The sequence below is a fragment of the Notolabrus celidotus genome, chromosome 7 (assembly GCF_009762535.1).
Source record: "Notolabrus celidotus isolate fNotCel1 chromosome 7, fNotCel1.pri, whole genome shotgun sequence".
Classification (NCBI taxonomy): Eukaryota; Metazoa; Chordata; class Actinopteri; order Labriformes; family Labridae; genus Notolabrus; species Notolabrus celidotus.
The window spans coordinates 6,327,474-6,468,557 of NC_048278.1; the positions used below are offsets into that span (position 1 = coordinate 6,327,474).

The 141,084-nt window shown below is 40.8% G+C and overlaps 12 protein-coding genes across 17 annotated transcripts in view; 7 read left to right on the forward strand and 5 right to left on the reverse strand.

The window, feature by feature from the left end:
* Positions 1-4,551: 4,551 nt before the first annotated feature.
* On the reverse strand, positions 4,552-25,920 carry aspscr1 (ASPSCR1 tether for SLC2A4, UBX domain containing). Its single transcript, XM_034688614.1, has 17 exons — positions 25,787-25,920; positions 25,491-25,546; positions 24,840-24,954; positions 22,527-22,627; positions 21,321-21,378; positions 21,046-21,119; positions 20,390-20,957; positions 19,962-20,021; positions 18,291-18,430; positions 17,441-17,522; positions 17,274-17,340; positions 16,883-16,945; positions 14,587-14,639; positions 10,279-10,330; positions 10,084-10,153; positions 9,383-9,570; positions 4,552-4,905 (listed from the first exon to the last, which is right to left on the reverse strand). The coding sequence occupies exons 1-17, from the start codon at positions 25,874-25,876 to the stop codon at positions 4,895-4,897; spliced, it is 1,848 nt and encodes a 615-aa protein (XP_034544505.1). The 5' UTR covers positions 25,877-25,920; the 3' UTR covers positions 4,552-4,894.
* Positions 25,921-29,408: 3,488 nt separating this feature from the next.
* On the forward strand, positions 29,409-37,072 carry notum1b (notum, palmitoleoyl-protein carboxylesterase b). Its single transcript, XM_034689034.1, has 11 exons — positions 29,409-30,249; positions 31,829-31,881; positions 32,015-32,110; positions 32,692-32,752; positions 33,181-33,239; positions 34,348-34,450; positions 34,532-34,723; positions 34,802-34,900; positions 35,005-35,151; positions 35,258-35,305; positions 36,274-37,072. Exons 1-11 carry the CDS (start codon positions 29,882-29,884, stop codon positions 36,611-36,613), a joined length of 1,566 nt encoding a protein of 521 aa, XP_034544925.1. The 5' UTR covers positions 29,409-29,881; the 3' UTR covers positions 36,614-37,072.
* A 610-nt stretch (positions 37,073-37,682) lies between these two features.
* Positions 37,683-59,341, reverse strand: tmc6b (transmembrane channel-like 6b). The gene is given in 32 exon segments (XM_034688857.1): positions 37,683-38,241; positions 38,344-38,430; positions 38,559-38,637; positions 38,744-38,860; positions 38,862-38,918; positions 39,759-39,777; positions 39,780-39,891; positions 39,996-40,071; positions 40,155-40,250; positions 40,402-40,499; positions 43,503-43,593; positions 43,682-43,860; positions 45,684-45,838; positions 46,020-46,143; positions 46,145-46,163; positions 46,275-46,325; positions 46,327-46,346; positions 46,348-46,416; positions 46,418-46,476; positions 46,856-47,017; positions 47,020-47,052; positions 47,055-47,101; positions 47,860-47,867; positions 49,931-50,021; positions 50,095-50,203; positions 50,291-50,455; position 51,517; positions 51,942-52,108; positions 52,256-52,383; positions 54,180-54,213; positions 54,216-54,353; positions 59,249-59,341. Coding segments are annotated over 31 exon segments (2,487 nt in total). The 5' UTR covers positions 54,235-54,353; positions 59,249-59,341; the 3' UTR covers positions 37,683-38,226.
* A 2,737-nt stretch (positions 59,342-62,078) lies between these two features.
* tmc8 (transmembrane channel-like 8) lies at positions 62,079-69,685 on the forward strand. The gene is given in 21 exon segments (XM_034687271.1): positions 62,079-62,184; positions 62,187-62,313; positions 62,752-62,789; positions 62,792-62,899; positions 63,025-63,162; positions 63,256-63,297; positions 63,300-63,307; positions 63,384-63,512; positions 63,586-63,625; positions 63,628-63,722; positions 63,725-63,757; positions 65,896-66,019; positions 66,022-66,059; positions 66,144-66,295; positions 66,376-66,448; positions 66,613-66,722; positions 66,900-67,086; positions 67,231-67,388; positions 67,516-67,659; positions 68,889-68,967; positions 69,161-69,685. Coding segments are annotated over 21 exon segments (2,052 nt in total). The 3' UTR covers positions 69,284-69,685.
* Positions 69,686-69,835: 150 nt separating this feature from the next.
* Positions 69,836-83,311, forward strand: LOC117815513. The gene is made up of 19 exons (XM_034687272.1): positions 69,836-69,917; positions 70,009-70,035; positions 73,363-73,644; positions 73,755-74,051; positions 75,057-75,329; positions 75,420-75,755; positions 76,526-76,769; positions 76,838-76,866; positions 77,511-77,537; positions 77,657-77,783; positions 78,421-78,596; positions 79,159-79,345; positions 80,587-80,693; positions 80,776-81,045; positions 81,132-81,539; positions 81,612-81,639; positions 82,603-82,651; positions 82,790-82,855; positions 83,170-83,311. The coding sequence occupies exons 1-19, from the start codon at positions 69,866-69,868 to the stop codon at positions 83,251-83,253; spliced, it is 3,069 nt and encodes a 1,022-aa protein (XP_034543163.1). The 5' UTR covers positions 69,836-69,865; the 3' UTR covers positions 83,254-83,311.
* Positions 83,312-83,417: 106 nt separating this feature from the next.
* On the forward strand, positions 83,418-93,509 carry syngr2b (synaptogyrin 2b). Its single transcript, XM_034687016.1, has 4 exons — positions 83,418-83,744; positions 87,035-87,272; positions 88,271-88,407; positions 91,218-93,509. Exons 1-4 carry the CDS (start codon positions 83,634-83,636, stop codon positions 91,491-91,493), a joined length of 762 nt encoding a protein of 253 aa, XP_034542907.1. The 5' UTR covers positions 83,418-83,633; the 3' UTR covers positions 91,494-93,509.
* Positions 93,510-93,544: 35 nt separating this feature from the next.
* tk1 (thymidine kinase 1, soluble) lies at positions 93,545-96,676 on the reverse strand. Its single transcript, XM_034687017.1, has 7 exons — positions 96,434-96,676; positions 96,254-96,285; positions 95,729-95,842; positions 95,132-95,225; positions 94,906-94,995; positions 94,485-94,604; positions 93,545-94,254 (listed from the first exon to the last, which is right to left on the reverse strand). Exons 1-7 carry the CDS (start codon positions 96,497-96,499, stop codon positions 94,075-94,077), a joined length of 696 nt encoding a protein of 231 aa, XP_034542908.1. The 5' UTR covers positions 96,500-96,676; the 3' UTR covers positions 93,545-94,074.
* A 3,988-nt stretch (positions 96,677-100,664) lies between these two features.
* Positions 100,665-106,526, forward strand: afmid (arylformamidase). Its single transcript, XM_034687015.1, has 10 exons — positions 100,665-100,852; positions 102,272-102,376; positions 102,467-102,515; positions 102,615-102,700; positions 102,795-102,867; positions 102,973-103,070; positions 103,212-103,290; positions 104,338-104,473; positions 105,242-105,346; positions 105,593-106,526. The coding sequence occupies exons 1-10, from the start codon at positions 100,804-100,806 to the stop codon at positions 105,620-105,622; spliced, it is 810 nt and encodes a 269-aa protein (XP_034542906.1). The 5' UTR covers positions 100,665-100,803; the 3' UTR covers positions 105,623-106,526.
* Positions 106,527-107,492: 966 nt separating this feature from the next.
* Positions 107,493-117,332, forward strand: cant1b (calcium activated nucleotidase 1b). 2 transcript variants are annotated; one of them, XM_034688822.1, is made up of 6 exons: positions 107,795-107,810; positions 108,105-108,206; positions 112,103-112,699; positions 112,795-112,935; positions 113,269-113,472; positions 115,776-117,332. In XM_034688822.1, the coding sequence occupies exons 3-6, from the start codon at positions 112,162-112,164 to the stop codon at positions 116,144-116,146; spliced, it is 1,254 nt and encodes a 417-aa protein (XP_034544713.1). In that variant the 5' UTR covers positions 107,795-107,810; positions 108,105-108,206; positions 112,103-112,161; the 3' UTR covers positions 116,147-117,332. The 2 variants fall into 2 exon arrangements, with proteins under 2 accessions (XP_034544712.1, XP_034544713.1); XM_034688821.1 differs by lacking the exon at positions 108,105-108,206 and having other exon boundaries at positions 107,493-107,810; positions 115,776-117,282.
* A 1,506-nt stretch (positions 117,333-118,838) lies between these two features.
* Positions 118,839-126,394, reverse strand: ogal (O-GlcNAcase like). The gene is made up of 17 exons (XM_034688948.1): positions 126,017-126,394; positions 125,703-125,754; positions 125,460-125,557; positions 124,826-124,956; positions 124,364-124,535; positions 124,165-124,263; positions 123,923-124,062; positions 123,687-123,831; positions 122,241-122,339; positions 121,889-122,148; positions 121,627-121,801; positions 120,334-120,419; positions 120,076-120,168; positions 119,933-120,003; positions 119,732-119,852; positions 119,513-119,642; positions 118,839-119,253 (listed from the first exon to the last, which is right to left on the reverse strand). The coding sequence occupies exons 1-17, from the start codon at positions 126,075-126,077 to the stop codon at positions 119,117-119,119; spliced, it is 2,070 nt and encodes a 689-aa protein (XP_034544839.1). The 5' UTR covers positions 126,078-126,394; the 3' UTR covers positions 118,839-119,116.
* A 957-nt stretch (positions 126,395-127,351) lies between these two features.
* Positions 127,352-137,353, reverse strand: si:dkey-93h22.8 (uncharacterized protein LOC449943 homolog). 2 transcript variants are annotated; one of them, XM_034688013.1, is made up of 11 exons: positions 137,176-137,353; positions 134,667-134,771; positions 134,390-134,545; positions 132,371-133,919; positions 131,386-131,439; positions 130,498-131,296; positions 130,063-130,251; positions 129,911-129,971; positions 129,695-129,816; positions 129,459-129,610; positions 127,352-127,759 (listed from the first exon to the last, which is right to left on the reverse strand). In XM_034688013.1, the coding sequence occupies exons 1-11, from the start codon at positions 137,269-137,271 to the stop codon at positions 127,659-127,661; spliced, it is 3,384 nt and encodes a 1,127-aa protein (XP_034543904.1). In that variant the 5' UTR covers positions 137,272-137,353; the 3' UTR covers positions 127,352-127,658. The 2 variants fall into 2 exon arrangements, with proteins under 2 accessions (XP_034543904.1, XP_034543903.1); XM_034688012.1 differs by having other exon boundaries at positions 129,911-129,974; positions 137,176-137,352.
* The window catches only part of ldb1b (LIM-domain binding 1b), a 45,714-nt gene continuing 41,243 nt past the window's right edge, over positions 136,614-141,084 (forward strand). For 2 of the 4 annotated variants that reach the window (XM_034688015.1, XM_034688020.1), the window contains exon 1: positions 136,744-137,401. The gene's annotated coding sequence lies outside the window, so the exon portion shown is untranslated. Of the gene's footprint in view, positions 137,402-141,084 lie in introns of all 4 variants that reach the window. The other 2 variants (XM_034688018.1, XM_034688014.1) reach the window with 2 other exon arrangements.

A 141,084-nucleotide genomic window follows, 5' to 3' on the forward strand; every position in this document is an offset into this window, starting at 1 on the left:
CTAAACAAAAAAATGTGCACCTTATGTGTACCTGCTACACCTGTTATCACTAGCATGGCTTACATATACAACCTTTGTCATAATTCATTCAGTTCACCTGTGTATAGTGTTACACATAATTCTCCAGCAATTCCCCCCACATTGGTCACCAGCAGCCTCAGTCGGTCCTCTACGTACACTCTGGTTTTCCTCAGTCAGTCCTCTGGTCCTCAGGTCTCTGTCTCCACCTGCAGGAGTGCAGGTGTTTCTCTCTCCAACTCTTTACATCAATTCATGTTCAGAAGCATGTTCCAGCTGCAGATCAATCATGCTCAGAAGTTAAATACAGTCAGCTGACATGGTCCAAGGTCTGCACGGCATGAATGGATCAATAACCTCATAGTGAGATTATCATAGAGATGTGTTTATTCATTCCACAGCTCAAGTTTGGGCCTTAATAGCTTTATGACTGCAAGATCAATTTAATATATGAGATGTAAATACCTAAGCTTAGTCATCCCCTTTGATTCTGGATGCTTTAATTATCTATGGGAATGCTGACATTAACAATTCAAATATAATACATTTCTGTGATGCTTGCTGGAGTTCTATAAGTGCCAAAAATCACACGCTATACTTGATACCAGAGAACTTTATTATTTATCAGCTGTGAGGTATTTTCTGCACACAGTTTTTTGTTTTTTTGAAGCATCTTCAGAAACTTGATGCACTTCCCATCTGAAGCCATCAGTCTGCACCTCTATCAGCCGTCACCAGGTAACACACTGAGGCTCTGAATGCACCTCAAACTGATCAGCAGAGCACCGGTCACTGAGCCCGATCAGCTGTCAATCATTTTGTTTACACAGCACAAACACACATCATCAGTGCGAGCTGTCTTTGAGAAGAGGGCTGTTACCAGGTCAAACTGTACTGATGGTCAGCTGATATTCAAACCCTCTGACCTGATGACATGTCTGCGTGGTGAAACTACAGGCTACCCAAGGGTCACACAGCAAAACAAAGCAAACAACCTACTCTGTGTATTCAGGGTCCACTTATCCCTAAGTTCTTATGGTCAATAATCTGAATTCACAAAACTGACATTCAAGTTAATTTCTTTGACGAGGCCACGACTAAAAACTGGTCACATTCAGAGCTCACACAATGCTTAATGACCTGCATATAACAATACACACTACTGTAGATCTGTGAGCACACCATGACTGAAGACAAAATAAAAAAATAACTTTGCTGCTCGATCCAATAGCTGAAAAATTTCCACCTCACAGTTCAAGATGGATCTCAAACTGAGAGTGCACTTTAAGTCACAATCCAATCATGGACCAATCTTTTTAACTTTCTCTGGTAAAGAACTAAATCAGACAAATATGCCTCATTTTTAATATGCCAGACTAATGTGAGTTGACTTTAACAGTTGTAATCAAGAAGTATAAAATAACAAACACTTCAAGAGACCAATACAAAGGTCAATTAGTTGTCTTTCTTAGTTTGGATATGTGCTCGTAAGTGATAAGTACCTGTATGATACTTTTTTCTGCATGTATTAAGTAACTTTTATTTCAATTCCAGCTTCTTTTCAGCAGCACAAACAGATACACATTAAACAAATGATCTCTAATGGCTCTGTGGATTTCTGTGGAAACACTTGTCATCACTTCAGCTGCCACAGAGAGGCGCTGATGGGACGAAGCAGCATGTGCCTCAGCTATGAAGACATGAAGACCCCTCTGCAAACACTATAGCTTTTTATTGAAGCTACTGCATGTCCAGCTTGGACTTCAAGTGAGAAGTCATGGAATGATTGGAAATGCTTTATATTTTGAAATAACTCAGATTTCTCTATTAATTTACAAACTCAAATCCCCAAAAGTTTGGACGCTGTGTGGAATGTTGATAAAAACAATTATTTAATGGATTTCAAATCATTTAAACTCCATATTTTATTGTGAATAGTGCAAGAATAAGAACTACATCATGCAGGATAGGAAAAACTTAACTTTCAAAACTGCAAAAATGTAACTGTTGTTAATAGAAGAGCTAATGCAACACAGTGGTTAACAGGCCCCTGTCCAAACAGTTTTGAAACGTATTGCTGTGAAATGTGAATTTAGATAGTTTTCCTAAAACAACATTTTTTAGTTTTCAACATTTCATATGTTGAAATAGGGTTTAAATGATTTGCAAACCATCAAATTCTGTTTTTATTAACATTTTACACAGGGGTTTAAAGCCACTGTAAGTAATTTTAGCTGGGCATGAAACCCATAAATCAACAGTGATTCCTTTTCATGACATCCACATGACTATCAGCATCAAGCTAGCCCAGAAGGGGGTAGGTGTCGGACAGGTTGATTGACTGCATGCTGATGAAACAGCTTTTTAAAAACGTATTCACTGGAAGTATCAACAGTGAGTGAAACATTTGACTTCTAAAAGAAAGCACGATGAGATTATCCGTCAGGACAAAACATGTAACTGTGAGTTTAACTTCCCTTGCTGAAACACAACCAGCACAAACTTCATTAAGCATCCCTCTGCTGCAAGCGCCCATCTCTGTATTTGGCATCAAAGGTAAAGTATGTTGTGGTTGGAAGTAATTAATTTGCAAGTGGGAAAGAGAGAGAGAAAGAGAGAGAGAATGTGTGTGTGTAACAAGTGGAAGGAATGCACTCCCCCCTCATACTCACACACACACACACACACACACACACACACACACACACACACACACACACACACAAACACTGAATCCTGCTCTCCTCTGTTTGGTGTGTTGCAGACAAACAAGTGAGTGAAAGGACAGAGGAAAATCTGACCACTTAATGCTAGTTTTCTCTTACCTCTGGACGCAAGTGAAGCCGGGTCATGTGGGAAACTGAAGCTGTCTGGATTGGTGCTGTCATGAGCTCTCCTCTGTCAGATCAAAGCTGTGGTCTCCACGGTTCAGGATACACACCTGTAAAGTGTTGAGCTGCTCTTTAACACCCAATCAATAACCAACAAACTGACACACTGCAGACACACACCAACGTGTCTCCAGGACTATCTCAAAGACATGAAACTATATTCTTACAGTTTAGTGCGATTTATTTTCCTGCACGACTGACCGACCACAACAGCAGGGCAGTAACTGCACAATTTGAAGTTTTTAAACTAACAAGCACGCTGAAAAACATCTTTCTAATCTACATTTAAAAGAGCATTAGGCTGGTTAATATAGGGCCCAATGAGTAACCTTGTAACTTATATAACAGGTGCAACTGAAATAATAGTGATACACTTTAGATAACCTAACCTGGTTAATAAGAGTTTAAAAATAAATCTTATTTTCTTATAATAATAACAAAAATCCCATTTTTTATTATATCTGTCAATCTGCCAATTCAAATAAAATATAAAATGACAAAGTAAAAAAAAAAATACTTGTTTTGATCAGCAGAGAGTCAGAATTAATGATCAGTACTAGTCAGGTTTCTTCTGCGCATACATTGGCTGCACCAGAGCAATATGTCAGCACCTATCAAGGTGTTTTTTAGGCTCCAAAGCTCAAAATAACAGCAAGTTGTCCATTATATATACAGTCAAGTCTCCCCACTGGATTGAAGTTAGCTACTAATCTTTCTTTCACTCCTTTGGTGACTGAGCTGACTCACAAAGATGTTCTTCTGTTCATTTGAATATCAAAGATATTTTAAGATACTGGAAAAAGTTACAACATACAGTATAATAGAACGAGTCATGAAGCAGGTTTAGTTTTTAGGTTTCTTATTTTTACCATTTATTTTTATTATTATTTTATTTTATTTATATCCAAATGTTTTTTTTTGTTTTTTTTTTCCTATTTTTATTCATTTTTGTATTTTTTAAATATTTTTTCATTATATAGATTGTAAGTAATGTAGAAACTGTGTGTCAATATGTGAAAAATCTAAATTAACAGTTAAAAAAAGAAAGAAAGCAGGTTTAGTTTTAGCTCCTAATACTAGCTGTGACATTCTCACTGGTTAACTCGATGTAGTGCTCAAGTTAACTACTGTACTCATCTGTCTAGTTACAATACAAAGTTACCACAGTCACCTTAGCTGTGGATTGTAGCTCTTCTTTGTAAACTTGCAAGACAGTTATTAATGGTTAAATAGACATTTCTATCAAATGGATTTCTATATTTTAATCAGAGATAAAAAGGGAAACACCATCGCTCAAGCATATGTCTGCTCTAGATGCAGATGGGACAAAAGGTAGTGGGCGGAAGTCTGACTCAGATCAAAATACCAAATACAAACTCAGATCTTCAGATAGAGATGCAAACTCAAAGAAGAAAAGGTCTTAGCATGAAATGGAACTTATGTTCAGCAGTAAAAAAGGTTAAATGTGTGTAAATGAAACATCAAAGCAGGAATGTAAAAGAGAAGAGAAAAGAAAGCATTAAACACATGCTGGATCGGTTATTGTGCTTCAAATATACTGGACATAAAAAGCATTTGAACTTTAACAAACGTAAAGACAGCTGAAGTTACTCCACGTGCATCAACAGAGGAAAGGATGAAGCATTTTTTGTACAATGTTCTTTATTCAATTCTCACTACAGTTAAAGCTGCTCAATGAGCTTTACAAGCCTTTTCAGCACTCTCTCCTCCTACCGGAATGAAACACAACAATCTTCTTGGCAATGAAGAATTCACTACTCACTCGTTTATCTCATTACTGTGACCGTCTTAAGAACTATTGAAGTGCAGGCTGCTCCACAGACAGATCGGGTCTGCTGCAGTTACAAATCTGAGCCTTTATCAAAGCGCAGCAAAGGTTTAAGTGCTTCACTCAGTCTGAGAGCAGCTTGTTAGACGTCTGTCGTGTCAAGTCCTTCCATCAACACTCCGCAGCAGCAGCAGCTTTATTTTTTACCTGTGCAGGAAAACAAAGATGATCAATAACAGGATCATTTTCTATGTTTGTATTAGTGTTCATTTCCAAACAATCAAAAAAACATTCTGTCTGTCTGTCTGAGTGAGACATGAGGTGGCGTAGTGTAAAACACAAACGATGTGCTGAGGACTGGATTTGAATCAGTCCCGATCATATGGTCGCGAATCAGCAGCGCTCCTGCATGTGAGCGGGGGCGCCATTTTGGAGGAGATCCAGAGCTAATTTTCTGTAGACCACTTTAAAGAAGAATGAAGAAACATTTAATTCCTTCGAGGGACAGTGGGGGTCGGGAGTCTTTGGCATCTTTATTTTGGGGGTCATGGGCTGAAAAGTTTGGGAACCCCTGATCTAAAGTATAAATCAGGGCGATACACCGTTAACATGGCATCAAAACAAAGCTGCTTTCATGATGAGGTATCATAATGCTTGTATTGAACGACACAGATCTCTCTTGACTTTGAGAACATTGAAAGATGATGTGTATGAACAGTGACTCCTCCAGGATGCACCTAAACACTGGTGTGTTGTTTCTAAAAACATGTTGAACTATGTCTGCAGAGATTCTAAGTGTCCTCTGTGCTGTAGGGCTGCACACATGTGATCTATAACTCCTCATTCAGCCCCCCCTCTCCTCCCCTCACTCTTTTTCTTTCAACTTTCCTCATGAAAGAGAAAGCAGCCACAAGTTCCTTAAAGAGACACACGGACACACACAGAGATCAGCCAGAAATCAAACGCACACAAAACACGGAGGGAGCAATATCCTAAATAAAAACATCCATACAGCGGGCATCAGAAACACCACAATAGAACAACACGCCTGCAGAGACCAGAGGGGCTCCTCTGTGTGATGTGGCCCAGCAGCAGGCTCTCTCCCTGGGCTTTGAGTGTCTGAAGTGGTCTTCTCTGCTGGAGGGGTCGACCCTCCACAACTAATTGGTTAATCCCAACATGCATCCTTATCTTCTGAGTCATGAGAACTTCTCCTTTTAAAAACAATGTCCTGTTGGCCCTGGTGCAGGAGTTTGAGAGCGTGTGCGTGTTTGTGTTAAGTGTAACAGGAACTGTGTGGCTCAGAGCCCTCTGATCTTTCACTAACAGGAAAGAGGAAGTGATCTTTGAGGATGATGACTGGAGTGCTCAAACACTTGTTTCTGTATGTGGTGTGTAAAGACACTTTTACGTCTCCTCTGTTTGCTGTGGTTCAAACTGTGGGGTGTGTTTTCCTGTTTGGGTCAGCTGGTTTGGGCTGGTATCAAAGAAGTCAATAAAGTTACACTGTGGACCAAAAACAACAAGACAAGTCCACTTTAAGAGGCAGCTGGACTCTGGTGTGGGCTGCGTTTGGTGTGATAGAATACAAGGAGCGCTCAGTGACAAATGTGTGCTTTGATTAAGGGACTGTAAACAAAACGATATCAATCCAACCTCTGTATGTGGACGAATATAACTAGTTAGTCCACTGGAGCCTGTGGTTGAAACCCCATCCATGGTATGACGTACTTGTCTAAAGAAAGTGTACGACCCGTAGAGGATGCTGAACGGCTCGGCCACTTCCTTGAGAGACTGAGTGGAGAGCCAGCACAGGAGCTCGTCTATCAATCACTGCAGTCAGGGCCGACTTTACCACACTATTGTGATGTAACTTACCATGTTAGTAAGAAGTTTTTCTGCGCCTTACTTTGGTGTCAAAAAGCACTACTTTAGGACGAAACACATACGAGTTCCTCCGTCTGTTACAAACTGATAAGTTTGGCAAATAAACACCTACAGCCGTGATAGCTCACCACTGTCATTCTACAACACCACGCTAAGGTGGAGATGAAAACAAACTTTCTCGGCCTTAGATCCTCCGGTGGGGCATATTTGGTCGTTCCAAAGTCGAGGCTCAAATGCAAAGGGGATCAAACTTTCTCCGTCAGAGCCCCTCGACTTTGGAACGACCTCCCTGAGGAGATAAGGCTCGCAGAGTCAGTGACATCTTTTAAATCTCTCCTTAAACCCATTTTTACAGACTTGCTGAAATGTGACTCCATCCTTCTATCTGCTTTTACTTCTATGTCATTAGTTTTTGTTTATATCCAACTAATTAGTTGTTTCAAATTGTATTTAATTATTTATTGTTTTAACTTTTTAATTGATTATTTTAATGTTCCTAATTCATCCTTTTCACTTTTTCTAATTTTCTCGATGTGATGTCGTCCTTTTACTCTAAAAACCTCTTTATTGTTCTTTTAATGCTTTCATTCACTTATCCACTTTTATTTATTTGTTTATTTATTTATTTCTTAATTTTTGAAAAACCTCTTAAAGGGGACATATCACGCTTTTTTCTTCCATATATATTGGTCTAAGAGGTCCCCAAAACATGTCTTTAAAGTTTATGCTCAAAAAAACACTTTGAAATCAGATTTTGGTCTGCCTGAAAAGTCCTCTTCTTCATTCCTCATCAGAACAGTCTGTTTTCTCTCTGACCACGCCCCCTCAGGAAGTGGATGTGCCTCGGCTCTCCAGCACGTTGATCTAATGTTTACATGTTGGCTGAATATACACGGCTGCTCAGAGATCGCGTTACTTCAACCCTCTGAATCTGATCCTGACGAAGAGGCGCCTGTAGCAGGACCTTTCTGAACCATTGGTCATAGATTTAGTGTTTCTTGTTGTTTTATTTATCAGTATGTAGACGTGTGTCTTGGTACACAGCTACGAACATGTAGCTATGTGGCTATGCTAACTAGCGCTAGCACTTATCCATGATAAATAAAAATCATCCACTAGATCTTCAAATCTGCAGACGTGGGGAGTAAAACCAACCTCTGCCAGAAAGGCAGCAGGACCTTTTCTGAAGGATTGGTCACAGATTTAGTGTTTCTTGTTGTTTTATTTGTCAGTGTGTCGACGTGTGTCTTGGTACACAGCTACAGCTACAGCTACAGCTATGAACATGTAGCTATGTGGCTATGCCAATTAGCGCTAGCACTTATCCATGATAAATAAAAATCATCCACTAGATCTTCAAATCTGCAGACGTGGGGAGTAAAAGCGACCTCTACCAGAAAGGCAGCAGGACCTTTTCTGAAGGATTGGTCACAGATTTAGTGTTTCTTGTTGTTTTATTTGTCAGTATGTCGACGTGTGTCTTGGTACACAGCTACAGCTACGATATGTAGCTATGTGTTTGTGTTTATTAAGACAGCCTACAACTAGCATGCCTCCCTCCTAAGCTCCTTGTTAGCACACATTTGTGCAGGTAATGAAAAACAGGGAAGGGATTCAGCTCCGAGCTCTGACTCCGTGACAGACCGGATATTGTTGTTACGTAAAAAAAACACGGAAGTCTGAAACGGCTCGTTTCACACACATTTACAGAAAGGTGTAGAAATCAAAACAGGGGCAGAATGGATTTTTTTCATTCTCGGGGGGTTTGTAGACATGCCAGGGAAACATATTTCAGGTAGAGAACCATTAAAAAGTCAATTTTGCATATGTCACCTTTTAAATTAATTATTGGTCTATTGTCACACCACTTCATTCTGTTTAAGTAACGTGTATTCTTTTTAACCTCTTGAGTTGTATTCTGTTTTGCATTGTGAAAATTCCTCCTCCCTGTCTGTCAAAAGGTTTCTTTGTTATTCCAACCATGCTCTGTTTGTTACGGAGCCCCTGAAGTGACATGGGCAGTAATTAGATATGTCTTCGTGCGCACCAGAAACTATCCCTTGCTCACGAGAAAATTTCTTGAGATCACGAAATATTATTGCGTGCTCATGAGAAAGTTTCTCATTCGGACAAGAAACTTTCTCGTGAGCACGTAATAATTTCCCGTGAGCATGAAAAGGTATTACGTGCGCACAGGAAATAAAGTGCATATCCCATTGGGCAAAACACACTTCAGCGAGGCAGAATGTACGTTTTTGGTGCCGTTCTGAGACAATAAAGCGCTGACGATGTGCAACCAAAGCCATAATATCCTTATATTGAAGCCCAATGTTGAAATAAAGCTAAATAACTGCCGTACTGTCATTTTTAGATCGAAACTGGAAGACAGAGATGCACTGGTTGATCTCCAGTGCGCACTTGGTACCTTGTGCACATGGGAAACTTTATCGTGAGCACCGGAAAACATCTGGTGGGCATGGAAAACTTTCACATGAGCACGCAATAATATCTTGTGATCTCAAGAAATTTTCCGCGTGAGCACGGGTTATTTTCTGGTGCGCACGGACGGGAACATATTTTATGCCCATGTCACTTTAGGGGCTCCATAGTTTGTCAAAGCACTTTGTAAACATTTGTTTTTAAAGGTGATGTATACATAAATCATCATTATTATTCTGACGATTGATTAAATTCTTGGCCATAAATTCCAGGATTCCAGAACCATCAAGACTCTGACTATTATAAACAGTTTTTCATAGTCCAAGCTAACACTCTCATGCTCAGGTCCTGCTCTCACCTGGAAGCTTGAGCCACTTTGGCACCTTGCCCGGGTCGGACCTTGCTGGTTTAGCAGCCGGGGTTTGTGCAGACGGGTCCGGCTCGTTCTGTGTGGACCCGCAGGTGTCGGGTCTCGGCTCTGAGGGATGCGGCGGATCTTCTCGGCCTGCAGAGCTGGTGACGGGTGAAGGGGACCGGAGCATGCAGCTGGTGTTGGAGAAAGGATGTGAAGAAAAGGACCGAATGTTAAAACATGTGTCGGCAGGAGAAGGTGCTTTGAATTGTTTTTAGATGTTGTCTTGTTTTTGTATAAAGCAGCAGAGAGGAATTTAAACAAGAGAGCGAGATGTTTAACAGAGGAGGAGGGCTGACCCCGTTAAAGAGGCAGGAGGGCAACAGGTGGAGGTCACATTTAGGAAACAAGCTCTTATCTGTAGAGGGACTGGAAAGTGTGTGTGTGTGTGTGTGTGTGTGTGTGTGTGTGTGTGTGTGTGTGTGTGTGTGTGTGTGTGTGTGTGTGTGCGTGTGTGTGTGTGTTTGGAGGAAATGAGGGTGAACGGCGGCACCTGCTGTTTAGGCACAACCTCAAAGGGATTCCAATGATGATGGCTTTGTGACAGGAAAATAGGCTGGTTGCCGCAGGATACATGTGCATATACACACACCCAAACATTTACACGACCAGGCGCACTTTGAAAACACACACACGTGTTCGCATACCTCGCAATGGACTGGTTAGCTTGTACGGTTGAGACTGAGGACTGCAGCAGCTCCCTCTTTATGTAGAAGTCTGTGGGGACACACACAAAGTCACACAATGTCAAGTATTGTTTTGTATCATTACATTCCTCAGTAATACACCGGTGTTTTATTCAGAATCAGCATATCAAAGAAAGGAACAGAAGAGACAAAAACCTGTCCTGACGTCTGAGCCGAAGTACACCAGAGCTCCAGGAAACAAGTCGGCCTGCGTCAGAGAGAGGGAGAGAGACAAGGAGAGAGAAGTCAGAAGCCATTAGAAAAGTTGGCACACAATTTAATTTTGTACAAAATGGAAAAATCTAAACAAAACTGCCTCCTGTTACACGCAAACCAAGCGCTGCCACCACATCAAACTAGAGTGAAGTTGATTTTTGAGGATGATTCATAGCTCGGGGATCCGAGCCAGTAACCCTGGTTCTTTGAAGCAAACCACAAAATGAGCTCCAATCAAATGGTTAGTGAAAACACTTTCACCCCCGAAGCACAACACTCCTCCACAATGAACTGCTTAATGGTTATAATGGACCAGTGGCAGGCAGATATTACCAACCGTACAATTATAAGGTACAGACGCAGACAGACAGACAAGCAGGGGAGCAGGGAAAATGTCTGTGACTGTATTAGAAAGTCAACAAACAGAGAGGGTTTAATGGGAAACTTCATCTCCTGCCTGTGAGAGCCGTGTGAAGTGGTTTAAAGACTCTCAGCGAGTGGTCGTCATGTCCCAAACCTCCAACACAAACAAACCTCAACGTTAGAAAAACTAACCCCTCTCTTAGTTTACATTTACTCTAACATACGACAAGCTTAGCTCTTATGATAGCGGTTATTAACTACTGTTTAAAATAAATGTTTTATTTATTTGATATATGTAAACAAAAGAGCATCGAAGTCAAACATGTCCATGTTAGTCTAAAGAGGATTTATTTTAACACAGGAATAACTTCCTGCAATTTTTTGTGCATCCTCACTCAAAATTGTTGCAATGGGGGACGCTGGTGGCGTAGCCGTCTGAGTGCCCCACGTATAGTGGCTATAGTTCTCGTCGCGGAGGTCGCCAGATCGGCTCCCGGCCGGTCAACCGTCTACTGCATGTCTTCCCCCACTCTCTACTCCCACATTTCCTGTCTCTCTTCAGCTGTCCTGTCAATAAAGGCAAAAATGCCCCAAAATATACCTTTAGAAAAAAAAAAAAAAAAAATTGTTGCAAATGAAAGTATGGGACGTTTTTAGCACTTTCGTAGAAGTAGTAATGGTTGAATGTAGTAGAATTGATCAATCACATTTAAGCAGGCTTTGGTGTATAAAGCAAAAACAATCTGTGGAGAGCAACGCAAACCGCTGTGAATACATCCCGTCTCCCATCGGTGGTAATGTGGCGGTGATTTTTTTATCCCCAGTAATAAAATATCAGCATAGGGCTGGGCCATATAAAAAAAAAGATGTTATCACAATATTTTTTTTCAGATCAGTTGATATCAATAACTATCACGATAAATATGAAATCATTAATTAATTTAAATTTAAAGGCAGACTCCTGAGTGAAAGTTGACAGCTTGTTAGTCTGTATCTGGATTTAGTTTTCTGATAAGCTTCTCAAATCGCTTATTTTTGACGGTGCTAACAGGGATGGGTACCTTTCACATTTGAACCGATACGGTACTGATACCCGGTACCTGGGAATTCCACTCCCTCAAAGTCACAGGGATGCGTTCAACATGGTACCGTTTGATTTTACGTGAGTCGGTACTCGGTAGTACCGACAGAATTCGGTCGGTACCTATAAAAGTACCGAATTCGGTACCCATCCCTAGTTGACACAGTGTCAGACTAACGTCTCTGCTTTGAGCTGCTAGGATTTGAGTTTTCTTCTGTTTCGCTGTCGTTTATCTAAGCTGTGTTTACGTTCCGCTGCAAACGTCTTTAAGCCCTGCCTACCTCTAATCCTGTGACATGATTGGCTGTTCAATGCTGTCTTCTTCTTCTTCTGTCTAATGTTGGGTGGCAACCAGCGTTAAGACACATTAGCGCCCCCTTCCTTTCCAGTGGTTGGGGGTGTAATTACAGGTTAAAATAGATCACATTTTTATCGAACATTTGTTATATCACGATAATTATCGTTATCGTATCATCGCCCAGCCCTATATCAGCATGCAAGTGCAGCTAATAAACTGTTCTTGATTCACCTTGAGATGCACATCTGATGGACTCTGTTACAAAAGCCAATCAGTGGTTAGATTTCCTGACTACCCAGAATGCATCACAAATCTGATCCCCGTTCAACAAGCAACCATTTTAAAAGTTGTTTCTTGTCCTCTTAAAGACACACCTGACAAAGTTTGCATTTTTTGATGATGTTGTTATCTTGGCAAACTTGTAAGGGAATCATAAGAAAATAGGTCTCTTTTTGGAGCGCATACCACTGAAGTAAGCCAGAGTGATGCGTCTCTGTGTCTACTGTTGAACTGAAACATTGCAACTTTTATGTAAAGTGCAAAACGAAAGAGCAAGGATAAGGAAGATAGGCTTGACTTATAAAGCATGAAGAATAAGAGATGACTTCAGTGAATTAAGCCTTACACACTGTCCCCTCACACAGCCCCTCCTTCCCCGTGATGTTCCCTGAATTGGGACACCCTGCCTAATTGCTATTATCTCAGCCCTGTGAGCAGGAAACATTGTGTTACAGTGAAACAACAGCATTCCTGCTATCCCACTCCCTCTGGCACCAGAATGTCCACTCGGGATGAGACAGCACGACGGGACGGGACAGGACCTGTGTGTGTGTGTGTGTGTGTGTGTGTGTGTGTGTGTGTGTGTGTGTGTGTGTGTGTGTGTGTGTGTGTGTGTGTTTGTAAGGGACAGGAATGGACTGAGAGAGAGAGAGAGAGAGAGGGAGCGAGAGGGAGGGAGAGAGAGGCAGAACAGATCCTGATTGAAGACAGAGGGAGAGACGGGTGAGGGAGGGAACGCCTGGTATCAAAGGGCTTCTGGGTTGGGAAACATTCCTTTCCTGACATGACACAAAGTGATTAAACTGTGCATCTGTGTGTGTGTATGTGTGTGTGCGTGTGTGTGTGTGTGCATCTGAGAGTATGTGTGCAAAAGAGAGAGAACATATGATTGTGCCCTCATGCTATGTAACGTGACAAATATAGATTAAGGATTCCTTATATGTGTGTGTGCGCGCGTCAGAGATTGATGTATGCATCAGGTAACAAAGCCAGCCAGCGTGCGTGTGCGTGTGTGTGTGTGTGTGTGTGTGCTAATGTGTGTTTGCGTGTGAGTGACATGTTTCCAAGAGGACTCGAGATCTTTTTTTTCTGCAATTCTGGGCTTTAAGTCCCTGATGGATAGAGACGTGGGCGTTAGAGGATGGTGGAGTTGAGGGCAGGAAAGCAGGGGGGAAAGGGGGGCACAAGTGAAGGCTCAGGGAGAGAAAGGAGGATGAAGTGATGTGCTAGAAAAAAAGACAGGTAGAGAGAATAAAAATGTGGAGTTGGGGTGCAGGAGATGTGAACTGATGAGCAGGTAGGAAGAGTTCAGCAGGGGACAAAAAGATAAAAAAAAAAACAAAACACTGAATCCTGTTCATCATCACAACAGGTTCAAACAAGTCCGACCTCGCTTCACTTCTTGGGTCAAAGAGTCAAAAAAGAAACAATAAAGTCATTTCTATTCTGAAATTATGTTTCTACAAGAAAAGAACACAGAGTTCGCGTCTGGTAACAGGCTGATCTACTCTGTATCAGAAGAGAACTTTCCCTTTGTATTCATCCACTCTTAAAGGTTTAGTGTAAGAATAGCCTTGAACTCTGGAGGCATCAAGGCTGCCCGATGCTGTGTGTGCCTGCATATGTGTGTGTGTGTGTGTGTGTGTGTGTGTGTGTGTGTGTGTGTGTTTGGAGATCAAAGCAAGGCCTGTATTAACCCCATGTGCCAGTCTGGGAAAAATCAAGCCCAGCTGGGGTCAAGGACAGTGGAGAGGGGGAACAAGCGTGAGAGTGTGGAGGCGTGAGCAAGCAGAGAGGGGGAGAACGGGAATGTAGAGGGGCTTTGAAGAGAAGAGGGACCAGCCCTACATTTAACACTGAATGTGTGTAAGCGTGTGTGTGTGTGTGTGTGTGTGTGTGCGTGCGTGCGTGCGTGCGTGCGTGCGTGCGTGCGTGCGTGCGTGCGTGCGTGCGTGTGTGTGTGTGTGTGTTTGTGTCTGTGTGTGTGTGTTAAATGGATTGTATTTATGAAGCACTTTCTCTCATCTTCTGACCACTGAAAGAGCTTTTACATGACATATCACATTCACCCATTCACACCACATTCATTCACGGATTGCAGAGGCTGCTACAGAAAGCGAACATCAGTATTAACTAACTCCACTCACACACTGATGGCCCAGCCTGTGTGAAAAATGTCACTGTGATGTGTTTTTGTGTAACGTTGATGGCAGTGTGAGTCTCTTACCTGAAACAGTGTAGCCGAGGAGTCGTTCAGGATGGTTTTTGGTGGCGTGATGACTGAAAAAGTATTTAAAAAAAGGACGAAATTTCAAAGCAGGCACATCATCTTCACTTCAATTTATTGAAGGCTGGAATGACTTTTTATCTGAATTAATGTTGAATAAACAGCTTTTTTTTAAATTGACTGGGCTTTTGTGATTAAAATCTTGAACCTGCAAGATACTGGCTGTTAAATAAACTTAAGATTTGACAGAAAATACAACAAATGCTGCACCTGCAACAATAAAGGGATAGTTTTTTAAATGCAGTTGTATGATGTGTTATGCTTGTTCTTGCCAACAATAAGTGTATTACCAGCAGGAGATCGCAGGCAGCTCAGCTCCTTTGAGGAGAAACCAGCCAGAGAGAGAAATAGAAGCTAAGCTATCACACTCTGCAGACAGGGTCAGCTCTACCTCATCATTTAGCTCATTTAAAGACACTCCAACCCAAACACTGAGTCGGTTTGAGTGTAAACTCTATTTAGACATTTTCAGCATCTTACTTTTTGCATTATTCCTGGACGAATTCGGGCTTCAAAAGAACAAAAACAAAAATTCAACCCAACTAAATAACGAGTGATTCTGACAGCAACAATGACGTGCTGTTTACTGCAGACATTAGAGGACACCTTTATGAACAGGAGCACAGAGAGAAAGAGATGTCCGAGGTACGTTTTAGGCTCTCATTGTTATTTATTGCATGATGACACGACACACGGTCCTCCTGATATGTTTACCTTCTCAAAATACTATGTGTTAGTTGCTGAAGGGGAAGACTGAGCTGAAATAAAAACTTCTACAGACATGATGAATGTGTCTGCAGATAATGTTCAGCATTTGTTGCTTAAAATGATCTCAAATTGAGATTCAAAAATATGAAAATTCAGAACATATCACTGAGCGAAAGTTACGTTGAATCATAGAATTGATTGGCTGATCAGTGAGCAGCAGGAAGAAGGACATGTAGGCGTTGCATACTGGAATAATGCAAAAACGAATCTGCAGTGATCGATAGCTTAGCCTCCATTTCAGTTCTCTGGATGTTTTCTCAACTAAGGGTCCGAGCTGATCGCCATCCCCTGTCGGTCAAAAACTCTTGACAATTACCTCATTACACCCCACCTAAAAAACAGCCCTTTAATTATATCAAAAACTCCTGTTTAACAAAACTTTTTAATTTTGGCCATCATCATCTCTCTGTTATTATAACTTCATATCACTTTGTCAAATACCAAGATCTGGGAATGCATTTTTCAAGTACAAAAGTCAAGCATTCAAATCATCTGTCCAAACCATTAATAGGAAAGAGTTAGTTGAAGTAGGGAGATACGTTTTTAACTTGTATAGTTATCTAGCCGTACCCTGTACCCTTACATCCGCAGTAGACCCCTCAGATCATCAGATCAGGGTCTGCTTGCTGTGCCTCGTGTGAGGCTAAAAACTAAAGGTGACTGGGCCTTTGAGCTTGTGGCTCTGACTCTGTGGAACATTCTTTCGCCCCAAGTGCTGATTCCACCGAGACTTTTAAAAAGCACACTTGTTTTTTGGGGTTTTGAAAAATCTTTTATTACTTTTATATTTGTATATATTAGTTACCCATATTTATTTATTTATTTATTTATTATATTGCTTAATCTGTCATAGCCAAACCATAATCACAATTTAAACTTATGTCTGGGTTGCTGCAACGAGCGAGTGTCTTGTTGATATTGATTCTCTGTGAAGCACTTTGGGACTATGCTCTGTGAAAGGTGCTGCTATACTAAATATAGTTTACTTTACTTACTACCCAAAGTTCCTGAATTTCAGCAGTTAACTCAGAAAAGGCAGGAGCGATGCTGTTTGTCTACAAAACACTGACACTTTATCTTTCACCTGTTGAGTGTCAGTGCATATTTTACTCTTTCTTTTTAAAGTTATATTTTGGAGCTTTTACACCTTTATTTATAGAGGGGAGGACAGTGGGAGAGAGTGGGGGAATGACATGCAAGAATATATGGGTGAGCAACTTAACTGTCAGGCCAAATCTGCGCACTTACTCATGATTATTACAAAATACAAATCATGAAACAAATCATCCTCCACAGCTTTCTTGGTTACGTTAACATCTCAGGAACTTTTTGTGGGGAAAGAAGATATGGCCAAAACTACAAAAGTGACACAACTTTATGAACTGTTGAGATCTTTCACAAAGGAGTCCAGTGGGGATTTACCTGCTTGATGTTATTATAAACTATTGGGAAATGAAATGACACTTACACAGGTAGAAACTGAGCTGAGGATCCTCCAGGTGAGTCCTCACAAACTGCCTCACAGCACCAACTGCACGAAACAAACACAGCATGAACAGACTGATCAATCTGCTCCTCCACTCTTCACCGTGTGGAGAACAACTCATTCTTTAGACGGAAAGTCCCTCACATTTGTTGTTGTGCTGGCTGTTGTGTTGCTGTTGGGTCTGAGGTGGATTAAATCTCTGAGATTACAGACCTGTCTCATTCTTTCTGTCTCTCTGTCACTCTGCTGCGGCTGCTCTCATAAATGTGGTGAGGGAGCCGCAAGTAGCTTTTACATTTCAGCCATACCTGTGGCTAGCCAGCTGAAATGAACACTCTGAACACACACACACTGCACAAGCACACGCACACACCTGTCTCCAGGGGCCTGAAGAAGCCTTGTAGAACATGTCTGTCTGGAAACTGGACCCTCAGGACCACCTGGAGACACAGGGTTGGAGCGGTTTAATCAATGTCTGAGATTTCAAAGAGACACACAAACCTAAATATGGGACTGAGATAACTCATCATTTGGGCTCACTTTGGGATATCTCTCCATCTTCTCCTTCATCTGCGTCTCTCTCAGAGATTTAGTCATCAGTGGAGCCTCCTCCAGCGTCTTCCTGGAGGAACAAACAAAAAGAGAGACGATAGAAAAATGAGGAAAATGAGCAGAAAACGCTCCATCCTTCACAGCCACTCGCGTGTGGTCGTTTATGTTTGCGTGCGTGTCAGAGGCATGAGATGAATTGCTGTGGTCGTCTTAATTCCACCCTCGGTAATTGCAGTCATTGACAGGGCAGTAGCGTAGCCACGAGGCAGCCAGCTAAGTCGACGAGGATCAAAGGATGTACGCGATGAGGTCTGAATCTGACAGCGTTAGGTCGACGGCTGGAAGATAAATGTCTACACACACGACTTACTAATTGCTCCCTGTGAGCTGTATTTAGAAGCTTTCATAGTCTGTAGGTGTCTTATAAATGAGAACATGTTTACAAACACACACAGCGTCTCAGCAGCTGTGGTCTGCTGCGGCCACATCCAGAGAGCACGGAGTAAACTCATCCACATCTGTTTCGAAGAAGTGCTCATAAATAAACAAAAACTTCAAACTCATGATAAATAAAAAATAAAAGACTTCAAAACGCTGCAGTGATGCCCGACGCTCTCCCTGCCTGTGGCATCTCATCACCGCTCTGGTATTCAACAATTAAAGGTTATACATGGACAGAACACCGCAGGACCAAAAGCTTAACGGACTAATTATCTGTTCAAAACAGGAACACAGGATCCAGACGTGTTTCTGCAGCAACGAGGTGTTTGGACTAAATATCGCACACAGCGTCCTGACCCAAAGTCCCCCGAATGTTTCCACTCACTTCCTGTCTTACCTCTCACTCTTCAGCTGGGCGAAGCGCTTGCGTATGTCATCCACCGTCACCTCGAAGAACTCGTCCGGCAGATCCTGGTTGTCCTCAGAGCGGCAGGACATGGAGTCCGGGTGGTAGATGAGAGGCTCCCGCTCCACCGGCTGCAGGGAGACAGAAAATGCCATAATGTATATATATTTTTTGTGGGGGGGGGGGGGGGGGGGGGGGGGGGGTTGCCTTTTATAAACAGAACAGCTGAAGAGAGACAGGAAACATTGGGAGCAGAGAGTTGGGGAAGACATGCAATAAATGGTCGCGGCCGGGAATCGAGCCGGCGACCTCTGCAACGAGGGCTATAGCCCCTGTATGTGGGGCCCTTAGATCACTAGGCCACCAGCGCCTCAAATGCCAAAATATATAACTTAAAAATAAATAAATAAGTATTAAAATTTAATATGAGATTCATTACAATTTACTCTTTCACATCAACATACAACATCGTCTCTGATGTCCATCTTAAATCAGTTAAGGAATCATAGAAACACTTTTTGTGATCTTACATGGAGGATCATTAAGTTTGTGTACAATAAAATCAACTGTTTTCCTGTAAATCATCGGCTTAGAACAAACTGGAACATCTGATTTTGCACAGTTTAATGGTGCCACATCTTTAAAAAATAGGTTAAACTAAAACCAATTCCAAAAGATTCGAGCCAAAAAACTGATCTTTCTGCAACCCTAAAACCCATGGGAACTGTGGTCCAAACAAAGAGCAGGGAAGGTGTTTGTCTTCATCAGTTTAATGGAGAGGGTCTGATGTGAAAATGCTTTTCAACTCTGAAACATTATAGAAGATTTTACTTCGGGAGAGTCTCCTGAGAGGAAATCAAGCTCTCAACTGATTGGTTAGAGGTTGGTAATGTGTCCAAGGGTGATTCAAAGAGTGAACTACAACAACTTGTAAAGTAGAACAACGCTGGGTAACAAAAAAGTGGCAACCTCCGTCTAAAAATATGAGTACAATGAGGAAGTGCTACAAACTGCAGTTCAGAGGATCCGCTTGAGGCTGGCTGCGGAATTACCAGAGACCACATACACACCTATCCAAAAAAGCCGATCTTTACAGCAGAAATAAACATGTTTACAGTCTGGTACAAAAGACCAGTGTAGTCTGGAAAGCTCATTTCCTGATCGGCACACACTGTACGGGGGTGAAATTTTCATAACCCGGCAATTTCAAAGATATTGAGATTACGCGTCTTCCAATGAGAGGAACAGCTGACTTGATTGACAGGCGGGAACACTGTAGCTTTTGTAGGCTCAAAGCCCGCCTCTTTACGTCACAATCGCTCGACAGCAGCAATATGGCTGCCGCCGACTGGCCTCAAAACAGTGCTTCAGAAACAGATGGGTGACGTCACGGATACTACGTCCATTATTTATACAGTCTATGGTATGGTAACAAGTAACCTGAGAGGTCTCACAGAGATCCAAAAAGAGTCCTCCTTGTTTAGTCAGAGCAACCGTTAACTTGCATCTTCACAGAACATCCGAGCAAACCTCTCCTGAGTCGTGGCGGCCACTTGGGTTTTTCCCCAAGAGGACTTATAAGGCAAAAGAAAGCGACCACACAGACATTAATTAGGCCATAAAGAGACCAGAAATGTCTCGATGAAAAACAAGCATGGTTACCTCTAAGAACTGCTCCCCCTGATCCATGTCCTCATCTGGATGGCTTAAGTTGCTCGAACTCTGAGAAAGAACAGAAAGTTCTACCAGTTAATCCAATTTTAGAGTTAAAATATGTTTTTTTCGAGGTAATGGCTAAAATGCACACAAAGGGAAAACAACATAATAACTAAAAGATTAACTGAGGGTTCGGTGATGATGGAGTCAGTCTCATCTGAACACTAAGACACTCAGTTTCTCTCCAAATTCCAAAACATGTTTATTAGTGTGACATAAATGCACCAATCACTTATTTAAACTCAAATTTGTACTTTGATGAATGATGACCAAAACCTCAACATATGTTCATTTATATCATGGTTGGAAGGTGTTAATGATCTTAAATGTGATATATTAGGACTGTCTGCTCTTCTTGTAACAACATGGCTCACCTTGGCACCTGAGCCTTGGCTGGGTTTGGCTTTCTTTGCTTTGGGTGACTCTACAGCAGCAGCCAGAGATGAAAATGATGATGATGAAGATAAAGAGCGCCCCCCTGCCCCTCCTCCTGGACCCCCGAGGCGCTGACCGCCACCAGAGAAGGGAATGAAAGGATCCGAGGGAGCGATAAAGGCGGAGGAAGAAGAAGAAGAAGCGGAAGCAGACGGGTGAGAGTCCAGTCCTGATGGCCCTGCTTTCTCGCCGTCCTCCTGTGACACTTCTCTGTCAGCAGCAGGAACCTTTGGCCGCACTGCATTCTGGGAGTTTTTAACAACTTCCTGTTGAACAGGGAGTGTGCTTGTTGCAGCGGCAGGAGTTGGCACAGGTTGAGTTTCCATTGGTCTGTCTGGGATTGAAGCCTTCGTTGGCACCTTAGCTGTTGATGTCTCTGGATGTGTCGGAGCAGCATCAGGGCTTGGTGTGGTTTTCTTTGCAGCGGGTTTGATTGGCATTGCAGTTGCTTTAGTGGCATCCATGCCATCTTCATCTCCTTCCAGTTTGTTCTTTTTGAATAAAAACCTGGAACAGAAGTGAAAACAACAAAGCATGATGTTTACACCTTTTAGTCAACAGACAATACGACACTTTTATTAAAGAAGCAGTCTACCTGATGATGGCGTTTCCTCCTGTGAGACCCAGAGACTTCAGAGAGGCCTTCTTCAATGCTTCTTCCCCACTCACCTACAGCAACACACACACACACACACACACACACACACACACACACACACACACACACACACACACACACACACACACACACACACACACACACACACACACACACACACACACACACACACACACACACACACACAGCTTTGTCACCATTAAACTCACTTTCATCTCTTTAAAGTGAAGAGTTAAATTAGCTGTGCATACCTCATCTCTCATGTAAACACACGTGGGGGTGGATCCTGACTCCGAAAGCTCGGACACTCTGGAATCAGGCGGTGACAAGAAGAAAAACAGAGATCCAAATTACAGGGGAATTATTTTTATTGGCTTTAACAGTGACAAAACACAACCCAGAAGTGACTTTCCCTTGTTCAGCTGTGATTTTACAAGGAAACCTCATCCGATGCCATGTCATGCTGCCTGCATGTGTAAACCATGTGTGCACAATCCCATGTAGATACTAATTGAACCATAAATGTTTTACTATTGTTCTCCTCGGCCTGAAATCAAAGCTTTCCCTGTGGTAGAAGAGCTAATATTCACTCAGTGGAAGCGTAACTGCTCTGGAAAAGAATCAGGATAAAGAGAGTGATGTCATCTAATAGAGATGAGATGAACACACAAGCACCTGGGACCTCACAGCTGGAACTACTGAGTCTGTGTGTGTGTGTGTGTGTGTGTGTGTGTGTGTGTGTGTGCGTGCGTGCGTGCGTGCGTGCGTGCGTGCGTGCGTGCGTGCGTGCGTGCGTGCGTGCGTGCGTGCGTGCGTGCGTGCGTGCGTGCATCTGGAGAAGGGGTGAGAGTGAGCAGAATAAAACCTCAGAAGAAGGCATGTCATCTAAGCCAAAGTTTCCCTGCGTACACGATAATTACTTTGTGGTCTTGTGGAAACTCAAAGAAAACATAAAAACAACAATAAACATTTGTTGTCTATACTCTTGAGTACCAACTCTACATCCTTACTGGGGCTGTGATATTAACTTAAAGGGGAAAGACACCAGAAAAGTAGACTTTCCTGACCTTGGTTAATTTCAACTTTGTTGCCAAAAACCTTAATTCCCAAAGAGTAAGGACGCAGCGTTAAATGTTAATTAAAACAGAATTTGTAAATCATTTAAACCCTATGTTTAATTGAAAATAGTCCAAAGACAATATATGAAATGCTGAAACTTAAAAGTGATACTTTGTAGAAGTGGTGGGGTTGATTTTTCCAGTCAGAGTAAGTCAGGACTTTTATTACCAGTCAGCATGAACTCCCCCATTTCCTCAAATATTGCAGACTCTTCTATTAATCAGCCATCAGATCTAGCCTGAGGAATGTGTTTCACTTTCCAAACATCTCATTAAATTGCTTATAAATTTAGTCTTTGTGTGGACAGGTTCACAGATATACTAGTAACTAATAAATACCTGATTTGGGGAAAATGGGAGAGTAGGTCCCACAGAGTCTGTCCACACGAGAAGGAGTCCTGGAGCCGGGAGCCGTCCTCCATCTGAAGAGCAATCCGCACCTGAGAGACATGAAAACCAAGGTCATTTAAAAACCAACAACACACCTCAAACATTAAGCATCATGTCATAAATGGAATAGAAAAAACAACAGGCTGTTCGCACTTCAAACTTTCATCATTTCGTTTGGTTTTCCTGCAAATTTAGAGGCTTGTTTGGCGTCTCATGCTGCAGCTTTTGCATGTGTTAAGACTACAGCTTGTGACAAATAGGTGACAGGTGTGACCAAGGATCTTAAGTGAACCTGATCAACAATATTGCGGTATAATCTCTCTTGGAGTCCGTTTGAACGTTCTTGGCTCCCGAGTTGTCCCGAGTCTTTGCAAGAAGAAAATTCTTTGATAATCAGGCTTGATTAAACGGCACATGTGGGCCTACCTCAAAGTGGAAATGAGTAACATCAGGCATCAGTGTGAGTTTGTGTTGTTCTTTCTATCTGACTCATTCTACCAGTTGTTTATGTTTACTCTGCAAACATGTTGTCCAGCACAGAAAGCACGCTGCCTGCCTGCACGCCGGGAGAGATGAAAGGAGCTGTTGGCTGTCATCGAACAAACACTCACTCACTCACACACAGACACAGACACACACACACACACACACACACACACACACACACACACACACACACACACACACACACACACACACACACACACAGGCTGAGGGGGAGCCTGAGTGTGTCAGTGCCTGCGTGTGGCAAAAGAATAAGTGTGTGTGTGTTTGGGTGCGTTAAATCTACGAGGTATCAACAGGCAACCATCCATCAAATGAAGAAGAAGAACAGATGAAACACAGACGTGACTTTACGGCTCAGATTATGATGCCATGATGTCATCGGAAACTACAGCTCAGATACAACAAAGAGTCTTTTTTGGAAACGATTCAGATCAGAGCTAACGCAGGAACACAGACGGAGAATTTATTCATTTCCAGGTCCTGACAATAAAAGCCACATACACTCATAACGCAGAGTAGTGTTATTAATCGATAGTCTGGGAATTTTATCTCTCTTCATGGAATATAATACTGATAGTCTGGCACACGTAGCACCATACTGTCTGCTGAGTTACCAAAGCAGAGGCATTTCCTTTCTTTCTTGCAGATATTTCCTTTTGCCTTTTGCAGTTCGAGGGTTGTCTGACGCTGCAAACCTGGCACGTTTGTCCATGTCGCTCAAAAGCTCTGCGTTTTGTTGGACAGGGTTACACTGCACCTGTCCATACTCAACCATCTAAGACTATTTCAAGTCTAAGGTTTTAGGGAGTCAACTGTATAGCAACACCAACTCCTAATAGCCCAGTATGATGTTTTTAAAGGTGACTATTTCATTGAAAACCTGCAGAAATCAGTGTAGAAGTGAATAGCAGAGAAGCAGAGAACAAGGGGTCGCAGACGGGTCTCTACCGTTCACCTTTGGGAGATTTTATCTTACCTATGTTTTTACCATTATAAGATAGGATAGCTGAAGAGAGACAGGGCACGTGGGGGGTAGAGAGTGGGGGAAGATATGAAGCAAATGGTTGTAGCTGGGAGTCAAACCAGTGACCACTTCAATAAGGACCACAGCCTTAAACTGCCGGGTCAATGGCGCCCCTTTAGCTGACAGTTTAAACAGCACTTTCCATCAAAATACTAAATGAGTGATGATCCTTTTCAATAGATTTACATTCCTCTCGTACCCTTCAGAACGTTGAAGAATCAATAACAGGGAGCACTAAAGCTTTACAGCTGCCTATTGATGGAACACCTTACACTGACATCTGACACTTTCTTAACTCCCTGGTTTACAATCCAGGACACATCACAGTTCTCTAATACGATCTTTTGACTCGATTTTGATCTGATGATCTGATTGGATGGTTAACCTGTCAACTCTCCTGCTTCTCTACCGGAGTATAGTCTGCCTGTACCTCACTGAGAACGAGCAGGGTTGCTGTGAAAGCATTATTGATACATTTTGTATTCATTATGCTCACTGTAGGAGATCAACTTCAGTGTTTTTAACGTGTTACAAATTTCAGTTTGGTATAAAAACATCTGAAAAAAACTGAACTTATTTGATGACCTCACATATCTCTGTTTTACCAAGTCAGACCTCAGTTTAAATATAAATCTACTACACCAGTGCAGCGATACCAACACACAAGAGCAGCACACAGGTAGTATATCCTTGGGTATTGGCTGACATATTTCCTTTCCTGGATCTCTTACCTGGCTCTCAGCCGCGGCCTGTTTCCTCGTGCTCGTCACTATTTCTAGTTTAGCGTTGTTTGGCAGGTTAGCGAACCTCCATGGCAGCGAGAGGTCAACAGTAGTTCTCTGAAACCTGTGAAGAGTGATGACAAGAAGAGGAGAGGAAACATAAGCATGATGGGAGAGTTACATCTGTTACCTGTACTAAAAACAAAGCCTTATCCTGTGTTAATATATGAGATAAAAGGGGAATAATATGACCCTGATATGATGCTATAAGCAATGTATAGATTTGGATTTTGATTCATTCAAGGGAAACTTTGTGAATGAAGTCCTGGGTCTTTGTCTTTCCTGTGCACAATAAAAGTATCTGAATTGTTGCTTTCTGTCATTGTTAGTTACATATCATGTTGCAAATATTTATTAAAGCTTTCATCATGACTCATATTGACTTTATTCACTTCCCACTAGCCACTACAGATTGTAATCACTGTTTAGCTTAAGTAGATAATGTCAGTAGCCCTGCTATTGAATTGAATCAGTGCTTTTAACATCAACTTCAAACACTACAAAGAAACTGATTAATTAAATAAGTGGATATTTAAGTTTAAGTGAGTTCTGCTGATACATAACCATCACCGAGCACCACAGCAGCCAGCTGATACTCACTTTAAACCGTGATCGTCCGGGTTAAATCCATGTTTCTTGCAGACATCTTCCAGCACCTGAAAATGAGAATCAAACGATGTGTTTAACAGATGAAGTGTTCTCACCTGTTTGATAAAAACATTGAGTTTCACCGGCTCGGAGGCTCGGACTCAGAAACTGATCTGTCACTGGCTAGCTACTGTTAGCCAACAAGCTAACCCAGAGGAAGCTAGTTTTCTCCCGTTTGGATTCAAAATAACACAAAATACCAAACCTTTCAAGTGAGAGACACGACATGAAGTTAAAATGATTATTACCTGTAATAAAGGTGTGTTAGCTGACACTTTAACTGTCTGTCTTCTCCCATTTGGAGTGAGAACCGTTACAGCTGTGCCAGTGGCTGCCATTGTTTATCGTGACGTCACGGTGTTTGTTTGAATAAACTTTATTAACTCGTCAGAAATCAAACAAGATTTAAAGGGACAACTCACCCAAAATAAAACAAGAAGAAACTCCTAACGGAGGACAGTCTCACTCTGCATCTTTTGGTTCGTAACATTTTATTTTTCAAATAGTCAATAAAACTGAAAAAACAAACTACGATGCAGAAATGTAATTTCGTGCTCACTGTGTGAATTTACAGAATGAATTGATATTTATTCACTTATTTTCTTCACTGCACATTAGATTATAATGTCTGCTGTAAAAAAAAAACACATCCATGCTTCTATGCTTCTATCAAAAGGGCATCATATCATACTGAGTCTCATAAGAATAGAAGTGATGTGATACCAAGCGGCAACTTCCGGTCTACAAATATAAGTCCAATTCGTAAGTGCTACAAACTGCAGTTCATCGAGTGTCTACTTGAGGCTGGCTCCAGAAGTACCGGAAACCACATACACACCAATTTAAAAAAAGCCGATCTTTACAGCAGAAATAAACATGTTTACAGCCTGGTACAAAAGACGAGTGTAGTCTGGATAGCTCATTTCTCGATCGGCACACACTGTAGGGGTGGTGATTATTTTTTCTGACGCGGCAATTTCGAAGATTTTAAGATTACGGGTCTTCCAATGAGAGGCACAGCTGACTTGATTGACAGGCGGGAACACTGTAGCTGTTGGCTAGGAGGCTCAAAGCCCGCCTCTTTACGTCACAATCGCTCGACAGCAGCAATATGGCTGCTGCCGACGATTGGCCTCAAAACAGCGCTTCAGAAACAGATGGGTGACATCACGGATACTACGTCCATATTTTATACAGTCTATGTGTGATACATATGCTTTGGCTCTCTGACTTGCCTGATGTCATCTGTTAAAACTGTTAAACCATCAGAAAATCAAACAAGGGGACCATTTTCTTCTGGTTCTCCTGGCACACTTTGTTACAGTTTAAATGTTTATGTTCAGTTTGATAGGGGAAAAAAGACATTCAGTCACCTATTCATATTTTTTCTCATTCATCTATTTCTGTGTAATCCTTGACTTATAAATCTACAATGTCTACATTTAATTTAAAATTTAAATGAACTACAGGATGTTGAAACTGCTCTCTTTGGGCTTTCACACTTTTTAAGTTAAAAAAACACACTGTGGGGCTTATAGTACAAACACCAAACAAAAGTACAACACAAAAACCATCAAGTGACAACAGGAATACCTAGAATATGACCAGGTTTCCTGTCTAGACTACATTGCCTACCATGTGGCTAAACAAGCCTTCCCACATTAACAGCAGGAACCCTCACAAGGGAAAAAGATCGATCCTGTCTGTAAACTGCAACAACACATCCAATCTGTGCCCCATATGTATGAGGTCCTAAATGTATACACCATATGGAGTTGGACAGACAACCCACTCAGACACAAAGAGACTTTCTTTTTCAGAAAAAAAGGAATCAAATTGGATCAAAGCAAGAATCAGACTGAACAGACCACACGGCATGAGCTGCCAACAGATGGAGAGGTGTCAGGCCTGAGCTTCACGGGACAAACGAGTGACTGACCAGCCCTGCCAAGCTTAGAGTCAGAGTCCACCTGAAAACAAGAAAGAGAGAGAGGTGAATGCAGTTCTCAGTTCAGGGGGAAATTGCCACCGTCTGAATAAACAAACAAACAATCAGTTTCCTTCCTCACTCAGCAGGCCAGAAACTTCAAAACCGCCCGGCTGGAGAGCCAGCACACATAACCATCTGTACTGAAAATCTGTTGGATTTAACACAACAGGTTTTACAAAAACAAAAACAAAAAAGCTTCTCATTCACTGATTAATTAATGGTAAACATGTACACATTTTAGAACAGGGTGTCTTCGTGTTTAACTCCAAATTTCCGGGTATTTTTGGTTTGTACTTTAAACAGACATATGATGGCCATATGTTGCTGAGGGTAAAACTCAAAGACCAAAAGATCTGGTTTTAAACACTGATTAGAAAAATGTCTCTGAAGTATAAGAGTATGGCTTTTATGACTTCCACAAAGAATGTTCTATAAGCACAACACAAAATACAAAACGGATCATTCAAAAAGATGTTTGTTAAAAGAGTGTCAACATTGTGTGTTTGTGTGTGTGCACAAAGTGAATTGAGACATACATCAACATGCTGCATATCTTAATGTCTTCAAATGTCATGGTCATGATTTAATGCTTTCAGGGTCGGCCTGTGGCATAGGCAGTATGGGCAAATTCTAGGGGCGCCAGTCATCCATAGGGGGCACCACTAAATGAGTGAGGAAGACAATTTGAAGATAATAGCAAAAACAATATTGTTTTATCTAATTGAATTTTTGGATTAAAATGTGGAATGTTGCCAGTAAACATTTAAAAGCTTGTGATTCACTTTTGTTTTTTAAAAATAATGGTATGCAAATCAGTTTTTGCAGTCTATAAGTGTTCATGATTAACTTGATTTTGTTGTTTTTGTTGTTTTTCCTTACGCTTTGGAAAGTGTTAGCTTAATTAGAGAGAAAATGTAGGCAAGGCTTAAATAAGCATTTTGCTTCTGCCTTTTCAGTCATCACATAAAACCAAAGACTGTATAAAATATGGACATAGTATCCGTGACGTCACCCATCTGTTTCTTGGAAGACTCGTAATCTCAATATCTTCGAAATTGCGGCGTCAGAAAAAAATTCACCCCCGTACAGTGTGTGCCGATCAAGAAATGAGCTATCCAGACTCTTTTGTACCAGGCTGTAAACATGTTTATTTCTGCTGTAAAGATCGACTTTTTTGAATTGGTGTGTATGTGGTTTCCGGTACTTCCGGAGCCAGCCTCAAGCGGATCCTCAATGAACTGCAGTTTTTAACACTCCCGCATTGGAGCAGTGGTTGCCGCTTGCTTAATACATTACTTTTGCTTTGTTTCACTGCACTGTGAAAATTATTGTGTTATATAATGACTGAATAAATTCCCTGCTACTACATTATGAAATTATATTTTTTTTATCCCCTGCTAAATATCAGTGTCATTACCAGTTTATTAATGTTCTTTTAGAGGTCATTTTTATTTTAAAACAAAGAAACGTGTTAAACATCAAGCTGGATGCCAGCTTTCTTTCAGTGTATATGTGATGTGATTGTTGGAGTTGGTTACAATACAAGGGGTACCAGTTAAAATCTTGCCTAGGGCACCAAGTCGGTTAGGGCCGGCTCTGAATCCTATCCTTTCCACAAACCAGATAAGCTAACTCATCCCTTGCAGATTTTAACAAACAAATACACACGTGAGTTTCCATAAAGAGTATTTTCTGTGTATCATCGGAAACTTGTTCGTGTTGGACCCTATAGTTGGACCCCGGCGGCATGCTGAGACCCTCTGCAGCCTCACACACCACATTCAATCACAGACACTTCAAAGGCAGAGCCGCTATACGATGACACAACATCAAAGGGGGAAACCGACCGAGGGGGCGTGCCAGGCATGCGCGCGCTCTTGGTGTGAGACCGACGCCCCGCGAGGAGCATCAGCCAACTATAATAACCATTGGCCCGCGGGACTGAGAAGCACGCGGGACGTGGGGCGGGGAGGGGGGACTTCAAATAAAATTCCAGTTTGACCGCAGCTCATGAAGAGCTGAACCGAGAGCCAACAGGTTGTCAGGAAACCTCAGCTGAGTCTTTGGATGCAGGGACTTCATGCGTAATGACGCTTCCACTGGATGATCCTGACTTCAGGACCGACATGAGCTTGGACCTTACACGCGCATTTCTGCTGACTTTTAAACTTGTATCTCTCAGGCCACCATGGAGAACCCTAACCTGCGATTATTCTGCACATCTTTGACGAGCTTCCCAGAAGTCCTCGCGCGTTTTCAAAGAACCTTTAACTTCTCCAACTACTCTTAGGATATGCTGAGCTTGATTCGCTTCCCACCCATACTCCAAAAAGTTGATCAGTAACTTTTAGACATGCAGAGCCTCAGTGTGGTGAGGGGCTCGGCCGGTCCGTCCGCGGTGCGCTCCTGCCTGCTGCTGCTCTTCATCCACATGAGCGCACCGGGGGAGGCGAAGAGAGCGCACGGAGGTCGGGCGCAGACTCGGAGGGTGCAGCAGCAGCAGCAGCAGCAGACTCCGGCTTACAGGGAGCGGGTGGAAGGAGCAGAGAGCTTCCCTTTAGACTTCACAGCAGTGGAGGGTAACATGGACAACTTCATGGTGCAGATTAAGAACCTGGCGCAGTCTCTGTATCCGTGCTCTGCGCAGAAGCTGGATCAAGAGATGAAGTTGCACTTTTTACAGAATACTTCTGTGACCTGCAATGACGGGTCACCAGCAGGGTGAGTGAGCTATCTCAACGGCTTCCTAACTTTTTCAATAACTGAACATGTTGTTTAAATAATAAAGGGAGAGAGAGAGAGAGAGAGAGAGAGAGAGGAGAGAGAGAGAGAGAGACTTATATTAAATCCACAAGACTCGCCTGCACAGTTTAGTCTCAGTTTAATCTCATTGTAGACCCTCAAGATGTCATGCAGCTTTGATTGATAAAGTCCTAAATGTTCATATCTACTTCAGGGAGAGTGGTTAACACAGTTGGGCCTCCTGTGAGATCCAAGTTTGAATAGAAATTGAAAAAAAGGAGGGTGGGGATGAGACATAATCTTCCTCATATGGTATGCTTGTCAACCCTCTTATAGGAAGTCAATGGAGCTGCAGCACATTTCAATACTAAGAAGTTGATTTAAGGGGGGGGGTCACAGATACCAGCATGGCAGCCAATATTGTGATTTTTGATCTAGAATAAAGAAGAACTTCTCTAAGTGGATCTTGTCCTGATGTGGTAGTTAAAAGGTACTCTACTATATGCTGCAGACAGAACTTTGAGTGATATAAACTGCAGAGCTGGAGCACTTTGCTGGACAAACTACATGATAACTGCATTTTTAATCTGCTGAAGCAGGGGTTCCCAAAGTGTGGGTCGGGACCCCATGGGGGTCTAAAAATAGTAGATTTTACCCTTTATAGTAAAAAACATCCTCAAGAATAGTAGCTAAATTTTAAATAAAACCTTGAAAATAAAAAATGTAATGAGTTTTCTGCCTTTCTTTGTTGTCAGATGACTCCTAAGTTAATGGTTAGTGAACAGTAAATTATCAAAAAGCATCAGTAGCAGTAGGTTCATTCATAAAGGCACAGGAAACACAAACACATGCTCATATAGTTAGGGTCATTTTCTGCAGACCAGCTAAATGAAGACACATTACATCACTTTGAGGGACAGTGGGGGTCGCAAGTCTTTGGCAACTACATTTTGGGGGTAGCGGGCTGAGAAGTTTGGGAACCACTGTGCTAAGGATTATTTTGTTGTGTTCAGTGTTTATAGGAAAACAGAAACACTGCAATTGTGCTGGGCCCACATAGGCTTAATAATGGCACACAGTTTGGGTCTTATGGTCTCAGTATACTGATGGCACAGACAGCAAGAACTAAACATTAAGCAGCTCATCATTTCTGTGTCATCATGAATACGTCATTATCACTTCTAGTGTTAAGAGAGATATTTACAGACAGCATTGCATGAAAAAAGCAATCCACTCGTTTTAAGGCATTAAGCTTCTTTGAATAATACTGCTGGTCTGCTTTAATTGAATTCCTAGTTCTGTTACAATCACTGATGAAGATTAGCACAAACACTACATCATCAGCAAGTTCAAATATGAGCTAGCAGCATGACAAATTTCCTCTCCGATTAAAAAGATAAAGAAAACACACAAGCGAAATAAAGCCTCTGTCATCAGAGCCGAATCTTTCATGTCTGTATCAAAGGTAGCATCCCTGCTGCAAAACAACAGTGACAGTGCGTGCTTCTGTGTGTGTGCAGGCACTTCACACTCAGATGTGTTTTGTTGTACTTCACAGGTATTACATTAAGGAGTCAAAAGGCAGCAAGAGGTGGCTGCTGTTCTTGGAAGGTGAGGATGAATTTAACCTAACACCCAACAACACACAGACTCTACATCTCTATGTTACCTGTTAACAAGTGTGTATGTATATGTGTATGTGTGTGTGTGTGTGTGTGTGTGTGTGTGTGTGTGTGTTCTGCAGGTGGATGGTACTGTTTCAACAGACAGACCTGTGACAGCAGGTACGAGACCATGAGGAGACTGATGAGCTCCACCAAGTGGCCGCAAACCAGAACAGGTAACAGCACCGCACATGTTGCACATCTTACACACTGTGCACTAAAACACACACACACACTCACGCAGGATAGTGTGTGTTCTGCGTCTGCAAAACCTCCACGTCCCCCGACACAGCTTCTTCTCTTCTCGGTCGGGAAAACAAACTTCCCCTGAATGACGGAGATTCAGAGATTCCTGTTTGTGTTTCCTCTTTAGCTGAGTTTGCAGTAATCTTTAAAAGTCAAACTCTGCAGCCGTCAGGGAACCCCTTGTTTGTTTACGATCCCTCTCTCCCCCTCTCTCTCCCCCTCGCTCTGTGTAAACGTTACTCTGGTGGCCAGTTCAGCAGCCACAGAGCTCTTCAATGGTTGTGTGTATTGCTGACCGATGCAGGAAGGTTAATGACTTGGTGGCCGCAGGGAAAACACACAAACACAGACAGTAAACTCACACACCTAAACATCGTGAAGCACGAGGCGATACATCAAGGTCTGACAAGTTTAAGAGCGAGCATGAACTACTTGAACTGAAGCTGTTTGAGTCAGACGGGATGTTTATGAGAAATTGCAGTTAATGTTACATTTTCCTACTTTTCCACAGGAACAGGGATTCTGTCTCCTCAGCCTGAGGAAAACCCTCACTGGTGGAACGCCAACATGGTGTAAGAGCTCCTGTTACTTCCTCTCTTTACACAGTGAACACTCTGATGTGTGTGTTGATACGTCTCCTTTTCCTGCTCTCTCATCTTCAACTCTCTCTGCTTACTTAATGACTGATGCATGTGTGGTTGTGCACAAACATGAGTGTGTTAGTACTTGTCCTGTTGTTGTTGTTTTTGCCTTTAAACATACTTTCATATGTCAAAGATATCCAGTTTAATAGGATTCTCACTCAGCAGTTTATTGTCATTGTTCGATCAGACACACTCAATCTGATGATTTTCACCTTTGTGTTTGTCTTTCTTTCATCACACTGTTATAACTATCCGATCTGTCAGTCATCAGTAACAGGCTCAAATTAAAGACGCCCTGTAATAAATGTGATGCCTTATTCTTAGTGTGGCTCTCACTTGCTTCATCTCTCCTGCAGGTTCATCCCATACTGCTCTAGTGACGTGTGGAGTGGAGCCACACCGAAGACAGATCAAAGTAAGGACGATACGTAATATTGTGACTGTGTAGAGCTACCAAAGGAAGTACTAAGTAAACCTGTAATGATGTTAAAATGATTTAAAGTTTGAGGAAGTGATCGAGTAGCTGTACAGATTATAGAGGTTAAGAAACAGGGATCTTAAGATCAGCTTTAAAAGGTACATCATCTTCACAACTGAGCGAATCTGATTTTTTAAAATCTGCTCTGTTATGAGATTTTTGGAGACACTTTGCAGCTTGAAGTAGACATACACACAATCTGTGCATGCAGGGGCATGACCAAACTTTTATAACTGGGGTGGCCTAAACAGGGGGGCATGAATTGTCGCCAATAAATGCATTTTTGACAGTAACACATTCTGCAGGAGTTTGATTCCATTTTTTGATGGACTGACCCCTCTCTGACAAGGTAAACAGCCAATCATAGCTTAGGTTTCTGGGGGGTCAACTTGGGTGGTCAATCAGATTTCAAGGTTGGCCACCCTCTGGACCACGACCCAGTGTGCTGGCTGTTTTCGAAACAGCCTGCTACATACTGCGTTTGAATTTAGTATGTAGTATGACTGTTCTGTTGGATCTGATCTGCAGTATGCTGGGCCAGACGTCACTGAATTTTGGTTTTGGAAAGCGGAAGTAAACAACGGCCAGGCTGATAGAGAAACTGCTTCCTTTGCATCACTTGTGATTTAAAAAGTTAAGGAGTGGTTTATATGGAATTTAATAATTTTCACAGCACATAAAACCCCGTCAAAAAAAAAGGGGAAAGAAAAAGTGGAACGAGAGCTGTGCATTATGGGAAACAGTACGTGAGGGAGACTGGTCCGATGCATACTGTGAAATATTCACGAATCAGTACAACATCCGGGTATTTTTGACATACTACAGATTTGACTACATACTGAATTTTGGCCAAATCAGCACATACTGCTAGTAGTAGGGCGGTTTCAAAAACAGCCCATGTGTTCTAGTCCCAGAGTTATAACACCACCGACTCAATAAACACCTAGAAACATATTTTAGTCAGCTTTTTAAACTCCTGTCTTAAAATGTGTCCAGTTAATTCATTTGTCTGTATTTTGATGAATGAATATGTTTTCCCTCTCAGGTGATTACGCCTTCATGGGCTCTCTGATTATTAAGGAGGTAGTGAACGAACTGCTGACCAAAGGTCTGAACAACGCCAAGATTTTGCTTCTGGCAGGAAGCAGGTCAGTTCAGTGTGTGTGTTTTTTAATACATGTGTGTTCCTCAAAGTGTCCACCCTCTGATCCATCTGTCCTCGTCATCAGTGCTGGCGGTACAGGCGTCCTGCTGAATGTGGACCATGTTGCAGAGCAGCTGAAGTCACAGGGACACAGAGGGGTGCAGGTCCGGGGTCTTGCAGACTCTGGATGGTTCCTGGACAACAAACAGTACAAGTTCACAGACTGTCTGGACACCATCAGCTGTGCACCCACTGAGGCCATAAAGAGAGGCATCAGGTAGGACAGGAGGACAGCTGGCAGCACGGACAGGACACTAAAGCAGACAGATTCTGTAATGTGTTTTCCGTCTCACAGGTACTGGGGCGGTCTAGTGGCCGGAGAGCTGCAGACAGGCTCACGTGGGAGAGGAGTGGAACTGTTTCTTTGGATACAAAGTCTTCCCCACATTAAAAAGTGAGTCACTAAGACCCTCTCTCCTTGAGGTGGTTTGGAAGATAAAGACAGAGACTAATACTCCTTAAAAAGTCTAACCTGTGGTCACCCTCTCTCTCCTTCAGGCCCGGTGTTGTGGTGCAGTGGCTGTTTGACGAGGCTCAGCTCACCGTCGACAACATCCACCTGACCGGGCAGCCAGTGCACGAGGGGCAGTGGAGGTACATCCAGAACCTGGGACAGGAGCTGAGGAGCACGCTGCAGGATGTACCGTAAGGACTGACACACAGTCACACACCCATAATACACACTTGTAAAAGACACCGCTCAGCAAAAAGACAGTTTTGTTGACTGTGTGATTCTCTGGTTGAATTGCAGGGCGATGTTTGCTCCGGCCTGTCTCTCACATGAACTCATCACTAGAACGTGAGTAAACTTTTATTACAAGCACATCTGATCTTTAGAGTAATCCCAAATAACACCTCACTCACACACTGTGCTGCTGAGTCTGCTTTAACAAGACTGTCTGAACAAGTCACATATGAACTTTCTCTCCTCCTTAAAGTTAAATTTCCAATGTTTTGTAGTCTGCCAGAAGTTACATACAGCATGTTATAAAAGCTGCAATTTATTTTTCTAATCAAGCAGGTAATATAATTTTCCTTACAGTATACAGCACACAGATTATAGTAATGTTTCATCAAATAAATTCTAGACATTTTTGAGACATTGAACTGCTGGTGGCATCCAGCTATACCTCAGAAGATTATTTATACAAGCTGTCTACAATAAAAAAAATACTATCTACAGAAATGTATAATGACAAGAAGATAAGGTATAAATAAGGTATAAATGAAGAATTGAATGACAAACCAGCACACTGCAGAAAAATGCTACAAATTCAACATTTTCATAAAACAGTAATGCCTATTAATTTGCGTATTGCCCTTTATTATTTTAAACATGACTGTTTTATGTTAAGCTTATTACAGAAATATATGTGTTTACAGTATGTAGGCTGAAAAATTTGTAAAAATTGGCAAAATCATTACATTGGTAATTATTTTACCAAACACAGCTGTTACACAGTTTGTCCACCAGAGGGCGCCGATGAGTGGATTTTTCACCTGCAAAAAGTTTTCCTTCTTTCTTCTGAGACTTTTGTAACTTCAGCATTGACATTAGCCTCAAAATATTGTCCTTTAGATTGAAAAATGACAAATGAAAGGGACTTAGTCTGGTATTTATGTCTCTTTTTTTCTCACCTGCACCTAGTATTAGATTTTCAGCAATGAAATTGTACTGTTGTGTAAAACAGAACATAAAAGTTATGATCAGCAGTTCCTTATCTTCTCATCCTGTCTCCTTTCATACTTGTCTTTCTCTCTCTGCAGTCACTGGAATGACATTCAGGTGAAAGGCACCTCTCTTCCCAGAGCCCTCCACTGCTGGGACCGCAGCCTCCAAGTTAACAAGCACGCCAACGGCAGCCACAGCAACAACCACCACAGGTCCAGGACCCCACCTTTGAGGGGTTGCCCTCATCATTTGATTGACAGCTGCCCGTGGCCTCACTGTAACCCCACCTGCCCGACGATCCGCGATCAGCTGACGGGACAGGAGATGAGCGTGATCCAGTTCCTAAAGCACTTGGGTTTCGACGTGCAGAAGATGGCTCAGGAGCAGGGGATGGACCCCAGGACGCTACTGGGCATGCTCAATAATGGGAACTGAGTTACTTCTTTCAAGGTGCTGAATATAAATGGAAGACAAGGAGACTTGACAACAAAACTCTGAAGAGAAATCTGTCAATTATTCAGACTTTGTCATCCATGAACACCAAACAAGACTGAACCTGCGTGATGAGTCTGTGGACGAACAGAATCAAACCAGAGCATGTCAGCTGTTTCAACACAACAGAATCAGATGCTCCTTGTTTTAACGTACTGTATAGTGGGATGTATTCTGTCAATACACTATAACACATTGAAAGATGTATATAAACAGAAATATGTATGTGCAACATGAAAACGGTTTTGATGCACAGGTTTGTATTGTGCTCTCTTGTAAACCCATCGACAGTGCTGCTGTGTCAAACCTCTGCCAAATATGCTGCTTTTCTCATTTTGAAAATATTAATTTAATGCGTTATAATTACTAATAAAAGATGCAAAGATTATTTCTCAATCTTCAGATGACTTAAAAAGTGCTTGAGTATTTTTGTTTTTATTACTTACATGTATTATTGTCAGATACTGTCAGCCACAGTAACAAACATAATGTCAAATCGCATATTTGTGAATTTAATTATGATAAAAGTATTATTTTCAGGCCATTTCGATTATTTTGGTAGTAGCGCTCACACCTTCTAAGGCAGGGGTTGTGAGATGTCTTCCAGAATGTTTTTTTTTTTTTAAGTTATCTAAAAATAGAAATTTTACACATTACAGTAAACAATATCAACAAAAATAGTAGCTAAATTTGAAATAAAACCTTGAAAATAGAAAATGTAATGAGTATTCTGCCTTTCTTTTTGCCAAATGACTCCTAAGTTTAGGGTAAGTGAACAGTTAATGATCTAAAGCATCAGTAGCAGCAGGTTAATTCATAACAGCAAAAGAAACACAGACACATGCTCATATAGGTAGGGTCATTTTCTGCAGACCAGCTAAATGAAGCCACATTTAATCACTTTGAGGGACAGTGAGGTTCGTGAGTCTTTGGCACCTATATTTTGGGGGTCTCGGGCCAAAAAGTGTGGGAACCCCTGTTCTAAGGCATGAATGAAACAAATACATGCAGGTACGATGATACATAATTTAATAATAAAAGCATGACATCATAGCGATCATGATCACCCTTAAAACACTGAGAAAGATGTAAAAACACAACACAGTATCGTTCTCACACCAACAACATCCACCTACAACAAACATACGGATAAAGTTATCTTTTAAAAAACTGAAAAATTATAAAACTTGTACACTACTTACATTTTTTACACATAAAAATCACTTAAAAAATGTTGTTCACAGTAGGTATGAAAAGTGCATCTATGACTGACCAGATCTTAAAGCTGAACACACCAGCTCTAAGTCTCCTCAGGTTTTACTGTAAAGATCATTCTGACGTCCTAACGTTTGAGAAAATGTCTCTCTCCTGTTAACGTGATGTATAAAGCAGACAGCTTTGTTCCTCCTTCTGTTCCACGTTGTTTGTGCCTCTTCTACACAAACACTAATTTTAAAATCTAATCTTAAAACATCCAGTCAAGCTGTCCTTCCAGTTATATCCCAGATCTCTGGATTAAGATTTCTCAAGTCCTCAGCGTTCAGAGGAGTCGGATCTCAATAGTTGGAGTCCTGCGGGGGAAATGAAACAAACACTTGGGGTTAGAGGAGGCCAGACTTTCAGTGTCAGATTGAAGTGGCTGTTTTAAAAACTCCAGAGAAGCAAAGACAGACCTGACTCGTGAGTCTCCGAGCAGGCGTTCGTTTTCGCTCATGGACAGACTGTAGGCGAGTTATGAGAAACTTCTTATCCTCTCCCTCCTGAGCAGAGAGATGGAAAGAAAAGAGGAAGGTGAGGCAGATATGACAGATTTGTCATGCGATTATATAAATGTCTTTATAATTAATAGATTCAGAACCAGAGTTGTACATATGAAGGCATGATTTACATTTTCTATCTGCTCCTGCAGTAGGTTGATGATCTTCCTCTGACCATCCACAACCTGAGTGTGGAAGTAAATGACAATCCTGAAAGAAAGAGAACAGAGCGCATCAGCTCAATGCAACCAGCTGATGGCACCATGACAGCCACAGCACATACTGCGTCGCTGATCTGCCTTGTGTGTGTACTCACAGGAAGATAGCTGCGCCCCACAAACAGGAAGAAGGGTGTTCCAACAGGTAGGAGTAAATATTGGCAAGCAGGGAGAGGTTTGGATTATCTTTTTCCATTTCTTCCACCCAGACCTTTCAGCTTTAAACATGGCTTTGAGCCTCGGAAGGGTCCGCACGAGGAGGAGGGTGTGATGCTTAGGAAGGAAGACACACCTCGGGCTGTTATGTTAGACTGCTCGTAGCACAAAGTCACAAAAGGGAGGACAGCTGTGCTCGTGCCCTGACCTTAAAGGGTAAAGCTGCAGTGGGATACACAGTAATGTCTGGGTTCTTCTTATTGAACAGGTACATTAGATCAGGGGTTTTTCAAAGTGTGGAATGGTCCTAAGATGTCTTCCAGAATGTTTTCTAGTACATTTTACCCATTATAGTAAAAAATATCAACAAAAATAGTAGCTAAACTTGAAATAAAACCTTGTAAATAGAAATGTAATGAGTTTTCTGCCTTTCTTTTTGTCAGAGGTCTCCTAAGTTTAGGGTTAGTGAACAGTGAATTATCAAAAGCATCAGTAGCAGTAGGTTAATTCATAACGGCACAGGAAACACAGACACATGCTCATACAGGAAGGCTGATTTCCTGCAGACCAGCTAAATGAAGCCACATTAAATCACTTTGAGGGACAGGGGGGGTCTCAAGTCTTTGGCACCTATTTTGGGGGTCGTGGGCTGACAAGTTTGGGATTGCAGGTATCCTGAGCAAGGTTACGTGTTTGTGTTAATGGCTGCACTTCAAGAGTCCTGATACACTCAACAACAGACTTCATTCAGCCTCTTTCTTTATTTTTCAAAAGGTTGTCCTTCTTGTGAATCGTTCTTTATGTGGAGCCAAAAGAGTGAAGACTACTGACACAAGTTGAAAGTGATGTGTGAGGTAACTTGTTTCTGATCTACTAAACGAACAAAATAAGAAAGGATCATTTGTGTGTGTGTGTGTGTGTGTGTGTGTGTGTGTGTGTTTGAGAGTGTGTGTATACCTCCACATTGAGTATGTGCACACACAGAGGCTCCGAGGAAGGAAGGGAAGCAAAGCAGAGAGATGAACATTGTGTGCATTTGGCTGACTCTGTACGGCCTCCTCGGTGCCTGACAGTTCCTCATCACACTGCTCTGAAGGAGGAAACACACAGGAGCAAAAAGGGTTAACAAGAGACTTTGACCTTAAGTTATCATTAAGCTGTGAGTATTTCATTCCAGTGTTTCCATTTTAATACCTTCTTAACGTAAAACAGCAGCAGCAGTTTGAGAACCTGTACCGTAGGCAGGAGAGGAGTGAAGAGGACACCCACCCTGGAAGAAACAGAACTTATTGTCACGACCCAGAAACAATCTTTGACCTCATGTAATATAACTTTATAAAGTAGGATTTGTACCAGGCTAGTGTCTGTCCATAGATGAGATCAAGGACATTCCTGGCGATATCAAACACAGGTTTCCTCTTCCGCTTCAGCACTTTCTCAGAAAACAACCTGAAGACGACAAGAAAGGAAGCTACATTCAACAAACAAGACCCAGAAAATTAACAGCAGTCTTTGTTCTTTATAGGCTCACAATATAACAAATAACCAACATTTGTTTGCTTTAAAACAAAAGATAGAGAACATTTTATGAATTACCTACCTCCAAAGGAACTCTCCAAACAAGGTGTCCAGCAGAGTGAAAATGAAGTCCATGAGAAGGAAACGATAAAGCTCCTGGCCAACGAAACTCTCCCAGCACTGAGGACCACAGAGTTCAGAGACAGCCACACTGAGCAACTCAACAATCTTCAAGACTATTTACATTCAATATGTGAGAACATCAGTGCAGTTATACACTGTAATACAATAGCATATAACACTTTAATGATAGTTGTTAAAGTAGAGAGTGAAGACAGGGAGGGTAATGCTAATAATCTGTCATATTTGTGCTACTCCATTCAAAATCTTGACACACCCCTGCATGGCACAGAGATAACAGTAGAACCTGAATGTTGTCAGTCTGTCAAGTTAGCTCAACAAAAGCAGCAGGTAAACACGTCTCAGTTATCTTTAAGAAAGAGAGGAAACATAGCAGAACTTCAACCCAACTTAACTCACTCAACCCTTATTTACAGAGCAACGTTTAAAACAACCAGAGTTGACCAAAGTGCTGTAGGGGAGAATGGGGTTGGTTTGCACACTTGTTATATCTCGCCACCAGAGGGCACTGTCTCTCAAATTGGGGTATGGACATTTCCAGAATTGGGATCAGAGCTTACCTACATAGTCTTCTCTAGAGTAAGACAGCTGAACTTGAGGTGAGAGGACTTTTTGTGTTTTCGGTATTTTTCTTCTAGGCTTTTAAACGATGGGTTTATAACAAAACAAGTGTTACCCTTACAAAGTGTGAGGGGAAAGCTATAGTTTAGATTTTTATTAGCTAGCTAAGTAGTTAGATGGTTGTTAGCCTTGATGCTAGCAAAAAATTCTAGTTGGGGTTGGTTGTCACATTCTCTTTCGGGTTGGTTGTCACATGTAACAACCAACCACTATGTTGGAAAAATCATGCATGGTGAAATGAGTTGGAGTGTGCAGACCCTACATTTACCATCACTGTAACTCAGACAGTGACTGCATGTAGCCTAGTTGAGTCGGCCATTATTGTTAGACCTATTTGTTTTGTTCTTTATGTTGTTATATAGGCTGACCTAAAGATGTGTTTCCTGTTCATGTTCCTTGCTCATTTTATGTTAAAATGCATTAAGTTATGTAGGCCTATCACTTGTCAGGACAATTAAACTTTCAAATTTAGTTCTGCCTTCTTGCCTTTTTTTTAAAGATTTTTCCCATTGAAATACCATTGTGACAACCATCCCCATAGTGTGTGACAACCCCCATAGTGTGACAACCCCATAGTGTGTGACAACCAACCCCATAGTGTGTGACAACCAACCTCATAGTGTGTGACAACCAACCTCATAGTGTGTGACAACCAACCTCATAGTGTTTGACAACCAACCTCATAGTGTGTGACAACCATCCCATACAGTGTGACAACCAACCCCATAGTGTGTGACAACCATCCCATAATGTGTGACAATCATCCCCATAGTGTGTGACAACCAACCTCATAGTGTGTGACAACCAACCTCATAGTGTGTGACAACCAACCTCATAGTGTGTGACAACCAACCCCATAGTGTGTGACAACCAACCTCATAGTGTGTGACAACCATCCCATAGTGTGTGACAACCAACCTCATAGTGTGTGACAACCAACCTCATACTGTGTGACAACCAACCTCATACTGTGTGACAACCAACCCCATAGTGTGTGACAACCAACCTCATAGTGTGTGACAACCATCCCATAGTGTGTGACAACCAACCTCATAGTGTGTGACAACCAACCCCATAGTGTATGACAATCATCCCCGTGATGGGGTTGGTTGTCACAATGTGTCAGAGTGTCTTTGACAGTTAATTGCCTCTTTGTTACAATGAGTTGGAAAATGAGAGGGATACACATTTCAAGCCAACACCTTCAATTTAATGTAGGAATGACTATTGAAAGATGTTTTGATGATGAGCAATCATCAAAACAGTAAAAGGTGTGACAACCAACCCTGTTCTCCCCTACAGATCAAAAGCAGCACACATGACAATAATAACTCAAACAATGCCAAAGATACAATACTAAGATACATAAACACAGGGCAAATATATAATAAAATAAGATAGAATAAAATAAATTGAAATTTAATTAAGATTTTGCCAGATGTCCACTCAACCTCGATTAAAAGCCAGGGAGAAGAGGTGTGTCTTTAGAGATGATTTAAAAACCTCAATTGATCCCGCAGAGCGGATCTGCCAGGGCAGGTTGTTCCAGAGCCGATGGGCAGCTGCCACAAAGGCTTGGTCCCCTTTGGTTTTAAGCCTCGTTTTGGGGGTGATCAATAACAACTGACTAGACGATCTCAGTGTTCTGGCAGGGACATGGTAATGGAGAAGCTCGGTCAGGTACTGAGGGCTAGGCCATTAAGAGCTTTAAAAACAAACAATACAATTTTAAAATCTATTCTAAAAGCAACCGGGAGCCAGTGCAGCAAAGCTAGGACAGGGGATATTTGGTCACGCTTGCGTTTGCCAGTGAGGAGACGGGCAGCTGCGTTTTGTACCAGCTGCAGGCGGTGCAAGAGTGAGTGGTTCAGGCCAAAATACAGTGAGTTGTAGTAATCCAGTCGCGTGTTAATAAAAGCATGAATTACAGTCTCAAGATCTCTATATGGCAGGTACACAACTAAAACATCTGTCCCAGAAAGACGGTAAAAAAGTGACTCCTGTACTGGCAGGAGGATTAACGGTAAGGCGGGGTTCGTGGTATACACAACACTTATCAGCATTGCAGTCTCCTATAATTGATCAGGATCAATTCCAAAGAAACTTTCAGCACACTGACTAACACGAAGGAGGACTCTGTTGCCTGTGCTGGCTTTATAATGGAAATGATTAATAATCGAGTTACTTGTTCAGGGAATGGTTTCAGCTCTATCATGCACAGCCGAGAGGTGTGTCACTTTACATAATGTTGACGCAAAGTCTTGTGGGTCATTTTTTCTCCTCTCCTTTAGTAAAGGATGGTCCAGAGTATCCTTCGCTAAAGGGGATAATAAAGGAAGCAAAGAAGCTCCTTTCTGTATCATTTAGAGAATTCTGACAGCTCTTATTATGACTGACTGTGTGTCTCATCCCTTCAGTTACCTTCAGTCCTATACTTTCAGGTTCACCAGCCACTCGACCCAGCCAATGGTAGCAGAGCACTCCGAGCACGCTCACTTTCAACATCAAGTTTCTAGAAAGGCAGACAGCAAACACAATTTTAGCAGAAGTTCCCGTTACTATTGCACGTTCTTAGATTTCTGACATGTATAAACTCATACCTGCCAATGGCAACATATGTGCGCACAGATGGAGATTCATACTCCTCCATCCAGGCTGCGAGGTTAAACAGACCAGGCAGCAGCTGGTTGATAAGGGACACTACCACAGGGAGAGCCAGCAGGCTGGCCTCATCCAACAAGGGGTTCTGCTTGGTGAAACGTGATGTTTGTCTGAGGTTCTGGAAGAGAGACAGAGAGAAGAGACAGATCAGTATAAGAAATGTCAGCACACAACTCAATGACATGTTTTCCTTTTCGTGTTCTTCCATCTTCTTCAAGCTGACAGAGTTTATTTTGAAGAGATATCTGTTATTCTGCTCATTTAAACTACTGACTGCTTTGAAGAAAAAAAGACTCTCTTTTGATACCTTTTGTCCAAAAAAGCGACTCACAAGTTGTCAATTTGGCATCCTACAGTTATTGTAAAGGCTTTAAAATCACAACAGCAGAATCAGCAAGAGGTGTTCAAAGGTTCTGTTGTATATAAGACAAACCAAGCAGCTGATGAATCTAGTGTCATATACAAATTATTACTTAAAAAGAGTGAGGTCGTGGCGCTGGTGGCCTAGCGGTCTAAGCGTCACATGTATAGAGGCTATAGTCCCAATCTCAATGTCCTCCCTCAAGCACTCACTGACTAGTCTGTGAGGGCTTAGGGCTGTCCCACTCTCAAATCATCAGGTGTGTGAGGGATCTCTCACTGACCTTTTGAGCCCTTTATGCACCCTTTCAGTAAGTGGGCATTTTTGCAGACTTAGCGTAAGGGAATTACCCAGAGTTCATAGCATTGTGACGTGAAACACAGGATTCCCAGGGGAAGGCCGCGAGCATGGAAGAGTAAACAAAAACCGTAACATGGAAATTAAAAAGTGCAACAGTAAAAAAGACGCATGAAAGTTGCAATGAAATTTACAGGTAAAAATGTTTTCCTGTAAGTATAACTATAGAAAACAGCCTTAATCTATTCACCTTCACACATATGTAGTATAATTTATATATTTATAGTTATATAGCCTATTTATATATTTTAAATGTTGTGGTTAAGCAGTCTGTACGGTAAGAGTCTGGATGATATGACAATCAGGCCGTCAGTCCCTTAAGCGCCTTGAATTTGAGGAAAGTAAAAATTGTGCAATAAATATTCTTAATATCATTAAGGTGAGCTGGTGACGTCATGCAGGTCACATGAGAAGTCTCAAAGTGCTGTCCCATTCCAGTTCTACAGTTTAAGCCCTTACAGCCTCCTGCCCTCCATCACTTTACAGCTGACGTCAATTAAGTCGAGAAGATCCCCATGTTAATCCCCATGGGGAAAATTCAATTTTTACACTCGTGTAAATTTTTGGTCATGCTACACACAGTTTTTTGGTATACATACAATGTTATTCACAAACATGCAGTGGACATTCACATAGGGAGAGATGTCAGAGTGAGGATGCTGCCAACAACAAGCACAACCTGAGCAGTTGGGGGTTCAGTGCCTTGCTCAACTACACCTCGACAGTGCCCAGGCAAGTGAACCAGCACCTCTCCAGCCACCAGTCCACTTGACAAACTTCGTACATACTGGGACTCGAACCACTGACCCTCCGGTTCCAAAGCCAAGTCCCTATGGACTGAGCTACTGCCGCCCCAAGAGGTCACCGGCTTGACTCCCGGCCAGTCGACCATTTGCTGTATGTCTCCCCCACTCTCTACTCCCCACATTTTCTGTCTCTCTTCGGCTGTCCTATCAAATAAAGGCAAAAAAAGCCCCAAAAAATACCTTAAAAAAAAAGAAAAGAAAAAAAGGGAGGCCAACAAAAAAATCTTGAGAACCCCAAAAACAGTTCAGATCCTGATTTAAAGCTTATCTTCTTTCTCTCTCTTTTAGCCTCTCCTCCTGTATTTGAAAATTTGCTTTTTGATGCTACATACATTTCAAATGTACACACAAATGAATACACTCATGTATTATTATTTTAATGCTTAGTGTGGACCATAACCCCTCCACACACTTTACCTGGTGCATGTAACCAGAGAAGAAGTAGATTCCAAGCACAAAGGCTATGGTGCTCGCTATGCAGATAGCCCACGCCAGGCCATGAACCGTCATTCTACACAGCTTCTGACGTGCAGTGTTTTTCACTTGCTTATGATTCACCTCTGCTAGCACTCCTGGAAGAGAGGGAGAAGACGAGGAGACGATTGAGAGTTGACAGAAGTTAGGGATTAAGGAATATTGTGAAGAAACAGAGGGAGCACAAGGTGTTCATATTCTGCCTGTCAAATATGTGACAGAGGGGGAGCTAAAAGGAGGATGTTTCTTTAATCAATTTAAATGAGTGTGTGTGTTTACGCTTGAGCTGGGTGCAGATATTCTCAGACATGACTTCACGAGTTTTTCTTAATGACCTTAAGTCCCAGGAGCAGAGGACCTTCATGGCTAAGATGCTGTGAGAGTTGTCGATCCTGTAGCTCTGAGCCAAAAAGCTTTGACATGCTGTTGGGACATTACACATCACGCTTTATAAGTATACAGTTTAACTCCATTTGTTGGTACAGTTTGTGTGTAGACATTGGCTTCGTTTTCTTTTGTAGAGGCAGTTTGTACCTGTACACAAGAATGATGCACGTGATGAAGAAAGAGACTCCGATGGTGAGAGTACGCAAGCGGCATGTTGTAAAGAATGTTGCTGGGACATACAGTACAGTCTGGTTTCATTGGAAACAGATGAATCCTCCATGCAAGCTCTTACGCAGTGTGTAGTTACAGTAGTAGCCATAGTACATCACCGAGTCTGAGAATAGCCCTGAGACAAGGGGGACAAGAGTATTATTTTATCCATATTAATAATACGTTCATATTCATTATAAATTAAGACAAATAAGACTTTGAAGATCACTTAGAGTCATGTTTAAGACAAGAAGATACTGGGATTAGATCTTCTTTGCTCTTAAAAGTTTGTTACAAAAAAATTGCAAAAATACAATCTGTTAAATATAAATACTTAAGCTTTCATATAATGAAAAAAGACATGTCCTACTTCACTAATAAGTTTCTGTGTGACTGCAAACTCTAAGATGGAAACTCATCATGCAGTGGCTAAAGCTGCCAGGATGTGGTGACACTTTTCTTCAAACTGGGGGCGGAGGCGTTGCAAACCATGCCTACATGGTGCACTTTGCTTACCCCTCCAGTAAAAAGCGCCAACCCAGAGAAGGAGCGTCCCCCTGCAGGCAGCGCTGGTGGGTGCACCGCCTGAGGCAGCACCAAGAATGCCCCCGTCACCAGGAACAAGAAGATGTTGAAAAATAGTAAAGTCTTGAGGAAAAGGAAGTATGAGAGGACTCCAAACCAAACCGTCCGCTCACCTCTCTCAGTGCGACCGCCACAGCTGGAGTGAGTGCAGGAAGGACAGCCAGCTGTACCAGCTCTGCCTCACGCCTGGGAGGAGAGAGGAAGGGAGAAGATGGATTAATGTTAACTGATCAAATGGTTACATGGGAAAAAGCAACCCACAATACAACAGTACAACGACAGGCAGCGTGTGCATATGTCTGTGTTTAGCTTTTGAGAAGCTGCCATCTATGAGTCACACTCCCAGGGCAGTGAATGCTTGAGCAACAAAGTGATTACATGCTAACAACACCTACAGGAAATACCCACTGACACCCAGTGACAGCTGCTCAGAAGTATGTGTTGTGCTGTTTTTGTGTCTGCCCTCATTATCATTTGAGAAAACTGATATCAGCTTACACGTCTTTAAAAAATGATGTCATAAATCAGAACAATCATACGTGTACTCCTACTACATGACTACATGTGAGACTGTCAGTGGTGTGATTGTGTAAAAAGGGCTTTGCCAGCTACTGAAACTCCACTTACTAACTTATTTGCACCTTACTCAGATCTGATAAGCTATACAAGCCAAACACAAACAACCACACGGTCTAATCCCTCCCCTTTGCTCTAACAGAGTGAGTCATTTCCTTCTGTCACCTCAGCTACAATAAAGAAAACTGAGGTTAACCCTCCTGTTATGTTGCGGGTCAAATTGACACTTTTTAAAGTTCAAAAGTCTAAAAAAAATGTTTTTTAAGTATTTTTTCGGTATGAAACGTCTTCTGCTTGGCTTAATAGGTCAAATCAACATATAAAATTAAAATGGTTCATTTCACATTTAAGGCAATATAACCTAAAAATCTGGGCAGCATGTGACAGAACAGGTGTCTTAATTTATCAACATCACTTCATAAAAAAAAATAATAAATCAAAATAAAATAAACAAAAATGTATGTCATGTAAAACTGCTTTATTTATATTTAAGTCTTTCCAGTGTACAAAAAAGTTGCAACGTGAATTTTAATGAAAAAACGAGTGAGTTATCCTCATTAAACCATGATCTGTGAGAATTAAAGAACACCATTGCACTTAATATTGATTTAAATGGTTAGTAATGGAGTTAACAATGAGATTCAAAAATGTTTATTGGAATTTTTTGGGGTTCTGACGCTTTTGTATAATTAAATATGCCCCGGGTCAAATTGACCCAGGAACATTATTGCTTTGCCTGAGAAACGAACATAACAGGAGGGTTAAGTCACTGTTGTTGAATTGTACTTATGATATCTCAAAGGGAAGGCAAGTGAGAAGAAGTCTGTTGTGTATTTTAAACACAAACTTTAAAGGGAACTTTTAAACCAACATGGACAAAAGTCTTCACTGTGTTAAAAATGTTTTTAATAACATCTTCAATTTGAGGACAACCTGACAAACTCAGTGTCCCAATGAAGCTCATTTGTCACCACTAAAAAAGCTCCTGAATGGACATTTTGAAGAGACTGTGTAAATATGGCTGTCAACATCAATGCATGTGATTAATCTTGAGACCTTTTTAAACATATGTTTAACCTAAGACATTCCCACTTATCATGCAAATTCCTATAAAGCCTGAAATACTTAAATTAGCCCTTAAAATCATGGACTGTTAATGAAAACGATGATGCAGACTCAGAGCAGAGAGAGACCAGAGCTTGTTATGACAAGTGGCAGGGAGTGAGCGAGTGAGCAGGTCATTATGGTCGCTGTGATGATGTGATATAAAACTTTGTTAGCTCATGAAGCTTGATGTTTCTACACAGCAGTGTTCATTTCGTTAACGAAAATTATGATGATAAATGTTCGTCAACGACTCATTTTTTCATGACAAAAACGAGACTATGACGAGACGAAAACTTTAGTGACCGACTGTCGGACATTCAGAATTCATATTTTCCCCCCGATGGAAATATTGACTATTTGAACACTTGGTAGCCCTGTTACCGATACCTGATTGACTACATTAATAATTTTAAAGAGAGAAAATGTTTTGCCAAAAATTAAAGACTAAAAAGTGACTAAAACTAACTAAGACTAAGACTAAATCTAAAATAGCTGCCAAAATTAACACTGCTACAAAGCTCTGTGGATTATCAGTGAAATGTAAGAGCTAAAGCTGCAGTGGAACAAATTATCCTTGTTATTGACTCACAGATTCCTATTGTGAAACATCTGTCTCTTCACCACACTGAGATGCAGTCCATGCATTAAAATGAGCAATCTGACTTCAGATCTGTCACTTGAGCCGACAGTAAGATAGTAAACATTTTACCAGGCACCTTGTGCTGCACCAGGTACGCCTTTCATTGTTTTTAACTCACTGTTAGTGATCGTAGACTAAACATGCGTTTATGCTCAAGCTGTGGGTGTGTGGCAACATCTGGCTAGAATTGTGCAAAGTGCAGACATAGTTGTCTGAGGGGCCCTGTGTTTGGGACACAATGTTGTGCAATAGGCACCTCCATATGCTTCGTTGTGAGCATGATGAGCTAGGCACAGATCATTTTGCCAGGGCTGCAGGGGGATCGGGGGGGGGGGGCAGGGGGGTCTGGGCCACACTTGAAATTGAGTTTCCACACTGAAATCCTAAATAACTTATCTGGGCTGTGTTGCAAAAGGCTGCTCATAGCTTTCTATGCATTTGTGGCGTGAGGATTGTTTTAAACATTTTAAGAAAAATACAAGATATCCAAAAACTGTGATTAATTGTGATTAACCACGATCAAATTTTAATCAGATGACAGCACCGGTGTATATTTATATCTGCGGCTGTCTGATCAACACAAATAAAAACTTGTGCTGTATCTATAGACCCTGTCAGAGTTAAAGGACTCAATATCGGCTTATGGGAAAAGGGAAGAAATGTAGAATTGCTGTACGTGACTCACTATGATGATGTAATATTTAAGTTGACTGCAGCAGGGGATCTTCTTGCCAGAATTTGTGCGAATGTTTTTCTCCTTTTGTAATGCCTGCCTCCTGGTGACAGAGGGACAAAGATATTGAGACAGATACAAACACATGATTGATCCAAAACAGTGAGATCACCCACCTGAGTTCTTGCTTCTCGGCCACACTGAGCGGCATCGCTCTGAGCATCCTCACTCTGTCGCCCACCGACAGGTTCTGCAGGTTGTTCACCAAACGCTCTTTCTTAATCGCTGGAACACACACAGGCAGCAACTCTTACAGAAACTTTGTCAACACAACATTTTCATTCTCATGTCTGTATCAGGAATCACCCTCACCTTCTGCATTATTAGCGTCTGTGCTGTCTGGGTCAATGCCATAGCCTAGTATGCTCGGTCTAGCAGAGCGAGAGAAGTCTTTGATGGCAGGTCTGCTCTGCCTGCGTCTGCGAAGCTGCATGGTTCTGTTGTAGTACTGAGAGATGATGGCTCCCCTGCTGCGTCCTGACAAAAGGAAGAGGCCTGTTTAGAGCTGGATCAGTTTTTAAAGCCTCAAAGGGGCTCTGCCAACGCCGAAATCTCCAACTTCTCTTAAAGACTTGATTTATTATCTTCATAAGGTCAGAACAAGGGAGCGAGACAGATACTTCAAAGGTACCAGCCACGACTCAACCCAGAGATTTTCAATCTATTCTGGTACAATGCTTTCAGTACAATTCATATGTGTTCATTAATGTTTGTTACACTGACTAAAAACAGGACATTTGCTGCAACATTAAAAAGTAAACATGCAAAAAACAAACAAGCTTAAAGTTTGACGAGCTAAACTAGTTCCTCAAAGCAGCAGAGCATGTAGATGTAAATTATATCATGTGTCTGTTTACAGAGGAAGTACTTAAAGATAAACAGTCATGTCTCACTAGTGATTTCTTACCCAGCAAATAAACTATCATGTGGAACAGCTTAAGGAATCAGACAACAGCTATCTGCATCGACAACAAGCTCAAGCACCTGACCTGCCACAGACGCTGACAGGAAGATGACAATCAAACTGCTTCCCCATGAAACTCTACTCAGCTGAAACACTCTGCTATTTATGTTCTCTCTGAATCAGGTCATGCTAAGACAGTAGCTGACTTCGTAGGGAAACTGTTGCACTATTGAATCTGTTAACAAGAGCAACTAAACAAGGCACACGTTTAGTGTTTCATATGTTGTAAAAAATTCAAATGTACAGTTGTGCTCATAAGTTTACATACCCTGGGATAATTTATGGTTTCTTGGGTAGTTTCTGTTGTCATTATGATATAAATAGAGTAAACACAGTTGTTTGATAAAAAATGTTGCTTCACCCAACCACTAACCATGAGTGAAAAAAATGTTTTTCTCTTATCATTCATATTCTCTGAAAAATGGCCAAAAAAATCACAAATTCCGTCAGTGCATGTAAACTTGAGCACAACTGTATATCTTTTCTGGTAGAACTAGTACGATAAGAATGATTCATGCTTTTTATTTTGTAAACTAGGTGAAAAAAGGGTGAAAGCGTGAAAACTTTTCTCAACCCTCAGTTGAGTTTGAGATTTTGTTAAAATGTACGATGCAACTGCTCAGCCTCATAGCTCACCTGTGCTGCAGCCTGTAAAGTTAGTCTGTATCACTGCTGCTGTTAGTTTAGCTAAAAGATATCACCCACACTTAGTGACAAATCAGTGAAAACACAGACTGATTTTTATTATTATGATTCCCTTAAAACATAATCGTCTCTACTGCTTCCCTCTCTTCTAGAACAAATGAAAATCTGTTAAAATATGCCATAAAATCATTCGGATGTTACATTATAATATGTTCAGTATGTCTTCTGCTGTCTGTCTGACTCCAATGAAGTGTCCACAACCAGATACTATTTATCTTAACTCATTCCATCCTCTAAGATTATCACTATGTATGTTTTGAATCTGCATTATCACTGCCCTTCTGCGGGACTCACCATGGTGCGGCTGGGCATGGAGGACAGGATCTTCATGGTGGCCGAGGACCATCGTTCACCTATGAAAGGGTCTTCCTCTCTTTCATCACCGTCCCAATCCATGTCCCTCCGCTCTTTAATCCTTCCCCTAAAGTCCTGTCCAGGGCTGGACAGGTAAGGGACATCATCTGTGACATTAAAAACAAACACGAAAACATTATTGCAGGGGAACACATATATGATGAACAAGATATGTTCCTTAATGAAGCATGTTTTTATTTTATTAGGATGTCACATAACCAGCTTTCACATGCTGACATCCATCTATGAAGTACCTCGGCCCTCTTCGTCCAGGTCTCTCTGCATCTGCTGCAGCTCGTACGCGTCCATTTCTCCATTCTGACTCTGCTCTGCTATCAGCTGGCTGAAGGAGTCGTGAACACCGTCCTCGTCTATTGGGCTCCTAAAAGACGGACACATGGACACACTTAAAATGGCACAAAAGACAGTAAGAAACTGGCTTAGAAACACAGGTTGGTAGAGTTCGTCGATCACCAATACCAATATCGAAAAGCATAGATAATGCAATGTTGTGTATCTATAAGAAACAGGCCAATAACCCAATCTAATACTGTCCAGTATTTCATGTTGTGTCCTGACTTGGATTGTAGCTGCTGTGACACTGCAGTTTTCCCACAATGGATTAATAAAGTATCTATCATTTTTAGCCCCCTGAAATAATGACTGGCTTCTTTTAATCCTAACTAACAGAAGCCATTCCCTCTTACAGCTCATGTCATGATAGTAGACCGCTACCTCTTTTTAAGAGCGGCATAAAATAAGGGATTTCAGGTGCATTTTGTTTGATCACAGCTGGAAACCTGATCTGCCTTCCTGTTGTCCCAACATACACTACCAGTCCAAAGTTTGGACACACCTTCTCATTCAATGTTTTTTATTTATTTAATTATTTTCAACATTGTAGATTAATACTGAAGACATCAAACTATGAAATAATCTGGTTTTGCCATAATCGGGATTAGAACAGTAGTCAAATAGGGCTATTCATTGTGTGCTAACCCTACCTCTGAACAACTCAACTGATGGTCTCAAACACATTAAGAAGGCAAGTCATTCTACAAAATGAACTCTTGACAAGGCTCATGTTAATTAGAAAACCATTCCAGGAGACCACTTCATGAAGCAGACTGAGAGAATACCAAGAGTGTGCAAAGCTGTCATGAAGGAAAAAGGGGGCTACTTTACAGAATCTAAAATATAAAACATATTCTGCTTTGTTTAACACTTTGTTGTTCATTAAATAATTCCAAATATGTTTTTTCATAGTTTTGATGTCCTCAGTATTAATCTACAGTGTTTTACAATAATCAAAATAAATACAAACTCTTGAATGAGAAGGTGTTCCACACTTTTGACTGGTAGTGTATATTATTAGGTTTAAATTCCAATCAAAGATAATTAGTCTGAATAAAACACACAATAAAGCAGGGTGAAATCTCAAGGATGTCAGGACAGTTTGAGTATTAAACAGTTAAAAAAAGATATTCACTTATTTGTATTGCACTGGTTTCTGGAGGGTACTCAGTATTGTTCAGTGCTTAGTCTAAGTATTAGAATGTAGAGGACAACAGCATGGAAACATTCTTTATATGTTTGTTTAAGACTTCATCACCAGATCCAGAGTGCTCAGTTGCTCACTGACAACATCATAGATAAAACACTGACTCTCTGACTCAGCCAGTTGTCTCATGGGGGAACTGAAATCAGACTTAAGTCTGTGCAGTATTTTCATTCATTGGTTTGCACAACAGCCCAGTTCGCCCACAGTCAGACCCTCTTCTGTTCTGTCTAGATGGATTTTACGTCACAGCTAAATGAACTCACTGATTTTTAAACTAAGAGCAAAAGAAAAACAACAACAGCAAGTCCAGTTATATTGACTTTGACACTGATAGAAGAAGAGGAGGGCCTAGAGAAGCAGTTAATGTCATGAAAACATTGACACTCATTCACAGGCTGTACACACACGCACAGTAAAACAGTAAAAACACTGCATGATCAAAGAGGTCATTTAATCCTGTCATCTCAGTTCCTTATTCCCCCTCCCAACCGCTCGGCCTTCATGTTGAGAACAGCGGCTGAGTGTGAGCTAAAGTTCAAAGCAGAAATCTGATACAAACTCGGAGAAGAAAATAAGAGAATTATAAAAAAGCCTCAAACGACGACTGAAACACTCACTCCAGTCCAGCTTCCATGAGAGGGGAGCTCAGGTAGAATTAACATTCCTCGCCATTCTTCCTGTCCTTCCCCGAACGTCTTGCAGTCCAGACGTCCTCTCTCGGTTGTGGAGGGATCACACCCTCACCAGCTCAGACCTGCACTCCCCTCCCACCATGCTGTTTATGCCTCTACCTGAGAAGAGAGGAGGAGTTAAAGAGGGTGAGGCGGAGCAGTGGGAGTTAAAAAGCAGCAGACTCTGTTGGAATTTGAACGCTCCTGTCGTGTTACTGCTTGTCTTCTGCACATCTGAAAAACACAATGAGGAAACAAACTGAGGACTGTACACATTTTGTGTTTTGACATTTTGTGCATCCATCACTCGAGAGAATTTGGTATTACGTCAAAAAGTCCTGACTCAATGAGAGCTCCTTTGTCACCCTGTGACCTTGTGACCAGGACGGTGGTCAGAGTCAGATGTCACACAGTCACCAGTCAAATGAATATTCATGCCCGTAGGCAGAATGATGCATTGTCAGCGTTCACAGTCATTGTGTCATACGGGAGGTTTGGAGGAAGCATGCTGGTTTCTGTTGTTGTGTTTGTTTCTCTTTTAAAGACCATCACTTCAGTCAACAACCCATGAACCCTCATCAATGAGAGCGTACATCCTGTTGTTTCAGATACAACCACAGAAGTTATAAAACATGAATGGAGTTTTAGGATTAGAGGAATTGAATCCAGATTCTTATTATTAGTGATTATATAATCCCTTTACAGAGATATCCAAGTGTGTTTGATGAAGAAAGCTGTGGATGAATAAAACAAGCTTTACAACTACAAACACAGTTAATGACTGCTCTTTGGACGCCTCAGACAGCCATAAAAAACGATCTTAAAGTTGAACTATATGCGTCATAGGGGACAGAACACAACATTAAACAGATGGATTGGGAAGTGTAGCTTCTTGCCTTCGTGTTTGTGTTCCCAAACTTTTCAGCCCGTGACCCCCCGCTGTCCCTCAGGGTGATTTAATGTGGCTTCATTTAGCTGGTCTGCAGAAAATTTGCCTACCTATATGAGCATGTGTCTGTGATTCCTGTGCTGTTATCAATGAACCTACTGCTACTGATGCTTTTGATAATTACCTGTTCACTAACCCTAAACTTAGGAGTCATCTGGCTCATTACATTTTCTATTTTCAAGGCTTTATTTCAAGTTTAGCAACTATTTCATAGGGATGGGCAATGATTTTCAAATATTCGAATATTCATTTACTTTGTAAAAATCGAAGAGTCACTTTGAATTTTTTCTCATTTTAAAAGTAGAATATTTTTCATTGTTTTCACTGGGGCCTGGTTGTAGTATGATATTCCCGCCAGACAGTGTCTACAGAGCGTCTTAAAGCTGTTTGCTAACCGAAGAAGATGAATGCTAACTGCATTAAATAGCAGCAGAAGAAGAAAACATGAGCGACAGTCGCAGCAATTTTCTCCATTTCTGAATCTAACACCACTACACATGTATTTCCAGAGACTGAGCATGGCTGTAAAATGTAAACACACACGTCATGCTGCTTCGTCCCAGAAACATAGACAAAGATCAAGACAGACGCTGTCGATGCCCGCTCCTAGCAGCACCTCGTCCAAATGGGCTGTTAATGGGACAGGTGTGTGTTTGTGTGGAGGGGGGAATTATTTGAATAATTTCGAATAGATACCAATGATTATCGAATAGTATTTTGGCTTGAAATGCCCATCCCTACTATTTTTATCAATATTTTTTACTATAATGGGTCAAATATACTATTTTTAGAAAGAATGTCTTTCTGGAAGACATCTCACGACCCCCCATTTGTGTCTCGCGACCACCCCAGGGGGTCCCAACCCACACTTTGGGAACCCTTGCTCTATGGCTCTCTTTTTCTATGTATATCTGGGTTTGATTAGGGCCATAGGGGGCAATAATACATGTAAGATTATTTATAAGCATACCTAACTTTTAGATAACTGTTGCATTTAAGTGCCACAAAAGTTATTTTCGAGGTATTTAAGTCACTGGATTTACAAATCATGAGACTCATCTTTTAGTATTTGATGCATAAGGGATTTATCTTTTGATTTGCAAGAGAATTAAAGTACACATATCTTCCGTTCACTTTTTACCCCCTGCTTACTCAAGGAGTGTTTCAAGCTGTCTGTTCATTGTGTCAGAATATGCAGCATAAAAATAGAGTGGGCAATAAATGATCACAGCTTGACCTCAATAACAATTCAAGAGTAAAGTAATCAATGGTCATGCTAATCTAGATGTTGTGACATGACAAAACAAAAACATGTTCTAAACTAGAGAGCTCTATTTTTGATAAAAACTTAACATAAGGTTGTTTTTTACTTTCAGGAAGACTATAAATGTAACTATTGAACTGTGACCCAGGAGCAGCTCTTCCCGAGGAGACGCTAAAAACTGTGGCTGCTTAATTTAAAGATCTGACGTCACTAGGTTGAGGTTAGCTTTTAAACACAGTTTTCTAATTTATGTATTCATAAAGTTCAAGTCGAGAATAGTTCAGGATACAAAAGAAGTCAGATGCACATCCTGTTTACATGCACCCAGCTCTTAGTGACAATTTCCCTCTTGAGATTTGTACAGGGACTTTTAAGGCTTCCATACTCTGCAGTAAGAAGGAGTATTTCCCCTGCATAGATCAGCACAGAGAGCTGCTACTTGGTCTCACATTCACCAGTCATCAAGCTGCACATGGCTACATTCATTAAGACAGAAACAAGGAGCATGCATAAGTCTGTGTCTTGCTGAGTCAGCCCCCTCACTCATATCCATGTCATCGACCAACAAAACTACTGCTTAACAATCACCACAGTGGAAAGTTTGGTTGGTGAACGTATAGACACCACTACAGAGAAAAGCATTAGTGGACTTGGAAAATCTTTATTGTCCCCAAGGAGCAATTTGGTTTGTGTAATCTCTACAGCTGGAGTGACAGCTTAAAATAGATTCATTTCTCAACATCTCAACACATCAGCATGTGTCCATATGTTTGTTACAACAAAGACCCAGACTTCTGCTCAGGGTGGAGATCTTTCAGGTTCTGCTTTTGAGTGAATAGGATATCAGTTGCATATATGTAGCAGGGCGCAGCTCTGACTACATGACTGAACAGCTCAAAATGTCCGTCTACTAGCATCAACTTTAATCCTCCTTTAGAGTTTACTCTTCCCAGGCCCTGCAACAACAATCTACGGCACACATCTGCTTCTTTGAGCATACTTTTCTCATTACCTGATGTTCATGAGATCAGATTACCTTTCCCACATTGCTCCAATCCACAGATTTGTTTTTTGCTGATCTGTTTCTGCGTGCTGTGAGGGAAACAGCAACATAAGCTTCATGCACCACTGCACGGCTGACTGGTTGTCATTCTTTAACTTTTTGTGCTAAGCCTCTTGGGAACTCTTTGTGTCATTTTGTAAGGGAGTTTATGTGATAACTAGCAGTCCGCTGAGACTCTACAGCTGGAGCAGGATATTGTGTGGGTGGGACTACACTCAACACTGCCTGACAGGGGTCTCAGTGGAGCTGCACGACTGCCAAGTAAAATATGGGGGGGATAATAGAATACAGACGGTTTATGTTAGGTTACAAGTTATTTACAAAACATGGTTGCTTTAAAAAAGCAAGAAGTTGAGAAGTAAACCTGGGAAAAATAGGGTTGACAAAGAAGGCATCCATGACCCAAAATAAACTCTGGCTATCATCATATACATGCAACACATGTTCCAGTGAACAGGCAGCAGATATCAGCAGATATGAGGGGTAAAGGAAGGGAGGAGTGGAAATGAATATCTGCTTTGACAGCTTTCAACAAATGCTGGACAATCAGTTCCCACAGTGCTGAGAAAAACAACAGAGCAGGCACAGACACAGTAAACATAGCAACACAAGTACTTGTATACTTTGTGAGACCATTGTTTTAGCGTCATTTTTATTATTTCATTCTATTCTATCTTCTTCTTTTATCATTATTTTATTTAATTATTTTATATTATTTCTGGTATTTATTTTAATTTTAGTTTATTGATTTATTTTTATTTTTAAGTGTTTCATATCATATTCCTCTATCTTGTTTTGGTCTTGTATCATTTTATCTGTTGCTCTTATTTTCTGTCTCTGTTCTTCTGTTAATTTTAATTTTATTTTATTCTATATTATTCTATCTTGTCTTTTAAATTATTCTATTTATTTTTCTGGTATTTATTTTATTTTATTTATTATTGCTTATATTTTAAACTGATTTTATTTGTATTTTCAGTATTTTCATGTCACAATTCTCTATCTTGTTTTGGCTTTGTGTCACTGCTATACAAACGAAAATGAGTTGAGACAACTACCCTCATGATATGTGTCAGACATACAAGTATGTTGGGAAAAGAAGTGTTACAGGGAAGTTAAAGACAGACAACAGAGGACAAAGAGCAGCAAAAGGCTACTAACAGGGGAGACAGAAGCAGACACAATGTGGCTCTAACACAACCATGCATGCATGCATGCACACACACCATTATACTGTTACTGCACTGTGGGGCCCATAGTACTGCATAGTCCCCTGCCTCCATTCAGAAAAAAAGAAACTATAATTACAGGTTAAAAGTCTGCTACAGTGCAGAAACTTGAGAACATCTGTGCTTAGAAACAAAACACTTCTTCTATCCTCACAAGTTTCCATGAATGCAGTTTCGGCTGAGCAGAAGCATAGAAGATTTAGGCGAGTCACAACAACAATCACTCTGCCTTACTCCATAATACACAGCTATTCACCGGAGAACACGCTCACATTCAACAGTGACCTATTGAAAAGTACAATATATAATAATGAATATAAATGATAATTATACAACTTTTTCCATTTAAAAATCACCCACTTTAGTTTGTTGTTGTCTGCTGTCGAGTGTACCTGCAAACTTTACCAGCTGCTGTCAACAAAACTATTCTTTTAAAAACTCGAGATGAAGCTGAAAAAGGTGAAAACATGAATTAAAAGTCTGACAGAGACTGACAAAAGTCCCACTCACCCGTTCTGGACTCACTAAACCGGTTGAGTCTCTGTTCTGTCGTATGGCAGTCAAAATAGTCAGCACGCTCAACCAAGCAGTGGAGGATGAAACCATTTCCTCAGAGGGGTGTTTGGTTTCTGTTCTCTCAAAACGACATATTGAAACCTCCAGTCACCAATAAACTTCACTTCTCTTTGAAACTATAATTTATGTTATGAGTACACACAAAAAATTCAAACTAATTCAGGATCATAACCCTTTCCTTTTGATACGGTAATATCAGCGTGACCCCTGTAACTCTGCCTCTCTTGGTTGAGTCTTATTCATCAGTGAAATCCCTCTACCAGTATGTGTGTGCTGAAACAATAGACACAACTGAAAAGTCACCTCACAGAGACAGCTGTGGTCTCACAAATTGATTTATCAATTAGCAGCACCTATGTTGAGTCTGCACCACCTGATAACGATAGAAGAAGTCTGTAAGAGTACAACAGTGCTGTGACAACTTCAGTATAATAACCTTAACACAAAGTATGCAGGCCCTTCCACTTTACTCTCCTGCCCCTAAGCGGTCACACCCAGGCTGCATTAGAGAACAAGTGAATAGTGGAGCGGGAGGTGTTTGTAAAGTGGCTTTACTAAATACAACATCATCAATCAGAGGCTCATCTTTTTATCACCATGTCTGTTGTACAAACATTGATTATACAAGCAGGGCCTCTGCTTAAAGAAGAGTATTTTAACTATTTATCTTATAATAATAATTTATACTTTTTGAACAGATATTATATTCTTATTCAGAATTTTGGATTTAGATTTAGATTGCTATATTATGGCCCTTTCTATATTGTTGTTCAATATCAGTGTTCCAATCACTAAGTCAAATTCCTCGTGTGTGCAAGCTAACTTGGCAATAAAGCTTTCTTGAATCTTGAATTTACTTTTATTTCATTGAAAAAATATTTATCCTCCAGGCCTGAGAGGGAAAATAGGGACAGCAAAATTGTAACTGCATTACTGTTTTTTCTTTATATATGTTTTTATTATTTTATCATTTTCAGAACAAAACAGCAAAATTAAAGGCACACTGTGTACAAAGCAGATTTTCAGACACACATAGGTACTGTCACCCCTCCCCCCCACACAGGGAAGAACAGTTCATAAATCATAACAGTTCATAAAAAGATAAAACTAATAATAATGCTTCCAACAAACAATAATGATAATATCCTTATATAATAACATTACCACCATCAATTTAAAATAATCAACAATAAAATTAATGATAATACAGCATAGAATTATTGTTTTCTGAGTAACATACAACCGCTTGTGTTGGTGTATCTTCAAAGTTTATTAAAGAGCTAAGTTTCAGCTGAATTGAAACTATACATGTAACAGCATGCAAAACTAGCACCAAATACGTTGTGTCTCATCTTTCTCTTTCAGTAGTGTTAACTGGAAACCTTGAACGCCTTTGTGTGGAGTGGAGGAAAGAACCTTTCTGCTGCCTCATCTCCTACATTAGACTCAAATGTCAGTTTCCAAAATGATGAAATGCTGCATGCTGGAGTTCATGTCTAACTTATCCAGTGTTTTTAAGCTAAAAATAGCATGAATTCGTGTAAATGACAGATAGTGATTACCAATGTGATAACTTGTGACTCATTTTACAGGAAAATTGACTTTTGGCCGTCACACTGCTTCACACATCTTACACTTTAATGGTGGCAAACTTCAAATTTCTAGATTATTTTTTACTAAAGGGTTAGAAAATGCCATTTAAAAAGTAATCAATTGGTGACTCTAATTGCTTTATTAGAGGCAAAAATGTGATAACAGGTGAAAATTCTGTAGTTAATCCTGCACACATGAAGTAACACCAAGTCTGCATTGTAATGTTCACAGGAAGTTCGTATTTGGACAGTGTGTACTGTAGGTGTGAGCATTTTTAGTTATGTTGTGAACTTTTTTGTGATATTTTTCAGCCATTGAGGCTGCGCCTGTTTCTACATCCTGTCATGTGATTTCCTGACAGCTGTCAAGTTCTGCTACCCTCACAGTCGGTCAATATGATGGCAGAATTTACATCTGTTCCACCTGTCAGAAAGTGAGCTGTAAAACAGGACTTGAGGAACCACACTGACTCACTCAGCAGCCTCTCAGGGTCTCGGCTTCAGTGTGGTGTTGCTTTAAGGGGGAACGAAGCCTGTTAAGATGGAAATGTCAGAAGCAACAGTACTTTAGAGCTTGAAGTTGCTGTGTTGAGGAGATGTCCGTTAGTCCTGAGGCGGAGAAGATTATCGTTTAAAGATTTCGTGTTAAAGAGGAAGTGCAAGGAGACAACATGGGGGAGCAAAATCCTACCAGCCTCATGAGACTCCTGTCAGGTAATGCACTTTTGATTACAATGAAATAATAAACAGTGAATAATGCATTAACTTTCTGTTCAGTGACACTGTTGAGCATGTAAGTATTAGACCATAGTTCCAACTCATTAAATGTTTAACAAAGATTCACAACTTTGTATTTTATTTTGGCTACTAGGATATTTCAATATATACACTTGCATGATCTAATGATACCAATGCTTTAACAATAGCTCATTAATAAAGCATTAGCGAACCCGACCAGCGTTGCATACAGAGGCGAGAGAAAAACAAAAAGGAAAGCAGGCAAACAGTGGTTCTCTCTTTAGATGTCTACAAACATAGTCTATTAGATACAAACTAATCGAACTACCCATTAAGAAGCTACAGTTATCATCACATTAATCAATAATTAACTCATGCTGCTATTTCACGGACTATAAACATTGTTTGAAAGCATGCACTGTAATATGAGTATGATGTCAAAGATCTGTCCTTCTCACCTCAGGGAGAGCACTCAGTCCAGCCTGTCGTCTGACTCCTGTGAGTACTATCAGACTGAGATATTTGACCAGCTGCCAGCATCCAGGCCATCAGGCCCATTCAGGCCCACCAGGATGGTTCGGAGTCAGTGTCCAGAGGACACAGAGACAAGACGTCTACACAGCCGCTCAGAAACCTGGTCATGTGTATTCAGGGGAAAAGAGACGTCAGGTTGGACACAGTCACATTACACACACTTCTCAAACCTGCTTCTACATCTGTTGTTCACATTCCAGTGAAAAAGGTTCCATGCTATCACCAGCTGAGGAACAATGTGCAGGAAGTGGAGCATACATTTTCAACTCTTTGAATCAACATTTTATTATTTCTTCCTGCATCCCAGTTGTCCCTTTGTATTTAAAGATAAAATAAAACCTTTTCTGTTTGCAACACCAATCATGTGTGCTAATTTAAACATTTTAGCAAAGATAAACATGCAAAAACTTCAGGAAGAGGTCCCTGCTTGATATAAGACAAAAAAACAAAGCAGAGAATCTTCCGCTGCAGTTTGGTTTTCTGGAGTACATTTGTGCTGTCATTGTAATCACTGCAGCTAAACATTTCCTGATGACATCCCCAATACCATCATTCATAATGTCTTCTACATAGGGACAGGAGGAAAATGCAAAGAAGTAGTATTGGTTTTTGGAGTCGTGGAGGCGGAGTCAGAGTATCAACAGGATGAGACTTTCTGGACACATAGGAGGAGCTCTATCAGCCTTGTTACCATGGCAGCAAACACTCCACACCATCGAAGGTGAGGAAAAAATAAGCTTGTTGCATATAAAGCCCTTTTGTTTTGTATAAACTTCTAATATAGAGTTAAAACATGCACAGAAGATTTCACGTCATTAATATGTCTCTGTCTCTGATGTGTTTCAGGCAGGTTTGGAGTCGGCGTGAAGTCTTACTTTGTCTTCCTCAGATATCTGATCTGCTTGAACCTGCTTCACTGCGCTCTTGTCTCAGGCTTTATCCTGGGGCCTACAGCATTTATGGCAGGAGCAACATCACTGGTAAGTCAGCTGTAATTACAGATTTGCACGAAGTTTAACCAAATTCAGTGCTGACTCCTGCAAAAATCCCTGTTGTGTTGTGCTCTGTGATTTACAGAACTTTTGAGGTTTGGAAACAAAGACTCCATCCTGGATTTCTTCTAGGATCAGTAAGGCTTCATTTAGTTGTTTTGTGTTTTCCATGTGTGTTTCATGTCATTGATTTTCTCCTCTATTTTTCTACAGGGCTACCTGGATCGCAGTCCAGTCTTCTCCAGTTTATACACACGGGGTTTCTCTGGATAAAAATGTCTGAAACACCTCTGCTGTACTTATCAGATATACTCCCATCCTCCTCCCAGTCTCATCATGGTGGTCCGCAGTCAGAACATCGAAACTTCGAAACACTAATTATCAGTCCCATCTCGAACAGAGCCTCTGTATTAAGCTCCTTTTATATGTAACTTACAGAACTATAGTTGGCTACAAACAACCTGGATGCTGGGGAAGCGTTACAGCACCAATGTGAGCTACAAGATCTTTTGTGGTTGGGACTTCACCATCCAGGAACCCTTTTTCAGCTACTCGTCAAAGGCGGCTTCATCAGAAATGATCTCAAGGTGAATGGAAGCACACGATGAATCTGCATGTTTGAAAACCTTCTCTTTTTTAGACTACCAGTTTACTCATAAGTTGAGCTATTTCTGTTCATGCTGCGTAGGAAAGCATTTGCATCACTTCCATCTCCATCTAACAAATTCCCCCTGGGGATCAATAAAGTACCATCTTATCATATATCTTCATACACGTTCTACTTTTTCTCTCTTTGCTTCTTGTGTTAAAGGTGCATTGTGCACATTGGCTGTTCTACAGTTTGCTTACAGTGGTTGATTTTGCTAGGTATCATCTCCCAGCCAATATAGACAGGGACCAAATGGTTCATCTCCCTGCTGTAAAAAAAAAGTATGCACATGTAATCATTATGATTTATGAATTGTCCACATCCTCTCCCTGTCGTGAGCAATATATCATATCATATTGAATTGCATTTTATCCTATCTTCACAGGTAATGTATCGTGTAGTACTTTTTCCACCCTGTGATGTAATCGTTATCCTGATGTATCGTAGGATACAAACAGAATTATTTGGAGTCCTGGCAAAAAGCATCTAACATATTGTATCGTACTGTATTGTAATGTATCATTTTGCATCAAACACATTGTAATATATAAAATATCTTACCATGATATAATATTGAGGGAAATGTATTGCCTTGTCATGTATTGTATGGTATGGTATAAAAACGCACGGCATGGCATGTAGCATATCATATCATATCGTAACATATCGTATCGTACGGTATCATATTGTTATGTATCCTATCGTATTGTATCAAATGTTATTGTATGGTATCGTAACATACCGTATCGTATCGTATCGTATCGCATCGTATCGCATCGTATCGTATCGTATTGCATTGTATGTTAACGTAATGTATCGTATGGTATTGTAATCTATTGTATTGTATGTTTATCGGAATGTATCGTATCATAATGTATCTTGTCGTGTCAGATCGTATCCTAGTGTATCATATGTACTGTTAATGTATTATATCGTATATATCATATTGCATCTTATGGTAATGTATCGCAATGTATCGTTATCATGTCGATAAGATAAGATAAGATACTCATTTATTCGTCCCACAACGGGGAAATTCACGGAGTTACAGCAGCAACAAGAAGGCGTACAGTACAAGAACTCCAACAAGAGTTATATAGAAACAATGTCCATCAGAGACGACAACTTGGCCATAATTCTCCTGTCAGTCACCACCTCCAGAGGGTCCAGGACTGAGCTGGCCTTCTTCCCCAGTTAGTTCAGTCTTGCTCTCCTGTATCCTGTCCGCCCACAGCAGGTGAAATCCTTCCAATGTGCGTTCGTGTCTGGTGTTAGGATAATATCGTATCATATGGTATCGTATCATATTGTTCATAATGTATCGTTTTGTATCTTATCATAATACTCGTAATGTATTGGATCGTTTCAGATCGGATCATATTGTATCGTATCGTAATGTATCATATCGTTATCATATTGAATCGTAATGTGTCGTATTGTATCATATCGTATTGTATAGTATGGTATGTATCACATCGTATTGTAGATAGTAGGTTAGTTGTATCACATCGTATCGTAGAGTATGTTATTGTATCACATCGTATTGTATAGTTAGGTTATTGTATCATATCGTATGTATAGTATGTTATTGTATCTATCGTATTGTAATAGTATGTTATGGTATCACAATCGTATTGTATAGTATGTTATTGTATCATATCGTATGGTATAGTATGGTTATTGTATCCATCGTAGTGTATAGTATGTTATTGTATCACATCGTATTGTATAGTATGTTATTGTATCATAGCGTATTGGATAGTATGTTATTGTATCACATCGTATTGTATAGTATGTATTGTATCACATCGTATTGGATAGTATGTTATTGTATCACATCGTATTGTATAGTATGTTATTGTATCATATTGGTATTGTATAGTATGTTATTGTATCATATTGTATTGTATAGTATGGTATTGTATCATATTGTAGTGTATAGTATTTATTGTATCAGATCGTATTGTATAGTATGGTATTGTATCATAGTGTATTGTAATGTATCGTATCGTATATCACATTGGGGGGGTTACCTGTTTTCATCATGTTTGTGATCCTCTTCTTTTTCCTCCGCAGTTGTTCCTGTATGAGCAGAGTTTCTCCCTTCGTGAGAAGCAGAGGACTCTGGGACAGAGAGTACGTCTCTTCCTCCTCAGGTTCTTCCTCAACGTGCTCGTTGTGTCTCTTCTGAGTGGATCCTTCGCCTCATTTATTTTGCAACAATAACATCACAGTCTGAGGTACAACCATACATCTGTTTTTAGCAAAGGCTTATGGATTTAGTTATTATATTTTCAAAGCTAACACCTCACACTGTTTCTTAGAATGAGTATTACTGGTTGGTCAGCCTGCTCCTCAAGTACCTTCCTCCCATCACCATCACCTTTGTCAATCTGGTCTTCCCCAACATCTTTCGCAAGATCTCATTTTATGAAGACTACTCCTTCACCACACAGATCAATGTCACACTTTTGAGGTAAGATGCAAAGAAGAAAAACAGCAAAAAACTTTGGTCAATGCACATAAAGGCATTGAGTCAATCTGCCTTCTCTTTAGGAGCATCTTCTTGAAGTTGGCCTCCCTGGGGATCTTCTTGTTCTTCCTTTTCACCACAAAAGAACCTCAGAATGTGAGTCCAAATTGAGATGTGTGATTCTGGGTCTGGACCAAGCATCACTGAGACAAGTCATGCATTCTCTCTTTGATTCAGACTTTTAGGACTGATGCATTGTTTCAGGTAATGTTTTTAAGGATTGAATGAACATTCGGTTGTATTTTTGTGTTTCTTTGCAGACTCTTTCCCAGTGCAGGCCCAACAGGTTTGGAAGAGAGATGTACAAGCTGTGTATCTTCAACTTCCTCGCCATTTTCTGCAATGCCTTTCTAATAAACTTCCCCAGGAAGTGGGTTTGTTTGAAATCAACTGTGCCTTTCTTCGTATATAGTGTAGTTTTTTTTAATGGAAATGAATGTATGTCTTAAATTTCAGCAGTTCTGAGTGTTCTTGGAAAAAGGCACAAAGTCCATGTATCCAAGATGAATGAACTTTATGTGAAAACTATCTTTCCTCTGTCTAACAGGCTGGTGCAGGAGTGTTACCCCTCATCCACGGTGGCCCAGTTGTTGGGGAAACAGCACTTCCTGATCCCCTTCAATGTGTTGGATCTGGTGTACAGTCAGACGGTGTCCTGGGTGGGAGTGTATTACTGCCCTCTGCTGCCTCTGATAGGAACTGTCACACTGACGGCCACCTTCTTCATCAAAAAGGTGGAACATGAGTGTTCTACTATATCAAATATTTTTGTCTCCCATCAGTTTTCCTCAAAGGGTCTGTTGTGACTTATTGAGAAGTACAAATGACCACCAATGTTCCCTCTCCCTTTCTCTCCCTGTGTCTCTCACTGTCCACAGTTCGCAGTCCTGCGCTGCTGTGTGCCAGAGAGGAGGATGTTTTGTGCCTCCAGCTCCTCTGTTTTATTCCACTTCATGTTGCTGCTGAGTCTCCTCATGGCTGCAATCACACTGGGCCTCAACCTACACATTCAAGAAATTACGTCCAACACGAATATGTAATTCTTAAACTGTGTTTTTCTACTTTTGTTATGGACTTGTAGAATCTTCCTGTTGATGAAAATGAATGGAAAATATTATAATTCACATTTATTGTTTATTTTTCTGTGATGTTTGCTCCGTCAGGTCCTCCTGTGGTCCGTTTGGAAATGGAGAAACTGTGTTGAATGTGACAGGAGTGTGTGTGGACAGCCTCCCGGGACTGGCACAGACCACCCTGCGCTACCTGGCCTCTGAGGCCTTTGCCCTGCCACTCATACTAGTTGAGATGTGAGTATCGAGAAAGAACATATTCAAATTTGAAGGAAATAATACAACATTTAGAATAACTTGTTCTGGATTTTCAATAATTGGTTTATTCCTCTTTTAATTCAAACTTTATTTCAGACTCAATTTAAGAGACAAGACGATATATTAGACATATTAGAAATCTAAACCTCTTATAAACTAACCCAGCTTTGTCCAACAGGAGTTTCAAATTAATTAGCTGATCAGAGTGTAACACAGTTAGATCATAATATTTTTCCCAATATTCAAATTTTATGAGATACTGAATTTGGGGTTTCATTAACTGTAAGCCTTAATAATCACACTTAGAAGAAATAGATGCTAGAAATATTTCACTCTGTGTGTATTTGAATCTACCAGCCAAAAGTTTGGAAACACCTTCTCATTCAAGGGTTTGTATTTATTGTAATTATTTGAAACACTGTAGATTAATACTGAAGACATCAAAACTATGAAAGAACATATATGGAATTATTTGATGAACAAAAAAGAACAAATTCTGTAAAGTAGTCCCCTTTCTCCTTCATGACAGCTTTGCACACTCTTGGTATTCTCTCAGTCTGCTTCATGAAGTGGTCTCCTGGAATGGTTTCTAATTAACATGAGCCTTGTCAAGAGTTCATTTGTAGAATGACTTGCCTTCTTAATGTGTTTGAGACCATCAGTTGTGTTGTTCAGACGTAGGGTTAGTACACAATGGATAGCCCTATTTGACTACTGTTGTATTCCAGATTGTTGTTGTTGTTGTTGTAAAGCACCTTGTAACCTCTGTTCTTGAGAGGTGCTCTATAAATAAACTTACTGACTTACTGACTTACTTACTTACTTACTTACTTACTTACTTACTTACTTACTATTATGGCAAAACCAGATTATTTCATAGTTTTGATGTCTTCAGTATTAATCTACAATGTTGAAAATAATTATAATAAATAAAAACCATTGAATGAGACAGTGTGTCCAAACTTTTGACTGGTAGTGTATATAATATATGAGTTTCACTTTTTGATTTGAACTACTGAAGTAAATTAACTTTTCCACAATATTCTAATTTATTGAGATGCACCTGCACATAACAAGGATACAAGGATGAAATAAAATAACACACATTTTGGCTTCAACAGCAATGTATAGGTTGTTTTAAAACATCAGGAAGTACATTTATGTGCTGGTCTCTTTAATGTTATATGAATCTTTTTTTCTTTCCTCAGTATGATCTTAACCTCATATGTGTCACGCAGCCGAGCCAATAAGAAGGCTGTTGAGAGGCTAAAAGATATGCTGGTCATGGTGAGTCACATGTCATCAAACAACTTACATATTCACAAATCAGTCACAGATAGAAGAAAAGGAAATATACAGAGTTGATTTGATTATTTCCACTGAATCATTATTAATGGATTGCATTAGTGTGTTTTGCTCTTTGAGTGTATCTGTGAATAAAAAATTGTGTCTGTAAATGTGTGTGTGTTTTCCCAAACAGAGCAGCTCGGATAAACGTTTCCTGGTGAAAGAACACACCACAATGCTCAGAGGTAAGAGACCCAACCGCAGAGTTCCCTCTGCTGCCGTCCAAGATGCTCCACCAAGAACTCCTGCGAGATGATGAAGTTCCCAAACTGTCCGTCCACCAACTTTACTTTTAAAGTATTGAGGCTGTTTGGTATACAGCTGCTGGGTGACAGCCTGTGTGTGCCTGAATAAAGAATGTCAAAGGAAGATGAATTCTTACCTTCTAGTTGCGGGACATAGAAGAAAATGAATGCAGTGTTCAAATATCTTTATAAAGTGTGTTCTTTTAGCTTCCCTTCTCTATTCACTTTAAGTTATTGATAAACTATTTGTTATGTCCCTGTGAGTCTGTGCAGCTTCATAATCAGTGTTTGAACTTTTTATTTGATCTCAATAACAGAATGGTACAGTATTACAGGGATCAGTAATGTATTATTTCCTTTATAAATGATGATTGTGTTTTTAAAGTGCTCATTAAACCTTCATGTTTCATGTAGACTCTGAAGCTTTCATGTGTCCAGCATCACACAGGTTGTCAGAATTGAACCAAACATGCAGCTGAATGTGTTATCTACTTGCAACACATGTTGACACCCATAGCTTGTACGTATGCACGTCATCCACAAATGCATGCACACACATGATGTACCAAACAGAGGAGCCATGTCAGAGCTAAATGCACAGCACTGTTATGAAGAATCTACGCTCTAACTTGTTGCCAATTTTGGGTGAGTTTTTTTTATTTTTTATTTAATGGACACTTTTAAGAATCATTTTGTTGGACTAAAATCATTACTGAAATCTCTTGTTTTTTCTCAGCTCTGGCAACTTGGTTCATCAAGATAAGTACGTTTTTAAGAGTGTGAGTTATGATATGATACCTACACAGCAAAAAGTCCAGTGTTGATTTAACTACCACAGAGTTGATTTCAACACTTTTTCAGAGTTTGCATAGCTCCACACTTTCTGGAGTTAAATTGACACTTTTGAAATGTTTCAAATGTTAACACTGTGAGAGAGTTCCCTTTTTAACTCTCTACCAGAGTTAAAATAACACTGAAGGATTAGACTTGTATCTCTGCTAGGATACACTTTTTTTAACAAACTGGCTAGTGTTAGTTTTACTTCCTGAAATGTTAAATAGCTACACTAAAAAGTGTTACAAATATTTGAAAGAATGAATTTCAATAAACAAAGTAATTTTTAAAACACTGACATTTAATAAAACATATACAAACATAAGAAAATCCAACACAAATGTGCTTTAAAAAGTTAATCAAATGTGTTTCAATATGTTTATTAAGGAAAACAAGATCTCCACAAAGCATCCACATCGACATGCAATTTTCATGTAACAATGCAATTCAAAGGCCTGATCTCACAGACTACATCATCACTAATTCGGATTATTCATTCCTTATCAAAAGTTAATCAAATGCCATGAGAGAACAGTTTGCCTGGTATGGGATGAGATGCTTATCCATGACGATGTGGAAGCTGTCAGTCTTTCTCTTCTGATGTAGTGAGGAGGTACGGGCGGTAACTTGGCTGGTTGCAGAGATGCTTCTCTCCAGACTGTCGCAGGACTGGGATGAGGGAAAACATAACTGAAAATTATTCACAAGAATGATGTGCAACCAGGGAGAACCATATTGTACAAGTGTTTGTTCAAAAATGTTCCCACTTGCTAGTGCAAGATGGGAACACCTATTGAGACCTAGTTTCTGTTTCATTCACTTACTGATCTTTGGAGGCTTCAGTCCACCTGGAGTTTGTGATGTGTCAGCAGCAGTCATGCCATTTCACAGTTGCAAGCTTTCTTTCTTTATGAGGATCCCCATTAGCACAAGCATAAGCATCGGCTATTCTTCCTGGGGTCCAACACATATACAATGATGCACACTAACACACAGTCAGCAAAACAAGACAAACAACCACAAAACAAAAACAAAAACAGCTCCTTATATTGAATTACAAAATAACATACAGAAGAGGAACAAATTGGTCATTCATTTGGCAAATGTCAACACAAAACCATAGTAACAAGTAAATTCATGTTTTAACTTTCACTGTACTTAAGATAATGTGATGTACATCCACACATATATGAATGTACATATTCACGTTTAATAAACACTAAACATCATCTGAATGATCACTTATGTTACTAGGATCATGTGTTTTGACACATCAAATACAAGAAAAAGGTAAAGAAGACAATTCTAATTATTTCACTCTTATCAAAGAAGCAGTTCTACCTTCATCCAAGTTAACCCATTTTATCAATATCTGTTTTCTTGTTGAATACCTCAGGTGTGTTTATTTCATTCTGTTTGATTAGAGACATGAAGATAATTTTTTAACAATAATTTGAAGCGATCTTTATTAACTTCTTGAGTTATACGCACCAGCAAAGAGTTCCATCTAAGCATGGCTCTTTACAGGACTGCTCTCTGTATTCTACCTGTTCTCACCTTTGGTAGAATGAACCTTTTTTCTGTTGCACATCTGGTTTGACACTTAAGTTGAGCAAACTGAGAGCATAATGTTTAATACAATAACTTTGGTGTCTCTGTCACAAGTATACTTCTGAGAAAATTTAACAAAGCATATGTAGATCTCTGACTCACTGTTAGCCACCCAAGACTGTTATGAATGTCAGTAATATTAGTCCTGCAGAGCACAACTGGCTGCTTTATTTTGCGCTATTTGTAATTTTTTAAAATCCTTAATTGAGACACTGGACCAAATTATAAAACAGTAATCAAGCTGCGACAGAACTAGAGCATTCAGAACTAGAGCATTCAGAACTTGTCTGATGACATCTGGAGGCAAAGATTTACACGCCCTTCTCACAGCTGACACACCCCTTCCCATTATGCTCACAACATGATTCATTAGTTTAGACCATGCAAGATAATGATCCAAAGTAAAGCTGAGGACAAAAAGCCACAAGAATTAACTTACAACTCTTCACATTTGAAACTTTGAGTCTGGATAAAACTGGGGGGGCATTATGAGATTACTGCAGTCCTCCATCTATTGTTTATATCTATCCCAAATGAAGACTTGCTTTCAGAGATAAACGTAGCTGTCATTGACAGCTAGCAAACATTAGTTAACCATGACACAGTTGCTGCTAAGTCCTTGCAAACATGTGCTTTGTAAAGCATATATTCTCCACACGTGTATTTTTGTACACACAGCAGATCAATTTATATTTATTTCAGGAAGTTAGATTTAATTCCACTTACCGTCTAAAATTGCATGAATGGAGAAAAATCAGCCAGCATTTAAATCAGAAATAGTTAAAAATACACTTTGGGTATGGGGCGCCATTTGTAAAGTTGTGCACACCAAAAATAACAGCAACATTTCTCCACATTTAGCTCCAAAAGGTCATAAAAATGTAGTGTGAATTTTTAAAAGTCACTTTTTGATCTTCTTCACATTTAATTTTGTTGTGAAAAACATATTAAGTTAAAATAATTGTTAAATCCAAATGCTAAATATAAATCTAAATTTTAAATATAAATCTAAATGCTAAATATAAATCTAAATGTTAAATATAAATCTAAATGCTAAATATAAATATAAATGTTAAATGTTAAATCTAAATGTTAAATGTTGCTCTTTGATCCTAAATATTTAGCTGGAATGCAGATTCACACTGCCATATTTAACATTTATATTTATATTTAATATTTACATTTAGATTTAACATTTAGATTTATATTTAGCATTTGGATTTAACAATTATTTTAACATAATACATTTTTCACAACAAAATTAAATGTGAAGAAGATCACAAATATTCCTCTAAATGTGATAAATAAAAAAGTGAATCTTAAAAATTCATTTTTATGACGTTTTGGAGCTAAAGGTGGAGAAATGTTTCTGTTATTTTCAGTGTGCACAACTTTACAAACGGCGCCCCATATTTGGGAGTTAAAATTTCAACTCTCCGATTTTTGCTGTGTGGTTTGTTGAGAGGTCTTCAGTTTTCATCACTGCTGCAGAAGTGTTCAGATATTTGCTGAAGTAAAGAAAGCTTTGAGAAGTTGTTCTCATTTGATCTCAAGTCCTGAAATGCAATAGTTTTCAGTGCTTGTGTTTGTTCATGCTCTTTATGAGACTCTGCCCAAACTCCCAGTGTTTCATATCTTTCTTCAGGTGGATCAAGCTCTCCTCGCCCAGTTTTGACTGGTCCAGGTTTAGTGTACCTCAACTCCAGGGTGACTTTCAACTGTTTTGCTCAGGACTCTCCTCCTCCGGTCACCTATGAGCTGCTAAAGGACAATGGTGTCCCGATCGCCACAGGCACTGATTATGAGGGGGACCAACCTGCACACTTTTTGTTTAAGGTCTCTGCAGCATCAGAGGGGTCGTATCACTGCAGGGGTACAGCAGGAGGGAGCACAGGAGTCAGCAACAGCATTAAGCTGAGTGTCGTCAGTGAGTAAAAGTTATAAATACAGACGCTTTCATCTTCTTACAGCTGTATGGTTTTCATTCCCTGACTTAATCTCTGTCTTTTCAAACATTTGTCATTCTCTCACTTTTAGCTCCACCATCAAACACCAGACTCTTCTCTGACCCCTCCCCCCCTGTCACATACGAGGGGTCAAGCGTCTCTCTGAGCTGCAACGTATCAAAGGGCTCCCACCTCTCCTACACTTGGTTTTTAAATAGGAAAAAGATAACATCTTCAGCTTCTCCCTTCTTCCACCTCACTGAGAACAAGCTAGTGTTGGAGAATGTCACTCCAGAGCATGCTGGGAACTATTCTTGCATGGCTTGGTCCCAGGTGCATGACACCAGTAGATTCTCCAGCAGTTCAGAGGTTCTGGTGACAGTCAAAGGTATGTGTCTTAAAAAAACAACTGAACTATAGTTGGGTGATTTATCAAGTGACATCGAATTGGAAAAGTGTCCAACGGCATCGAGGCTGTTATATGTCAGTAGATCTACGGCATGTGGCTTTCGTGGTACGACACTAGGGACCAGTGTAATGTGGCAGCCCCACTGCGCCCAAAAAAGACCCTCAGACAACAACATGATGAGCATTTCCAACATCAACAAAAAGCTGACTGAGTTTTAAACAAAATGATCATTTAGAGCCTTTATTGTCCTGTTGACACTCGACATGGACCTCAATAAACTTTTGCATCAATGTTGGGAGATCACTAAAGCCTGAAAAATCAATGTAGTTTGGAGGAGCAAACCTTATCAATCATTGCTAATATCCTTTTGAGCACATTCCTGGTTTGCAATCTTAAAGCTAGGGTTGGTAGCCATGGAAAACTAGCATGAATTTGAATGTAGCATTTCCTCAGAACTCCATCTAACCCCCCTCGGAGCTCCTCCAAAACTACGCCCCCGCTCACATACACCAGAGCCGCTGACCGCGACCATATGATGGTGACTGATTTAAAACCGGTCCTCAGCACATCGTTTGTGTTTTGCACAACATCAACTCATGTCTCACTCAGCGGTGAGAAAACACCAAAACATTATCATAGTGAAAGTAAAAAACACAAACAAACATGAAATGTAAGCTTTGCAGGAGGCGGGCAGAACGGCAGGACGGGATTTGATTGGTTTCATCATTTGGCTCCTGATGGCAGGGATTGGTTGGTGTTTTCCCAGGTTTACTCCGGCTGTAGATAGCAGCTTTTTTTTTACCTCTTTTTTAAGAACACATTATGTATTGATTACCATCGGGACATAAAGATCATTTTAACCACTATAACAAAAAGTGTATCCTAATCTGACTACCAACCCCAGCTTTAAGTCAAAATATAGGTCAAATTATTGTTGGATTAAATTAACAGTATAATTCATTTACCTCTCCATTCCTCCACCAGCCCACATCTCAAAACCAAGCATCTCTTTTTCCATCTCTAAAACCGGAAACGGATACCAAGGCAATGTGACCTGCTCGTCAACAAGAGGCACTCCACCTGTCAACATTTCTCTTTTACTGGATGACAGGGAGGAAGGATCTATCACAGCCACAGAATCCCTCACTGCTTGGTTTGATTTTGAAATCGTACCCGGCCTGGACACGGGGGTCGCTCGATGTCGGGTGAAAACTGACGTGCAGGAGTTGATGAGTGAGCCTGTGTCTCTGGAAGTGGGTATGAGACACACAGATACTCCTAAGATATGACTTTTTGTTATGCATACTTTCAGGGCTGCTTTTTATCATACTCTCTCTTCCTGTTTAGTTCCAGTCGGAGGTGACGTGAGGGTGGATGTTGAATATCTCTACAGAGGGGATTTTCAGCTGACTGCTGCAACACTGAGCTGTGAAGTCAGCCGAGGAACTTTCCCCCAAATGTCCTGGATCTTCAACGACTCTGTCCTTCTCTCTGAGACGGTCTCTGAAGGCTCCCACAATAAACCCAAGATGTCTCACTATGCTTTAGAGAGCAATGGTCGAACCCTGGTGCTGACCAGGATAGGCCCGGAGGAGTCTGGGTATTACCGCTGCAGGGCCAAGGACAGCTACGATGACTCTGGGCCCTGGATGGAGAGTAAGGCTGTACTGGTCCAAGTTACAGGTGAAAAGTTCAAGACTACATGTAGAGTAAAATATCCTGAACGAGACAGTTTGACTATATGGGATATACTGAGTTGTTCAGAGAGATAAATTGAAAGCTGAGGTCAGCACCAGGCCCTGAAAATGGAGTAACATCTAGCCAGGCCAGTTTGGCTGTTCAAGAAGGTTATGGAATACAGATTCTAATCCAGGACCTCTATACTTAGACGCATCAGATCTGGTCCAGGTTACCCCAAAGAGGCTACTAAATGATTAAACACAGTTTCAAATTTAAAAAAGCTTTATTCTAGTTGTGAAAATGCTAAATAAGAAGATTTCACTGCTTTTAAACCACATTTTTAAGACACAGTTTCGATTTTTGTAACCTTTATTCTATCAGTGAAAATGCATTTTGTGAAAAGGGGAGATGTTAATGCAATGACACAAGTGTAAGTATAAAGATTCTGGATTGGGACCCAGTCCAATGTGCTCTAGACAGAAGAAAAGAAGTGAAATCTCTCTCTCATGTTTTGCCTTTTATCAAATAGAACAAAAGTTTCACTAAAATGAAACTGTGTATTAAAGAGCCCGAAGCCTCTCTGGGATAATCCAGTCCAGATCTGACAAGTCTGAGTGGTTTTGGATCAGGACCTGTTTCCCTTTTATAGCAAATCAAAAGCTTCAGAATCAGATGCTAACTTCAGCACACAGCACACAGAAAAACTAAATGTGTTGTATCTAAATGTCTTCATGGTGGCTTTGTTACACATCATTGTCTCTTGTCCTCCACAGAGGTTCTCCTGACCACCATGGACTTCATTACTCTTGGGTTCTGCTGCTTTGTTCTTCTGACTCTGGTTGTGGGTTTAGTCTTGATTTACAAGGTCTTAGACCAGGATCAAGGTTTGTGCCCATGTATGTGTGAGGAAAAAAAAAAATCAAGTGAAACTTTATGCACTCTGACTGTTTACCTATTTCTTCCACAGCTCATGCCCGCAGGTCTTCAACAAAGTAAGTTACAACTAGGAAGTGTATAGTCCTGTGACTCAGGTCAGCCTGCTCAACAGTGTGTTTACCTTCCAGTGCTGGTTCTGATGTGCTCAGTCTGTCTTCACCCATGTCCCAGTCAGGAGGCTCACAGGCTGTTACAGAGATAACAGTGTGACCCAAGAGGAACCTCCAACCACCCCCTCTTCATGCTCTCTATTTCAAATCTAATCCACGTGTCTTTAAGTTGTCCTGTGTGTTTTCAAATTGTGACTTTTTCTGAGCTGTGAAGCTGAGTATCAATAAAAAAGGGTGAGACCACATACATTTTAAGCAGAATATACTGTCATGATGTTTTTGTGCAAATAAATAATTCAAACTGTGAATGTTTGTGAGTGTTTTTTTTGTTTAAATCAATCAATAAATGATTTGTGGTTATAGTTTTCCTCTTCTGTCCGTATTATGACACTGTTGAGTGTACAAATACATCACAGAGAAGGGGTGTGTGTCGCGGGGGGGTTGACTCTATCACTATCAGCGTGTTGCATATGTTAATGTGAGCATGTGCAGGTTTTTTTTCAGCCACAGTGCCTCAACCCTCCGTTATAACCGTCAAAACTCCAACTCACAGCGAGCACTGACCATACTCGAAGGAGGGTACTAACACTTTCCTCTGAGGATGTTTGCTTCTGTCTTTGTGATCATGCTGGGTAAGTTTATGAACACAGTTCCACTGAGGTCCAGTTTATATTTCTGTATCCTTTTATTTCATTTATTTTATCCTCTGCAGGGTTGTCCTACTCGAGTCAGGAGGGCAGTAAGTGTGTTGACGTGTTTCATTGTGTTATCTATCATTTTAATTATTTGATATTGATTTTGTAGCTCATTATTCCTCTTCTGCTGCTGTTTATGTTAATGAATGTTGTTGCCTGATAGGTCAGTCAGTCCTGGGCCGTCCACACCTGTATGGTCCTTCGGAGGCTCTGCTGGGAAGATTTTTAGAATTGAACTGCAAACTTCCAACCTACCCCAAAAATGAATCCATCCTGTTTCGATTATACATGTGAGTATTTGTGCATGTTAACACAAACCCTGCATTTAAACAATGCAGTAATGATTCTCCTCTAAACCTCTTTCCAGACCCAACTCGGTCGAGGTATATATTTTAAATATCGGAAATTTGTAAATTTGTTTTCTATCTTTATTTATCTATCTTATCACTTATTGAAACTTATTCTTGATTGTACCAAATTTCCCCCCAGTGATCAATAAAGTAATACCTTACCTTATCTTATCTTATCTTAGGTAGATGGCTGTCTAACATGAGTCCAGTTCTGCTCGAGGTTTCTGCCTGTTAAAAGGAAGTTTTCCTCACCACTGTAACTAGCTAAACACTGCAAGGTGCAATGCTCATGGTGGATTAAGATGGGGTCAGACTGAGTCTTACCCTGTCTTGGTGTTGGGTCTCTGTTCATAATTTGAGATATAGTTGCCGAGACTTCCTGTGCTTGTAAAAGTGTCTTGAGATAACGTTTGTTGTGATTTTGCGCTATACAAATAAAGATTGATTAATTGATTGATTGATTGATTGATTGATTGATTGATTGATTGATTGATTGATTGATTGATTGATTGATTGATTGATTGATTGATTGATTGATTGATTGATTGATTGAACATATCTCTGATTTCCAATTAAGGGAGGGTAACCGTCAAAGGGTCTTGGCTGTGCACACCTCCCTGGATGGGGAGGAGGCAAACTTCCCCTTAATGATCAAAAGCCGTCATGAGGGTAACCTGGAGTGTGTGGCTAAAGCCCAGAACAACTCCAGAATAGAGCCCACGGTCAGCCACACTCACTATCTGAAGGTTGTCGGTGAGTCTCCAGTTATGTTTTGGTACATAATAAAGACACAGATTTTATCTGACTCTTAAAAATATCTATTTTCAGAAAGCATCAAAGTTGTCTCACCGCTGAGGTTGTTTTAAAATGACATCTGTATTGACTATCAATAAACGTAGAGACATACACTACCAGTCAAAAGTTTGGAAACACCTTCTCATTCAAGGGTTTGTATTTATATTGATTATTGTTAACACTGTAGACTAATACTTTAGGCATCAAAACTATGAAAGAACATATATGGAATTATTGAATGAACAACAAAGTGTTAAACAAAGCAGAATATGTTTTATATTTTAGATTCTGTAAAGTAGCCCCCTTTTTCCTTCATGACAGCTTTTGGTATTCTCTCAGTCTGCTTCATGAAGTGGTCTCCTGGAATGTTTTCTAATGAACATGAGCCTTGTCAAGAGTTCATTTGTAGAATGACTTGCCTTCTTAATGTGTTTGAGACACAAGTACACACTGTTTTTTGAGTGCATGTTTGATGGAGATAAAACCAGGGTCTCAGTCTGTCTCTTTGTCTGTGCTGCAGTACCGGTAAAAGGCGCAAAGATAGTCGTCACTTCAGGCCTGCAGGAGTTCTTTGAGGGGGGGACACTGGATCTACGCTGCAATCTGACTTCTGGAAATTACGTCTCTTACACCTGGTACCTGAATGATTGGCCTGTCTCCATGTCTCCTCAACGCAGAGCTGCAGATGAGAAGCTCTTCATCTCCAGGTGAGACGGACAGCTCAGACCGGCTAAGTTATCTGCTTTCTGAAAGAGAGTTTGTTGCTGTTCTTTACCAAGTGGACCTACACAATAACAAACAGCATATACAAAAAGTCCACTTAAGTTTTACTGAAGTGTTTAATCATTATTACTTTTGTTTAATACCAGTTGAACTTTTGGTCTTAAATCTTTCAGCAGTGGTGAACCTGCAGCCGTTTTGCAGTTAGTCACAGTTTTTTGACAGAACGGGAGGCGTTGATGGTGTGTGGAAAATGCAGCTCTGAGCAATGAGTATCAGGCTTGTTTGAGTGGTTTTAAAAAGCTAGCTTCCCTTAGTAATGGAGGGAACTATGAGATGTGAATGCTGCACAAGAGGTGCTTAGCTTAGCTTAGAAGAAACACTGGCCACCGCAGGAAACTGCTGTCCTAGCTCTCTCCAAAGCAAAGATATATATGTATAACAATTAGCATTTAAAGGTAACTTATTAACATTAGTGTTCTGTTTGTTTGATCACATTAAAGATATTTAAAAACATGAATAAATGTTGTTTTACTCAGAGTTAAAGCTGGGGTTGGTAATCAGATTTAGATCAATTTTTTGTTATACTGGTTAAAATGATCTTTATGTCCCGATGGCATCAATACATAATGTGTTCTCAAAAAAAGAGTGAAAAAAAGCTGCTATCTACAGCCGGAGTAAACCTGGGAAAACACCAACCAATCACCGTTTTTGGGTCCCAAAATTTTAAACCATTCAAATCCCGTCCTGCCGTTCTGCCCGCCTCCTGCGCGTACATTTCCCCAGCCTGCACTCCGATTCCCCGTCCCCTGCCTCTGCTTCCCCTGACTCTACTGACTGCCCCTCTTGCTCGACCTCGGGCCTGACCCCTCTGACCCGATGACGTGCTTTGCTCAGGACTGTAGTCCGGATCAGAGTCTAAAAAGCTCTCACCACGGGAGGGGGGAGGGGTTAGACGGAGTCATAAGGAAATGCTACATTCAAATTCATGCTAGTTTTCCGAGACTACCAACCCCAGCTTTAAGCGAGAAAAAGAAATCATTTGAAAGTTTGCTTGAAGAATCCATTTTGAATTGTCCTACGACTTTGCAAATCTGACACAGGCTGATAGATGATAAGTGCTGGTGAAGTAGCTTTATTTACACTGTTCAATAAATGTCTTTGTTTCTCTCTGCCCGGTAGAAGAAGATAAAAATGTGACTGGAATGGTAATCTGTGTCATCCTCAGCACTTCTTCTAAAGACAGCGGCTCCTACATATGTGTTGCCACCAACACCTTCAACAGCTCAGAGATCTTTACCTCCAACAGCTCTAAAGTCATGATCACAGTCAAAGGTTTGTAATCATCTGTCGTAAATAAACGTTCAGAGATATAACCACTCTGAGCTAAATGACTCTCTGCAACCTGTTCCCTCAGACTTTGCGTCGAAGCCCAATATCTCCTACAGCGTGTTAAAGGAGGAGTCCCGGTACTTCGCTGTGGTCACCTGCCAGTCAACAAAGGGCACCCCGCCTGTCCACTTTGCATTACTCAACCGCACAGAGCTGGTTGATGATATGCTCGCTGAGGAAGCAAAGGCAACATTTAAGGTGCCTTTGGTCTTTGGCCAGCATTTAGGGTGGCTTCAGTGCCAGGCAACTACTGGAAAGAGGACCGAATACAGTGAATGGATCCCCCTAGAAGTTGGTATGTGCATCTTTTTCAAAGTGATGACAAAAGATCTGTGGTAAAAAGGACATTTCCAATGTCCCTAATGCCCCCCAATCCAACAGAGCCGATTGGAGGGCCTGTGACGATGCACTACGACTCCGATGTTGGAGAAAACTATGCTGTGGTCGGCCTCAGGCTCTACTGCAAAGCAGCAAAGGGAACTCATCCACGGTACCAATGGTTCCTCAACAAAACTCTTCTGTCTGAGCAAGGGAGCTTCTACTATGTGGTGCACAATCCTCCAGAGCAGTCCATTCTATTGCTGTCTGTGGGGAGGAGTAGTGCTGGGACATACCACTGCGAGGTGTCTGACAGCTTTGACAACACCACCACCATAAGCAGCAGGAGGCGCTATCTGGATAAAGACGTCCTGAATCGTCTCCCTCTCCTGGTGGTGGTTGTTGTCTTTGGATCGTTCACATTTCTGATTCTCCTGGTCTCTGTTTGTTGTTGGATGAGCGTGCTGTTCAGTAAGTCCACAATGTTTGCATAATTTCCCTCCTTATTGCCAGAGTGAATAATGTTTTTTACTTTTCTTTTAGGGAGGAGGACGTATGGAGAGAAGTCTTTGTGAGTCCTTTCTCTGTTTCATTAAAACATAGACGTAGGGAGCTGAGGCCATTGCCTTGCTACCTAAGGCTAACTGCTACAACACACACACTTGTCCATCATATCAGCCATGCCCCTGATCATGTGTCACTAATAAAGAAACCAGCAAATGAGACATTTTTTATAAGCTGCAAACATGTTTAATTCTACTGTCAAAATTCCAAATGCGTTCTTATGGCGTTTTCATCTTTTAGAGCCGGCCTCAGGTGGACACTTTAAGGATGACAGTCTTTGAACTTTGACATTGTCTTCATGTTTTGAAAAATGATGACTCATTTTCAAAGAGGCTGTTACCTCCTCTTGGAAAGAGAGTGGTTTTACTTGATACTGAGTCAGCATTTCTTTTCTCTTTCTGTGATAGAATGACATGTTCTCTAATCCATCATGGTATCCATACATCGCAGATTTGATGCAAAGCTAATTGACAACATGTTAAAATGCTGCAGAGCACACTGAAAACAGATAAATACATGTATTTTTAATGATCTAAATGAAGTGTGGTTTGAGGAAGTTGTGGATCCAATCACAAAAACAGAAATGTTATCCTTTTTTTTTAAAGCGGCTTTTGAACAGCTGACAATGACTGATTTTTAGGTGGAGTCATGCATCTTTAACCGTACATGATGAAGGAAGTGTGAGTGGTTTCTAAAAAAGCACGAAGGCACAGTTTTGCACTAAAGATGGTTAACAGAAAAAGCAACGGACGCCTAACGTCTTTTAATTTGCTGCTTGAATAGAAAAATGAGAGCAGCAGCTGCTCTCTCCTGATGTTGTCCTCTGATTGTAAGTGAAATAAGAGTTATGACCTCCTTTTCCCTCATTTTTCAAGTTTAAAATACTCAATACCTCATGACTCACTGACATGTTTTCACATGTTTATGCCTGACTGCTGTTTATGTGACATCTGACTTCCCCTGCTCTCAGGTGGAGCTCGGAGATGCACAGAATGAAGGCTGTGTACGAGGGCGACCTGGTCAGTCCATATCTCTGTATCTCCATTTTTTAAAAGCTGTTCATTTCACCCATGCATTTCATTTTCAGCACTTTTCATAATTGCACGCTGTGGTATCTTAACTGTGATTTAGAGCTCTACAAGTTTCTCTTGTTGCAGGATGTGTCAGAGTACGATGAGGATGTTGATTTGGCGATGGCAGCCAGAGGAGGAGAGTTTGATCAGGTGAGAAAATGACTCAATCAACGGATCAGTTGGCTGTTTAAACAAGCAGGCAGTTAAATGTCATGCTCACCCAGTTTAGGAGAGGAGTACAATACCTCTACATAGACTCCGTTTTCAGAAAGAGCTGAATATGTAGGTGCTTTAAAACTTTGCATTAGATTCAGTTCAGCTCTGTTTTTCAGTCAGATACTTTCCCTCAAGAGCTTCAGTCAACCAAACTAGACTTTCCTGCTAAAGTTCAAAGTAATACATAATTGTTAGTTTGTAAAACAATGCTTTCAACTGTACTTCCCCATTACTGCTTTGTTCATTAGACATCTGAAGATTCTGGAGATGAATGGCCCCACATTGTGAAGAGGAGGAGGACATTAGAGGATGAAGCATTGGAGGAGTCCTGAGGGTTCAGACTTTGTGTTTACAGACTATTTTGGTTCAATAAACATCTCCAGAAACCCCCATGTTGTCACGTTTTTTTTCCACCGTGAATAGTCATTTACTTATCTCTCATATGGGAGGTATTGAAATCAACGATAGCAGTCACACATGATCACTTTCTTGGCTGCTTACCGGTCAGCTCCGCCCCTCTGACGCGCAGCAGCCTGCGCACAGTGCGCAGCTCCTCCGGTTGTCTCTAGTCTTCTTCGACAAGTGGAGCAACACGGCAGAGGTCAGACACAGTGCAAGTAAAGTCTAACTGATAAGGAACTAGGAAGGCTGTCCTGTGAGGACTGTTAGAGACACACGAAGAGCTCCGGAGGAAAGGTTGAACTGGTGAGACATGGAGGAGACGGGCGGTGTGACGGCGTACGGAGCTTCACTTGCTGGAGGAGGTTTCGACGTCAGCAAGTTTGTCCGACAACCTCAAACTATCGTGCGGTTTCTCAGTTGGGTGAGTGAAGACTGTGCCAAAGTATGATTTTGTCATTTAAAAAGTATTCCAAAGGGTCAAATAAGGCAGTTCTTTTATTCAACTTAGTCAATGCGCAGGTGCGCCTGGCCGCGTGTCTGTAAACTACCCATTAACACGAGTGCGTAAATGTTATATGTGAACATGGAGCTCACTGGATTCAACAACAGGCTGGAACAGCAGTGTCTCTGCAGAGCGTCAGGTTGCACACAGCTGGTGTGTCACAGCAGCCTGGCGACAGCACAGGTCAACACCGCTTCTGTCAGAGGACAAAGACTGTAAACTGTCAGACACTGAGACGTCGACTTAGCCTCCAAAATATATTATTGTGTTCATATTATCCATTTAGTTTAATTCTGACAGTGTGTCTATTTTAATATATACACTACAGTAATATATATACACTAATATATACAAAAGTTTGGACACACCTTCTCATTCAATGGTTTTTATTTATTTTAATTATTTTCAACATTGTAGATTAATACTGAAGACATCAAAACTATTAAATAATCTGGTTTTGCCATAATCTGGATTACAACAGTAGTCAAATAGGGCTATCCATTGTGTACTAACCCTACCTCTGAACAACACAACTGATGGTCTCAAACACATCAAGAAGGCAAGTCATTCTACAAATGAACTCTTGACAAGGCTCATGTTAATTAGAAACCATTCCAGGAGACCACTTCATGAAGCAGACTGAGAGAATACCAAAAGTGTGCAAAGCTGTCATGAAGGAAAAAGGGGGCTACTTTACAGAATCTAAAATATAAAACATATTCTGCTTTGTTTAACACTTTATTGTTCATAAAATAATTCCTTATATGTTCTGTCATAGTTTTGATATATTTGGTATAAATCTACAGTGTTAACAATAATCAAAATAAATACAAACCCTTGAATGAGAAGGTGTTTCCAATCATTTGACTGGTAAACATAAACTTATCTGAAAATTGATAAACACAGTAACAGACCTATTCATTGTCTAAATCACTTCAAATGAACGTGGGGAGTTTATGTGCCAGGGAAAGTCCTGATAAGATGCTTTAATTTGTTTATCACCTGTTGCTAGGCAAATCTTGTACTACAGATTTGTTCTGTGGTTGAGACACAGTTGAGGAAAGTCCAAAACATGTCCTACCAGACTGGTTATGCAGAAGATAATAATCTTTCCAGGGTGATCGTGAGCACACAGAGTAAAGGATTAGGTCTGAACTGCTTCCCCAAACATCTCCTACAGGACTATGATTACACATGACTGCTCTCATCTCCTAACAGACTCATGTCTCACTATAGGATTTTTATCCACTTGGTTGATGAAGCTGAAACGATGTGTTCGGCCCACAGCTCATGTAAATTATAGGCAGATGGAAATCACCCAGCTATACCAGGAAAGTGTTGCACATCCAGTGTGATCTCTGAGGACAGAATGTGCCCTCAGTTGGCTCATCATCTGAGTATCTATGTTAATGGGTTTAGGAAACTGTGTGTGTATGTGTGTGTGAGGGGGGATTATGTGTGTGTAACCGGTAAACATTGGATGGTGGGCAGGTAAGATGATACCTCTGCCCACCTGTGGACCCTCGCTTTTATTCTTGGTGAATGTGCTCCACTGATTTCCCTCTCAAACACACACACACACTCTCTCTCTCTCTCTCTCTCTCTCTCTCTCTCTCTCTCTCTCTCTCTCTCTCTCTCTCTCTCTCTCTCTCTCTCTCTCTCTCTCTCTCTCTTCCTCTCTCTTCCTCTCTCTATCTCTCTCTCTCTCTCACACACACACACACACACACACACACACACACACACACACACACACACACACACACACACGTGCACAAGAGAGGACTGTTTTCCAGTGACCCCTGCCTACATGTCCCATAATGCATCAGACCTGTTTCTGGAGCAAAGAAGGGTGCTTACAGTGGATCTTATTCATCAACGATTCAAAGTCACATCACTTTATTCTCCTGTGACAGGCTGAAAGATGTTGAAATAGTAAATGTTGTTTCAGTAGTCTGTTGTCCTGACTAAAAACTGCATTAGATCTGTTCATTCAAGCCCACACACTTTCCCTCCATCTATTTATGTACAGACATATCAATCTGCACTTCCCCTAACAATCCTTCTGTCACCACTTCTCTAATATCCCCCTCTCCTCCTACATTTTTTGGTTCTTATTGTCTCATCCCATCAGCAGGACTGAGGCCAGTTTCTCCCTCTGCCCCCTCACCTCATCCTCCTTCCCACCGGTCGAACAGTCGCTCTCTATCCTCCTCCCAGATCTCATAATGAGAGTTGTTAGCGAGTTGGTGGCATCTCTGCTGTCACATGGCAGGCAGCTGCCCTCAGAAATAGGTCACATGGTTAGGTGGGTAAGCGGAGCAGGCAGCAGCAGAGCACGGGACAGTCAGAGGCAGCAGGCAGCGTTCAGCGCTCTTCACTTTGTAAACACATGACGACCAGAGAGCCAGGAGGGATCCTGAGAGTCCACAGGGGAGAGACTGTTTATGATGATGACATGGTTTTTCATGAACAAAACACAGTAAAACAAAGGAAAAATGGTCTCCCTTTTCTTCAATGTTAGTCTAATAACATCTTTTAGCTTGTTATCTATTCTGTATGCTGCTGGACCTGAGTAATGTGTTTTGTTCCTTCATGTTTTTAAATATGACTGAATCTCAGAAATTGAACCTTGAACCTTGCACCTTGAATAAATGTATTATTCTCTTCGGTAACTGTTGGTTCTGCAGGCAGAACCTGGATCTGAAGATGTTTTCAAACTTTAGAGTTTTTAAATCAAACTTTTTTTTGAATTGAAGCTGCATTCAAGAAACTCCTGAGATCTTAAAGTTGACTGTTTTGACATTAAGCTCCATCGAGTATAAAAGCAGTATTTTTATCCTGTGACTGATTTTGGGACTTCATATTCTTAAAACCAGCTGTGTGTGATTGTGTTCTTTCAAAGCACCTCGTAGGATTGTTCTCTTAACTCAAGTTCTTCTAAATTTTAGTCAGTGAAGAAGTGAATGTTGTACAAACTTTAAGCCTCAGTTATGAGATTTTTAACCAAACCAAACTCAATCCAAAAACCAAGAACTCCAGGCTGACACGGTTTAGCTTTGCTCCTTAAAAACTGTTTCAGTAATCTTTGGTATGCAATGTGACGTTAATGGGCAAACCTGCAGTTTGTCCCTGTCAATGCACAGTTTATCCCTTTCTGTCTGCAAATCATTGAAGACAATCTTCCTCTCCCCTCTTCATCACTGCAGTTGTTTGCCTTGGTGGTGTTTGCCTGCATCTCAACAGAGGGATACATCAACTCTCCCCACAGTCCTGAAGCAAAGTGCATCTTTAACCAGAACGACTCAGCGTGTCATTATACTATCTTCATCGGGGTGCTCGCCTTCCTGGCATGTGTGGGCTTCCTGGTTCTGGATGTTTACTTGCCTTACATGAGCAACGCACGGGAGAGGAAGTACGCTGTCATTGCAGACCTGGGATTCTCAGGTGAGGGGTTCTTAAGAATGATTGTTTGTTGAGTTTAAAGCTAATATAAAACAAATTTTGAAACCAAAAGAGAAAAAATAAGGAAGTTAAGTGGTGTGAATGTTTGGCATATAGCTGCAGGAAAATCAGAACCCAAAGCTTAAATTCTCCTCAGCTCTATTAAGTGTTGATCACTGTTTTGGCTCACTGTCACTTTTCCTCTCCCTCCAAAATGCAGCCGGTTTGCTTTAACACGAGACCTCACAACAGCAGACAGACCCAGATAGTGACTGGTTGATCCACATAGTACAACAATGAGCAGCTGAAATGGTAGTGATTTCCTTCAGCAGGTGTCAGAGACCAAAAACAGAGCAACAAGAGAGTAAATATTTAACCTTCTCATGCTCTTCACCTCATATTTACATACATACAGTAGCTAACTCTTGCATGTCATGTTGTGTTATGTCTTAAACTAGAGGTCATAAAAACATTAACGCTGCTTTAAAGTGTACAATAATGATATATCTAGTCTAAAATATGTACTTTAAATAGTTATCTCTACTTCTCAGCCTTTCTGTTTCAGTTTCAGTCTTCCCGTCTCCACGTGAAGCCTTCGCACACAAAGCCTGAGTATTGTTATAATCCGGGACAAACCTCTGCCTGTTTCCCTGACATAACATACCATGTATTATTCACTGCTGAAGTATGAGCAGCAGGGTGGAGGAGGGGAGAGTGACGTCACACATTTAGATGAAATTAAACATTCATCAGCTCTAAATGACGCTGTTCACAGTCAGCCATTCTTTCAGAAAACAATGAAGTGGTAGTTTGAAAAAAAAAACAGCTTTTGGTCGTTTGTGCAGATGGCAGCTAACCTCTGTCTGTTTTCATTCTTTGGGTTATTTTCACAGGGGTTTACTTTTCATATCAGGGTTTTTTAGATGACTTTTCCTGCATTGAAAACACTCTTTTATATCTGTGTGTGTGTTTGTGCATCTGTGTCTGTGTATGTTTTCTAGGGGCGTGGACCTTCCTGTGGTTTGTGTGTTTCTGCCTGTTGGCCAGTCAATGGGGTAAAACTCATGAAATTGGAGGAATACCAGTGGATGCTGCACGTGCCACTGTGGCCTTCTCATTCTTCTCTATAGCAACATGGGTGAGAACGCCGCTGACCTCTTGTTTTATTGTGAAAAGCACAGATGTTAGCCAAATTTTTAACAGTGATTTATTTTCCAGGGGTCTGAATGTGCTTATTTACTTTCTTGTCAAGAGCTGGATTGATCAAGAAGTTAGACACCATTGTTCTTTGTCTGTTAAAATGAGGGGAAAGTCACTGAGAATGAATATGGCCACTAATGGTACCAAGAATTGCGTATCATTTGACCCCACTATCTGCTCCGTCTGAAGGTCTAATTCACAAAGTAAATTGCTCTCATGATATTTAATCATAAATACGCTCACAAGGTTCAGCAGCTCCGTGTTTGCTCCAGTTTTGCGTCTTATTGTGATTGAGAAGAGCTGTCTGCATCCCCACTCTGTGCTGTGCAGAGCCGAGATGTGGACTCTAATCGTGATGGAGAAACTTCTATCCACCTTATTTATGTGTATTTATTTAACCTTTATTTAACCAGGTTGGTCCCATTGAGATCAAAGTTTCTCTTTTTCAAGGAAAACCTGGCCAAGACAGTCAGCAGCAAAAAACACAAAGTTACAGACACAGACACACAGAGAACCAAAGTACACTTTCCAAGCACAACGTTTGTCGCAGAAAGAGCCGTTACCTAGGAGGCACTTGTAGCAAGATACACTAAAAACAACAACATGTTAAAGATTCAGCTTCAAAGTCTTTCATTTTAGATTTAAAAACATTAAGTGACACCAGCTCCTTGAGTTTCAAGCATAGACTGTATAAAATATGGACGTAGTATCCATGACGTCACCCATCTGTTTCTGAAGAGCTGTTTTGAGACCAATTGTCGGTGGCAGCCATATTGCTGCTGTCGAGCGAGTGTGATGTAAAGAGGCGGAGTTTGAGCCTCCTAGCCAACAGCTGCAGCGTTTCCGCAGGCAGCTGTGCCTCTCATTGGAAGACTCGTAATCTCAATATCTTTGAAATTGCCGCGTTACAAAAAAAATCACCCCCCTCACAGTGAGAGCTGATCGAGAAATGAGCTATCCAGACTACACTCGTTTTTTGAACCAGGCTGTAAACACGTTTATTTCTGCTGTAAAGATCGGCTTTTACCCATTCATGTGTATGTGACTTCCGGTACTTTTGGAGCCAGCCTCAAGCGGATCCTTGATGAACTGCAGCTTTTAACACTTCCGCATTGGAGTCATATTTTTAGACTGGAGGTTGCTGCTTAGTTTCAAGCCATTCTGCAGTAAATTCCAGGCTGAGGGTGCAGAATACCTAAAAGCCCTTTTCCCAATTTCTGTACGAGCTCTTGGGACAGAAAACGTTAAAAAGTCCTGGGAACTGCTTTCTTGTCAAGAGCTGGATGATTTAGACACCATTGTTCTGTGTCTGTTAAAACTGAGGGGGAAGTCACTGAGAATGAATATGACCACTAACAGTACCAAGAATTGCGTATAATTTCTCTGTCTGAAGGTCTAATTCACAAAGCGAATAGCTCTAATGATATTCAATGCTCACTTAGTTCAGCAGTTCCGTGTAGTTTGCTCAAGTTTTGCGTCTTGTTGTGATTGAGATGAGCTATCGGCATCCCCACTCTGTGCGGTGCAGAGCTGAGATGTGGACTCTAATCCTGACAGAGAAACTTCTATCCACATAGATGACGAGCTGAATGAAGTCCTTACTATTTTGGAGTCGATTCATGACAGATGTGACACAAATGTCACAGTTTATACACAGCCGACTTTACACATATGACCCCACACTGATTACATCCCTGATTATTATCAGTAGATAGTAATTTCAAACTAATGTTAAATAAAATTAGACATTACTTTTAGTTAATCCAGAGATGGACTTTTTGTCTTGATCTCTGAAAAGTTTCAGTGTGGAAATGCTTAAAAATGCTCCAGCAAAATTACCACCAGCTCTCAGCAAACAGTAGAGATTCACAGTTGCATCATGTTAGTGTTAGTGCCATTATTTGTTAATAAAGTGGGTTTATTTTAGAATGAGGCTTGTTTACATAGAAAGGGGTCTACTTTGCTCCAAATGGCTCATTTAAATGTCAGCAAACAACCCTGACCCACAGAGAAGCTATTTGCTCTGCTACACAGTAAATGGTGCACTTAACTCTTTGCACGTGCTCAGCTAATGTCTTTCTGGCACATTTGCTCAGGTTTAGCAGGTGCAAAAGCCAAACAGTCCTTTTGTAAATCAGGCCCTGAATCTACTGCCTAGGGATGATTAATAAGCTCCACTCAAAGACCACCTAGAGCCTTGTGAGTTCAGGACAGGACCCAAGAGTGGGACTGCAGGCTAGATCAGTTGAGGACAACAGCTCTACTCAATAACTTATTTCTTCACTTTGATTTCTCAGCTACTGAACACCAAACTAATGTGTGCTTAGAGGTGCCAGTGAGCAGACTTCAGAGTCAGCAAACCTTTTTCTAGAAATGAGGTTTACTGCATGAACCATATTTTACAGGAACAGCTGAGCAAATAATATCACTTGTTTCTTCTTTGTGTACTGGGCTTTATTTTTCTGATAACACTGCTTGTAACTTCTCAAAGGGTATTCATTGACTGGCTTTGAAGTTTTCATTTGCTAAATTGTGCATCACTTGAATGCACCATTTAGAGGACTCATCAAAGCAATCCTGTAATTAACTGCAATACTACACAGAAGTTATGTGTAAAGCATCGAGTCTCTGTGTTTCCTTTTTGCTTTCCAAGTATATTTATGTACCAGTATGCAGTGAAACCAGTTCAGTCACTTTGGAACATCCTCCGCTGTTTTCTAAAGTCTGTCTTTTCTTCACCTTGTGCAGGGGATCCTCACCTACTTTGCTCTGGGTCGTTTCCGCAGAGGTGTAAATGAAGTCAGCATCCCGACCTACACAGAGCCACCACCGGATCAACACACCCCTTACCCTCCAACCTACGCCCCCACCTCCTATAACCCCACCACCTACAACCCCACCACCTACACCCCCACCACTTACACAGCTTATCCCAGCAGCGTGCCCGACATGCTTCCGCAGCCTCCCTTCACCCAGCAGCCCCAGCCGCAGGGAGATACCGGTTATCAGCCGCCAAACTACTGAGACAAAGGGAGGTCACGCGACAGGGAGGTGTCCCAGGTCATCTGTTGGTGGACTGACTGTAGCTGCACTACACAGATTCAGATTCATATCATATTGATGTGGTGTTATATTTGATTCGACACACTTTCTAAAATATGTCCAATCAAACCAAGAGAACCTGAGCAGTGCACCTGCAAGTCAGAGATGAGGGACACACTGGTTCAAGGGTCGGTTCAGATCTTAAGACTTCAGGCTGACTGTTAAGATTAGCTCTGATGATTGAGTAATCTGACTTTAGACCTTTGTGCAAAGATGCAACTTTTACCTCAAATCAGCTTATCCTGAAGGGGAGAGGTGGTTGGAATGTATCCGGGAGTTCAGAGGTCACAGTACGTGACGTCATGAAGAAAACCTGTGAACCCTCCAATCAGAGAGGAGGAATCCAACGCTTCACGTGCCCCTCTTTGCTCTCTGATAGAAATCTATCAGAGAAGCTGCCATTTTGATGGTAGTATGGTAGTATGTGCCTGATTTTCTTTTCTTCTTTGACGTGGTGAACTCTTCCACTCCAGTGTATTTAATTTGAGGACCTACAAACAGATAAAGTCAAGATACGGTGCAAAAAGACCACTACGAGCCAAATGTTCTGTTGTGATTTTTTTTTATAAAGTAGGTCCTGTAAAGATAATTCAGTTAAGTTTGTTAGCCATTAAACATTACACTTACTAAGTTTAGCAATATTTGTGCTACAGGTTGTTGACCCTGAGATTGTTATCTAAACAAGCTTTTTTTAAAAGACCACTCTTGGCAGAAAGTGCCCTCGTTGAAGACCATATAAGTCCCTTCATATCTTTATGTTGGTAAAACTGGGTTTAATTAGCTCATCTGTAGAGGTGTTATTTAGTCAGTGTTGCCCTTGAGCATGTAGCTAACACTGAGATAGACAGGAGGGAGGAGCATGTAGATGACTGCACTTACTGAACAGGTTTATCCATCGAGGGTAACTTATTAACTTCCAGCAACACGGCTCACTGCAGCAGAGCAGCCTCACGCCTCCTGCACGGCCTCTGTGACTTAAGTTCTTGTAATGCTGATGTGTATCTCCTGTTTACAGGCACACTGATCTTAACTGCTGAAGACAGACTGCAGCTGTATGTGTTACAGCTGACAGGTTAACACCTCGGCCGGCTCTGGTGACCTTTAAAAGCATTTCCTACTGGTTGCATTGTGCCTGACTGTAACACATTTGTTAGTTTTACACCGTAACAATCTTGAACCAGCCCGGGGTATTCTGGGTATTGACGGAGCGTGAGCTGAATTTAGATCTGTGAATGAAAGATCAGACTTTGAATGTGGGTATATTTATTAAATGTGACAATGTTGTGGATTCACATTGAAGACATTTAGGGAGTCATTTTTGGTGATATTGTTGGTTTAGAGAAAAACAACTTACTGAGGCGTACTCTGCGACTACAAACACTGCTGTGGATTTGTTATGGAGTGAAATTATGATTTGATTTTGGGGAAGAAAAGTAAATAAAATGTGCCATGATTAAATACTGATGTTATATTTATGCCAAACAGCTGTGCCTTATGATCTGTGCTAAAGTGAAATCTTAAACACTTTAGTGAACATTAAAAATGATTGTTATCCTCTGTCGTTAAGAATGCAGCTTCTCACCAACTTGAATGACTTGACTGCTGGTTTTTAAACTGTCCGTGCACGTTGAAACTTCTGCAGTTAATTGACTTGACATCCAAATGTACATTTCATTCATGAGGCGCCTTGTTTTTAGTTGCAAGACTGAGCAAACTTTAAAATCACTTCTTAATTTGTGATGGCTTCACTTTTTTTTTTAAAGACTGGCAGAAAATACTGATTACACTATGGTTGGCTTCCTTTTCCCCCTCTCTGTACTTTTATTGAACATGGAGTCTGGATGTTGCCATGCGCCCCTTTGCTTTTGTTTGTCATCATGAAGCACAACATCAATTTACTTGAGACCTTTTGTTTGAAGAATAAAATGATTCACTAGATGTCCACTTGTACTGAAGTCATTATTACATCTGAGTACTGAAGTGATACAGGTTTTATTTAGTGTGTAGGATATACTTTTCCATCCCAGCCTGCCAGCCAACATCTCATCCTTGGAGCATGCCAGGATTTGAGTAGGTTATTTTGGTCTCCTGTAGTATGTGAAGTTATAGGGTTACACCTCTCACAGTTAGTGCACCGATTTGAAAACATACAGGATTTAAAAAGGCAGGAAGGGAGAACCACTTGATCTTATTTTAAGTGTTAAAAAGATCATTTGACGAGATATCGCTTCTCAAATAGTCAAACGAGGAGTCAACTTACATAATGAAAACAAGACAGTTGACTTTGTTTATCAAAATAATTTAAAAACATATAGTTGATACTACAGATGGTGAATGTGCAAGTGAGTAACTTAGTAATGCACTCATTTAAGGCTATCAGGTGCTGTCTATCAAATGAAGCACAACATATTAGACTGCACTGCCCCAATTATACATCACATAAAATCACTTATGAATGAGTGTTGAGATCCAGCAATGCTCTCAAACAGTCTCATTTCAGTGGTCAGAGGTGGAGAGAGGAGAAAAGCTTCCTGGGGATCCCAGAGTCTGTGAGTTTTTCAGCTGCAACATTATGTGGAGTTTCATTCCTGAATGGAGCACTGTTCTCTTTGTCGCCCATTAGACCTCCATAACACCTTCGACACACTGCCTGGTACTTGTCAGCTCCTCCGATCACCTCCACCTGAGCAATGGACGAAGAAAAGTAGACTGTTTATAAATGATTGATAATGAAATCATGCTTTTGTCTCAGTTTACGCAATCTCAATTCTCACTACGTTTGAATGTTCAGATAAAGAAAAGGATGTTTTCAAACTCGGGCTGACATTTTAGTAAAATGACTGTTATATTACTTAAGTGTGAAAAAGCATTTCATGGTTCACTTATTTGAGACCTTCCCAGATTACTCCTCACCTCCTTCTCCGCTCCTATCCTCTTGGTGTAGGCAGCTTCTTTGTAACACTGCATGCAGACGGCGTGCAGCTTCACCACGCTCTCAGCCAGAGGAACCAGGTTCAGAATGTTTCCAAAAGGCTACAAGAATGCAAAGCACAACAAAGATGTACTCAGAGCCAATGAATGGATGGAGGTAAATCACATTACAAGGACAGACAGAGAGACAGACACATCATAGTTGGAATAATCAGTACATTGTACCGTGTGCTATTTTGCAGCTCATGCAGATTGTTCATGCTGGCCTGGATAATGTGTTTTTTGTCTCTACACAGTGGTGCTCTATCGTCTCCAGCAGTATGCACTCGGTGTCTGTTTATCTGCACGTCATTGTGATACTTGCAAACACTTACAGCTCACACTGACAAACACAGACACTCACCTTTCTCTGGAAGGTCCCATCCAAAGCAGCTACAATGACTGTCTTTCCTAAATTGGCCATCTCTTCACAAAACTCCACTGTGTCTGGAAACTACACCAACACAACAGATGTAGTTAGTTTGTAATTTGCCACACTGAATCAACAACGTTCACTTATGCAGAGTTAGACATCCTGCTTTACATGAAGTAAGGATAGCACAAGGGAAATAGAAAGTACATATACTTACAAACTGGCCTTCATCAATTCCAATAACACAGGCTTTCAGAGCAAAATGTCGCACATCCTCCAGGCGATTGGCAGGTATCGCTGCCATTGTGTTTCTAAAAAAGGTGGACATGGCAACAACTTACATTTCATAAAGAAAACAACACACCTTTACGCTTGCTGTTGTGTTTAAGATAAATATAAATACTTTTAAAAAATAGCTTCCTGTTTTAGTCTGAACTTCACAAGAAAATGCCAGTAAGGACAACCTACATTTACCCAGAAACCACCACTAGAGGTCATAATCATATATTGGGTGTAGTCTACATTAACCACTTATTTCTGCTTCCCTGTTTCAAAACTATTTGTATTTCATTCTGAAACAAGTGGGAACTAGTTTGGTTGTTCCACATGGGCAAGCAATAATTTCAGCCCATCCTCAAAGTTTCATTTGTTGTCTTTGCAGAAATTAAACCTTAAAAAGGAGCAAGAGTACTAAACCTCAATGTTGTCCTGTTGTTCTTTCCTTATTCTTCCTCTCACATAAAGACTTGTCTATTTATGTACATGTGAGCAACTTTGACCTTTATAAAAATTAGATCACAATAGGAGGACTTACTTGTCATGTGTTGCCATGCCTGAGTCAGAATAGCGTGTGTCCTTTGCATATTTGACTACTAGGCAGTTATACTGGGCTATTTCGAAACGACGGACTCTTCGCATTAATTCAGTACTGGAAATAAAATGACAAAAATACAGTCAGCATAAATGAACAACACAAACAGTGTGTATTTAGGGTGTGTGACTGTGCCCCTCTTCTTTTCATACTGTAAACTACTGCAGCAGGAAGTGAGTATTTATATGTGATATTGTTTAATGTGCAACAACAGAGTAAAGTGGTCTTAAATTGTGTTAATGTGCAAAGTATATTTTGCATTACAGAATGACAGACAGTATATATAGAGTGTGAGAGACAGCTGGTTGAAGTAAACAATGCAGGCAATTTGGCGGGAGGTTCATATATAGGCGGAATCTGTGACTCCACTTATTTTTTACAATTCTTTAACAATTGTTTATAAACACACATGCTATCTTTACAAACAATGACACGGCTGTTTTTAATGTTTATGCATAAATAACTCACCTTTTGCCTGAAAACATGGGTCCAAAGATGACCTGCGAACAGAGGAGTAAAAAGTTGAGACCTGAAGCATTTCCTGACAAACATTAACCAATGTCATGTTAATCTACGTTCACTTAAATCACACAGAGCTCAGTTTGTGGAGGGTAATTCATGATTTGAAAGAGAACATCAATAACATACCTGAATCTGTCCCCGTGCTTTCCTCGGTGAATTAGGAAAAACTCTTGGATAGTCCACACAGTCCATGTTTATCTTCTATACGTGGTGATTAAAGAAAAAGTGAAATAATAAATATATATATCAAAGACTGGGCAGGACAGGAACAGCTGCTCTGAGGCTTAAATGTTGAATATGCCGCGCTGGCGGGTACTTTGTAAAACGCTCAACAGTGGATAACGTCACGTGATTCTCTCAACCAGTCAGCATAGGTAGAGCCGTAGCAGTGTATAGCGCATGCGCAAAAAGCTGACCAATCAGGTGCATTATCATAATGAAGGCGAACTATTCACTTTCAGTCATGGTCATTTTACAGAGAAGTACTAGTACAAAGTAAAAGTAGGACTACTTACCACAATGTAGAGACCTCACTGGTCTACATGCAGTAAAAGATCTGTAGGCCAATGTGAACAATACGGAAGAGGATTAGGGCTACTGAGGGAAAATAATTAAAGCGGCAGTTGATATTTTGAACTTATTTTGTGCTGTGTTTGGCAAAAAAAGTCATAACACTCATTAACAGCCATCAATAAATTAGGTATTTTGAGATTATGGCGAGATCTCTGTGTTTTCCTCTGCCTCTGTATCCGGCAATCTATAAATTCCAAATCGCTCCTGTCAGCTCTGCCCAATCAGAACCAATCTCCTAATTGGTCCTCCTACATCATCCTAATTGAGCGTGCTCTAAGATCTGTTTGTGGGCTGGGCTTACAGGAGTAGAGAGGGGTGTAGTAAGAGTGAACTCTGGTGTGGAGGGGTAGTGTGGACTTTCAAAATCTCTCCCAGAAATGGTGTTTATTCCAGGACTACCAACAGAAGCTTTAAGGTGCAAATTGTTTTATTTTTTAAAATTATTATTATGAGATAAAAGTCAGAATTCTAAGTTTAATCTCAGAATAATAATTTTAAAAAATATTGCACCCTAGTTTTTTTTTTTCAGTGGCCTTAATACTCTTCAGTAGGACAAAAGTGAAACAATTTAGTAAAATATTGCAAACAGTGAGAATACAGTTTGTATGATGAATACAACAGGTAACTTTATGAAAATATTGTGTTCATGTTATATCTGATGGTAATACTACAAGTCTAAAACGTTTTTAAAACTGTCCAAAAGACAGTGTTTCAAGAATAAAAGGTTTGGTGTGAAATCAGGTTTGTATGGAAGCCCTAAAAGGACATGATTCAATGCATTTTATTTTCTCTGTTTTCTCGAGATAACAAGTTAATTTCAATCGTTTTTTTTGAGGTCTCGCCTTCTTTTTTTGTTACCTTTGTTTTCTGGAGATAACGAGAAAAATGAATCGATATATCTCGAGAAAACTGAGAATATCAAATTGTATTTAATCATGTTCTTTTAGGGCTTCCATACTAAAAATAAAAGGAGTGCATGTATACATTTGGTTACCAAGTAACTTCAGGTAATAGGAAAGGTTTGTTTTAAGTTTCTTACATTTTTTTTTTTTTTTACACAAACATTGTTAAGAAATTTTTGCCTGAGTAAAGAAGAAAAAAACATTTTGTTACGAGACATTTATCTTATAGGTTGAAGCTCAAAAACACAAAAAATGAGCTCTGTTCTCTGTATAAAACAAGGTAAATGATCCCAATATCAAGAGAAAAATAAGTCAAGATCTCGAGATACAAGCTTTGTTTTCTCAAGATAATGAGAAAATGAACTTTTTATCCTGAGAAAATTTAGAAAACAAAACTTATTTAATCATGTCCTTGTAGGACTTCCGTAGCTTTGTTTAGCCTGTTAGCGGCATGGTCTTTACAAAGAGATTTTTGACGTTGTAATGGTGTCAGGGGTTAAGAAAGACGAACATTTCTGTTTGACTTTAGATAAAAAGAAGAATGCCCTGTAGGGTTGGGGTAAGGTCGGGTGGTGATTAGGATTTCCTCTCAGAGTACCATCTCAGCCCCCGCCCGAGAAGAGTTCTGAACAGGAGAGAAATCAGAGCAGAGGGGAGGGGTCTCCGCCTGCCTCAAACCCCCTGAACAACACCAGCACCTGTGCAACTCCCCCTCCCTTTACACCCTCAAACCTCAACCAGGTCATCCTCCTCCCTAATGACCCTTTCTCCCGCCTGTCCCCACTTGGAGTTCACTGATCAGATGAAGGAGCTAATCAACACTGGATTTAAATATATCCCCTGCCCTTATCCCATAAACCCCCATGGCGTCCCCCTCAAGCCACTGCGGTTCCATCAGGCTCTGTCTCCTCAACCTGATGAGGAAGAAAAGGCTGCTTGTGTTCAGGATGTACCAAGCTAAAACTGATATGTGGTGGGTTCAGGCTGCAAGGACAATGGTAGTCATGACTCCAGGATAAGTTAAGGATTGTATCCCCTGGAAGGGCATCCACAGGGCATATTGTTAACACTATATCCACTGGAAGGGCATCTAGAGGGCAGTTTTAACACATTGTTCACTGCAAGGTCACCCTGAGGCCAGTTTTTTCCATTACACTTTCTACAAGGGCATCCAAAAGGCAATCATTTACATTTTAATCACTTGAAGGGCAGCTGCAAAACAATTTGTATGTGTCTTCCACTGAAAGGACACCAGAGAAAGCATTTTGTAATGTTTTATCTACAGTGGAATCAAATTGGGCACTTCAGGGGGGTATTTTCGGACATTAGGGCAGCAGGGGGGGCAATTGCTGACCCCCTGAGTACACCACAGATCACAAGGCCCTTATGCATTTCATTGTGCCTCTGTTTGAAAATCAAAAACCCTTTAATAATACACCTACTCATGCATGTGCCGTGGTTTTTACAGCTTCATCTACATCCTCCTTTGACTTTCATTTCCTACATTACAGCTGTCGTCTCCTGTGTATTAGTCGGTCACATGTTCAAGCAGTGACCAAACATTTATAAATCAAAACAGAAGTAGTTTCATTCCTCTTCCAGTTTAACTTGTTCTCCACATGGTGTCACACTAACTGGATAGTGAGAAAGCTGTGCTTTCTTTGACATTGTGTAAACCAGCTGAAGGTCTAAAGTCCAGTCCTTTGGTCCTACAGCGGCTCACATGTGGCCCACATTTCAGAAAACCTTTGTGGAGTTCAGTCACTTAAAGAGAGAGAATGTCAAACTTGACTGAAATGGAGAAAGATGTAAGTATTTGACCTTTTTCTGTGTTAGCATCAGTGGTGGACAGTAACAAAGTAAATTTACATGAGTACTGTACTTAAGTACATTTTTTGAGTATCTGTACTTTACTTGAGTATTATTTTTAGGGGAACTTATTACTTTTACTCCACTACATTCAGAAGACAATATTTGTACTTTTGACTCAACTACATTTCTATCAATGCTCTAGTTACTCACTACTTTTGCTTTGAAGTCAGCTCATGAATGTCCTTCTCTTTTCTGAAATCTGATCCCTAAGACAGTAAACTGTGTTTGTGTAGTTCTGTTTGTCTCAGTGGTTTAGTCGTACCTGTATATTGTGCGTCTCCATGGTTGAACGTGGAGCAAACACAGAGCACAGTTCACTCAGATCAGGCAGTTCATTAAGAGGTGTATGGTTGGCTATAATTATCCACCTGAACACCCATGGTCATATCTTCAGCCTGTGTTAGAGGTTTTTGAAATGAAGAATGATACGTATCGTATCAAGCTACATAAGATTTGTTAAATTCCAGATTAACATTTCAAACTAAGCTGTCTGTGCTTGGAGTAACTTAGTTTCTGTTTTTATTCCATGTTATAGTTTTTAGAGATTTCCAGCAATGGTTTCTAAATAATAGTAACATTATGTAACAGAATGTACTCCTATGTATTCTTGACTTCACTCATGTGTTGTGAAAATACAAAGTTTTGAGATATTTTATGAAGTACTTTGAATACTTAAGTATTTTTAAAAGCAAGTACTTCAGGATTTTAACTCAAGTAATAATCTGAAAGAGTAACTTTCACTTGTATTGGAGTAATAATTGACCTGGAGTATCTATACTTTGACTTAAGTAATGAGCCTGTGTCCACCACTGGTTAGCAATATGATAGTTTGGCATAAAAAAATGATAGTTTCTATCACTTGAGTTATATTTGGCTGATATCTCTAACAGAATGTCTAAAATAATTCTAATAAAAACATCTTTCTTGGTCCTTTTGGACACAGAAAATGAATTCACAATAAAATAGGCCGTATCCACAGCAGCAGAGTGTTGATATTATCAGAGGAGGGCGCTGTTAACCGGGTAAAAATCGTCTCCACCGGCTCATGGTGCCGTGTTGTCGGTGATTCATGGCCGCCCAGCTGACTGTGGTCTCCTCGTGTGACAGGAGCTTGAGAGGCAGTATTCACCCAGCCGGTGGTCGCACAGGATGTCTGCAGACGACGTGATCAAGGCTCATGTGAAGGCTTTGAAGGAAGGTCAGTCTGTTTGGAAGCTTTAAATATAAACTAATATGCGACAATACACAGAAATCCTGTTAGGGCGAGCAGGAGGGCCGGACACAGGTGTAATGCCGAATATTGTATCCCTTTGAAAGTCTGCTTCAATGTGAACAAATTTTACTCGAGGAACAACAGATTACATTTATTTTTTAAACAATTTATACATTTATATTTTGCATGACAGATAAACTAAAGGCTATGAAAACATGTTACATTAACCCTGCTGCAAACTGAATCAGTCTAAGCTTAAGGCTGTGGGTGCTATAATAATAACAATTTTGGATTAAGCTTGTAGAAATTTCCAGAAGAAATGAGTCCTTAGGGTGTCTAGGGATAATCCTACCATGAAAAGTAGCTGAAAAACGCCCGTTTATATCAGCACAAAATTAAATAGTCATCATAAAGCAATATATGAGCAGGTTCCCTACATGGGCCTATGTTCACCTGCCACAGCCTTACGATTCCTGTAGCCAGTATAGTAAACAGGTTGTGTGAGGCCACCTGTGCCATTCAGACACAGGGTGGAGCCCTCAGTTAGCAAAGTCTTTCTTGTTTAATTAAACCAGGTTTTCTGTGATAATGTTAAATATTGAGTATGCTCATTAATGGATTAGCACTATTCTCTAAAAGATGTCTCAGGGATTGTTTGGGGAGAGGTTGTTGATGGTAGCAACTTCCTGTGAAACTGTATTTGCTTTTAGGTCTCAGGTTAAGTAATTTCTGTTTTATTAACTCTGGAATTGTATTTTGGCTCCCTTCTTAAATTTATTGTCAATAAAAAAACACACCAGTCCTTTTTGTACATATTTCAAAAAGGACTGGTTTCATATTCAAACCAAACCCACATCTTAACTTGCCACCACTGAAGTCCCTTATTCATGTAGAGTAACTATTCGTGATGCAACACAATGCACTTGTCTCCACAATCGGACACTTATTTGCATGCCAAACGTACAGAGTTGTAACACAGATAATTGGCACTGAAGCGTCTCTGTAATATTTCCCCCCACCCTTTTTTATTTGATGTCTTTATTTGGGAGCCGACAGCAGGGAGATAACAGGAAGAGAGGGGGGTTAAAGATGGGGCATAGGCGTGTACGGGGCCCCATGAAACACTTCATATGAATGAAACAATAGAGTAGCAATGCCTGGTTTGGTGTGAGCCTCAGACCAGAAGAGGCAACAACTGCCCCTGACTCTGAAGCGGCTATTTTAACACCTTGTGAAACAAGAAACCAAATCACAATCATGCTTAGAGCTAACGCTGCTCACAGTGAGCTTATACACCCAGAAATAATACAGGGAAAAGCCACTGGTATAAACTGCAAAACTAAGTAACAATTATACTGTGTTATTGTTTATATGATAACATATATTACCTTTGTGTGTGACCAGGTACAGAACAGGCCCGCGGTCTGGCCCAGACTTTGCTCAATGTTCCGTACGGAGAGGGAGATGGGGAGAAACTGGATGTCTACATACCAAGCACCAACTCTCTGGGTATATACATGTTAACCCTCAGCCCATTGTCTGCTTATATACAAGCTTAGAAAACACATGGATTAACAGGTCTGATTCCCTCTTTTTCAGATGTCCCCCTTGTTATTTACATCCACGGAGGTTACTGGCAGTTTCTCAGGTACGTGATCATACTCTCTTCTTTAATTCATACACTCTACTGTATTGCATTATTCATATTTTTCATGTTTTAAAATGTTGATGCTTTCTGCTGCTTCAGTAAGGAAGAGTCAGGATTCATGGCTGTGCCGCTCGTGGGTAAAGGAGTAGTGGTGGTTGCAGTTGGTTATGACATTGCCCCTAAAGGTACAGTTTAAAATTTTAAAAGTGTTGCAGTTTTGGGGGGAAAATATGAATTTTATGAAGATGACCTCTGCATGTGCCCATCTTTTTTCTCCAGGTAACATGGACCTCATGGTGTCTCAGGTCCGTAAGAGTGTTGTGTCTGTTGTTCAGCAGTACTCTCACATCAGGTACCGTTATGTGTTTTCGGACCTCATTCACTTTGCCTGAGTTCATCCTTTCGCTCGTTACAAATCCACTTTGTGTTTTGAACAAACGTCCTGATTCCTCATCAGTGGTCTGTACCTGTGTGGGCACTCTGCTGGAGCTCACCTAGCTGCCATGGTCCTCTCCACCAACTGGTCAGAGTACAGCATCACTCCTCAGATCAAAGGTAAGGGTCAAATGAAAAAGCACAAGTGATAGCCGAGCTAGCAGAGCTTGGCTTCATCATGACAGAAGTAGTAAAGTTGCACATGAGCTGAGACAAAGATGCATATCTGACTGAGTTTAATATCTTCTATTTGTCTCTCAGGCGCCTTCCTGGTCAGTGGCATCTATGACCTCCTGCCCATCCTGTCCACCTACGTCAACGAGCCATTAAAGATGACAGAGTATGTTCCTTTTTATGTTATTAACTGAACTTTAGTCATTGATTTATTTTATGTGTACACGTATAAAGATAACCATGCAGCTTGCACATTGACAGCCAGAAAGCTTACTTGTTATGCACATAAACAGAGGGGGCTGAAAACCACTAAACTCAAAATGAAATGCAGAAAACATTCCTAAAACACAACATTAGACTTATGACAGACTTTACTCAGAACAACAGAAGTGCAAACAAACTTATACAAGGTAATGATTACAATATGATGGAGCATTACCAAACAAGAGGGAGCCACATCATGAACTGATTGTTTCTCAATCTTCAACTTGAGCTGTTTTAAGTAAGATAAGTGCAGTCGCATTAGACTAATGCTGCAGTTTATGTCCTCCTTGTTCCCCTGTGATAAAAACATTTTAATAGATTCATATCTGTCCAAAAAAGGTCTTCTGACTAAAGAAGTCTATTTCCTCTTTTGTAAGAGAAATCCACTAATTTTACTTTTTTAAGTTATTTTTAATAATTTACGTTTTTTAAAGATGGGTTGAGTCAGCGCCTGTCAGGAATAAAGACCTCCAGCTCTGTAGCTCACTGCTCATCTCTGCTTCAGGGTATTATCTTCATGCTACAGTACATTAACTTCTGTAGCATGACACACTCTGATCTCAGACAGAATTCTTTCAGGTTGACTTGCATTATGGGAAATGTAGGTACCAGGATTTGAAAAGGAAGAATTGGTGGAATTAAAAAACAATATATCTTGCCTACTGATTGTTTTTTTTCTTACTGCTTCATTAGAAGGATTTTCTGATTTAAGAACAGGATCATGTGCTCCATAAGGTTGAGGAACCCTGTAAATTAATTGAGGAGTATGTTCTGGAGCAATTGTGTTTAGTAGTGTTGTGATCGTCTTCCTAGAGGAGGAGCTGGGCATACAGTTTATAAAGCTCATTGTTAGTGTCTGCATCTGTGTCTCTGTATCTGTGTGTGTCATTGTCCTTAGCTCTGTTGTGCTCATCCTTATTTGACCCTTGTGGTTGTCTCCTGTCTGCAGAGAGGTGGCGGTGAGGAACAGCCCCAGTAAGCTGGTTCCTCAGCTCAAACTCTCCTCTTCGAGCTGCAACATAGTTGTGGCCGTCGCTGAGAACGACTCGCCGGAGTTCCGCAAGCAGTCTGAAGATTACTTCAAAGTCAGTATGGTTGAGAGCATGACTACTTTTTACAATGGCACTTCACTCCTCATGCTCGGTGCAGATTTTCTCCTTTTAAACTCCTTTGTTGGTCCATTGCTTTGATTTTTTTGTGTTACTGCTAACACATGTTGACCAGATCACTCGCTTGAATCTAGCACAGGAATGTTAAATGTGTTCATGTGTCATTGTTTCAAGTTTTAACTAAATGGGTAATCATGAGGAAAGTGATTTAAAGAAAATAGAACTCATCAGTATACCTTTAAGATTAAACCTTGCCAGAACTATATGATGAATTAACCTTCTACACTATACCATGGTATTTATGTATTTATGTATTTATGTATTTATTTATGTATGCATTAATCTAATTTATTTATGAAGTTGCCTCTATATTTCCCTGAGTTACTGTAAATATCTGTTGTGCAGGTATATTTCAGATCCAAGACCCATGTGGGGGTAGGGAGGGTTATAAAAACTGATCATTTGTAGGTTTATGTTGTCATTTTGTTCACTTGTGCATTGTCATCATTACAATGATATGGCTGTATGAATTTGAACTGACAGAATATTGGACAGGGTACACCTGCAAAATCCCTAAAAAATGAATACAACTTTTTTTTTAAAAAAAAGCTTAAACTTAAATTTAGGCTTCTGTCAATAACTTTTGGCTTTTTTGTTAAAGTTTATCATAAACAAATGGTGCAAAGTGTTTTTTCATGGTCGTGACTTACTCGTTACTTTTACTTTCTTGTCCTGACGTTGTAGACTGTTGAGGCGACTGGCCTTAACGTGAGCATGGAGGATGTTGCAAATACAGACCACTTCAGTATCATTGAGCAACTGGTTGATGGAGAGTATCATCTAACAAAGGTACATGTGTGTTTGAATGAAAGGATGTGATAAATATGGACACTTTTCTCTAAAATATTCTTTCTTTCTGTCTTTTCTTTGTCTGTTCTTTTACAAAAGAGAGTTTGAAATTGCAATATGAGAAAAAGTATAAATAGCATACATTTATGGACTGTAGTGAGTATTTAATTACCATTTAATGTGATATTCTTGTAGGCACATAATTGGTTGAATGAGCTGTGATTCTAATGAAGTCCCTTTCTGTAGCTCCTCTTGAAGATGATGGAGAAGAGCTGAGGTGCCAGTCTTTGATCCGTCGACTGAAATCAACATACCTCCGTATCAACAAACACCTCTAGAAAGAGTCATCGTGCACTGATACTAATAAAATATGCATCATTCAGGTTTGTACGACGGTAAATGTACAATATCTGACCACATTCATAAACACTGAGGTGGCATGGGTTGTGTTGACTGTCTAGTTGACTGTTTCATTAGTTGTGCTAACTTTAGTTAATGCTGTCGGTCAATGTTTTAGCAAAGCTTCAAATTTTCAAGCCACAGCATCATATGATAAAAACATTGTATGCCTAAAACCAAGTCACTTAAAGGATGATTGTTGTCTCAAATTTACTTCAGGCTATGCGTATGATATTTAGTCACAGAAACATTGTAACGCACAATGTTGTCATCAGGAAATACTTCTCCATGGGCGTTCTTACAGTTTTGGAATCTATAGTTTGTTTTGGCATTTTTCCAATGTTCGGTAGAAGGGTGGGTATTTTATGTTTTGTTTTTTTTCTGCAACAATCTGCACCACAACATTAAGTCAAAGAGTTGGAAAAGAGAGTGTTACAGGTGTATGTAACATACAAAGTGAATGTAGCTTTTAATTGTAATTTCCACAATTAAAATATCTCACCCAGGGAACTTTAACGTGTTGCTACACTTGATAAATGTTGATTATGAAAACTATATATTTGCACTTTTTATTTGATCCTGACACAGTCAATGAATATCATTGTAACGCACATTTTGAGAGAACAAATGGGACTATATTAAGCTGATGCACATTGTTACTGACTGCTCTCATTCTAGCATCTTAAATAAATGTTTACATTAATGTTTACATGATGCCTGCTAATAAGGATTATTGTAGATTATGAAGAGAATCGTCACAATAAATATTTTTATTTGACAATTTGTGCTGTCAGTTTCTAACATGAATGTTTGCATCATATTGAGATTGAATTGATTGAAATTGTACAACTGGAATGATTTAATTGGGGATCCTGCAGTTTTACTCTGGGTGCTTTCATTCTAGCTTGTGTTACTGCATATTCTTAAAATAAGCAGTACCACTGATTAACACACAAAAATAAAGACCAGGTGAATGTTGAGTCAGGGAGTCTGTATTGTGCTTTTCAGTGACTTAGGAAAGCTTAAAGGTTATTTTGGAGGCCATAGTTATTGGTATGGTTGAATTTTTACAGAGTTGTAAGCTGTGTCCTAATCCAGGGACAGCAGCCTTTTGAAGGACGCATTTGAAGACCGATTGCGTCACATCAGCCTGTCGAAGGCTGTTCCAATTCGAAGGCACCTCCAGATGCAGTCGACAAATCTGTCCTGCTTTTCCATAGCTGGGGAGGACGCATTCAGTGAATCCTTTGAGGCCTCACATACCCCAGGATTCATTGCTAGTCAATTCACTTTTAAATATGAGGATTTTGTTTAAACATGAATGAAACAGCTAAAATGCCATCTTGGATTCCACTTTAGTAGATAAAACATTAAAAAAAAGGCTGTCTCAGTGGAAAATGCATGAAAAGGTGCCCTCTGGATGCCCCTCAAGTGTATAAAACATAAAAATTTGTCCTCTGGATTCCCCTTCAGGGAGTTCAATGTAAAAAAAAAAAAAAAGTGCCCTCTAGATGCATTTTTAGTTAACTATGGTATGTTATGTTAATTTTGTAATATAGTCATTAATATAGTAATAAATAAATACATAAATTGTAATGTGTGATTCCTTTTTTCATAATCCAATTTCCCACACAATTTGTCACATAAATATTCACCAGAATGCAGGAAATTAAGTGTTGGCTGCAAAAAAAATTCAGAAGGAGGAATTTTTATTTATTGTCAGTCTGAATATTGGGGGGCCCAATTGCGAATTTACCCATGGCCCTCTTTAGGCTGAATCCGGCCATGGCTAACAAGCAGTAATTTATCTAATTGTGTCCCTTTACACTCATTAACAACAAATAGTATTAACATAAGGAAATGCTTCACTTTTTCGACTGGTGTAAGGAAACTTGGATGTTTAATGCTGAAGTTCCTGCTGCTCACTGTCCGAAGTTAAACGCACTGCTCTGTAGATCCAGTCTTCAGGCAGGAGGAGCTAATCTCCCACTAACCTCCGCTAACGGTAACCGAACAGTTCAGCAAGTATGACCAACCGAGCGGACCTGAGGACCCTCTGCACCCGGTAAGCTCTCAAATGTCCTCGCAGAAACTGTCAACTCGAGTCAGCGTCAAGTCTACTGACTAATGTAGGAGACACTACCGCCAGCTTGGCAAATCTTAATGCTAGCAAGCTGAGGAAGCTAACGTTAGCTGGCGTTAGCTTCCCGGGTAACACTTTTAAATGGAACGTGTGTGGCGCTATCTCTTCTACAAACAAGCTTTAAACCAAATGGCATATTCCCTTTAGTGACTTCATGTTATTGAGCTATGGTGTGTGAAAGTTTGGAAGTGTAAAGTAACATCTTGTTCACTTTAGTGCCACCTGAGCAGAGTGTACCGGTGTTGCCTGGTGCCGTAGTGACTCAGGTCTGCGTGCGTTCGTGGCTTTCTATTGACACAGGCAGGGAGGCTCTCACAGGTAAGTTCCCGACAGAGCAGTACCATGCTGTTTTACTGTTATTTTATAGTCTTTACATCATTGAATATATATTAACTCTATGTCTACATCATTTGCAAACAATGTTACTTTCTTTTTTTACTACTTTGATCAGCTTTACACCATGGCTGTGCTTTTTAATGACTACTTTACTTTCTAGATCAGGATGAGGCTCAATCTGACTTCAATTCAGAATAAAATACATATAAAATAGACATTTAGTCATTTGTAAGATTACACAGATAATATTGGATTGACAGAATTTAAGTAATTAGATACATTTCACATTTATGAAGCAGAAATCTTCGACAATGTGATAAACAAAAAACAGAGACACATAAACAGACATCTGTACGGTGGCCCTGAAGTGCAAATCACAACGGCAAATCAGGAATCACAAGACAAATCAGAAAATACAAAGGCAAATTAAAAAACAAAGGCAAAACAGGAAACACCATGACAAATCAGGACACACAACAACAAATCAGGAAACACAACGGTAAATCAGAAAATACATCGGCAAATCAGAAAATACATCGGCAAATCAGAAAATACAACGGTAAATCAGAAAACACATAGGCAAATCAGAAAATACATCGGCAAATCAGAAAATACATCGGCAAATCAGAAAATACCACGGTAAATCAGGAATCACAACCACAAATCAGGAAACACAACCACAAATCGAGTTGTTTTCTGATTTGCCTTTGTGGTTTGCACTTCAGGGCCACCGTACATGTGGATGCTGGTGCAGCCCATATTGTGACCTTAAATAACACTGAAACTTAATGAAGTCTTATGTAGTAATCACTGCAGGGGATGATGGAGGCTTATACTCTGTCTTACCACATCCAACTGCCCTTAAAAATTAAAGCCCCCGTCAATAAGAGGAACCGTGACTGTCTGAGGTTATAAGTGGACCTTGTTCTCTCTTCATCTCACATATGCTAAAAATTGTACATTCTGTACTTTTTACAGGTGATATTTACACGCTGAAACCTGTTCATCCTGAATAGCTTAAGTTTTATAATAATAACAAAAGCCGGTCTTGCTTTTTTCCCTGGTTCCAAACGTAAGGATTAGAGACTTGATACGGTGTGCAGAAAAAAAAGGAGGAGACTGTCTGAGATAGAGATCTGTTATTCATGTGGGACTGAGGGCTAAGGGGACGTGAAGTTTATTGTGGAATGCCTGCGAAGGAGACCAGCAGGATGGTAGCTGCTTGTTCAGAGGAGAAGAGGCGAAGGAAGGGTGAATAATGTGATTCTCCAGCGAGGCTGTGTTCAATAGTGACAATAAGGGCATTATTTGTTGGACAACAGTTTGCTAAATTGGTGTGTTTGTGTTGAATGTGCGTGTGTTAATAAGTGTGTTATTTTGTTTTAGGGAATGGGAAGTTATAGAGGCAGAAAGCTGAAATCCTGCTCTCAGTCTGTTTGAGGTCTAAAGTGAAGTTGTGCACTTCAGTAACGGCTTCTTGGCAAGTTTTCCCTCTCGTTGGTTTTTGTGTTTACACCGTTTCCTCTAGAATGTAGTCATTAAGGCTGGAGCTGCTCGGAGACAGACAAACATCTTGTTGATGTTGTTGCAACATCCGTTCTAGGTTACTAAATGATGGTGATTTATCTGATTCATCACACGAGAGCTCTGCTACTTCAGTCCCACCGAGAACTTGCTTTAGCTCTGCCATAAATGTGTTATTTAGAGACGCATGATCTCATTAATTTGAGGCTGTGTTCGTTATTGTGCTTACTTTGTGCAACAATCATGCCTTTTGATCTGAAGCAATCATTTGTTCCTGATGCAGTAGCTTCCTTTTTCAGGAAATTGCTTTCCAGACTGCAGGAACAAGACCTGTGAGATCCACTACTACTGAAAAGCTTTGAATGGATAAAATACTACTTAACTCTTACTGTTACGCAATAATACACACAACTGAGAGGTTGAGGGTCACCTTTGCACTCTTGTTTTTTAAGAAACACAACACTTTTTGTATTTGAGAAGTCAGGATGCCTGCTGTCACATCAGGGACTGAAACATTTGCTTTGTGTTTTTCTTTATTTCAGGTTTGTAGGGTACTTTTTTGTAAAGCAGTTTTCCTTTCAATTAAAGCTCCTGTGAGGAGTTTTAAGCTAGCAATGAAACATACTGGAAACCAAACTTATGACTCCATATGATCTCCAAAGGCTAACCAGACCATCAGGGAGAGGACTGATTATTTCTACCAAGTAATTATAACACCTGAAGCTAGAGCTGGGCGATATTGAAAAAGATATTATCACGATAAAATATTTAATATCAGTCGATATCGATAATTATCACGATAAATATCAAATCATTATTTCGTTTAAATTTAAAGGCAGATTTTAGCTCCGAAGTGAAAGTTGAAGTCGGTTTATTAGTTTGTATCTGGATTAGTTTTCTGATAAACTTCTTGAATCCATCATTTCTGGCGGTGCTAACAGGAAGCAGGTCTTTAAGCTAAGATGAGATTTTTGTGGAGTTTTAGTTTGTAGATTCAAATGCAGTCTTCTTCTGTCTAACGTCTGGTGGCAACAAGCGTTTAAGGCTCATTAGTGCCCCCTCCATTTCCAGTGGTTGGAGGGTGTAATTACAGGTTTGTTTATATCAAATTTGTATCAAACATTTGTTATATTTATATTGAGAAAAATTACATCATAATAATTATCGTTATCCAATTATCGCCCAGCACTACCTGACACTGCTGCGGTGGGGTCTGTGTCGGATAAAGTCTTAACCGCACTCCTCTGAAATGTCTTGTTTTATTATTTTCATTGCAAAGATTCTCTAGGAGGGAAATGTTTGACTATTAAAACAAACAGGATAAGATTTATTGGTTTAAAAACAGTACTTGCACATGTACACAACATAAGCTTAAATACTTTGTCCACAGGGGGCGCCAAAACTGTCATCAGGTGAAAGCTTTAAAAAAAGTTCTGACATTCTAGTTTTTGTTATTTTACTTTCCTTTGCTGCAGTAACCCTGCTCTGCATGGATCGTCTGAGGAAATGTTGGATCCCGATTTACTTCTTCACATTATCAGCATCAGCATATCGTCATTTTTCAAGCTTTAGATGAGCTGCCATGACCTCAACTCACAAAGGAAAACCTCATTGTGCAGGACAGGCGTCAATAGGAAATATCTTCTCATCAACATTTGTTATAAACTTCTCGGTCAAACCTCTCCACATGCTCAGCATTAATCACTCAACAAAGTTTAGAGAAAATACAGAAGATTTTATTTTAACTAGGTAACTTTTCCTCCGCCCGTTAAGGTCTGAGCATTTCACTGACTCCCCAGAGGAGCAGAGCTTTCCATTAGCAGAGATAGTAATCCACCCAGATCCAATAATTTGACATTAACCTAAAGACCGAGCACGGTACGTTTCAAGTCCATGCCGTCCTCAGGATGTAGGACATGCCGGAAGCCTACTCAGTGTGCACATTAGAGGCTCTGCATGAGCAGCACAACAAAGCTGTGCTGTGAACAAAGAACAATGAGAACAAGGCTCTTTTTTTCTAACATGTTTCTCTTCTCTCCCAACTTCAGCCTTTCATCCTCGGTGGCTTTTGTTTCCATTGTTTTTCATTCATACTTTGCAAATGTTTGGATGAAATGAATGATAAGTAGTTCAAACAGTGTTTGGATTCTTTTACAATAGATCAAATTCCAGGCCTCTCTATAGAGTACAATGTAGTGAACTTTCACTCTGTTTGGAATACAAATACGTACAATAATACTGTAGGGTTTTCTATTCATGCTGCATTTTGAATTGAAATAAACTAGTAGTTTTGTGTTTCATCAAATCTTCCATCACTCCGTTTTGCTGATGCACCTCTCTTTGCTCAATCCCAGGCTATAGTTGTCATCAACCTCAGTCCAAGCCACTAAGAGAAAATGATGACAATTCTCCCATGACCTCCTTCAGTGTAGCAGTCCGAGGCCTCCCTCTGGCCTTGGCGTCCATGACACAAGCCACCACCTCGGACTCACGCTTCCACCCTAAATGGCGTGCGATCACTGTGGCGACCCTGCTGGCCTTAGTGCTCATGCTCTACCTGCACAGGACGGTAGGGGACAGAGACACTACCCAAAGCGGATACTACAGCAACAGGGCTCCCAGTTTTCAAATGGAGCTGGAGGGGGAGGACGACCCCTTCAGGGACTCTAACAGACGAACTGCTCAAAGTCTTCCTCGACACATGAAGAGGGGAAAACCTTACAACGACACGTACCCGTTGAGTCCACCAGAGAGGACTAGTCACGGCATACGCTACCGCATCGCTGTGGTTGCTGACCTGGACACCGCCTCGCGCAGCTCCAAGGATCAGACGTGGATCAGCTATATGAAGAGAGGTTACCTGACTGTGTCGGACAGTGCGGACACACTACAGGTGCAGTGGGATGATGACACCGTCACTCTGGAGAGTCACCTGGCTGAGAAAGGACGAGGTGGGGAAATATTGACACAGTGATCTGTCATCTTTCTGTATATAACTTCTGTTTGTGTTCATCATGTGGCTTCTTTCATGTCTCATTGACCGCAGGTATGGAGCTGTCTGAGCTGGTGGTATTCAACGGTCATCTGTACAGTGTGGATGACCGTACAGGTGTTGTATACAGGATTGAGGGCAGCCAGGCTGTCCCCTGGGTTATCCTGCCTGATGGTGATGGCTCTGTCTCTAAAGGTTTGTTGTTTGTCTGTCCAGACTACTTAAATATTCTAGTTTTTTTCCACAGTGCAACATTTTCTGCTCAGTTTGTGAAGCATGCGTTGTATTTAAAAAGAGTAAGAACTTAGCCCTGGGCTCACATCAGGCCCTCAGCCCTTTAGAGCATGTCATATCTATTCTCTCTTCCTCATGTTTCCATACCATCTCCTTTTGTCCATTCAATAAATGCAAGAAAAAGAAAACAGGAAAAAGTCTTTCAGCTCACAGGCTGCCAGGTTATCCTACTGACTGTAACTCTTGTGGCCCGGCGCTCATTTCCTCAACATCTGTCCCGTTTTTTGTGTGAAGGATTCAAGGCAGAGTGGCTGGCAGTGAAGGATGAGCACCTGTATGTCGGCGGTCTGGGTAAGGAGTGGACCACCACCTCAGGAGAAGTTGTCAACAACCACCCAGAGTGGGTGAAAGTTGTTGGCTACCATGGGGACGTAGAGCATGAAAACTGGGTGCCACACTACAACGCCCTGAGGAGCGCGACAGGAATCGAACCACCAGGTTGTGATGAATTAAGTTCTTGTCTTTTGTTCCAAATACAACTGATATGATAGGGTGGGAGAATTTTTGAGTCGTCCATACAACATTTGAAAAGTTAAATTTGAAAAGTTAAAAATAGTCCTGTAATTTGTGCTCATATTGAAATACTGTCAAGGTTAGAATAGTTTTCAAATGTTAACAACAGGGTGAAATTAGACTGTCCATACTTATACTTTTATTTACTCATATTTGAAATGGTTTTCCTTAGAAAAAAGAAACTTTTTTTTAATGAGGCTGTTTTCCTGTTTGAAGTCTTGACCGATCAAATCCAGCCTTTTTAAGACACCCAGGTTTGGATGGACTGCCTTGCCCCCCCTTCACTCTAACTGGCCACCATAAAATACTAAACTGTGATTGGCTATTTACTTTGTAAGAGTTGTTCAAATCAACTACATGGACTGCGTTATAAAAGAAATGCAACAATAAATCTTATATATTGGTGTCTGACACACATATGCCATCCCTGCATAAAAAGGAAGCCCCAGTTGGGCCACCCAAGCCAAGAAGTCTGGATCTGCCCCTGCTTGTTAAACTCTCAATCAAGCAATCTTTCTTTATATAGTGCCAAATCCCAACAAATGTTATTTGAAGAAGCTTTCCAAACAGAGCAGGTCTAGACTGTACTCTATGTTCAATTATTAAACAAGACCCAACATCAAGACAGGATCAGATCCAGTCCCATCTTACAGACAGGACTCAGTCTGATCTCATCTTAATCCACCATGAGCAGAGCACCTCGCAGCATTTAGCAAGTTACAGTGGCAAGGACAAACTTCCTTGATCAGGCAGAAACCTCCAGCAGGACCAGACTCATGTTAGACACACATCTGCATATGTTGCAAGTAGGGATGTAAGGATATATCACAAGACGGTAAAAAAATCGGTACAAATAAGGGTTGATTAAAATCGATTCAATAAAATAAAATTTGTATTGCAATATTATTTCAAAACAGTAGAAGGTGCTATCTGCATTTGACTCCGCTTGTTCAACATCCTGTGCTGCTCTCTTGTCACTCGCTGAGTTGAGCGTAACAGACATGGCGGCAGCAGGTGTAGTCTGAGGTCTGGCAGCATTTTGGTTTTCCCTGAGATTCCTGAAGAAAACATGAAAATTCAAAGCCAGGATCATAAGCTGCACTTCTGTTTATTTAGAGAGATTTACCTTATTTGTTTTAATATTTAATACTTTCATTTGGGAATCGTTCTCCTTCCAGTTCTTTTAGAATTGTTCTGAAATTTTCCAACAAGGTATTTTTGTGCGGTCATTTTTATTTGTATTTATTTTTTTAGCCAGGTGCTGAAAAAAAGTGTGCAGTGGTTTTATTTCAGTTACAACACACCTTAAAATTGAAAAAGGATGACTTTGTTTACAAAGAAATATAAGACAACAAATATACTGTAAGTGTCCATATCTGAGAATTGAAATAAAATAATATTACAATTCTGAGTTCAATCCAGTTTTCTTAAAAAACTTTGGAGAATCATGAGTGAATCATATCGTGAACCAAAAATCTTGAATCGAATTGAATGGTGGGTTTAGTGTATCCTTACATCCCTAGTCTCAAGTATGTCATGTTACTCTGTTCAGCATCTAAAGGAGCTATGCAGGCAGAGAGCTCTGTTGGTGAGACAGAGGAGGGCTTTAACTTTCACCCAGGTAAAAGTTAGATAACTTGTCAAGCATGTTAGCCCATCCCTCAGCGACTGCGTCTAGTGCCTTCGTGTCTAATCTCAAAGCTCAAATGGATTTCCTGATGATAAACGAGAAAGCTTAAAAACTTTGAGGAAAGACATGCCGAGGGAAATGTTGAAAACTTCATCCTCGTCTGTTTGTCTCCCTTTTGACCTGAATGGACACACTGCCTGTTTCTGTTGAGACAAGCTCATGAACAGGCAGCATAGTGCGCTAATCTCTCTTCCGTTGATGTCAATGTAGATTGCTCAATGGCAGCCCCTCTCACTCCCAAAGATATAATCCATCCAGATTATCGAGAAGAAGGGATTATCTGAAACAGGATTAGAGTGACTGCGCTGTAAAAAGTTGATCTATCTGTTTTCACACTTCAAAGATGAAAACTATGTTGTTGTTGATCTTGTAAACACACGGTACAGTTTCTGTTGGTTACAGTTTTACTAGAAAGCTTTGTTTTTATTTCAGTGAACCAAAATGTTTTCGACATGTTAGTTTTCATTAACGACAATAACCTTAGACTGGCAGAGTAAGTAAAGTAACATCTCTGTTCTCTTGACTCCTTGTTTCAAAGGCTACCTTATCCATGAATCAGCAGCATGGAGCGAGCGTCTCCAGCGATGGTTCTTCCTCCCTCGCCGGGCCAGTCACGAGCACTACGATGAGACGGCGGACGAGCGACGTGCCACCAACCTCCTCCTGTCCTGCCCCGCAGATTTCAGCCGCATCACAATGGGCCACGTTGGACCGCTCAACCCAACCCACGGCTTCTCCTCCTTTAAATTCGTCCCGGATACAGACGATCAGATTATTGTGGCTCTGAAATCCGAGGAGGACGCGGGCAAGATCGCCACATACATCATCGCGTTTACGCTTGATGGTCGGGTGCTGATGCCCGAGACAAAGATAGGGGATGTGAAGTATGAAGGGTTTGAGTTTATTTAAAGAAGCACATTTACACCTCGTACAGGGTTGTATGGAGTGCTAATTATTACATTCCCCTCCAATTCTACTGTGCAATAATACCAGTGACCCAAAGTTAAACATTTCCTGATGACTTAGTCTAATAACTGAAAGGAGGAAGAGAGGAAGAGAGGGAGCAGGGGAGGAGGAACACCTCACTATCACTAAACACCAACAATGTCACCAGTTCAGTTTGAGTTTGACCGGTTTGATCGGCCAGTTTATCAGCTTCCAAAAATCTATTCAGTCATCATCAGACGAAAGATGTAACTTCATCTTTTCAGTGCCTGCAGATTGAGACTTTTTATAAACATGGAAAGAGTTATTTATACACTAATTATATGTAAGAAGAGTTTATGTTAAAGACATATTTCAAATAAATATCTGTTCTTCAGGGGAGTTTACCAAGTAGGTTCAACATACCCAGTCTTCCTCTGGGTAAGCCTGAAGCTTCAGTTGGAGATGTCGGGTATCACGCTGGTGATACAATGGTCTCTGTTAACTCAGGCTTTCTGCTTCAGGCTCTTTTCCGTGTGCATTAACAGAAAAGCAGCATCTATTGCATCATTTGTTGGTTTTTCTGCGAGATAAGGATAAGGAACACCCGCTGGCTGGCTGCTTCAGAGACTCAAATTGAGAAACTGGTCTAGACCAGGTTGTGATTGAGGAGGAAGTTGAGGCGGTGACCTCGCCAAGTTGAAAGAGAGCTCAGCAGGCTTGGTTTACCTTCTAATCATGCCTTGTGTTACACTCCCAGGTGATGTAGACCTCCTCCCCTGCAGTCAGACTCTGCAGGTGAGACTCTCAGGGGCACAAATAGTAACAGGTTTAAACATTGTTTTAAAGAAAGGGGTGGGGGGGTTCCTTAAATACTTGAACTACAATACTTATTGCTTTGTTTTGCCTTACCTGTTTAGACACTTTGTTTATCAGATTTATATTTATGGAGAGTTAATTCATTTCATGTATATCCACGTCTGCCTCATACACTACTTGTTGTCAGTTTCTCTGAACAGGTCCGATTCAAGCATCAAGTATCTAATAAAGCTGAACACCGTCAGCTGGTGTTTCTCTGGTTTAAGAAGCTATTTAATGAAGATTAAACTATTCAAATATTACTTTTGTATCCTCTCTAAAGTACAAATAATTAAAACATCTTCTTGTTGAATGTTTGATGTCCTTTTTTAATTCATGTGTCTTCAGACTGTATAAATAATGAATGTAGTATCCGTGACGTCACCCGTCTGTTCCTGTGCGCTGTTTTGAAGCCAATCAACGGTGGGAGCCATATTGGAAATGCTGAACTCAACCAAACTTAGGCTGTTTTCGAAACCGCCAGCAGTATGTACTGATTTAGCCAAAAATGTAGTATGTAGTATGTGATCAAGAGCAAAATCTGCAGTAAGTCAAAACTACCCGGATGTCTACTGATTCGGAGACATTTCTCAGTGTGCATCTGACCTGTCTGCCCCACGTAATGTTTCCCACAATGCACAGCGCTCGTTCCGCTTTTTCTCTTTCCTTCTTTTTTGACGGGGGAACTCAGTTTTTAGGTGCTGTGAAAATTATTAAATTCCATATAAATCACTTCTTAACTTTTTTAATCATAAGTGATGCTAAAGAAGCAGTTTCTCTGTCAGCTTGGTCGTTGTTTAATTCTGCTTTTCGAAATCAGATATCCAGCGACTCCTAGCTCAACAGAACAGTCATACTACATACTACCTTCAAACGCAGTACGTAGTATGCAGTAGGTAACAGTAGGTAATGCACACTACATCCATAGATAGTATGTAGCAGGATGTTTCGAAAACAGCCGCCGGCTGTAGTATGTGAAAAACAACAAAATCTGCAGTATGCCAAAGCTCCCCGGATGTCTACTGATTCGGGAAAATTTCACAGTATGCATCGGACCAGTCTGCCTCGCGTACTGTGTCCCATAATGCACAGCGCTCGTTCCGCTTTTTCTCTTTCCTTCTTTTTTGACGGGGGAACTCAGTTTTTAGGTGCTGTGAAAATTATTAAATTCCATATAAACCACTTCCTAACTTTTTAAATCATAAGTGATGCTAAAAAAGCAGTTTCTCTATCAGCCTGGACGTTGTTTACTTCCGCTTTCCGAAACCGGAAATCCAGTGACGTCTGACGCAGCATACTGCAACACAGATCGAACAGAACAGTCAGACTACAGACTAAATTCAAACGCAGTATGTAGTAGGCAATACCTACTGCTTACTACATTAGTAGGTAGTATGTAGCAGGCCGTTTCGAAAACAGCCTTAGTGTGAGGTAAAGAGGCGGGGTTTGAGCCTCCTAGCCAACAGCTGTGTTCCCGCCAGTCAGTCAAGTCAGTCATGTCCTTATTTGGGCAAAAACTCATTATCTTAATATCTTCTGAACCGTCGAGTTAGAAAAAAATTCACCCCCATACAGTGTGTGCTGATAGAGAAATTATCTACGTAGCTGTTTTTTGAACCAGGCTGTAAACATGTTTATTAATGCGGTACAGATCGTCTTCTTTGAATTGGTGTGTATGTGGTTTCTGGTGTTTCTGCAGCCAGCCTCAAGCGGACACTCGTTGAATTGCAGTTTAGAACACTTCAGCATGGACTTCAGATTTTGAGACCGGAGGTTGCCGCATGGTCTTCACATCAACACAGTGAAATGTGAACTTTGAGATTGTTCAAACATTTTTATTTTTGTGCTGGATTGAACACTTTTAAGTAGAAAAAAATAAACACATTTATAAAAAGCATTATCACTATGAGGTCAGTAGTAGTGCCTGACTCTTCAACCTACGTCATGGAGGATATTGATACATTTGATGGCAAGTTAATTAAACATATAATGATATGAGAGGATTAAAACTGACAGTGGATTGTAGTCTGACTCGCTGCAGAGACAGCAGCTGTAGCTCAGCGTCAGATCATCAAAACAAACCTTGATTGATCTTGTTCACAGGCTTGTTCCCATGGCAATGATGTCTTGAGGTAGACCGGCCGTCTTTATGGGCGTGAAGGAGTCCAGTTTGGTGTAAAAGTCGAGCATTCTTCGATCGCTCTCCCTCAACTCACAGAAAGCTCCTCTGCAACCTGAGAAGTGAGAGGAAAGGAATCAAATGTGCTTTAATAGGTTCCTCTTTTTCCTGATGTCCTAGAAAACATTTTATTTTTTAAAAATCTCCAAAAGCAGCAACAGGAATCCAAATATTACTAAGCTTCTTTTATGATGAACACTGAACATCGCCTCCCTGTGGCAAGTAAGCTACCTCAGTTTGAGAATTAGTTGCAAGTCAGCTCCCTGAGACATGTCTAAGAATGATCTTTGGCACTGTGCTCAGTCTCCACCTACCGCTGCTTCTGACGGATGACAACAACCAACTAATCAAACGCTTGGCTGGAGAGGGATCAGTGACCCGGGGCAGCACTTGTATGGTGAGCAGGGAGGGGAAGTCCTCCAGCACAGAGTCACTTACAGCCCTCTAGAGGAACGAAGAAGAATAAAACAACACTGCATCTCATTCTACATGAGGTATTCTGTGAAAAACAATAAGATAAAACATCAGGTCACCTGAATCTTAGCTGCGGCTGGTTTGGCATCAGTTAGTGCCAGAGCATAGCCACACATGCCAATATCATCCTCCAGGACCAGAGCACACTGAGGGGACGGGGGGATCTCACCTGATGACAGGCTGCAAAGGGACCGAGGGTATAATAAGAGTGAGATAATCTGAGTATAAGTACACTATAACAGAGGAATCCAGCTTCTCACCTGTCGCAGATCAGCGGAGGTTGCACCATCTGATGTCTCTGCATCTCCCTGAAAATCTTCTGCACCTCCATCTGTGATGGATACACAACACTGTGTAACAAACTCCAAAAATATCACAGTGTCTGAGGATCTTACATCCTTACCTTGTCATTGGGGCAGTATGGTCGTATGCAGTAAACCGCAGTCATGGGCGGATGTCTGAACAGGTCTCTGTTTCCATGACACGGCAGCATCCTCTGCAGGAACAAAAACACAGATAAAATAATTAAATAAAATTAATAATTTAAAATAATTCATTTATTTATACCTGAAAATTGAAGACTTAACATGACTTTTCTTTCATAAAATTATAATATAAACTATTATTATCATTTATTTATTTTTGACTCGGTTTTCATTACCTGAAACTCTCCAGAGAGGCCTCCTCTGAAGCCCCAGGGTTCAGGATCTTCATTCATGAGCTGGGCTGAGGGCTGCCCCTGCCCTCCTGAGGAGAAGATAAAACATATTTAAAGCTTAATAACCTTCACATTCAGTACTTCACATTCTCATATTTGGTTTAAGTATGCAACATCACATGTCAGGCTCAGTGGATGAGGTCTTTTTCTGCAAATCCCCATGACTCTGACTCTGCACAACTCTGCTAAAAGTGTCAGAAGTGTAACAGAGCTGCCAGGCTCCTCTGTCACTTCCTGAGGATAATTGTAAACATCAATCATCTCAATCCAAATGGAGTGTCTACTGTATATTATCTCATGGCTACTTGAGCTGTAAAAATAAACAAATCATAGTTTCATAACAGTCATTTTACATCTCTTGGCAGCATATTGTGTGTTTATTTATAACGCTGGTGTAGCAGCTTCACAGATCCAAAAGCCGCCAAGAGGCTGAGGTTGGGCCTAGCAAATTTGTCTGACGCGCTAAAGCAAAAAAATCACTGATGTCCTGATAATACGTTTCAATCAATCAATCAATCTTTATTTATATAGCGCCGAGACACAACAAATGTTATCTCAAGACGCTTTTACAAACAGAGCAGGTGTAGACCACTCTCTGTCAAATTATGAACAGAGACCCAACACCAAGACAGGATAAGACTCAGTCTGACCCCACCTTAATCCACCATGAGCACTGCACCTCGCAATACTTAGCTAGTTACAGCTGCAAGGAATAAACTTCCTTTAACAGGCAGAAACCTTGAGCAGAACCAGACTCATGTTAGACAGCCATCTGCTGAGACCAGGTTGGGTCTGGAAAGAGGGTTTCACTTTTTATGAACTAAAAAGGATGATCAACTCATTAAGACGTGCACAAAACTGATGGTTAAAGAGATCAGACTGATCAAAGACAGACAGTGTTCAAGAAAAATTACACAACCCAGCTCAACCTCTCTCTCCAACTCCAAACAAAACAATATCTTAAACAAACAACACAAAATATACAAACAATAACCTACCCTAAACCTCAAAGAAAGATACAAAAAACACCTTTCACATCATTCATGGCCCCTACAGCTGTTGCCTATTAAAAATGAACAATAAGCTGCCATGTCTTCAGCTTTACAAAGTCTCCTTAAGAACTGAAGCAAAGAGGCATGTGGTCAGAGATTTTAGAGTGTTTTCCTCAACAAGCTGTGTTGTTTACAGAAGTCTGTTAAGTTTAATCATTATAAGAAAGCTCTTCAGTTTCCTCACCGAGTGTTTTCACGTAGGCTCGAGCCAGGCCGACCCCGCTCTTGATGTCACAGATGTAGTTGTAGAGGTCGTACAGAATGCTGCGGTTGGGCGCGTTGGACAGGCGATTGAACATCTGCACCACTGCCTCACACATGTCATCGAACTGCTGCGCTCTTGAGCACCACTCCCCAGTCTGAAAGAAGAGTACATTTGACTAAATACATCCCATTCATTCCATCATTCTATGTTCTTCTTGAATGACAACACAACACAACACTACCTTGTCCGTCTCTGCTGTGGCGGCCGCACCGTTGTTCTTGAGCCAGTTCAGCTCCTGCAGCATGCTCTGGGCTGTGGACCCGTGTTCGTACGGCAGGTAAAAGAGTTCTGACAGCAGCTTCAGGTCCTCCAGGGTCAGAGGTTCTGCTGTGTACAGTGGGTTGTCTCCTGGACCAGGTACATAGGAAGCCTCTCCCATGTCTGTCTGCATGGGCTCCTCATCCGATGACTCTTTCTTTAGTCGAGCCTTAAGACACGGGCCTGGAGGGATTAAGGGATTGAAGCGTCTTAATGTTAGACCCACCTTGTTGTTGTTGTTCAATAAAGTCACTGCAGGTCTTCTCTAACTTTACCTCCAGGCTGATCAGTGTTCAAAAACTCCTGCAGCCAGTCAGTGAGGGCCAGTGTCAGGGCTTTTTGGGGACTATAGCACAAGTCCTGCTCCTCATCGCCTGGTGAGGTCAAAGACAGAACAAACAATCACTCACAGATTTTACATTAACATGTTTCAAAACAAGCTGTTAGGCTATCTTCATCTTTTGACAGCACGTTAAACAGCTCACCCGGTCATGTTATTTTCATTTATGAAACATCAGTAAATTAAGACACTTTGTTTCAACCCCGGACCTTGGGATGTTAATTCATACATTCATTTCGTCACGCATCGACTGCTGTAACTCTCTGTTTTCATCTCTCAGCATGTCCGCCCTCAGTCGCCTACAGTCAATACAGAATGCAGCAGCCAGAGTATTAACACGGTCGAACAAACAGTCTCACATCACCCTGGTACTTAAATCCCTTCACTGGCTCCCCATCACCTATAGAATCCAGTTCAAAATTCTCACACTTGCATAGAGATCCCTACATGGTCAGACTCCAGAATATTTGTCAGAACTCATTCATCCCTACCAGCCACCTCGCTCACTCAGGTCCAACATGTTACACTTTTTAACTGTTCCACGAACACACCTCAGCACTCGTGATGACAGAGCTTTCCTGGCTGTAGCCCCTAGACTCTGGAACGCTCTGCCGATATTCCTGGGCTCTGCAGAATCTGCAGATGTTTTTAAGTCTTTATTAAAAACCCAAACTTTTAATGCTTTTATGGATCATGTAACAACTTACATTTTTATGCTGCCTATTGGTTTTTATATTTCTTTTCTGTGTGTCTTGTCTTTGTAAAGCACTTTGTGACTTCTGTCTGTTTAAAGTGCTATATAACTACAGTTTACTTACTTACTTACTTACTTAATTTTACAGCACATATACCTGTCTTTACATATATATTTCAGGCTCCATTCAATGTAAAGTGGCATCATAAAAATGATATCTTTAGTTGAAATACTGCTCATAATATGAAAATAATAGCCGATATAAAACTCTAATATGTAGATATTTATGTCTGAAGCTACAGTAGATTAGATGCAATTTGACAGAGGAAATGTTGTGAGGTTGAATGCACTTAAAATTCAATATTCAAAGTCTAACTGAGTTAAATATTTCCTTAAGAGAATAAAAAAATATATCTTTCATAATTAAAACATGAATGACTCGATAGAAGTTTTTTATTCAGCATCAAACAGTTTTGCTGAATAATGAAGTGAATCTTCTAAATTTTAAGAGCTGATCTTTGCTTTGAACAAACTCCACTCCACAAATGCCAGAAAGACAAACAGCAGCTCCTTCACTACAATCATCACAAGTACTGAAAGTGCCAGAAGGTAAAAGGAGGTCAAATTTAAGTGCAAAAGCCAACAACTGCAATAAAAAGGCATTAAGATAAAGAGCTGTGTCCTCACCCATTTCCACATCTCTCTGTCCTCCTTCTGTGTTTGCTTTGCACCACGTCGCCAGCGTGTGGATGGCCACAAAGTTTGGGTAGAACTCACAGTTGGGGTTGGTGAGGACTCCTCTCAGTTTGGGAATCAGCTCAGTGGGACGATCCTGATACACAAAGATAATGTTGATTCTGTTGCGGTAAAGAAACCAGACTGGAGCCTATGAAGACTTGGAATACAGTTTTGTTTAAATTTACTTTAAAGGGTCCGAGGAAGAGTCTTTGGGGGTCATAGTCATTGGCGTGGATGTTGTCCCAGATGACTGGTGGCCTCCTCAGAACCGAGGACACCTCTTCTATGGACTCAACAGAGATTTTGTGGGACACCACTTTGGGACCTGAATGACACAAACAAGACAAAAAAAGACATCTTAGCCTTTTCTACAGAGTTAAATACAACAACAATGAGTCTTTTGGGTTCTGATTTAGAGCAGCCATACCTGTCCACAGTATGTCGATCCCTGGCAGCAGCCCCTCACCCACAGTGTTCAGGTAAGAGGACTGGGACACAGTGGGAGTGCAGAACGCAGCACAATAATCTGAAAGGACAGGGACAGAGGAGGTGTGATTTATTTTATAGCGACTGCTTCAGAATTTTTCTTTTTCTAGCTGCAGTTATAGACGAGCCCTCCGCCTAACCTGTGGGACAGACGAGGAAGGTCTCAGGTTCTCCCAGGTGCTGGTACACTGCATTAGTGATGGACACCTGAGCGTGGGCGAAGGAGCTGAAGACCTGCTTATCAGACGGACACATCTCTCTCTCGATGTCATCAAACAACAGAGAGAAGGACCTGCAACCAAACTCCTTCACCTGAGGGTGACAGAGGACAGCTTCAGGTTTGAGGTTCAACTCAGAGAATTAATTTTTTATATGCACAAACTAAACTTGGAAATGTTTGCAGCTTTTGATAAACTCAGATCAACAGACTCGGAGTTATTCCACCAGTTTTTAAACCAATCACCTGCTTCAGCGTGAGTCTCATTAGCTGCCACCTGACCTACTTAAAGTTAACCCTTCTCTAGAGAGTTGTAAAACCACACACGGCTCATATTGAATTATCTCTTGTGCTCCACCCTTTATGCTCACATAAAAAGCCCTACCTGATCCAGCTTTCGCTTCAAGGCAGCAACCTCTTTGGGGTTCGAAAAAGTAACATCCAGGCCGGGGGAGATCGCATAGATGAACTCCACATTGTGTTGTTTGGCTGCTGATATCAGGGCGATGAGTTGTTCTGGGCAGAAATGAGGAGTTCAGAAAACTTTTAAAAAGTGTTTTTAAACAGGAAGACAGTAATGTACAAGTTCAAAGTCTGGATTGATTGACACAATATCACCATATCTCAGCCACTTTGGGTGTTTGTAACCTACTTCAAATGATTTTGACCTGACTGTCCATGTAGTCAACTTTTTTTTACACGCTCTTGGAGTTTTAGGGCAATATCTAATATCTTTTCAAAGGTCAGAGTTCAGATCATCTGTGTCATACCACTGATAAGATATCACACACCATCTGTAAGAGAAGGCTCCAAACTAAACAAATAAACAATGTTTCCACAGAGATAACATTAACTGTCCCTGATTACACTCTGGGTGTTCACAGAATGGACATTATTTACTTCTTGCATCTTTTAGTAAATAGATTCAGGATCCTTTTCAGAATGTGTTTAATGTCCTGTGAATGTTTAGCTATTGGGTGTTTTCAGGTCACCCTCAAATATGCAGCGGGGTGACTTACCTGCTTCCTCAGGCGAGTACAGGTCCCTCCAGTACATTCTGTGTTTGTAATCATCCTTGGGAGCATATAGGTACGTGTTCAAACCCCACTTCTGTTCTCTGGAACACATCAGAAAATAATATCAGAAACTGAATATTGTTTGATAACACCATGTTCCATGATCCTAAAACTATCTTTAACCTAGACCTGAATTAAGGTGTAATCAAGCAGAACTCATAGCAATAAGCTTATGTGGCTTCTAACCTTTTAAACAGCTCTGTTCTTTGCTCCATAGTCCATGGCCGCCCATAAAAACCTGCATCAAACAGAGGTCAACAAATGCACACACACACATACACATACACCAAAAACTCTTACAAGAAGTGACCATTTAACACATGCATTTATTATCCTGACTGCATTTGAACAAAATGTGAATAGCTAAAGTCTAATCTGGAACCTCACAATCAAATGTTTATGTTTACATCCTGGTTGCAGATCTATACTCTCAGCTGTAATAACATTAGGACCTGGGATCTGGGACCTGGATCTGGGATCTGGTGGTCCAATCTGCTTACCTTCCACAACCCCGCTGATGAACCGTCTGGTTTGTCCCTCGGCCCTGCCTGGTGTCGCCATGGTTCACTGTCAGGGTTAAGTGTTGAGTCGTCCTCTCTCAGTCTGTGTTTACAGTCCTCAGGTATTAAGCTCCAGCGATGATTAAAGTGACAGCTCTGAATGTCAGCCTTTCATTTCACGGGCTTTTACTGCACCCTTATCTCACGCCTGCGCACACGAGCGTGTTTCTAAAATTACATAACATGATGCTTAAAATGGTCAAAAGTCTTAAGTTGTAAATACTCCCAGTGAATAAGAGAGGCAGCCTTGCGTAGCGCTGACAGCTCAGCGCAGATTCAGACGCACGCTGACTGGACGGCGGACGCACCTGTCTTCCGGGTTTACGTCTTAAAGGGCCAGCGTCCTCGAATCTACAAAAAAAACGAGGCACTCTGAATTCATCTATCTGCAGCAAATATGCAGGTAAAGTATTAAGATCCTCTTCTTAGAAACACAAAACTATAAAAAATATTTTTGTAAGTTGTAAAAGTCCTGCTTATGTTATTTAACTAGAAGTGTTGATGTAAAACCAGAAAAAAATGTCATATATTCTTGCATTCATTTCAGACTTTTGTACTCAACAATCTATTATCTTCTGTTTGATTATGCTGTAGTAATAAAAACGGCCCCTCATTTTTACTCCTTGGCTTTTAATACAGCATGAGAGTTTGTGTTGGTCTCTGTTTGTCTTTTAATTTATTGTATTTTAAATTGTACTATTATTTAGAATGTGCTATATAAATAAAATGGATTGGATTGGATTATTGAAGTTTTAGTATGCCTCATGTTGGTGTTCCTTCATATAATTCAGGGGTATTAGTAGCAAATATTTACCTGTTATCTCAGCTGACTGATGTTAGTGTTAATTCGTAGTTAAATATATAATCATGGGGTTCACCTGTGTTTAATCAAAATAATTATCCTGGGAGAGGACTATTTGAAGAGCAGAGGATGACCTGCTAATAAAATGATCAGAGGCAGGTGGATGAAATGTTGCCCTTACCCACTGCTTATCACTGCGTATTTCATCAGCTGTCTTCAGAATTAAAGCATTACACTGCTGGCTGTTTCTATGAGGCTGCTGGAGATCTGAAGACTGCAGAGAGTAGAGTTCAAAGACCTGAAGCAGATTTTTTTTTACAGTGTAAGAAACTGAGGTTAGGATGAGAGGCCTGTAGAAAAACCTGCACATGGACTTTTATAGGAAACTAAGCATTTACAAACATCGTACCCAAAAGGAAACATACATGTTATCTCACCAGCATGGATCAAATAAAACAAATGAACTCAGGTCGTAAGGAAACACAATAAACCTCCTTTATTATTTTCATATACAAATATAAAATGTCATCAGTGTTATGGAATGCAAAGAAATTACTTTGTGAGTTCCTCTACTTATTAAATGTAATCAATTTGTCAGAGCGAGTTATTTTTTTACACATTTACTGTACATGTTAAAATCTGCATGCAAACAGACAAAAACTTAAAAACATACAAAAGTTTGCTACATAACGGAGAACAAGCGGCTCTGAGCTTCATGAAAAAATGTTCCTTTACATTCTGCCATCCTGCCTGGTGGTCTTGTCCCGACACACAGATCTGCTACCCCCTGATTCCTCTCTGCGCCTGTTTCAGCAGCGAATCAAAGTCGAGGTCATCGAACCGGCTCTGTGCGGGAGATCGCTCAGCGTCTCTGTTTGCATCTGAGGAAGACGAGGAGGAGGACAGGTTATATCTTCAACATGAAAAGTTGTAGTGGTGTAAAAAAAACCAAAAAAGCATTCATTTAGATTCCAACAAACAGACAGAAAGGGTTTGTTCCACTTTCAAAAGAAGAACTTAAGGCGTTTTTTGACTGGAGGAACTTTATCCCGGAACTACATGCATTTCGACCGAAGGACCCAGGGTCTAGATTTAGTTCAGGGTAGATAATCTCCCCCCTAAAAAGCCCCTGATGAGGGGTAGTACTTTTCACCGGGGCTTTCGGGGGCAGGGCCTGCAATGCTGAACGTGTCTGATTGGTAGATTAACCGCAGTGTTTTTATTCCGCCCGTCATCCACAATAACCTCACACACATCTGTGATTCACTTGATTTCTCTTTCTTTCATTAGTTTTTATTTGTTCTATCTTTTTTGTATGTGTGTGTACTTTTCAAAAGAAGAAGCTGTGATTCTCTTGATTTAGCAGCTTGTAACAGTAGTCTTCTCAGCCCACAGCGAATGCGTCTCCCCCGGTGTTATGGTTTAAAAAGTGACCCTGTAAACTGGAGACCTTCAGCTGAACGTGTCAGTGTTTGTGGAGTTTACACAGCTGTTGAAACACAGAGGGAGTTCCTGGGAATGCAAACTAGTTTAGTTTTTATTAAGATTTCAAAATATCCTCATCAGATATTTAATGATCGTCTAAAGACGTTTATGAGGGATGCATCCAGCTGAAAGACTCCAGTTAACAGGGTCGCTGTTTAAACCAAAACACCGGCCGATTTCTGTCACGGCATTTTGAGTTCAAAAGGATTTTAAAGCCGTGTGGAAACGTCTTTGCTACTCGCGCTTATCTCCTCTCCCATGTTGATTCAGTGAATCCATCTGTGATGAAATACAGCACCATCTAAAACAGCGCCAGCTGAGTCTTTTCCATGCTAACAGGCTAACTGTTGTGTTGCTCATAATGATACCAGCCTGTCCGTCTGCTTCTATGGTGTCATCTGTGATGAACAGCATCCGTCTTTGTCCTACTGCCCTCTACTGGTCTGGTGGTGTAGTGCATTTACTTTTTTTTTTCTCCATACGTCACTGGCCTGATTTTCACAATCTACCCGGGACTTCAGCCCGTGGTCGAAACACAGACAACAATGGGGGTACAGGAACCTTTTGGTTCAGGGTAAAGTAGTTCTGGGGGCTAAAAGACCCCGGAACTGTAGGTCGAAATGCACCATTTCACTTTAAATAAGTTTCCTGCTGGTTTTAACAAAACTGTGACAGCTGAACAACCCTTCTTACTTTTACTTGTACTTTGTTGAGGGGAGTTTTATGTGTTTGGATGCACAACTTGTACTGGCAGTGTTACAAAAATGTTGCTTCCTTGGTTTACACCATGGTTGTATGACTCACAGTGAAACACAAAATGTTTTCCCAATTCCCATCCAGCTTGTTTATCTGAGCGCTCAGCAAATAATACTGAACAATAGAGATTCAGCATTCATCAGTATTTGCTCATGCTGGTTTTCTGGGTGTTAAAATGTTCTGCTTAATGTGGATGAAAAATCAGCAAATGAAGCAAGCAGTGACTTCCTGTTTATCAGGAACACTAATCTATGGAGCAGCTTGCAGACAGAACAGTGCCTGGGCTTTGACGTGATGCTGCAGGAAACTGTATGAAATAGCTTTGAGTCTGAGTCTCACCGAGGTCAGCGTAATTTGAATTACAGAACTGTCTTCTTCCGCCAAAGCAGATGTCAAACGGGAGCTCGTCAGGCTTCCGTAGTTTCCCGCCGTTATCGATGGCTGCAAAAGCATCGTCCATGTTGTAGAACGTGACGAAGGCGTAGTGATCCCTATGAGAAGAGAAGACGCACGTTTTATTTCATTGCTGATGCAGAACAGTGTTTCAGAAACCGTTTTTCAGTGTGCATACTTACCCTCTTTCTCTAAAGTGAAGCGACACACATTCCACTTCTCCAAACTGAGAAAAGCGTTCCCTCAGTTCATCGTGGGTCATGGACCTGCAGATGCGGCCGACATACACCACCCTGCGCTCGTCCTGAATGAAAGGATGTTATTATTACTCACTACTAATTACTCAGTCAGGAAACCCACAAACACAAGACTTAACGTGTTTGTTATCTGCTACTCACAATGGCTTTGAGTTTTTGGATCCTGATCTCGTGCTCTCGCCTGATCCGCCTCGACTCTCTGCTGCTGTAGGGAGGATGAGATGAGACTTAGATAACGCTCATAAACTCATCGAAGGAAGACTTCTACATGAACAACTCAAAGATTATCTTACCAGTAAACATCTCTCCATTTCCGTGGGGACGGAGATCTGGATCTGGATGGGGACCTAGACCTGGACCAGGATCTAGACCTGCTGCGTGTGGTTCTGGTGTAAGACAACCTGCGGCGCCGAGGTGGAGAGCGGGAAATGGAGCGAGAGCCGGATGAACTCGAGCTGCTCTCTGAACGCTTGTGGTGACGCCTGAAAGACAGAAATGAGGGTGTGAAGCCCGGTTTATATTTCTGTCTGATCTACGACTCAGCATACGCAAAAGCCTACGTGTGCCTGACTTGTATCTCTTCAAAAATTTAGCTACGCAATGCAACAACTCTTTTCTTTTGAGCAATAAGTGCAGTATGATCGACTGTTGCTAAACATTATCAGTAAATGTAATCTGAATCAGGGGGAACAACTCCTGATAAACGGACAAACAATAAAGCTGATTACTTTTGTCTTTTTGGAGAGCGAGATGCTGAGCTGGAGGACGATGATGATGATGATGATGATGATGAGCTGGAACTGGAGCAAGGAGATCTCCTTCGATATCTCCTCCTCTCCCTCCCTCTGGCTGGAGGGCTGGGTGGAGGTGTGGGGAGGCTGCACGGAGGTGTCTTCTGCTCAGGTGCACTACAACAGTCCTTCTCTTTGGCGGAAACATCTGAGAGCAAGAGCGTTTTGTCTGAGGTTAGATCTGCTTCTGATCTGGTCCTGGGTTCTTCAGGTGGATGCTGCGGTACAGAATTAGGAGAGGAACTAGCAGCTCTGATGGTGGTATCAGCTCCACCTGTGGAGGTCTGGTTTTTACACTCAGCAGCTGAACTGCTAACCTGAGTACTGGATGAAAGTGCGCGGTCTGCAGTGAGTCTACAGTAATCGTGCTCTGAGGATATGTATGAGAGGATGTGAGCAGCAGGCAGCTCTGGGAGGTTGGCGTGTGTCTTCTTGGGGGGGCGAGGACGGGGGTCAATGATCTGGATGGCCTTGGGTGGAGGATTTTTGCGTCTTGCTGGAGGATCTCGTTCAGTGCTGAGAATGATTTCAGTGCCGAGGGGTTCAGGGATGTCGACACTCTCTGAGGTTAGAAGTTGTGGATCCCTGAGGTTTGAGTCTGAAGTGCTTGATGCTTGACATGTTTCCACACGGGGTGTCAGGAGAGGGTGCCGGGTCTTGTCCAAGAGTCCATCTGTTTGCAAGTTAGGTGATGAGGTAGCACTAACAACTTCTGGCTCCACTCTCCTCTCTTTAGCTGGAGGGAGAAAGATTTAAGACATAAGTTTGATGTGAGACTGAACATGAGCATCAAGTAAATCTGTCACCAGTGACCTGATGCCTCACCTTGTGTTTCCTCAAACTGTTCAAGCAGGCTGGTCACATCAGCCGCTTCAATACCTGAGGGAGGAAGACAAAGATTACATCAGATGATTCTTTCAATGTCTCAGTTATATCATTCTTAGCATCACGTCTCAATAAATCAATTCCATTCATAACTTTAGTAACTGCATCGTGCCAAATTTAACAACACTGAACAATAGCCTGTCGACCAAACATGCCTCTGAGGATGACTAAGTTATTTGGTATTCTGGTGAACACAGTGATTACGAATAAACGACTTCCTGCACAGACTTTCTCTTCTGTGTGCTGCATTGTTTAGTAACTTGAGATGTGATTGTTTGTTCAGTTCTAAAGGGGAAGCTAAATGAACCCTTCAGTTTGTGAACGCCGTCATTTCTTTATTAATTTCATCTCTGGAGTATGCTTGTTCATCTGTTTCTGGTGATTCATTGAAAGTTAAACAGAGGTTTCACTTCAGCGATATGAAACTAAAACAAAGGTTTTTTTGTGGTTTTCTTGAACTAATAGGACTATAGTTTGCTGGAATAACATCATCATGATGCAGAATTGTTAAAAGTAATAGAGCAAACTTTTTCGGGTCTGAGAGGAGACGAGAACAACGATTAAAATGTATTATTTTTTGCTGAATCATGGGCAGACTAATAATTTCTGATGTATCCAGGCAGTCAGGGAATCTAACTGTTGGTTGGTTTCGTGACTGTTAAGCAGATGTGTTGCTCAAGTTAAAATGATGTGTCCACAAGGGATAGTGAGCTGCACTTTCATGCAAGTTTCTGTTTATCATTTAGATAAACAAATGGTCATCAGATCACGGCAGGATGTCGTTATGGCAGACTGTGTTTTGCCTGCTTAACACTCTCCATGCCGACACATTTTCATCCTGATACGTGATAAAATACAATCATACTAAGCTGAAATCCCAACAATTAAACACTGACTAGTTTAAAGTCTAGTTTCAAACATTTACCTGAGTCCTCAGCAGCACTCTCCGCTCCACAGCCCGACTGTGCAGCAGGTGATAATTTATCAGGTGAGGATTCACTGAAGAGAGCGTCTGCTGGTGTCTCTTTTAAAGAGACAGGAGCATCTGTGGCGGCCAGCATTGAAGTCTTTGGTTCAGAGAGGACTGAAGCCGTCTCGCCACAAGTGTTTATGACCTCTGTGTTATGTTGGGACACTTCAGGCTTTGGCTTTAATGAGGATGGTTGTTGCTGAAGTGCTGGACCTGAGGACACGTTTTGGATTTGTTGGGAGTGCATGGCGTTCAGCTGGTTGGAGTCTTTGTTGAGGATCTCAGCTTTAGACCCTGATGAGGAGTGGTGGGTGGGTGGAGGTATAGGTTGGCTGGCTGGCAGTGGGAGGAGGACAGGATTTGGGGGATCGATACTGAGCGGTGCCGCTTTCTTTGCTGGACTTCTTTTACTATCAGGCGCAGTAACATCAGTGTTAGCGGGGACCCGCTGTGCTGGACTGGCCGGTGACGGGACTTTGGATTCATTCCTTGGACGCTTTAATCTGCTGCGCTGTACATGGGTGGATGGTTTGTCCTCTAAGGGCTGAGGTCTGGGTGGAGTAGAGGTGTGTTGGGTTTTGTAAACAGAAGATCTACAGAGCTGGTCTGCACTGGGACTTTGCACATCTGGGGGATTATTCGCTGTCTTTGGTCTACAGCTGATCTGAACTTGTCCCTGTAAACAGAGGATGGGGGTCAGCTCTTTAGGGGGCTCAGGGACAGAGGGCCACTTGGTGGTGTAGTTACCCTGTTTCTCCACCAGGGGCTGTCTCTTCTGGCGCAGCTGTCTGTACTGCTGGAGGCTGAGTGATTTGGCCTTCGTCTCACCTTTGGGTGGTGGAACCTCAGCGGTGTTGCTGCTAATGTCTGAGGTAAGTCTTTGAGATTCAAGTGCTGAGCCAGCTGGATTTTCAAGAGCTTTTGACACAATTTGACTCGTTAAATTCTTCCCATTCAGCGGCTCTTGGTCCTCTGGTTCATCAAATGGAGCCACTTCAACAGGGCCAAAGCTCACCCTCTTCTTCTCTCTGGATTGCGAAGCTTTGGATGAGATTCCATTCAACAACACACTCTTCAGCAGTTTCCCATTATCTCCCTCTTTGATCTGCTTCGTCTCCTTCACAGTGACCTCATCATCAGACACAACATTTATCTCTTCATCGCTCTCTTCAGAGGGTCTCTCGTACTTCCACACCTCCTCATGAGAGAATAATGTGTGATTTCTCTTCAGTTTCTCCTCTTCCTCTTCCACATGCAGCTTCAGGCAGTAGGAGTGCATGATCTTCACCAGGTTGGCCAGAGTGGAGGAGGTAAAGACCTCGACTTCAGGCTCGGCTTTCCTATTCTTACAACAAAACAATGATTCACTTTGGTGTTTTAACATCTTGTGAGAGCCGTTTCTCCCTTTTTTACTCTCGTCCTCTTCATCTCCTTCAATTTTTACTGCACATTGTACGTTTGTAGATTTGGATCTTGGTCGAAGTCTCTCAGCAAGCGATGATTCCTAAAAGGTGGAGAAAAGGAAAAGATTTTTAAGATCTCAGCAGAAAAGTCCTTGTTGTAAATATTTGAATGATGTTTTTATGAATGTTCAGGGTAGTTTATCAAACTGTGTGACTCCTCTTTATCTCATCATCAAAGTCTAACACAGTTCTACTTTTTGCCAGGTCATATGATCTCATGTGCTGGTTATTTGGTCTTTTAAGTCTCATATGGTTGCTGCAGGAAATATTGTTTAGCATATCTATTTGACTGTGTGTGCAGTCAGGTCATTAAAGTGTTGTTACAACAGTAAAGTTTCTATCACAATGTATATGACAGAACAGTAAGATATAGAATTGTCCCTTTTTGTATTTGGACAGTGTGCAGCTCTGGTGTCGTATTATCTGAACTTGAAACAGGGAAAACTGCAGCAATGGATCAAACTTGTGAATTTTGGTATTAGATTCTAATATGTTTCTATATAATACCCACCACTGAGTTGTCCCTGCGCTCCGGGTGTGTGAGGAGCTTTGTGTCTGGCAGAGTGTCAAAGGGAGACGATGTGCCGTCGTCGTCCTCCACACTGTCCAACATCTCTGTCAGGGCTGACAGCAGGTTTTCACTCTCCTCCTCCACTCCACTTTTATCCTGATGAAAGAAAAACAGATTTACTGATTAGAGAGGCAAATTTAACTGAAAGAGGAGAATAATGTGAATAAAAGAGGTTATGATCCAACAGTTCACAGGGAGTATCTTTTCTAACTCTGACCTCTGATGTGACAGTGGAGTCTTCAAAGATGGCCAAGATGGAGTGGTCCATGCAGGACTGTGAGTCCATCTCGATACCTTCCACATCATGTTGCCTGAGGACAAACTGAGGACAGCAAACAAACATTACATTACAGCCATGCGATGTGAATGTAATCCTCTCTGATCTGATTAACGTTACACTACTGCCTGGGTGTGAACTGAACACGAGGCACTGGACACAATAAGCTGGAAAGGAATTTTATGGGCACAACAGGAAAAACAAAACGCGCAACTTCCCTGTTTGATTCTGCTTTAGTAGATAAAGCATTAAAAACTGCTTTCTATGGATAAACCTTTAATGCAAAAACAGAAAAAAGCCCTCTGGAGTCACCTCTATTGAGCGTATATGGAAAAATACTCCTGGATGAATTACAGTCAATAAATTGTTAGAAAGTGCCCTATGGCTTCATTGGATTGAATGCACAAAAGCATTCTGAATAGAGCTTAAAAACAAGTGCCCTCTGGATGCCTTTGTAGTTAATTATGCAATATAATCAATAATGTAGAAATATATAGAGAGTTTTGGTTTTATTTTTTCATAATTCAACTTCCATGACGTCATTCATCTGTTTCTGAAGCGCTGTTTTGAAGCCAATCGGCGGCGGAGGCCATATTGGAAATGCTGAACACAATCTAACTTCTGTTGAGCTGGTGTGAGGTAAAGAGGCAGGCTTTCACCGTCCAAGCCAACAGCTACAATGATCCCGCCTATGAATCAAGTCAGCTGTGCCTATCTTTATGGTAAACTCATAATCTCAATATCTCAAAAATTGACACGTTATGAAAAAAATCATCCCCCCCGTGTAGAGTGTGTCGATCGAGAAATGAGCTATCCAGACTACACCCGTTTTTTTAACCAGGCTGTAAACGTGTTTATTCCGGCTTTTAGAATGGGTGTGTATGTGTTTTCCAGTACTCCCGGAGCCAGCCTCAAGTGGACACTGGATAAACGGCAACTTTTGACACTTCTGCATTGGCTTCAAAGCTCGAGGCCGGAGTTTGTCGCTTGGGAAGGATCTCCAGACCCCCCTCTTGACACCTTTGCATCAAACGGCCTGCAACATACTACCTATACTACCTACCTACTATCTACGTAGGCAGTAGGTACTGCCTACTACATACTGCATTTGAATTTAGTATGTAGAGTGGCTTTTCTGTTGGATCTGGTCTGCGGTATGCTGGGCCAGGCATCACTGGATTTCCGGTTTCGGAAAGCGGAAGCAAATAACGGACAAGCTGATAGAGAAACTGCTTCTTTAGCATCACTTATGATTTAAAAAGTTAGGAAGTGGTTTATATGGAATTTAAGCACCTAAAAACTGAGTTCCCCCTGTCAAAAAAGAAAAAGTGGAATGAGCGCTGTGCATTATGGGAAACAGTAGGCGAAGCAGACTGGTCTGATGTATACTGTGAAATTTCCCCAAATCAGTACGATATCCAGGGAGTTTTGGCATACTGCAGATGTTGCTAGTAAAGTAGGAGTGTGAGTACCAGGGGTTTGAAAGGAGGTGCCCACTCAAACAGCCTGACTAGCCACTGGTTATTAATGTAATACTACATAAAAACATTTACAGAGATATTTAGATTAAAATGACTCTCTTAGTCATACTGTCTTTAACAGGGCAGGAAATAGTCTCAAACAAGATTGAACATTCTAGTTGTTGAAGTTTCATTCAAAAGCACATACGTCATTATCGTTTAACACTACAGACACTTGAGACTGTGAATTACTGGCATATTAAAAAAGAGAATCCCATTCACTTGTGGGTCTTACTATGTGACTCAATGTGGTTTGTGGTCTTATGCACGAGCAGACTGTAAAAAGTAATGTGTCACTGCTAAAGACATTTTAAAGAGGACCAAAGTTTGCACCTAGAGAAGGGTTAGAGCACGAGGCCGGAGAGGCGGGACACGAGCTGCTCAATCATGAATGAGGGAAAAGGCAGCACGAGCCTTCAGGGTCTACACAAGAACTGTGACATCATCTAAACCCGTGGGAGGCTGAACACCAGTTCACCCACAGACCTGCCCAATACACCGCATACTGTCAGATAGTACACTGAGGACGACACGGTTCAGTTGTGTTGAGGGAAAATGAACGGCCACGTTGAGTTTTCAGAGCGGACAGGGTTCAGGGTGCAGCCTGGTCTGAACATCCTGTACTCGGCAGGAAATGAACCGGTCTCTCTCACTTCTAGAGACTCATTTACTGACCAGAGAGACCAGCAAGGCTCGCTTTATTACACTTAACATTAACAAACCTGTTACAACATTACATAAAACATGTTGAAGCAGCCTGGACGACTCCCAGCTGGTCCCCACAGTAGTACTACTACCCAGCTACAGCCACGTGTCGCCATGCGCGCATGTGGCCTCATGCACCAGCGAAACAGCCCCCATTAAACCCCCGAAACCCGACCACATGCAGCACACTGATGTCGTATGAGCTGAAATGAGAGACCAGGTACCTCATTGAGAGAGTTGCTGACCAGAAAGTCCCTTGAACCGGCATTTAAATCCCCGTCTTTCCCCCTCCACTGCGCCGCCATCTTGCTGCACCACATGGAGCTCTGAGGCCGGATACAGACACGTGGTCAACGGCGGGGCGCACCAAGAGACCACCGACCTGGGATCAGTTAGGACCAGGACCGCATAACTTCACAAGAATAAAGAGCAGTACGAATCATATTCAAGGTGAGATGTACCTGATTGGTGTGTTTCCCGGTAAGGAAAATTAATTTGCTCATGGAATTAATTTTCTACACAATTTTTATTAATCTTTTTTTCACTTGATCGATAAAAACAGATATTTTGGGGACACTGTTTACTGTCACGTGTTGCCTTTTTAATATTTTTCAGCACTATACAGACTTGATGGTCGCATGATTTTTGATTATTAGAAACATGATTTTTATTTGAAACATTTGTATTTATTTATTGCTCAAAAGCGACGTCTAGCGTTCAGAGGAATAAACAAGTATCCCTTCTTTCAATCAATCAATCAATCAATCAATCAATCAATCAATCAAGTTTTATTAATACAGCACCTTTGATAGAAATCAAATGCGATTTTAAGTGCATTAGAGCGATTAGAAAAAAATAGAATAATTAAAAAAATTTAATTATAAAATTATGTTTTTTTAAAGAAGAAGAAGAAAGAGAAAAGCAAATGGATATCTGTATTAAAAGGGCCTAAAATAAAAGTTTTGATGCAGTTCTTCTTGAAAAATGACTAAGAAATAATCAAATATTATATTTGTATTATTTTCTTTTATTCTGTCACAATTTTTTCCCTCAGTTTACTTACAATGAATGATCGTGCTGTGCGCTCTGACCTTGGACTGCACAAATGTATGGTGTCTTATAAGCCCGTGTGGGCTGGGCATATGATTGTATGCATGGCACAATAATAAAATAAAAACTTCAAACTTCTTATTAAAATACACATATCGATTGATGAAATGGTTGTTGCAGTGATGCATCATTTAAATTGTGAACGAAGAGTTTATGTTATTTTAATTATTTATCAGCTTACTTTTATTTTAAGAGGGCTTGTTATTTGTCTATTTTTGTTTCATTTGTTTAAATGTTTGTTTGATATGGTGTATATGTGTAGAATGTAAAAGGTAAATAAAAAATTATACAAAAAAAAAACTAAAAGTAAATAAAAAATAAAATATGACCAGTTAAGACAATTAAAAAGGTAAAGATAAAAGTCCAATATAATATAAATAAAAGCACTAAAATAGCAATAAAAAATAGTAATAGGATAATACAAATTGAAGAGTTAAAAATAAATGAAACAATAGCATATTAAGATGAATATAAAATGATAAATTAAAAGAAGTTATAAAAGCCAGACTAAGTAGATGTGTCTTTAATTGACTTCTAAAAGTCTCAATATCTCTATAAGCTCTTCTTGGATCCTCCAGCAGGCTGTTCCATCGTACCGGAGCGTTGTCGTGGCTGAAAGCAGCATCACTGTTAGTTTTAGTTCTGCTCTGAGGAACAGCTATAGAGAGGAGCAGGGAGATCTGAGAGGCCTCCCTGGTTCATACACTAAAAGTTTCTCTGTGATGTAGTCAGGTGCGAGGCCATGCAGCATCTTAAAAACAAGTAAAATAAATTTAAAATCAACATGAAAATAAACAGGCAGCCATTTATCTAAACAGTCAACTTGTAAGTATTTTTCCACAGTTTTAAGTCTAGAGACCGAAAGAGTCTTTGAAACTGTTTTTTAATCAATCAAAATTGCACAATTTCAGCAAACAGACCTGCTGCTCAGGCTGCCTTACCCAATATGAAATTAACGATTACTCTGGACCTGTATTCCCCCTTTATAGCAGAAGGCTTTGATAGAGAAAGGAAGCACTTTAAGTGTAGCTGGGGATTATTTTCAAAGTGGAAACAACTCTCTGTAAAGCTGTTAAATTTACCCAAGTGCTCCATTATTTCCAGTGTAATAATTTTCCATACAGATTTCAGCACATTCAGCTTTACTCGCCGATTACAGTATGTCAGACATGATAATAAGCACCATTAACACAAGCAGTTTCGGAGGTGGTATAGTCATATAGGAGTTCATGCTTCCTGGGGACTTCCTCATCAACAGAACCATCAGAGACTCACAATATTGATGTGTTGACTCTCCTGTTTTATGTGTCCACGCTCTCCACCCTGGTGCGTCTCACGCTGTCATGGCCTCAAAACTGTTTTACAACCCTGTTTGAATATAAATGGCTCCTCCTGAGGTGCAGATTTGAGTCTTTGCATTAATTTAAATGTATTAAGCCTTCAGAAAACATTTGTACTGTACACCCCATCATAATGATTGAATATATTTGAATTAATTTGTGCTTGTGTTCACTCGGCTTACAGTGCTGCTGAGGCCCTACTTAACTTGTGCTTTGCAATCACATGAATCAGAACCAGTGCTGATTCATGATAAATGTTTTTTGTCTCTTCTTCATCCTGTGCAGATTCTAAACTCTTCCACATAATATAAGATTAATCTTTATGCCAGCACTGCCTTCTTAGTACGATCTCACTGGTGTGGTTTTGCATTTCTCCCTCCAGCTGATGAAGACCAAACATCACCAAACCTCGTGCTCCACTGACAAATCATATGACGGTCGCTGGATGGTTGATTACATTAACATACTCAGCACTGAGGCAGATTATTCTTCTCTCATCTCCTACTTCAGCAACAATCCTAACACTCTCTTATGAGATGTGCGGGATGCTGAAGTTGCTCCACTTTTCAAAGAGTTTGTTTATTGAAGGTCGCCCACATTAAGTTTGTAACGTGCCACCACACACCAGACCGGTAAGGCTGATCTCTAATGGTTAAAACTTCTGATCCTGTAAAGTATGAAATAGAAAATTCACTAAATAACTTGACATGCAGTTATTACAACCTTTGTGTTTTTTGTGATTCCCTCTGGTCCCTCTGGAAACAGCTTATCTGGCTCAGTCCAAATGCAACAAAACCTGCTGCGTCATCACCTTTGAAGCCACTAATGAACATGTTTTCATTGTTTGACCTTTTCAGGTGCTGGAAGGTTTTTACTCATACAGCCAGCTCTTTATTTTTCCCCACTGCCTAAGATATAGTATGCTAAAACTTGTGCAATTTGCATATGAAAAGAACAGATCGTCACATTTTTAGAAAGAAAGGGAATGTGTGTTTGTCCCAAAAGCTTTAAAGTGGTGTTTGTGGAGTTTGTGTATAAAACAGGTTAATTGATACTGCAGCACGAAACCTTGATTTGTTCAGGACTACTCTGTTCAAATGTCTTGTTTTCTCTGAATCTGCTGGAGGAAGGGATGTAGCTTGTCATGCATTAAAGATGATTACTAAACAGAATGAAAACAACACATAGATGCAGCCAGTGTGTTACATTAGCTTTGCATGCTAATAGTCAGAGTGAAATGTTTGGTTTGGTCCGTCTGGTCAAACTTTTAGCCGATGCAGAGCCCAGATGAGAGATCCTGACCTTCATTACCTGCTTCATTGCTAATGCTTCATATCTTTGTACCCTCCATTTTTCAAAACAGAAGCTCCCCAGCCTCTTTCTTCAAACAGTTGTTGTTGCATTTTTTATAATGAAGTTTAAGTCTTCTAGCTCAGTCTGAAGCAGTTTTGATGACATCAGGATTATTTTCTCAAACCAGGGAAAAATGTAACTTTTCCAGCGTCACAGAGGAGAACTGTTTTCACAGACTGAGTGCTGCTCTGTTACCTGGCCTTTGAGCTGCTCTCATGTCTTAACGGAATGTTTTGAAAAAGTAGACTGGAAAAGTGAATTTGAACACCTCATCAAGACCGATCAGTAACCCAGAAAGTCTGAAAAAGTTTTGGTGCTAACCGTCCGAGA

Excerpts from the sequence above, each read along its gene's own strand:
- aspscr1 (XM_034688614.1), bottom strand. The coding sequence starts at position 25,876 with ATGGCAGCCACTGGCACAGCTGTAACGGTTCTCACTCCAAATGGGAGA. Across the intron at positions 24,955-25,490 it reads CCGGACGATCACGGTTTAAA|GTTTCAGAGAACTACTGTTG; the intron begins GTGAGTATCAGC and ends CACTCTTCACAG. Across the intron at positions 20,958-21,045 it reads GGAGGAAACGCCATCATCAG|GTTTTTATTCAAAAAGAACA; the intron begins GTAGACTGCTTC and ends CTTCTGTTCCAG.
- notum1b (XM_034689034.1), top strand. The coding sequence starts at position 29,882 with ATGCAGAGCCTCAGTGTGGTGAGGGGCTCGGCCGGTCCGTCCGCGGTG. Across the intron at positions 33,240-34,347 it reads CACACCGAAGACAGATCAAA|GTGATTACGCCTTCATGGGC; the intron begins GTAAGGACGATA and ends TTTCCCTCTCAG. Across the intron at positions 34,724-34,801 it reads GCCATAAAGAGAGGCATCAG|GTACTGGGGCGGTCTAGTGG; the intron begins GTAGGACAGGAG and ends TCCGTCTCACAG.
- LOC117815513 (XM_034687272.1), top strand. The coding sequence starts at position 69,866 with ATGCACAGCACTGTTATGAAGAATCTACGCTCTAACTTGTTGCCAATT. Across the intron at positions 77,538-77,656 it reads CTACTCGAGTCAGGAGGGCA|GTCAGTCAGTCCTGGGCCGT; the intron begins GTAAGTGTGTTG and ends GTTGCCTGATAG. Across the intron at positions 80,694-80,775 it reads AGTCATGATCACAGTCAAAG|ACTTTGCGTCGAAGCCCAAT; the intron begins GTTTGTAATCAT and ends CTGTTCCCTCAG.
- syngr2b (XM_034687016.1), top strand. The coding sequence starts at position 83,634 with ATGGAGGAGACGGGCGGTGTGACGGCGTACGGAGCTTCACTTGCTGGA. Across the intron at positions 83,745-87,034 it reads TCGTGCGGTTTCTCAGTTGG|TTGTTTGCCTTGGTGGTGTT; the intron begins GTGAGTGAAGAC and ends TCATCACTGCAG. Across the intron at positions 88,408-91,217 it reads TCTTCTCTATAGCAACATGG|GGGATCCTCACCTACTTTGC; the intron begins GTGAGAACGCCG and ends CACCTTGTGCAG.
- tk1 (XM_034687017.1), bottom strand. The coding sequence starts at position 96,499 with ATGGACTGTGTGGACTATCCAAGAGTTTTTCCTAATTCACCGAGGAAA. Across the intron at positions 95,226-95,728 it reads GGCATGGCAACACATGACAA|AAACACAATGGCAGCGATAC; the intron begins GTAAGTCCTCCT and ends CACCTTTTTTAG. Across the intron at positions 94,996-95,131 it reads GAATTGATGAAGGCCAGTTT|TTTCCAGACACAGTGGAGTT; the intron begins GTAAGTATATGT and ends GTGTTGGTGTAG.
- afmid (XM_034687015.1), top strand. The coding sequence starts at position 100,804 with ATGTCTGCAGACGACGTGATCAAGGCTCATGTGAAGGCTTTGAAGGAA. Across the intron at positions 102,516-102,614 it reads GGTTACTGGCAGTTTCTCAG|TAAGGAAGAGTCAGGATTCA; the intron begins GTACGTGATCAT and ends CTGCTGCTTCAG. Across the intron at positions 104,474-105,241 it reads AGTCTGAAGATTACTTCAAA|ACTGTTGAGGCGACTGGCCT; the intron begins GTCAGTATGGTT and ends CTGACGTTGTAG.
- cant1b (XM_034688821.1), top strand. The coding sequence starts at position 112,162 with ATGACCTCCTTCAGTGTAGCAGTCCGAGGCCTCCCTCTGGCCTTGGCG. Across the intron at positions 112,700-112,794 it reads CCTGGCTGAGAAAGGACGAG|GTATGGAGCTGTCTGAGCTG; the intron begins GTGGGGAAATAT and ends CATTGACCGCAG. Across the intron at positions 113,473-115,775 it reads GACAGGAATCGAACCACCAG|GCTACCTTATCCATGAATCA; the intron begins GTTGTGATGAAT and ends CTTGTTTCAAAG.
- ogal (XM_034688948.1), bottom strand. The coding sequence starts at position 126,077 with ATGGCGACACCAGGCAGGGCCGAGGGACAAACCAGACGGTTCATCAGC. Across the intron at positions 119,643-119,731 it reads CAGCCGCAGCTAAGATTCAG|AGGGCTGTAAGTGACTCTGT; the intron begins GTGACCTGATGT and ends TCGTTCCTCTAG. Across the intron at positions 119,254-119,512 it reads GTCATCCGTCAGAAGCAGCG|GTTGCAGAGGAGCTTTCTGT; the intron begins GTAGGTGGAGAC and ends CTCACTTCTCAG.
- si:dkey-93h22.8 (XM_034688012.1), bottom strand. The coding sequence starts at position 137,271 with ATGTGGTGCAGCAAGATGGCGGCGCAGTGGAGGGGGAAAGACGGGGAT. Across the intron at positions 134,546-134,666 it reads ACTCCACTGTCACATCAGAG|GATAAAAGTGGAGTGGAGGA; the intron begins GTCAGAGTTAGA and ends TTCTTTCATCAG. Across the intron at positions 129,611-129,694 it reads CTTCACTTTAGAGAAAGAGG|GGATCACTACGCCTTCGTCA; the intron begins GTAAGTATGCAC and ends CTCTTCTCATAG.